Source organism: Vanessa atalanta, chromosome 20 (genome assembly GCF_905147765.1).
Source record: "Vanessa atalanta chromosome 20, ilVanAtal1.2, whole genome shotgun sequence".
Taxonomy (NCBI): Eukaryota; Metazoa; Arthropoda; class Insecta; order Lepidoptera; family Nymphalidae; genus Vanessa; species Vanessa atalanta.
The window spans coordinates 2,320,026-2,464,204 of record NC_061890.1 but is presented as its reverse complement, the minus strand read 5'-3'; the positions used below and the strand labels follow the sequence as shown (position 1 = coordinate 2,464,204).

The following is a 144,179-nucleotide window of genomic DNA, read 5'->3' as shown; positions in this document are numbered from 1 at the left end:
AAGAATCAAAGTCACAATAAGCACATTTGAGTGAATCTTCCCCACCAACTCGCGTATGGGTTGACGCATGAAGTAGCGCATCCTCTGCACTATCTGTTGTGAAAGAACAAAAGCGACCCGCACATTTAAATACTTTAACTAATTTGACGTGAGACATCATTGCTTCTAAAACGACTCGGTGCTTCTTTGACATTATCTCAGCTTGAGCTTCCTCATGTCTGAACTGTTTTGGACCTTCTATGGTCTCTGGTTTTGGATAAGAAGGACTAGGCCTAGATTGTTCAATTCCAGTTCCCAGGCTTATTACACTTTCAATAACTGGTAATAGGGGAGCACTTTCGTCGGATGTTTGAGCAGTGCTGGTTTTTGAAATAAGCTCTGATAAAGGACGTACGTTAATATAGGGTTTAGTGCTTACGTTCTCACTAATAGATTTATTGGAAAGTTTCGGTTCACCATTAGGTAATGGTTTTTCAGCTATTTCTTCCATAACAGGAAAGTTATCAATATGCTGGTCCAAAAAATGTTGTAGACAATCTTTAAATAAATGTACTCCTTGAGGGGTTACAATAACTTTACATATAAAACAATAACCATCCCAATGTTCCGAATGCTTCAACTGTACGTGTTTCTTAAAAGAAATTAAAAGTGTTGTCCGGTAGTGTAAATCATTTCCATTTATACAGCATATGTATTCTTTAGAACCAGAAGCCGAATATTTAATTTTAAAATGAGAATAATTACAAATATCGTTCGAAACAGATGGTTCTACTGTCTCCTCGGCAGTAATTGGAAGGTCAAATGATACATGCTCTGATTCATGTTGTAAATTGTCAAAATTTACATCTTCTAGATTTTCATTTGATAGTTCAACTTTAACCTTAGAAATTTGTTCATCATAATTCGATATTTCATCAGTGTTGTCGCTTTCAAATGTAATTTTAGATTGAATGTTACTAGTTTTAACCACTTTTTCAATTTCAGATTTTGTACTTTGTCTCTTTAGACTTCGATTACAGTCGTCAGTAGAATCACTTCTAACATCACTGCTTTCTCCTATACTTTGATTGGATCGAGAACTTCTAAGAATACGAGGCAATCTATTTTCAAGGTCGGTATTTTGAGTACCTGTAACCTCAGTTAACATATTATTTATGGTACCTTTCGCGGTAACCGATAAGTTTATTGTATAAACTGCAGTTTGTTCATCATTGTGTCGTATTATAACATGAGTCTTTAGATTTTCTAAAGAAATTTGTGTATAATTACATTTTTCACAAACGTAACCGAGGAGTTGACCTTTAATATCTTTTGGGGGTGGAGGAATATCCATACTAAATGGACAGCGTTGCACATTTAGACACTCTGAACAAAGCTGTTTGTATTCACCAGTATGCATGCTAACTACATGCCAAAAGAATGACTCTAGAACGGGTTTCTTTCCACCGAATTCTTTAAAACAGAATCTACAAATATATCTCTTTGAAGGGACTTTGCTAATAACTTGAAAGTTCAGTTTTTCAGACTCTTTTATAGCCTCCAACGCTACGGCGGGACTCATTCTTGACAGTGGTATTTCTGAATGAGGATGTTGTTTCTTATAATGACACACTATGTCCGTCCCGTTGTAAGTACATAACCGACACTCATAATTTGATAGATTTTTATCAAAGCAATAATTCTTATCCGTAAAGCAATCAGTACCTGATAGTATAGTTTTGTTCAAGACTTCAACACTATTATCAATTAAACAAACCGAGTCCGATTGACGATCAATCTTCTTTTTTTTATTCTTTGGCTTTATTATTCCCGCCTTCCATCCCTTAGATCTTTTCCTTTTAACTTTTTTTTTTACTTCAGCTAGTACCTCCGTACTACCAAAACTCTTGGAAGAATATAAAGACTCATTTTCAGAATCTGAAGTATCATTATCATTTTTATTGTCACTTACGTTTTTAGTTTCATTTACAGAATCCGTTTCAAATACGTATGGATCTACGTCGCTTATCTTGTCTTTCACCTTTGTTTTAATATTTGTTGAATATTTGCCTTTTGCATTATCCATATCAATTAAAACATTTTGATCAGAAGTATTTTTTTTCCCTTTTACCATCTTTTTCTTCGTTATTTTGTCCGTACTTATAGTATCTTCGGACACATTCAAATCACTACATTTTTCAAGAATTACTACTGGTTCTTGGTTACTAATTTCAACATTTTGTTCTTCTTTTTGATTCTTACTTTCGTCAACCAATTTTGCTAAGCGACACATTCTTATACCAGTGGCACCTAAGATATCATCTCTTATAAACATTTCTCTTATATCTTCCTGTAACTTTTGCAATTCCCTAGATGGTTTTTTTACAGTGGGTTGTTTATCAAAGCGCAAATTTGCAGCATCTGAACGTGTTAAACGCCTCTCTTCATTAGTTACTCCTACCCTACCTGTTGTCTTTTTTTTACCTTTTTTAGTCTTTTTCGTGATCACTGGTGTTTTTTTCGAAGATAGAACATCTTGCTCAATTATTTTATTAATATTTTCTTCAGACTCAATTGAATTCTTCTCTTTCTGTTCATTTAAACTGTTTGATTCATTGATTATTTCCGATGGTGCAGCAGTAATGTCCTCTCTACTTTTTTCAATTATTTCCGGAACACAGTTATTTTCTTTTGAAGAAAAGCCTTCCTCTTTATCATTTACACTTTTTATATCTTCTGCAGACTGTTTTAGGGATTCATTATTATCAACGTCCTTATTTTCAATCTCTTCTTTTTTTTCTTGTTCTAATAATGGAGAAAAACTGACCACTTCACTACTATTTTCATATTTTATATCACTTTTTTGTTTACCTATTTCGTCTTCAACTGTATTCTCTTCATCGTCCGATACTATTTCACTAAGTTTTTCTAATTTCTTTTTAATTTTTTCATTATCGCCGGATTGATCCCCCAATAAACCAAGTAACTCTTTTATTTTTATTGATAACAGTTTACCTAAATTATTTTTCGGTGCTGGTGTATTACATGAATTTGTATCTGCATTAAGCGTATTAATATTAGTAGAATTGGAACTATTGTGGGTAGAACTTATTACAGAATTAATTTCGTCATTTATGTCATTCGTGCTATCAGGTAAGTTTCTCTGATCTGAGTCCAAGGTGTCTCGAGTAGCATTGCTATTTATCGTACTATCAGGTTTATTTTGAACACTGATATCGCTTGCGCTTTTCACTGGCTGCGCTTCTAAGGTTTGTTTTTCTCTTTCTTCTGAAGTCGACACAATAGCTTCGCTGTTAAGATTATCTTCTGCCTCAATTATTTTTGTTGTATTATCTGGAATCTCAACTGTGTCAATATTATTTTCATGTTTAAGAGATTGATGGCTTTCCAAATTTTTTGAATCTATTTTGCTCTCTGTATTATTTTCTTGAAAGTTGAGAACAGATTGAGTATTATTAGCATCTGAATCTATCTTTGACATGGTCGGATTGTTGGTTTCAGAAATACTTTCTGATTTTTCTTCGTGACATATTAATTTTGGGTTACTTTTATTATTTACCAATGTTATCGAATCTGGTTTGATTTCAGGTAGTTCATCAAATCTGTCTTGTTTTTTTTCATTATCTTCTGGGCTAGTTATATTTTCAAGCATAGTTTCAAGTGTTAGTTCTCTATTAAAGTTACTATTGGTATCTACAGGCTTAGAAGAATCAAGATCATTATCCAAATCAGCTATTAAAGCATTAATATTATCTATGACAGGATCTGATGTAACATTATCTGCAAATATTTCAAGGTCATCCATCCCGAAGCCGGAATCTATGCCACTAGCTGTTTTTTTGTCTTTAGATTTAACATTTGTTGTGCTCAAAGCGCATTGAGAATTTGAATCTTCTTTTTGACATGTCACTTCATTAGTCTGCCCAATATCATAAGACTTTTCGTTATTTGTGTCTTTGTTAGATAGTGTTGAATTATCACATACCGTATTTTTTATTTTCTTATCGTTATCATCCGAATCTGTGTCGTAAACATATGTTTTTTTCCCCCTTTTTGTTCGTTTAACAGGAGAAATATCTACAGAAGAATCCAACGACAAGCTTTTACTCGTAGACCTTGTTACTCGTTTTTCGACAGTATCAATTGATGAGTTAACAATATGATTTGAAATATTTTGTCTTTCGATTTCATGATTTTTACAACTATCAATTAGAACATCATCACTGTTTTTTTGTTTCATATCGTGAGCTTTTTTTGATTTCGGGTTTTCCGTTACCTTCACTTTACTTGAGACATCTAAATCACATTTCGGTCCTTTCAATTTATTTTGATTATTTATCAGTTCTGCAATGTTTTCTTTAGTAATATGTTTAGGATCACAAATTTTATTCTTTGTTGTAGTACTTTCGTTTTTATCGATAATACTCTTACTTAAGTTGCTTTTACCATCTTCTGTTCTATTATCTATATCTGTGTTTTCACTTTCTTTCGATTTGTTTGAGTTGATTTCCTTGTCCATAACCGTTTCTGGAGGACGTTTTATTTTAGGTATTTTATAGTTTTTTACACCGTAACCTGGGCCTAATATAGTTCCCTTTGTAATATTATCATTGGAATAAACAATACCGAAACTTTTAGAATCTTTCGATTTACTTCTACTATTATCTTTAGAACTCTTATATTCATATGAATTCTCACGTCGCATTCTCGGGTCTCTATTATTTTGTCTTGGTGTATATTTTAAATTACCTTGACTTGATTTAATATGGCTCTTATGAATTTCCTTTTTACTACGGGGTTCAGAATTTCTGACGACTTCAGTATATTTTCTACTTTCTTCTTTGTTAGTTTCTACTTTATCCCACCTTGATTCTCCTTTCAATTTAAATGACTTTAAGTCTGCTTTAATGTCTTTAAAGTCAAGTTTATTATCTTTTATTTCCCTTCCAACACTGCAAGCTCGACGAAAACTAAGGTTCCTATTTTTATTTTCAAAATGATTAAATACAACTTTCGTCTCTTTATTGACAACCTTGTTTGGACTTGAACCGCGAGCTAAAGTTCGTCCAACACTTGCAGCCCGCTGTCTTCGAGAATCAAAACTTGAAAATCTGTTTTTGTGATTATTATATTCTTGAAATGTACTATTAACACTTGTATCAATAGTAAAAGAATGATCAGCATTGCGTTGAACCGATACTTGGTTTTCTTTGGGAAATGACCGACCAACGCTAGGATCTCTTATTGACGAGTGTGAGGTCATCCGGCTAACGCTTTTTTCACGTTTATAACTACGTCGTTCGTCTTTATCATAGTTTTTAAACTCATTTTGCTGACGGTAATCATAATTCCTATTAGTTGAACCGTGATTTCTATTATATGGTCTATCGTTGTCATAATCTCTATTATATCGTCCGACACTGGTCTCACGGCGTGATTCTTTATAATTACGAGCGTTGTGATCATAGTTTTTATTCCTGTCATTTCTTCCTAAGCTTTGTTCTCTTTGGTACTTTCTAAATAATTCAGGATTGTTATTTCTATTATTGTGATCAGGCTTATATGAGCTCGAATTGAAATTACGATCTTGATAAAAACCATGGTCTCTATCATCGTCACGGTTGTGATACATATCATAGTCTGAACCTCTTTTGAACCTTGGATCAATCGGTTTTCCAAAAGATTGATTTGGAATATGATTAAAATCGGGTCTGACGAACGGCATAGGAATTAACGGATCTGATCGTCCAAAAGGATGATTAGGGGTAGATGGACATTCAGATCTACCAAAAGGATGACTAGGCGTAGATGGACAGTCAGATCTGCCAAAAGGATGGTTAGGGGTCGATGGGCAATCAGATCTGCCAAAGGGATGAACAGGGGTCATAGGCAAATCCATTTTCCCAAAAGAAGTTGATGATTTTGGACAATCTAATCGCCCAAAAGGATGACTTGGGGTTGTTGGACACTCTGCTCTATGGCATTGTTCTATTTTTTCAAAATTATACCGATCATTTCTGGGGCTATCTCTATAATGTTCGAAAGCGGGGTTATATTCACCGTCTCTTTGCCTTAGATCCCTATAATCCGTATCTCTTTGGATCGGAATGCTTCGCGGGTCTTCCCAAAAAGGTAATCCATTATTATCCAAATTATCCCATTTTTGTTTCTCACTATGATCCCGCGTATCAACAATGGGAAACATAGGAGCATACACGTGTTTTTGATTAGAATAATCCTCGTTATCAACTGTTTGTCGGGAGGGTGTCATATCGTAGGATCTCGTATTAGGTGTCATATTTGGTACATTTTGAGTCATAATAGGTGCCAAATTAGAAACCACATTTGGTGTAATATTTGGCGTCACATTACTAGGCAAGTTTGGTGATAGTATAGATCTGTTTAATCCCGAATTCATATTTCCTATTAATGATGAGTTGGAGTTCATATTTTGTAGTACATTTATATTTGATGTACAATTTCCGTAATTAATAACTGATCTGGATGTTTTGTCAATATTCATTATATATGGATTAGGGCTCTCGGGATTAATAGAAGCGTTTATATCTTTTTTCATTCTAGGATCTAGTAATGGAGTTGTAAGTTTATCGTTGTTTTTTATTTTATCCTTTTCTGTACTAAAAGATTTTATCGTATTATCTTTACAAAACGATAAGGCATTAAGTACATCAGAGTTCAAATTACACTGCAAAACTGGTAAAATTTTTCTCATATCTATATCAGCCTCTGAATGCACAATTGTTGTTTCAACAGGATCACTTGGAATAATTACTGGTGGTTTGATACCTGTATCTGCAAAATCTTCGTGATCGGGTGATTTAGGGGCTAAATTTTCGTAAATATCATCCGCAGATAAAAGAGACTTGTCTTCATCGTCTGAACTTTCATCTATTGTTAACTTAGATGGAAAATTAAAACGTTCACACTCCTTCTCCGTCAGTTTCAAACTCTGTTTTCTATTAATATCATCTTTGTTCATGTTGGAAGATATTTCGTTACCAAGAATATTTTTTAAAGGGGTATTTGTTTTAGCTTTATAGTTCTCGATTGATATTCTCTTCTTAGACCCTATTTCGTGAGCATTACCTACTTTTGTTATTTTTGGTTGATGTAAAGCTGGTGTCTCTGCGTCTGAACTAAGAACATTATCTGTTTCACTCAGTATTTCTTTTTTTAAAGCTTGTAAAATATCAATTTCCGATACTTTTTGTGTGGGTTCTAGCAAAGGTATTTCAACATTCGAATTTTGTTCATTAATTTCATTGGATTTGTTTGCATTTTGACTACTATCACCAATGTGTTCACTTGATTCATTTTGTAAAATTTTGCTGCACGATCGATTTTCAGGTACATACCTATTAATGTCTTCATTTTGTTTAACTCCTGATTTATCGAGGTCTAATGGCATATCAATTTCTTTTGATTTCACCAATTTTATTTCCGGTTTAATATCATTTTCCATAGCTTTTTGTTGTTCGTTCCTTTCATCTTGTTCAACGGCTTTATTTTCATTAACAACAACTCGTGCCTGTGTTTGATCATCAACCTTAAGAGATTTGACTTGTTCAAAACTTGATGTACTTTCTTCGGTATTTACATTTTTACCAAATTCATTAGATTTAGCTAAATCTTTTTTTATTTCACTTTGTCTGTTATTACTAAGTGTTTCAAAATCAGATGAGCCGACAGGCAATGTTTTATCTTGTTCTTCGTTAGTTGTATTAGATTTATTTTTATCTGAGTTAATAACAAGACATATTTGTATTTTACGTGGTTCCTCATTAGATATTTTATTGGACACACTTTTTGATTTTTCTTTTTCCATTATAACTAAACTGCCATATATACTTTCGATTGCTTCACTTTCACTGTCAGATAATTCTCCTTCTTCAATCTCCTCAGCTTTTTGGTCTTTGATAGCCTTTTTTTTGTAAGATTTGAGAATTAAATCAGATATGTCTTCATTAGCCCCTGTTTCTTTCAACTCTCCAAGGATTTGCGTCCGTAATTCCCGTAATGTATCAATGTCTACATCATTATCACTACAGTTTATTATCCTGGTCAGAATGTCTTTCGTATTTAATGAGTTTAAGCTTTCTTCTGGCACATTTAAAGTAATATTAAGATCTTTGGACTCCATTAACTTTGATTTATTTTTAGATAGTTTTTTGCGTTCTTTTTTGTGATAAGAAGGTGAGAGTCGACGCGGTGATCTTCTGCTAAAAAGTGGTTTCTCTGACAAATTCTCTTCAGTAGACCAGCGATTTTGATTTGTTTCTGGTGAAAGTAAAACCCGCGTGTAATTTCTTTTAGACATTGGAGGAGACCCTTCTTTTATTTTGTTAGTGATAGGACGCGTAGGTGACATGGATGATTTGTTACAGGGTCTGCGCTGGAATAATGCAGGTTCTTTACTTCCCGGCACGCATACTTCTTCAGTTTCACTGGCGCGTGCAATTTCTGGTAAAGTGTCTACACTTTCGTTTTGTAATTTTATCACAGCTGATTTTAGCTTGTTTCTAACTGTATTTAAATCAGTTTTGTCTTTCTGCGAAATATTCCCATCTTTTTTAAGGACTGGCAAGGAATCCCTCTACAACAAATAGGATTAATGTTAACGTTTTTATCAAAAAGGACACTTTATTCACTTAAATTTTATAAACTTACCTGTTCGACTTTTTCGTACAAATTGACCAAAACTTGTTCACACTTCAGTAAATTTTCCATTTTCATTCTGTAATAGACATATTTTTTTAGTTAAAATATTTGATATACCTCTATCTATTCTTTTAGGTATCAGAGAATATAACCTGCACCAATCTAGAAACTGGTTATAAAATATACACAAGACAATAGTCTCTGTGACATTATATAACCATTTCCAAACTTTGCTAAGCTAAATTTACAAGTTAAATGAAAAGTAGATCTAAAGTCGTAGACATAAAAGTAAGTTGTGTAATGTAATCAAAATTCTTCGTATAATTATAAAGTATTTTACAAATTCGTACCTTCTTTTCTTGTCCATAAGAAGATCTCTTAGAGACCTTATCTTATCGAGCTGAGCCTGTCTCGGATTTGACACAGAATTCGTATTTTCCAGTCTTTTGATCATATTTTCCAAAAAAGGAATGTATTTCTTCATCTCCTCGAACTTGCGATCGTACTCCAAATCCATTTTGAGGTCTGAAAATTAACCAATTCTTATAGAAATATGAAGTATTTATTTATTTAATCGAACGCTGTAGAATAAAATACGACAAGCAAAGCAAGAAACACAAATACTTTCAATATATTGTGTTTATTGAAAAAAAATCGCTTGATATTATATGATTAAGTATAAAAATATTCAAATGAAAATCTTTACATATTTTGTCTATTATAATAAACTTTACTTAACTTATGATATGGTATTTTTTACTTTTAAGTGTATAGACAAAAAACTTAATGCTGACGTTTATATATACGTATTTGCTGTACCTTATAGAACACTAGAAAATTAAGCTTAATGAGTTACAGTGTAAAAACAACGGAACCAGTCAGTCAAGACTTCTATAGCAAAAAAAAAACGCAATCATTTAAAATACCTTAAACACAAGTACGTAGTATCAGCTATTTAACGGTAGCATAAGTACCACTACCTTACAAAACAGTGTTAACGCAAATGTAACTTCAACAGTATATAAATCTCTGGTCATAATACATTTTCGATTCTAGCTCACCCCAAGGAACATTTAGTTTACGTATAACATTTGCATCGTGTTAGTATACAGATTTGCACCAATATATCAAACTAATATATATAAAAATAATAAAAACTGACGTTGAAAAATATCCTATTATAATATTGAGGTTAGAGAGAATGACCTAGGCACTTTTTTAACGAACGCACTAGCGTTTAGTACTAACTAAATATAACAAAAATTCAAATTGTCGCGTTGTTAATTAAAAACATTTAAATAATAATTCATATTTAAACTAATACAGGACATATAAACCAAACAATTAAAAATATTTATAAAATTAAATGAACGTAAAACTAAACATGCTGTTCCGTTAACTCAGCTCGATTTCTTAGAAATATGTATCAAGTATTTTGCTGTTAAATAGTTTTTAAGAGAACTCCGCGCCCTAGGATTGTATATGTATGAAATTCATTGTCAGTGCGGAATGGGAGCAGGAATTTTAGTATAATAATTGTATAAACAAGGATTTTGAGGTTCGTTTGAATTACGCCATAGTTCAATTACGATTTAAGCTAAACATCTCAAATGATTAGAATATTGATATTTTTTTCCAAATTCTTTCAATTCAGATATTTTCAGTTACACAATAAATCATAACAAAGTTTTTAAATTATATATTTGATTTTTTAATTGAAGCTAACTTGTTACGAGGCGATCACAGTAAATTAAAAGTTTAATAAAATATAATAAACGCATATCTTTAGATATCTAATTCAATATCATTTTTTTTCTAACATATAACATTATTGCAGTATATAAGGAGTTTTTAGGAATTATCACGAATATAAGACGCTAAGCTACACTAACATGGGTACTATAAGAAACGTTTAATAGAAAGGAATGACTTTATGTCAAAGTATACATGTATACTAGCTACACAATCGATTTTATTTCATATTGCAAGTTAAAAATCCCTTTAAGTCCAGCATATTCAACAGTCCGAATTAAGGATGAAGCTTATTTATATATATTAGCATAGCATGTACGATGTCGCGTTACTCTATATATTTATATGTGCAAAAAGAATCCAAATAACGATATTACATTAATTTGCCTTTATCACCCGTCGATCGAGGAACGATTATACCTTCACACCTTTACAAAAAATCATAGTTCTATATATGTACAAAAATGAAGAGAACCGCGATTTTTATTCACTGATGACGACACATTTATTAGTGGTGTGCTATAGCAGTATTACATGAAATGCACAACTGAAGTATTGTTTAGAATTCATACCACATAGATATTAAACATTCAGTTTTACTTTATCTTGTAAATAAAAATATTACTACCATTGACAAAACAAGTGAATAATCACACTCAAATTTAACATTATACTAGAATGTTCCTTCTTAAATGTTCTAGTCTAGTCTATACCAATTCATTTTTTTATATTACTAATTTAATGTAAAATTGTTTAAATGAAGGATCTATCTAAAAACTCCTTAATGTAGCAATATCTAATGAAACTGCGTTTCTAACGAACGGATATGAAATTACAACCCAGATACATAGCATCATATTGAAATTTTCAATTTTATCCACACAAATAAAATCAATCTATAATCTATCTATTATAATAATAAAACTAATGTAATAAAAACCTGACAAATCAAAATAATACTTGCCAAAAGAATACTTTTAAACAAATTGAAAAATATATCGAAAGCTGATTTTTTTTATTTATCGAAAAAAAAATTAAAGACTTAAATATATGATTAATATGATATATAAAATTAAAAATATATATGAATATTATCTAATAATAATATCGTGGTTGTTTTTTTAAGTCCGCAACACTACGTTGAAATGTTCGGCAATCATCGACAGACTTCGCAAATTTCTCGGAAACGACATCGTTCGTAGCATTTGGCAATTTTACATCATCACATGGACCGTATTATGATTTAGGAACTTGTATTATTAGAAACAACAATAAAACAATTTTAAATTATAGGAAAAATAATAGGTTTATAAATTTAATCACTTACTAATCAAGCACTTTCAATTAAACCACAAAATAAATAAAAATATAGTTTTAAAATAATTTGTCACTGCATTAGATTTTCATTAGAGCACTTCATTATACGATTTCATTACTTTCAAGACGTACGTTATGACCAATAAATCGCACTCGCGTCCAAAATTTTAGCTAATGCTGAAAGCTTTTGTACAGTTAGAGAATTTATAGGCATATTATTTGTGCCTTTCGAATTTTATGTAATAGTAATGTCACATTTACTTTTTGATAACTAATGTCTAACAAAACAGGAACACAGCCGCGCCAGCGCCGTCGCTCGTGTCCCCTCAGTAACGAAGCGTCGAGTAAAATGAACGACAAAATGGCGGCCGCCCATGTATTCTTCGAACGAATGCTTTCTCGCTCTTTGCGCGCGGTTAATAACTCGCCATTATGGTCTTTCGGCTACAGATTATAGATACCAGGAATTTGCTACTTGGGGTGTCGCCCCGCATCAGGTTTCCCCTCACAGCTAGGTAGTATACTTTTATATAGCTTCCACAAATTTCTGTTTTTTATAATAATTATAAATTATTTTATTCATCAGAATTATTTTAACTAATCTAATAAATCCTGACACCAAGCTAGCTTTGTTTCTATATGTATTTCTTAATAACCTAATATATATAAAAGCAAGGTTCTACCAAGTAGGTATCTTTAAATTTTATCATAAGTTGTGCCGTTTATTGATTAGTATAAATCCAACGAGTAATGTTACTAAAATGACAAAAACTTTTGTTATTAGCTACTTTTAACATACCTTAGCGTCCAAACCATTTTAACAGTTATGTAATGCGTGCAGATCCGCCTGTGCAGCATACGAGTACAAAAGGAAAAAATAACTATTAGATTATATATGATTAGTACCTATAATGATAATATTGGTCATCTCATATGTTGGTAAATTTAACGATTATTTCATTGAGCAAAATAAATTGACGAGATTCCATAAAACAATAAAAATGGGCGAGTCCTTATTTTTTCAGGTTAAACTTGTGATTTTTATCCTAAATCTATATCAGCCTACTACGCTAAAACCTTTATTTTTTTGTTTTATTGTACAAAATTATATGGACACTTTAATTTCATTAGACAGATTTGATGACGCACTATTAGGTAATATCGACAAAGAAGCACGCCATTGCATACATGGAAATTTCCACTACGCTTTCGGTATTCAGAAAAGGTGAATAGTCTACTTAAACAAATTGTCACTAACCTTTTAAAGCTAAACTAAAACTTAATAAGTCAATTGGCAAACAATTTAGGCACGGCCAACAAACACACGACGGTCTATGTACATTTTTTCTTCAATATAAAATGTATGTTCTACGGCGACCCTATAACGTTTCTTTGTTCGCCTCTCGGGCCTCGGCGACACTGTTCGTGAATCGTCGTTTACGGACCGGAATGCAGTGGTCGATGAAGATTGTAAGCATCCACGCCCCACCGCCGAGCTAGCGACGCCGATGCAAAAATCATTCGACGTCTGGACGCCAGTGAAGTTACGTGCCCCGCGAGTGCTTTTATTTCTGTCTGTACTATATATAGTATATATAACTAAACCTCACGCGGCCGTATTACACTCCTTACTTTCGTAGTGATCATTGATATAATATTAAAATGACCATAGTTTGCTTGCTGCTCCCGCTATAAGCAACGTTCTATTAAAAATAATTCTAAATTTATTTCGTGACGTAGGTATATTGTTTTTACGGAATTTATACAAACCAGCAACAAATGTACATATGAAATAATTACGTTCTCGTGTGTGAATATCGTATCATATCCTATATATTTGTGAGTTGTTAATATCTAGTTTTTTTTTAGTGTTTTTAATCGTGAAATTACGCATAGCGCTGCAATACAATTGATCAATCATGAATATAAAAAACCATAGTAACCTTCTTCGTAACACGATATACAGATAAAGAAAAAAATATTGGCTGTGTCATTTTAAATAGGTCGCAAACAACATACCGCGGGTTAGAATTGTACATATTCTGTCAAATTAGGTCGCCATAGACCATTATTATTAGTGTTTTACCATATATAAGTACGTTTCAATGCCGTTATCGATAAAATGTGTTGTCATTGACTTCGTGATAGTGTTATCGTATATGTTATAAGTGAAAATATATATAACCTTACAAAGAATCTTACTTCAAAGTTCGACTGTATTCTGCTATAAAAATATACCATCGGAAGATCATAATAATTTATTTAGACATAAACATTTGAGAAAACTTTGGATGTGAACTCGTCCTGTAAATAATGTGTATCGTTTATAATGAAACTTAAAATAATATTACTATCCAATATTAATTCCAAGGACACACACATGCGTCATCACTAACAGCAGATAATACCTATATAAATATATATTTCCCTGTATATTACATCGAAACTTCAAGTAGTAAACGCGTTACATTAAATAAAAGCATTTATATGTTGTAAAACGTCGTTCGACATCACGCTTTTATTATGTCTTAAGTATATTAAACTAGCTCCGGGTGACATAATAGTTTTTTTTTTTATAGTAGCAAAAGCAAAATAAATACCCAATGAAATTTTTGATAAAGTTTAACAAAAAACATAATTCAGTCATCATATTTACCATCTATCAACCGACTTTTTATAGCTAACGATGAGCTACTTTTTTTATTAAATTTACAAAGGGTTTAGGGTTTATTGGTTTCCATTCCTGTTCTCCGGTATTAACGTTACAGAAGGCGACAGTATGATATCGTAGTAATTTACTTATGATAATTCAAAATAAGTGTTTGTATCCGTAAATCAAAAAATACTTTATTCGAGTAGACTTTTACAGCACTTTTGAATCGTCATTTAACAAACTATATTAAGTGAAGTGACCACCGGTTCAGAATGTAGATTCTACCGATAAGAACCGGCAAGAAACTCAGGGAGTTAATTATTTCAACATTTAAAAATACAGTCATGTTAGTTAAATACAATTATATATGTATGTAATATATTCTGCCTGGAAGTAAAGATTGATATTTGTTATAGTTCGTTGGCTCTAACAAGTAAAAATAATAGCTATTTCAGATTAAACTTAGCTATCTAATCAAGTCGGAATCAAAGGCAAAATAGCTCAAAAGTATTACGAATCAAGGCCGTCTAGTAATAGCATCGAGTGATCCCAGTCGCAAGTTCGATCCTGACCAATATTGTTTTATACTTCTAATAGCCATTTAACTGTACAGAAGAAACCATGTGATTCAAAATCCGTTGATTCAATCCGTTGAACCAATCAACGGATTTTGATGCGGTTTTCGCTAATAGAAAAAACGATAAATAAGTATAATAAGGTTTGTATATCGTCGTTGCACCTGCAAAAGTCGCTATGTGTTTTTTTCTTATTTTTTAGATAGGTATGCCGTTTTAATCGTTATTTCAATACGCACTGTTATTGAAGTTATCACAGTACTGTAAAAACAGTTTTGTGATAACTTCAATAATAATTTAAAAGTTTTAAAATTTACCTATGTGACGTTCATACATCGAAAGCTACATAAATTTAAATAACGATTAAAACGAAATAAAAATCTAAAAATAAGAAAAAAAACACATAGCGACTTTTGCAGGCGCAACGGCGATATACAATATGTAAATATTTTGTTCAAAATGGCTAACAGCTTACATGGCTAACGCTGACTAAATCTTAAAAGATACATCAAAACAATGTATTAGTAAATTGTAGATCTTAAAAAAGCCTACAGAAAATCTTCTAAGTTACATTATCTTTTCTAATGTTACAAATTCGTCAAAATAATATAGATTATTTGTAATTTGTTCGATTAATTATTAATCCTTATTCAGATAATTGTCTTTCAAACAATAACATTCCAATTAATGTTAATTACTTTAGGATATTATACGTTTTCGAATTATGTTCAACGAAAAAGTCGGTTACGTACTGTAACAATAAAATAAAATATTGATTGTGTATGTTAAAATTTTCCATTGTATCTCTATTAAGCTTCGGTACATTTCAATTACGATTAAAAATGAACATTTCTCGTTTACGAGATTAATAAATTATAAACTAAAAAATAAAGTAATAATAATACTACTTATATTTTCTTCCTAGGCGCACTTTTTATTTCCTTTTTTAATAAATTGTACCGATGCGAAGACGGAGCGGGTTATTGAGCTAATAAATATCAATTTCATGATAAGATAACAAGTCATTACAATTTAATATGAATTAAATATTTAACGCCATTTTTTTAAATACATAATAACCAAATACATATCCTTTAGTCTTCAGCCTCTCGCAGCGTGTGATAAATATATTAAAAACAAAATTAATTAAAAAAAAATGGTTTGCTATTTAATCCTAAGAATAAGACTTATTTAAGATTACCCTTCCTAAACGCGGTAGATTTCCGGAATTTGTATTAAAATTTTCTTTTTTTTTTTTCTGTATACAGTCAGTTATACAAACTCACACACAGAACTGAATTGAGGTACTCAATGAACTAAGACTACCTAATATAAAACAAGGTGATAATATGAAATATCGAAAAATTAATAAAGCACTACTTGCTCCGCTCTGGATTCGCACGCGCGTAACTTTTTTTATTTTTCAGTTAGCAGAGTATATAATTTGAAATACACGGTTTTAATTTCATAATAGTCAATACTGTACTTGGAGTATAAAGTCGGAAGAATAATCAGAAATGCATTCCTAGTACCCTACCTTAGGATAGGTAAAAGGAATGAGCCACGAATAATAATACAATGTTCGCATATTAAACGTTTTTGTTTGTAGGAAAAAATAAATATAACTACAAAAGGCATACAGAAATAATTGTGGCGTGTGCGGATATTAAATTGTTGAGTCGGCTGGAACTAGTGTGAAATCAAACAAAAATAAAAAGGAATAGGGCTCAATTCATACCGGGAGAGCAGCGGCGTGTCGAGCATTTTCAGTGTGAAATAATTTTAAACTTTATCTATATAACTAAGAGACCAAAATCGCTTGAGAAGTTCGAAAACCCGCACTCGTCATGTCAGTGGTACTGCCCGTACTGATTTTATTGTCTTGTCGCGTCGTATTCTACCGGTCGCTGACAGCCGCTGCCGGCCTCTACCGAAAGAGAAAGAAATTTAGACATTCATCTTCAATACTATTATCAAATCACATATATTATTTAAATTCTTAAATCCATTCATAAACGCATTTAAATGTTTATTTCAGGTCCTCTAGCGACAGTAGCGCCAATCCGACAATTTGTGGAACACTTACGTATGAAATATTTCGGTACATTTTTTCTAGTAAAAACCAATAAAAGATACTTCTTAAATCAACAGCATAATAATAACTTCGAAGGATTAAAGGCCATGATATCTCTATAAATTAAATCTCGTGCTCTTACAAGCACTACTGCATATGTGTGTATAAACACAACTACAGTCAAGTCAATCGATACAAAGCATCGTGATGCTTTTACATCATTTATTCCGTATACACTTTCTATGGGTTTTATTTTCAATTGTATGGAAAATAATATGACACACGAGTCGTAATAAATTACTGAAATAATAATATTACGCTTACCTTTAAGCACATTGTTAGTTTAATTATAAATAGCAACTAAATTTTGACCTCGTAAACCAATACAATAAATTGAAGATGCTAAGGTTTTTTTTTTATTTAAGGTAGGTGGTAAGTATTGAGTATTTTCTACTTTAATGCGTGGTATCCGGTTATGAACAAACAATAATAATACAAAGTACAATTGAATTTAGAACGTTCTTTTAAAGAAGTTATAAAATGAATTGGCATAAAAAAAATTTGTAGCTTTATAAAAAAGTTTACCTAGGTTAAAATAAATACATAAATAATTCAGATGAAAACGCCTTACCACTATACCTGTGAGTGCGAGAGAGTTTACGTAGATAATCGCTATGTTACCTACATAGCAATTTTTGTGTGTAAATATAATTGTGTGTGTGGTTTGTTAGAATAGGTAATTTAAAAAAAATACCTATTGAAAATAAAAATATATATTTCCCAATAAAAAGATTTAAACTTTACAATTGCACAAGTATTTCTTCGGTTATCGATTTGTTTGTAGAAATAATATTAAGTTTAAAGTATAAGATTATGCATTTAGCTTGATTTTCATTCCTTTTTTTTTCTCAAAAATAATTTTGGAATACATTTTTTTTTTTTTCACCAATACATTCTAAAAACGGCAATCTGCTCGTTTACCTATATAGTTTTTACAGAAATATCCTAGTAACTGATAAATTTTTGTGTCACGATCCCTTCAAAAAGTCTCATGAAAACCGCTAATCCGGCATACAGGCTCCTAAACGAAGAGATACCACCTGTTAGCAATGTAGATTCTACCGAGAAAAACCGGCTAAAAACTCTGTATTTATTCTTTTTCAATAAAATTTTAGTTAAAAACTTTTGTCAGTTAAATACTTTGAAATGTATATTATATTATGTATACATGCTGAAAGTAATATATTAGATCCCCACTTTTTTATCGTCTATACTATAATCTTGAATTCTACATACAATACTGATGATGAAATGATTTGAATTTATGAATCGGCAAAGTTAAATTATTTTGTTGTCAATTTAAATAATTCTGCCAGGCGATACGACTCGCGCGCCACTATTGGACGTGGCCGGTACTAATTCGGAAATATTCACGCGAGTCCTGACATCTTTACAAACTTTTAATACAATTTGATGAACGACGTGTCAATTGATCGTGTCTCATTTCGCTTATCACAAGGTCGTCTTTTAGTCTGATACGATTTTTTATTTGATTTATATAATAGACTAAGCAGTAACGTTTTCGTGTTCGTTCTGAGATTAGAAGAATAATACTTGTAACGGAAGCCTTGAGTGTCGCGCACCACGCACGCGGAATACACCGCGCACAAAACAAATAATTCGAGCGCATTATGATGGAAAATCTGCGAGCAGGGCTGCCAGTAGAACCAACTTATTTTCTTTGGGGTTGGATCATTGAAATTAAACAGAATCAAATCTTATTATTTAAAGCAATAAACCTATTAAGCAGTGTTGTCGTAAAGTTTGTCTGTGATCTTTTTTTTTTTATTTTGCTATGTATTTCAATATACTAACAATGTATCCAATATCCAATTATACAAGAAAATCTATTATACACACTGGACACACTAGGTGACTAAATTATACATATTTTGTATCCAATTATATTATCTGAAAACCCTGTCCACGAGCGCGCTACTCCGTCACTGAGACACGCATACGAAAACTGATCAGTCACTTTTAAAAGTATAACAATTATTATTATGTAATCCTTTAAGATAAAAGTAATTAAATGGAAAGATGATTCGCCAGAGATGTGAAGGAGAAACCTTTTTTACATATTTTTTAGCTTAAACATCTATATAAACATCGCTGCTTATTAACACACATCACGCAAAAACAAGTGAATATTTTATTATGTTTTTGCACCATTACATTCAGCGTGTTGCAGGGAAAATTTTTCGGTAAACATTATCATACAATATTATTCAACTTAAAACGTTGCCACAGCATTGCGTGGCCGCAGGGCCGTACCGTAAGTATAGGGGGCCCTGGGCTAACACTACTTAGGGGCCCACATAAGACATATTTGAACGTAGACTTGCATCAAATTAATTGAATGGGTTTGATTAATTGCAGGACCCGCTGGGCTGCAAACCATACGATCTGTTTAATTTAATAAAGTTATGGATTATTTCGCATTATCGTCTATTTTTGACTTTGACTTGACTTAGCTCGGGGCCCCTTAAATCCACAGGGCCCTGGACCGAAGCTCAAAATATGGTAGATCCGGCCCTGCGTGGCCGGTTATGCTTTTCAATTATATAGAGCATAAAACTAAAATGTATTTATTCAACTTCAGCATTACTCCTATTAGTTCAGACTGTTCAGAGGATTAATTTACCTAGTTTTTATTTTAACAGTAATTGAGGCGATAATTGCATTATATAGTTGTATAATCAGTAAAATTGACGTTAATTTTATAATAATCTGTAGAACAGTAACCTGCATTTTTTTCTAATTTTCCAACGTGTCTATGGTACTGAAGAGTCACCGTTTAACTAAACGAAAATATAATACTGGTCTCTTATGTGTAACATTGAAAACCTTTTACGAGCATACGGAACCTACAATATATTACTTTTATTAGGTTAACTTCGCTACTACCTCGAAAGAAATTGCCAGCATTTATAAAAAAATGCAATGGCAAAGACGATGGAAAATTTAATAAACAAAACACTCTTATTTTTTTCATTACATACTAAAAGAAGTATAACTTCCTAAACAACATTTGTGTGTATTATAAACAGGTAAAATTTGTTTTTAAGTAGAGGTAATCGGCGGAACCAATGATCCAATTCTAAAAAATATTTCACAGATAAAAAGCAAGATTATTCCTGAGCGTTATAAAATATATTTATATCATATTATTACCAAATTAATTAATTAGCTAAGTTTACTGTGATTTAATGAACTTTGATAAGATTACATTAAAAAACTGATTGTATAAATATTAATTAAATTATAGTTTCTTTGTTTGTTTTAATACCATTTATCATATTCAGTTTAATCTTTGTGCAGTTGTTGGTACTTCTCTAAAGGATTTCGTAAATAAGAGGCGTTGTTCAGTGGGGCTAGCAACTGTTGCTATTAAATATTTGTTGCGGATTGATATCAAGTCGAATCAAAACATTATAAATCAGTATTGTTGCAGTAGCATAATACTCCATAATACTAATTTGTCGACTGCAACATTTATTACTGGTGAACAATAAAATTTTTCGTGCGAGTTATTTTGGATAAATATTTATAATGAAAAATTAAAGTACAAAAATGCCCATCGGCACGGGACGTCCGGCAAACGTCAAAATTTCGTTATTGATGGTTGTTAAATAAATAAACATTAATAAAATAAAAATGTCTATATCATTATTATAATTATATAATACATATTAATAGCAAATAAGTATATGTAAGTAATAAGTATATAATATGTTAGACTCGTAAGCCTGAATATGAGACACATTTAGGATAGAATAGAAATCAAACAACTTATTGTATAATTATTACTATTAAGTTCTTAGTGTTGTTTAGTTATTATTTACATTATACTGATTAATACTAGAGTTTCTGGCAAAGATCATACTCCAACCTTTAGGCATACTGTCAAATATTGTACCAGCCGCCCGACTTCTTACGAAAATGAAATGAAATGAGATGAAAATTGCATAGAAATAGAATTACTAGTTTTTGAATAAGATCTGGTGCAATGAGATTCAGGCATAGACAATTTTTATACTTTTTAGTATATAATATGATACAATCCTAAGTCTTAAATTAAATAATGAATTGTATTTATATGCAAGTATTTTTTTTTTTAATGATCGACAGACAAATTCTATATTTTTTTCAACACAGAGATAACTTTAACTGAATTACTTAAGTTAGACAACGGAAAAGCACAGACAATATCCGGGGACTATACAGACTATATATTTGTAATCAATAAAAGTCTGTATCTTGATTATATTTTAACTTTGTTCTCCGATCCTCTGCGCCGAAAAATAAACCAGCAGTCCTGTCACCAGGGGAGGTTCAGGAGGTGCGAGGCAGTATAATAGAACTCCTTCTTTGTAATGAGTTGAATCGTGGAATGTTTAATAGAAAAAAAGTTGTCTCTGTCTGTCTGTCGCTCTTAGACTGCTAAAGCAATGGACCGAATTTGACGAAATCACCAAGGAAGGATATAGACGACTTTTATTTCCTTTTATTTACACGTGACAACCAAACTGCGAGCAAGTTGCGGGTGATAACTAGTTACGAATAAAAGACGAATATTTCAATCGTTGTCGCTTCAGCTTTTTCCGCGGCCAAAAACTTAACTTACACAACACGAACAATGTCACAGAAAAAGCACCTGAAAATATTTGCTCTAAAAATAATTTAATATCCACTTGCTAGCTTATAATCTAATCGTCGATTAGATATTTCAAACTCTGTCTTCTATCTAAATTTTTTAATAATCTATATATTCAGCTACTGATAAAAATTAATAGACAATAAGTTTTTATCGGCCTGTGTCGAGGTTTGAACTCGGGTCCTCAAGATGTAAGTCCTGATAAGCTACGATATATACTAACGAGACTTTTCCTGAATAATCGTCGCGCCGAACTTACTGGACTTAGTTGATTTAGATTAATAAAACTAGAATTTTCTTCTATAAGAGATAAGTTTAAATTAATTGTTAATAGCTATTAAATACCTTAATAGACAAACATACTCTGTGTTCACGGGCTAGTATCTACACAGTATATGTTATTCACAGTATACCAGGTCAACCTTTTGAACTGTTGGGTTACAACAATACAATACAATATCACTTATTAGGATAGGATTAATAGGCCTTCACCCACCTAGTGTGATCACAACATAAAATGTAATCTCTGTGTGGATTTGTCGGAGATTGCTGAAGAGACTGATCCGTTGTGTTCATTAATTAATATTCCTATCGTCAAACGACGACCATAATATTAAAATAAAAGGAATTATAAACTCAACTAACTAATGTAAATATAATTTTAATTATGATTCCAAAGTACAAACATGAACAAATAGCATATTATAATTTTAAGCCATTTATTTTACAATCGCATTTTATCAATCTAATAAGTATTTAACTATAAGATCTTTTCAAACTCGTTATTTTGTTTTGAAGGTCAAATTTTAAGGTTAATTTAGAGAATGAATGTTATTCACAAGATTGGCTGCGCTTAATTATGTCAGCGGCTTTTTCTGCAAGGACCACTACGGCAGCGTTTATGTTACCGCTTGTTAGATTTGGCATGGCGCTCGCATCCACCACTCTAAGCTTTTTCACCCCGACGACTTTGAGGCTGGAATCCAGAACTGTTCCCATTGGGCATGTAGAACTATAATGGAAAGTAGTATCCATCATATGAAGAACATAGCACTTCCAATAATCTCTCACGTTCGTCGCAGCCCTGCAGTTCGGGAAGTCGAAATATATTGTTTGAGCCCCAACTCCGGCGAAATAACTTGACTCGGTTACTCTGATAAAGTCTAGAATTGAATCAACGTTGTTCTGTAAATCTACAGCGGCGGATAGAAATCCTGTGTAAATTTTTGGTGGATCTTCAGGGTTCGTGCTTTGTAAACGAACCTGTCCCCGAGATGAGGGTCGGCCTAACGACAGCGCCGAAAAGAGTACTTCTTTTCCTTCACCAGTGGCATAAATTTGTGCGCAAACGTTTTCGTGAAGACTAAATACGGATGAACAAAGCTGCATTAACGCTGCTGGGTTGTTCCTACTGATTAAATTTAATGTTATGTAGTCTGGATAACTCTGAGTCTTATTTATAGCTCCGAAACCAACAAAAGATGGTAAAGGAAATTGAGTAGGATCTGCAGTAAGCCTGTCACTTGTTTCTTCTAGCCGATGAACCAATATGACAGCCATATGATCTTGTGAATTGTCACCCACTGGTAAATCAGACACCACGCTAATACCCAAACTTTCAAGATGCTCTTTTGGCCCTATGCCAGAAAGCATAAGAAGCTTAGGCGTATTAAAGGCACCAGCTGAAACTATGACTTCCTTTTGAGCAAGTATTGTAATAGATGTTCCAACCGAAGTTTTACATTGAACACCTGTCGCTTGTAAATTTTCATCGATCACAATCTTCGTTACTAAAGTATTTTTCATAATAAATAAATTTTCTCTATTCTTTATCGGTGACAAGAATGACTCCGCGCTGCTTTGCCTAACTCCTCCAAATATAGTAAACATGGGCAGGAAGAATCCTAATGTATCGCCTGCGTTTACGTTGTCAATAATTTTGTGTCCCATTTCCTTGAATGCTTTTAAGTATTTGAGAGGTAAATCTCTACTTTCCCTCGTTATACCCATGTAGCCCTTTGTTCCGCAATATTTACTGCTCTTTGAGTTTAATATGTACGGATCTTCAATTCGTTCACTCTTGATGAAATATGGCATAAGATTTTGCCAGGACCACGTGTCGTCACCGGTAGCCGTTGCCCAATCATCATAATCCCTGGGATCTCCTCTAATGTGGTATAAGTGATTAAGGGAACTGCTGCCTCCGAGCACTTTGCCTTGCGCGAGATTTAGATATGTCTGCTGACGGTATTGTGCCGTATAGCCATCATCTTCTGAGGTGAAATTCCAGTCCATGTAAGTCTTCGGCAAATAAGCGAACAACGATGGAATCTAAAGAAAAAATAATGGTATAACTATATATGTATTTCATTTAAATACGATATATTGAGTTTATACGTGAGTTTGTTATTTAAGAAATATGTTTTTTTTTTATTTTTTATGTAAATATATTAATTTTATAATTTTGTCAACAACACAATTTTTTTTAATCTTACTATCAGTTATTTATAAAATATTGTTGTTTTTTCGGTCACGGCGACTAATCTCACGAGAGACCAGAAACTATTATAGTAACAAGTTTCTGCGCAAATATAGATCTACTCTACATTCTCTCACTCTTAATATCCGATGGGTTGAGAAATCCGACACGACCGGAAATAATTAAGGCTAACGTGGTTTCTGAGGTAGAAAACGGATGTAGAAACTACCAACTTTCAGAGTCCAAGCTGTTACTAAGAATTTTTCGATAGAAAACCCGATAACTTTTTATCGGCCCAACCTGAAGTTTGGACCCAGTACCCAGGTCTTACATCTAGCCACTCACAACAAGGCAACAAGATTTCTATCTGTGTGCGTAAAACTTCATTGAATGTTATTATACCTCAGTCTCCAAAGGTGGGTCTCCTCCGGCCTCTATGACGCACACGATGGACCTTGGATCCTCACTAAGACGATTCGCCATGACGCTACCCGCTGTTCCAGCACCAATCACGATGTAATCGCATGTTGCACTGTCTAGACAACACATACATTGAATTCTTAGCTTTACACAATTATAGACTTACGTCGATATAAAATTGCAATTTCGTCGATAAAAAAATGCGAAGTTGCAATGCAAATGTCGTAACTGCTGTTTTATATCCCAGTTCCTGACGATGGAAGTCGTGTATCGTAATTGTTTCAATATATACTAATACAATAAATCTGGTGAGATTATTTTGTTTTTGATTGGAACTACCAAACGGATTTGAAAAAAACTTTCAGCATTTCATTTCCCAGATCTTGAGGCCCATGAGGAAAGTATTTAAAATCACCGGGACCTGAGCAGTAATGATTAAAACTGGTGAAAAAGAACAAAGCTAGCTGATAAGGTAAATGTGGGCTATGGACTTAACATCGATATTGACAAGATTAACGTATCGTCTGTAGTAATAATACGAATATAACTCACCACTAAGTGGTTTATCTACCGGCCACTTGTAGCTCGTGAGAGCGAGTGCTGACAGCAAGAGTAAGGCACCTTTTATAACTTGGACGCTTGCGAGAGCCGTACCCACGTCCATTCTTACGGGTCCTTATTCTATAGCTAGAACAAAAATATGGTTATACATATTTTATTTACTGTAAAGAGGTAATTTAGGCTAAGGTATCGTATATTTTTTTTATTTAATAGGTATTGGCACATGGGCCCCCTAATGATAGGTGATACCACCCCCTGAAGGCATTAACACTAAAAGAAATATTAACAATCCCTTATATCGCCAATGCGCCATCAACCTTGGGAACTAATTTTTACTTTTGGCATTTAGTTACACTAGGTTACTCACCCTTCAATCTGAAAACAATTACAAAAGTTTATATTTATATATATTTTAAAATGTTTATCTGTTTGTCGGTCGGTCCGTCAAATAGTTTGCTGCTCATATTCGGTTTTTTTTCAATCGTCCCGTGTCCTAAGCTTTTCTTTTTTCATTAATTCCTTTATAAATTTATTTTTGTACATAACTAGCTGAAGCTGCGGCTTTACCCGAAATTTATGAAACACAAACTTCCGATCCCCTTTTTACCCCCTGAGGGGTGGAGTTTCGTAAAATCCGTACGACCTTCCGGATGTCTACACCCTATAAGGAACATATCAGCCAAATTTGAAGTCTATAGTTTCTGAGATTAATAATTTCCGTAATTAATCATTATGTTAAATTTCGCTTTTATATATACAGATAACTGCGTATTTATATCTTTTGTCATATGAGCCATAAAAAACATGAGTAATTCACCAGGATCGACCTTCTAAAACCTTACAATGATGTACACAACACTTCGAAAATCACAAGTTCAGGGGGTAAATTCTGTTAGTATATAACGGCTATGATGTAAACCCGATTATATTCCGATCCAACTTCGACCGGATCCGGACCGGATCACAACTGGATCGTTGTGTTAGTAGAATGGGAAACGGGTGAACGACAACAATAACTTTTCGATTCGATTGCGATACAGTGACAATTTGTTAGTAGAATTAGCGCCCAGGCTTCGGATAGAATACTTTACCTCAGAAAGGATGAATTGACTTTAAATCTAAAACTTAGTGTTATAATTACCTTGACTTCTGTTATTTAAACAATGATTGCCGCTGAATCTGCTAAGATTATCTTTATTATTTTGAATGTACATTTATCGCTGTAAATATACTTCTTGTGTCATTAAGTTTAATACCGTTGCGCTTGTTTTATTATATTTAAATAAAATGTTAACATAAGTAAATAATGTGTGTTTCGTGAAGAGATTTCTTTTCGTTTCACACAAATCGGTTCGAAATAAAATTAGTTGAATTCGAAAATATGTTAATTAATTTAATTGTAATCATTGCAATTAAAAAGACATGGCACTTTATAAGTGAATTTTATAGAAATGAAGATAATTAATAACCTTATACATCGGCGGAGGCTAATATTTCTCGGGAACCGGAACAAACTCGTGGCTGCCACGATTTTGCTTTTTAATCAAAATATTGACGCATTGTATTCCAATTTGACTACTTTTTAATTATCTGATATTTTAACAGTTCAAACTATATAAGGTACAAATTCGATCACACAAGGTGACAGGGATCAAAGCAGTATCTCGTCTCTCACACTCTCAGCCAAAAACGCACCTGCATTTCCACTCGTGTTTCAGATTAAGCTTTTCAAAGTTAATACATACTTTCTGGGGCACGGTAATCGTTTTTATAATAAGATTCTACAGCTATTTTTAAGCCTTTTAAAAAGTTTAAAGTTCATATAAAAAAAAAACATTCATAAATAAGGACCATCATCAAATCGTTGATAAAGATGATTACTTAATACAAGATCATATTAAAGATAAAAAGCGTGACACTTGAAAAACCCAATCACTTTTTATCAGCCCGACCTGGGGTTTAAGCCTATCCTAAGATCTACAGCGTGATATCAAGATACGGCAACGAGGCAGCCCATTAAAATACAAGTAAATAAAAACGCTTCCATTTTTGACAGCTCCTTGGACCTTGTTAATACATTATGTATGAGTGTAAGATAAAACGAAGTAACTGTAATTAATTATAAAATTAAATTTTCTCAATATTTATTACGTAGAATTTGACGAAGATTGCTAAGAAGCTTTGAGAATGATCTGTCTGTTCATCTGGTCGCCCATCGTCATACAACGACCACGATATTAAAGTAAAAGGAATGATATACTCAACTTTCTAATTTAATATATTTTAAATTATGATGCTAAAGTACATACATGATAACATAACATATAAGCAGGATGTTGTAAACAATTTATTTTACAATCGTATTTTATCAATTTAATTAGTATTTAACTATAAGATCTATTCAAACTCTTTATTTTGTTTTGAAGGTCAAATTATAAAGTTCATTTAGAGAATGAATGTTATTCACAAGATTGGCTGCGCTTAATTATGTCAGCGGCTTTTTCTGCGAGGACCACGACGGCAGCGTTTATGTTACCGCTTGTTAGATTTGGCATGGCGCTCGCATCCACCACTCTAAGCTTGTTCACGCCGACGACTTTGAGGCTGGAATCCAGAACCGATCCCATTGGGCATGTAGAACTATAATGGAAAGTAGTATCCATCATATGGAGAACATAGCACTTCCAATAATCTCTTATGTTCGTCGCAGAACTGCAGTTCGGGAATTCAAAATATATTGTTTGAGCCCCAACTCCAGCGAAATAACTTGACTCGGTTACTCTGACAAAGTCTAAAATGGAATCAACGTTGTTCTGTAAATCTAAACTAGCGGACAGAAATCCTGTGTAAATTTTTGGTGGATCTTCAGGGTTCGTACTTTGTAAACGAACCTGTCCCCGAGACAAGGGCCGGCCTAACGACAGTACTGAGAAGAGTACTTCTCTACCTTCACCGGCGGCATAAATCTGGGAGCAAATGTTTTCGTGAAGACTAAATACTGATGAACAAAGCTGCATTAACGCTGCTGGGCTGTTCCGACTGATTAAATTTAATGTTACGTAGTCTGGATAACTCTGAGTCTTATTTATAGCTCCGAAACCAACAAAAGTTGGTACAGGAAATTGGGTTGGATCTGAAGTAAGCGTATCATTAGTTTCTTCTAACCGATGAACCAATATTACAGCCATGTGATCTTGTGAATTCTCACCCACGGGTAAATCAGACACCACGTTAATACCAAAATTTTCAAGATGCTCTTTTGGCCCTATGCCAGAGAGCATAAGAAGTTTAGGCGAATTAAAGGCACCAGCTGAAACTATGACTTCCTTTTGAGCAAGTATTGTAATAGACGATCCAGCCGAAGTTTTACATTGAACACCTGTCGCTTGTAAATTTTCATCGATCACAATCTTCGTTACTAAGGTATTTTTCATAATAAATAAGTTTTCCCTATTCTTTATTGGTGACAAGAATGACTCCGCGCTGCTTTGCCGAACTCCTCCAAATATAGTAAACATAGGCAGGAAGAAACCTAATGTATCGCCTGCGTTTACGTTTTCAATAATTTTGTGTCCCATTTCTTTGAAAGCTTCTAAGTATTTGAGAGGTAAATCTCTACTTTCCCTCGTTATACCCATGTAACCTTTTGTTCCGTGATATTTACTGGTCTGTGAATTCAATATGTACGGATCTTCAAGTCGTTCACTCTTGATGAAATATGGGATAAGATTTTGCCAGGACCACGAGTCGTCACCGGTTGCCGTTGCCCAATCGTCATAATCCCTGGGATCTCCTCTAATGTGGTAGAAGTGATGAATGGAACTGCTACCTCCGAGCGCTTTACCTTGTGGGAGATCTAGATATGTCTGCTGGCGGTATTGTGCCGTGTAGCCATCATCCTCTGAGGTGAAATTCCAGTCCATGTAAGTCTTTGGCAAATAAGCGAACAATGATGGAATCTAAATAAAAAATAGAATAGGTACTATTAATGCTTTAAACTTAAATACGTTATATTGAGTTTACTGTGAGTTTGTTATCTAACAAATATGTTTTTTTTTTTAAATTTTAAGCTAATATTTAATAATTAGTTCTATAAATAAAAGTAGCCTAAGTTACTCCGTATTACATCAGTTATCTGCCAGTGAAAGTCCCGTCAAAATCAGTCCAGCCGTTCCAGAGATTGGGCAGAACAAACAGACAGACGGACAAAGAAAACTTGTAAAAAATGTACCATGTATACATACATAGGCATTTATTAAAAAGCTGCTATTATAATATTACAGACAGACACTCTAATTTTATTATATGTAATAGATAATAGATATCGTCATGATTTACAAAATTTACAATAACACTTGTGATGATGATGATATCTTCATGACCTGACCGATTTCGGCCACGACATCCATGTCAAAAAGAAGAGACCAGCCTACTACGCAGAGCGAACTCTCTATTCCATCCCTCTCATTATTCGATGAGACGGTAAATACGAGACGACCGGAAATCTGTCTATCATCTGTCTGTCTGTCTTTCCGAGGCCGAAAAGTTTTAGCTAAAGACACTTTTAACTTTCAGAGTCTGTATAGTTACTGAGAATTTTTAGAATACCCAGCTTTTATCGGCCCGATCTGTTATTTGCAGCAACTGCGGACTTTTATCTGACCGGTAGACCAACGAGGCAGTCAGTCTGGACTTCTGTCGTGGGCGTAAGACGATGATTTATATCAATAGTATACCTCAGTCTCCAGAGGTGGGTCTCCTCCGGCCTCTATGACGCACACGGTGAACCTTGGATCCTCACTGAGACGATTCGCCACGATGCTACCCGCTGTACCAGCGCCAATCACGATGTAATCGCATGTTGCACTGTCTGGACAACACATCAATTTAATTCTTAGCATCTTTACATAGCTAAAGATTATAGAACATAATAAGAAGCAGAAGATATTTACATTAATAAACAGTATGTAAAAAATGATATCGTTTATTTTTGGTTTGTAAGCGCTTATCCCTAAAACTATTAAATGCGTTTGAGCATTGATGGCCCAGCTCTCGAAGTAGGTATTTAATATCACCTTCGATCCATGGGAACAGACCAGAAATGCTTAGAGCCAGTGAAAACGAACACTCATAAATGACAATAAATGGACTAAAAATCAATATTGACAAGATTAAGCCTTTTTAAGATTATGACTTTAACTCACCACTAAGTTGTTTATCGACCGGCCACTTGTAGCTCGTGAGAGCGAGTGCTGTCAGCAGGAGAAAGGCACCTTTTATGACTTGGACGCCTGCGAGAGCGGTACCCACATCCATTCTTAAGAGCTAAAATAAAAATTAAGTGGAAACAAATTATTTATATCACATCCTATAAAGTTTGGAATTTAGGCTGAGGTAGCAGATAGCAAATGGTCCATCTGATGGTAGGTAGTGGTTAGTCCGAGACTTTGCTTAATAAAGATAACTAATTTGCAACATACTCATTGATATGCAGAAGGAACAGTTTAGGTATTTTTTAATAGTCGAGGATAGTACGCAGCCTTATGGAATACCAGAATTTACGATTTTTGAGTCGGAGCATGTACCGTCAGCAATAACTTTGATGCTTGATCTGCCAAAGACCTAATGATCCACTTGCATAATTTCCCGGTAGGCGCAGCAGCTTCGAAAGAAACACTTTAAACCATACCCGATCAAAACGCTTTGGTATTTCCAGACTGATTACTACTATTTCCCCCTATGACTTGTGTTTCAACTTATCTGAGTCAATTAGACTAGAATTTCACCAGCAAAGCGACCCAGACGGAAACCGTTCAGATTTTTTTACTTATTTAATTATATAAAAATGATCTTACCTAAATAAATCTGTAAAACTAAAAAAATACTTGAGGAGAACGTATGTGAGTGACTACTGATAGGATTAGTCTTGCTCTACATATAAAGCCTATTGCGAGAAAGTTCTGTCATTATCAATGATCGATAATCGTTATTAAGTATTAATCTTGTATCTTTAATCCCATGACAAGGCAAATTTAATTACTTTAGCGTTATCTTTTAATAAATAAATTTGTAGGATCGCATTAAATTTGTAGGAAAGCAGAAGAGACCCGAGGAGACCTCAATTCAATCAATTTTAACAAAATTGGAAATTGGTTTCGATGTCAATTTTTTTCAACATTCCGATACATCTTCAACTATTATAAATTAATATAGATTAGACGTGTTTGTAGTTTCGCCCGCGTAGTTTAGTTTGTTATGGAAATCATATTTCCTATCTATCGGCAACTATTTAGATTTTTTTTATAATTTATCACACTTTACCAATAATGTTGATGTCCTCCGATTTCAGCCGCAACGACCTTTCGCAGAAGAGTCCAGTCAACTACAGTCCTGTATAGTATGGGCCAGTGATTAGTTAACATTTTAAAAAATTATAGAGAAAAAAACAATGAGACTTATTAAAAAAAATATTTATTCACAAGATAGACAATTGATGGGATTCACTTTTTAAAAATAATATAATATAAATGACGACCACGGGATATCACGACTTTTTGTATATAAATTATTAGTAGGTACTTATTAATAACAACATTAATACTAAATGGTTTTTGTTAAAATATTCTATTTTTCTACGTTTACAGGGTATAATTGTCTTTTATGTGATACGTTCTATATTTTCTTATACCTCTGAAATGTTGGAGTGAATTGCCCATTCAGTGTCCGTTTTTTTTTACGCGTTTTCTGTTTATACTTAATTTGGCCAAGTCGGGGTGGTATAAGGTGCGCAGACGGTTGTACTCTACAATGGAGCTCTCTTGTGCCTTGATTTGACTTGGACCTAAATTGATAAGATGTACTCCATCTAAGGTTTTAACTCTGGAGAGGCCAACGTAAGCTTGCTCTTTACTAAATATAGAGGAGCCTATGTCGAGAAGAGCACTATCAAGGCGAAAGCCTTGTAATTTTTGGATAGTAGTAGAGTGTGCAAATAAAGAATTGTTTCCTTTGAACATATACATTACTTAATATCTGAAACTTGGTTTTGACTTCTAGTTCGCAAATTAAATTATGTTTAAATTGAATTATTATTTTACATGCGCTGTTGCTGTTGTCAACGTTCCAATGTACCTTCTCTATTTTTCCATTCACCCATTCACCAGTCCTTTACTGACATCAGCATGCATGCTCGATACTGTTCTTCCAAGCAATAGGGATCCCTGTTTGTAGCGCTAGAGTACATACTTAAATCATCCCAGTTACGATATATATACTCTACTACAGTTTCACGAAACCTATTTTTTTTGTTGTATACTAGTGTACTCAAACGAAGAAAATGCTATCAAATAGACTAGGTAGCTTCCATCGGAAGGCATTGGAATAATTCTTATGAACACGGTTGCCACTCGCTCGGACACGTCCGCGTCAAGGTTTTATCGCAACGCTCCTATCCCGCTGCTCCGGTGTCGCGTCGCACGCCTTATACCGAAAAGTCTGTTATTATTATTTTTAAAGTATAATGATTTTGCGCCATTGATATGCGCTAAATGCCAGTTAATAACGTAATAGATACGAATGTCGACTATACTCATAAGAACTAAAACGGAAATATTTGGATTTAAAAAAATTAAGGGTGGTATTCAACTCGATATATATTCACGTGAAGACCTTAAAATCCACATTAAGACCGGTTGTCATAAGTTTTGATTGCTGGTTCTTACATATATTTTTTATTACAGGAATTACAGGAACTAAGTATATAAGTGTTCCTAATAGACCCAATAAAATAAAAATTATAATAAAATGATAAAAATTTACCAGTTTCAGATTTTTTCCTTTATATTGGCCTAATTATCTACCTGCATGCCAAATTTGAACTTTCTACGTCACCTGGAAGTAGGTTACAGTTTTGATCTATAGGTCAGTTAGTGATAAAAATGTCGATTTTTAGACGTTAATATTTAAATAACCGTTTGAGATGCGTTCATGAAATTTGGAACACATATGTATCTCGCGAGTCTCAATATATGAGCCTATTTTGACACGTTTATGTCAGATAGTTTTTGAGTTATGAGGAGGTCAAAAGTGGCTCCAAATGGTTCGTGTAATATTAAACACGGTGCTGCTCGCCAGTTCTTTTACTTGAACTTGGCTGACACGCTACCGCGTGTCTAGATGAATATTTTCGAAGATATTACCGATTTAAAACGCAGGGACATGCGGTTTGTATTGTCCTATGACTGAAAAACTGTGAACGTTGTAAGACATTTTGTAGTATATTTAGTACCAGCTAGCACCCGTGCGAAGCCGGGGCGGGTCGCTAGCAGTAAGATGTAGTAGTTTTAAAGACCTTTTTAATCTGTACATTATTTTGATCTAACTCGTCGAACGGTTCAGCCAGCGTTTGCGCAAAGTAAGCGTAAGCGCAAAAAACGTGTATCTTCACGATATCACTTTAGAAACCTCTAAAATTATCACTGTTTCTCTATTTAATCTGATTTAATTATTATATTGTGCATGTATTATACATATATACATTTCTCTTGAAATCGCATCAAAATCCGTTGTGTAATTTTAAAGATCTAAGCATACACAGGGACATACAGAGGTAAGCGACTTTGTTTTATATGTAATGTAATATTATATTGGCAACTATTTTTTTAATTTATGGGATTCTTTAACAAACGTATCTAAATTTAGAACACATGGATCTTATCTTATTTTTAGTTTTTATATGCTAAAATGAGAATAGTGAAAAATAATCTTATTTATTTTGTTGAATTTATTTTCATATTCATTCGTAATGTCAATTATGTGTATGATTATTATAATAATAATGTTTCCGTAGATATTTTTTGCTTTGCCAATTCAGTCATTTTGATTTCCAAATGAAAACATTAATAAGTTAACATAAAAAATCCTGGAGTCCGATCTCACGCACATCCACCCGTATATTTTCTAAATACAGATTTATGTTTACACCCCTAGAAAAGCCAGTCGGTGATGATGATTTTAATTTACGCAAATTGTATGCAGACTCATTATTGGAACGTTCCACTAAGTTCATCATCATCTTGTTTTCTGACGAAGCTCACTTCCTACTGAACGGGCACGCCAATAAACATGACGACGCACTGTAGATATTGAAGCTGCGATCTGAAATCTGAAAACCAAGCGTCAAAGGCCACTTAATTCACCTAAGGTAGGGCCAACAATTTCATGCAAAGGAATCACTGGTCTTTATTGCTTTGAGGACTTTTATGGCCGTAAGATCACCGGAGTATATAAAAATGTTAAGAGTTTTCTGTCTTCCCAGCTACATGAATTTTCTGATTACAAGCGGAGAACGTTATTTCAGCAAGACGCAGCCACTTGCCACACCTCTAATGGTCGCTAAAGTTATGTTCCCGGAATTGATTTGCCGCCAGCAGATTTCTTTGTATGGATATATCTGAAGCATCGAGTCTACATCCAGAAGCGAAAGACAATACTTGAATTAAAAGAAAAATATTGAAAAGATATGTCAGCAATCTCACGATATCTATGCAAAAACGTAATGGCGAATTTCCGTTCTAGCTTAAAGAGAGCCGAAGTCACGATCGTCATTTATATGATATTATTTTTAAAAAGTCAATCCCATCTATTGTCTATCTTGTGAATAAATATATTTTTTTATAAAGTCTCATTGTTTTTTTCTCTATAATTTTTTAAAATGTTAACTAATTTCTGGCCCATATTATACAGGATAATAGGTCCTGTGTAGTTGACTGGTCTCCCTCACTATATAAAATATCAAACGAATATATATAATATCCCAATTATTCTACAACCTAACATTCGTAATGCGAATTTGGTTTTTAATCATTGATTGACATGACTTTACGAAATAATATCAAATGTTTTGATGTCTTCGTAATCTGTAGATTCCGAGATATATTTGATATAAGAAATAGGTAATAGACATCTATTATAAAAGATATCAATGATTTATGACTTTGAGAAAACTCTATGGAGCGCGCGGAACATTATCAGTGAAACAAGAAAAGCGAACACAATGGTGTCATTTCGCTCCATTTTTTGTGTGTTATAGTATCAATTGGTGAATATTCGGTGTTCTTAGAAAAAAAGGATAGGCGCCCTTTTTTTCGACACGTGATAGTGGAGACGATATGGTTTTTTTTCCGCCGCGACAGTCATTGTCTACGGAGATCACAACTGTACTGGATATATTAAAGTGCCCGAACTAGAGAATGGCAAGCCCTGAGTCACGACACATGACACGAGCCAAGGGACTTCGAGACTTTTCTAAATAAACGGTATAAAGTGTCATTTTTGTCATACGTTTAACCAAATTACCAATATAGTATAGACGATAACATATAATTATAGGCAAGAGGTAAAATTTCTTAAGTCCACTAGTATCCACATCATCTCAGGTGGTCCAAATGCCCGTCCACGTACATTTTTTTTAATATATACAGTGGCGGACTATGCCCGTCAGAGGCCCAGGGCGGCAAAGTTGAATACAAGCTTTTTATTCAGTTTACATTTGTGTGTATAAATGTTTATTTATTACATATTTTTGTTTATGTGTTAAAAGTCTAGATGGCTCTAAAATCTCTACACTTTTGATCGTGATGAAATTATGTAGGTACTAAGCACATTTTTCTCCTAAGTCTTGTTTAGAATTTGATCAGAAGAGGGGATGTATTTGGGGGGGGCACCCAAGAATGGAGACCCGGGGCGAATCGCCCCTTTCACCCCCCTGTTAGTCCACCACTGATATATACACACATGACTGCACATTGAATTAAATTAATACTCGTTTATATAAGACATAATAAATACTTATCAAATAAACAAATAGACGAAAACTAAAAAAGTGAAATTTATTATATAATTATATATGTACTATATTATTCGGTTCTTACATATGAAATTAGCGTTTTGTCGTTCTGACCACTTTGATGTTATCTCCTATTTGGTTAAGAATTCTATATTCAAATTTATAAATTCAATTAACTAGTACATTTGACTTCTGAAAACAGACATTCATTTGTTTTTTTCTCAATATTTTTTCCATGGCGTCGCTTATTACCGCACAATGGAAAACATGAAATATCGGTATATTTACGAGTATGAGTTCCAACGTGGCACCAGTGCTGCAGAAACAGCTCGAAGGATTAATGATTTTGGTTTCAACGTTTTCGTTCTGGAAATTTCGACCTTCAAAACGAACCCCGGGACGGCCGTAGACCAAATGTATGAAGAATTAAAGGCTATTGTGGAAGCAGATTCAACACAAAGCACTTCAGAGCTAGCTGCAGACTTCGGGGTAAGTGATAAAACTATATGAATCCACTTGAAGCAAATCAAAAAGGAGAGTAAAAATACTTGAACGATGGATACCTCATGAATTGAGTGTTTCGAACTTGCAAACACGCGTCTACTGCTGTGATACTTTTCTCAACAGACACAATAATGAAGGAATTTTAAATCGAATCATTACTTGTGATGAAAAGTGTATACTGTACGATAATCGGAAGCGCTCGTCGCAATGGCTGAACAGTTAAAAGTTACTCTTAGTGTTTGGTGGACTAGAGCCGGTGTCGTTCACTACAGCTTTCTAAAATCTGGCCAAACGATTACGGCAGATATCTCTTGTCAGCAACCGCAAACCATGAAGGAAGAACTAGCTGCTAAACAACCAAGATTGAATTGAATAGCTCTTGGCCACTGCTGCTTCACGACAACACAAGATACAAAAGTTAAATGAGCTACAATTGGAATGTCCGCGACATCCACCGTACTGCCCGGACCTTGATCCAACAGATTACCATTTTTTTCAAACCGCCTCCAAAAAGTATTGATTCACACCCCCATGTTTTTTTTAGTAAAGGGATCAATGAACTACCTATGAGATGGCAAAAGTGCATAGATAACAGCGGTGCATACTTTGATTAATTAAGCATATTTTACAAAAAAAAAACATGACTTACAAACTTACAATACGCCAATTTCATTCGTAAGGACCTAATATTTAATATATAATTCACACGGAAATTAAAACAATATAAAACACATTTGACAAAATTAGTTCACAAACCTTTAAAAAAGGCAGCGCCGTGCGGAGTGTGAGTCGTCATCTACATAGATACGAACGTGGGTATTTACTATATCACGTAAAAAAACCTTGAAAAGGCAAAAAAGACTACGCATATCAAATTATTGAAAATAAAAAATGCAAATTAATAACGTAATATTTAGATTAAGTACTTTGTAAAGAAATATTTTATAACCGTATTTACGTTAATACAAAATTATTAACTAATGTAATTTCAGTAGTTCGGGATGGCAAAATAAAATTATGTTGTACCATGATGTTTCAATCTCTCTCTATATTTTTACAATGCCCACAATCATCAAATTGTTTTCCTTATGACAGCTCAATCACTTTTAAAATAAGAAATAGTGTAAAATGCCAGTATTAAATGTTATAAAATAATATCAACTAAAGTTGTACAAATTATTGATCAATTAATTACAATAATAATTGTAATAATATGTAATAATGTGACATTATTAATGATATTATTAATTATGATATCCTATGACGTAGCACCGTATTGGAGGCTAGGGCTAGTCTCGTAACACTAACTTATTATTAAAGCGTTGTAAACAACACTAGATAAAAAAATAGATTGTTTAATTTTAACCTTCTGTGACAGCCCTACCAGAATCGGTTTAATGATTTTGCACGTTTAAGGTAGAATTAGGCTGTCGTCAGATGATACGGTATCGCGCCGGATTTATTTAAGTTAAATAAAGTTTAATTGTAATTGCGTGATGTTCTCAAGGTCCAATTGCATTCATTTCTTAAAATATTATTAAACTCAATCAACGTTGTTCTAACGAAGTTATTGAAATTCAAATTGACAAATTAAAAGCTAAAAAAAACTTTATTTATACAATAAATTAAATTAGGCACATCGTATATAAATATACCATGTGTGTGCCTATATATATAGTCACATACATATATAAATGTGTCCTATATACCTGAAAATCCCGGGCGTTACGTGTTACGAGGTCCCGGATTCTACCACAAACATAAATGCATAATGCACGTCGGGTCCTTAATAATATTTGAACAGTCATGACGACTTTATTTTTATAATTGCTGCGTAAAATGGATTATGGGCGTGATCGTTTTTAGAATTTAATACCACTAATTTAGATAACTATCTTTTGATTTAAATTCATGTTAATAGCTGTTTGATTAATTTCGCAATTATTGTCCGTTGATGCTATTGAATAAGAAATTATAAATTGGTTTATAACAAAAAAAAACGCGGGAATAAAGCAAAAATTTTTTTTTTGTTCTGTAAGAAATAATAACCATACCTTATAACGCGCCACCAACTTTTAGAACTAAGACGTCATGCTAGTAGTTACCTTAATCACAAGTCAATGAATCTTTCCTAGGGCAAGGTATTCGTTTCTATTATATTATTCCGCGTTTAATTTTAGCTTTATCAATTTAGAAAAAAACATATCGTTTATTCGAAAACTTTAATAAATTAATCTTATTACTTCACAGTTCACACAAGTTTATATAGATGATAAAAAATCGTGCAGCTTGTATTGATTTTCGGGCCGGATATATTATATGAATTTGCTTGTATTGGATTGAAACAACTTTCTATTTCAAATGTTAGAAAAGAATAACTCTTCACTGTGTTTCTTGACGGTTCTTCTCGGTAAAATCTACATTATAAGCCAATGGTAACTTAAAATTTTGTAAAATAACAATTCAAAAGTGCTTGTAAAACTCCTACTCGAGTAAAGTATATTTTGATTTGATTTTCAAACCGGAACCCAATACTAAATATTGCTGTTTGGCGATAGAATATCTGATGAGCGCTATCAGCCGAGTTTGCACAAAGTCCTACCACATAGTCAGGGTAATCATTTGAAAAATCGACGCATCAAACCCATTCTATATTAGCGTTGATGGTATGAAATGAAGAAAATAAAGGTATACCTCTAATTACCGCTAAGCAAAATCAAATGAATATTGGGGCTCTCGAACTGCGTGGATTTACGATGTAGGAAAAAAGATAAACAAACCTTAGACTTATGTATTTCATGCAATTTGCTAATATTCTTTAGTTCAGGAAACGAATTGTGTTTTTGTTTTATTTTTATTGCACTCTTACGAATTTTAATTCAAATTCTTATTTTCAATATAAGCTTTACATTTCCGTTTTGGTAGTCAAGTAGAACTACCACCTGAAGAATCGTTTTTAATCTATACTCGAATAATAATATATAATAAAATAAAACAACTCAAATCACATTGACTTCCACTATATTAATAAACCACTCGATACATATATAACTTATAACTTTAACAGCAAAGTCAGCAAATATCCGTCCTTTGTAGTTTCCTTCTATTTTTCTTTCTCCTCGGTTTCAAAATCCCGCGCTTCTCCGTGCCAGGCAGTACCAGCTCCCTCACCGCGCCACGAGACGGAAGTGGCGGGAGTGCCACAACACGGTGTCGAAACCCAATCAATAATCATACTTCATACATGTTATTTCAATGTACTAAATATTATTATTTCAATTAAAATTATACAAGTATATTTAAAAAATCATGACACTAATATTATAAATGCGAAAGTAACTCTGTCTGTGTTGCGCTTCCACCGCCGAAACACTGTACGAAAATATAATTGAATTGAATATGAAGAAAGCTTGTATCCCAAAGAAGGATATAGGCTACTTTTTATACCTAGCAACTGTCGACTAATCCTTAAAAAGCGAGCGAAGTCGGGGACAACTAGTTTTCTTATAATTTAGGAGCAGGCATTTTCTGACATCTATAAAATAAAGTCTGAGTAATTTATATTAATTATGGACAATTAAACATTAATGTGGAATTATTTCGAATATAAGATTATGATGCAGACATTGATAGTGATACCGATATCGTACGGCAACAGAAAGTGTCTAAGCCTCTTGCTAATTTTATAACTAAATTAAATCATTCCGAATTTGCATATCGATCTAGAATAATCAGTCTTTGGTTAGTGATAGATAACACTTATCCTTGATTATGAAATGCAAATTAAAGATAGACAAGTTGTTACTGATAATCGAAGATAGCGATCTATCCGTAAACTTAGATAGTGTAATTTCAGTAGTTCGGGATGGCAAAATAAAATTATGTTGTACCATGATTTTTCAATCTCTCTCTATATTTTTTTATTATCCCCCAATCATCCAATTGTTTTCCTTATGACAGCTCAATCACTTTTAAAATAAGAAATAGTGTTACATGCCAGTATTAAATGTTATAAAATAATATCAACTAAAGTTGTACAAATTATTGATCAATTAATTACAATAATAATTGTAATAATATGTAATAATAATAATAATGTGACATTATTAATGATATTATTAATTATGATATCCTATGACGTAGCACCGTATTGGAGGCTAGGGCTAGTCTCGTAACAATAGGTTATTGAAAACGCCCGTTAAAGGATATCTCGGTCCGGGATCGCGATACGTTTGTTTATCCAACGACTAAAAATCAAGCAAAAAAAAAAGTGTAGTGTTCATCGGTTAGCACAAACTAAAAATAAAACACCAAAAAACTTTCAAATTTTCTTTAATCAATAATTTAAAGCTGACAGGAGACATTTTCTTTTGTAATACGTCAGCGCATTACCGCAGTGTGCGCCCAAAACATAATACAGGTCGCGTTCCGAAAAACAGAAATTTCACCACTATGTCCTCTAAATTAGAACCGAATCCAGCGCGGCATCTCATGCGCGCGCCTCCATATAAACATCACATATCAAATCGTTAGACATGATTGCCGCTCGGCCTATCAGATCCTTCCAATAAAACGTCAAAAAAAACCTACGCTTCCATTTCGTTACTTAAAAGAGTCGATTGTTCAAATAAAGGCATCAGGCGAAGGGTACGGTCGGTCGATATCGTTCCAAACTCATGAGCTGATTTTCTTTTTAAATATTGGACGGCAGAAATCTACTCTATTGTCCGTAGTGTATATTGAAATAAATTGACAAAACTCAGCTCATGTCTCGATGGGAAGAGGGTCGTCGATTGAATCGGGATATCGAAATATATTTAAAAAAAAAAACATGGGAACATCTAACACAAATGCGTTTCACTTGTGCGAATTCCAAAAAATACTTAACAAATTCGCGATCGTAAACTTCGGAGATCAGCCGAGAACATCCATCTCACAATGTATAATTGAAAATGACAATATCTACAATATCTAACGTAAAACTTCCTCCTCGCGAAAATGACGTAGTAACAAAAATGCGTCACAAACACAAAGGTCAGACGTACACGCATACGTACACGTAGCCTCGCACGCACACACGCACGCACGCACGCACACACTCAACGTCCTCAGCAACCTCGTCGTGTTTGTATGTCTCAGTCGTAGACCAGAGGGTGGATCGTGTCTCGACCCCCTGCACAGTCAAGTCCGGTAGGGAGCTGATACAGGGTCGAACGTAAATCACGACAGCCGAATCGAAAAGACAAAAATCTAAACTACTTTTTTTATCGACTAAAACTTATTACACCAAACTTTGATCCCTGCACGCAGCTACAACCTTTAGTTTATCGATATAACATCACCCTTAGACAGAATACAATATTATATAATGTGTAAATTTCACAATCGCCTGGAAAATTGTTCATTTTTTATTTACACAGTACTGAAGCAAAGGGTTTATTTATTTATTCAATCGACGATGTTTTCATTTTCAAAAATACTATATTTGTAAAACCCCAGGCTACAACACTATGTTTACACTCGACGTTATATGTTTTAAATGCGTATTTATTGCTTCAACATTGTAAACTTCATCACAATGGTATCACAAATTTATCAATTCGTGTTGAACTCTTTGTTGCATAATAACACTGGTTTTGTTTATATATACAAACTATATATCAAATGCTTGCGTTCCTAGTTACTTATGTTTACATTTATTAAATTTTATTATGAAAAAAAAAACTTATACAGAGAAATAAATAAATAAAATGGCAGTGTATGGATTCAACGTCTACTATTCTAGCCTCATCGGGTAGAGCAAAATAATATTTAACTTTTATTAATGAAATTAAACGACAAACGCTACGAAGGATTATCGTATTGCATCTGTTCTTCTTTTGGGAGCATTAGGATGTAATGTACATTAATTTCGGTAGATATTAGTTTTAAAAAAAAAGTCAATAAAATATTCGTTTTTTTGCTTTAAACAGGGATATCTAATAAATATTAAAAAAAAAGTATACGCAGTATTTTATATATATTTGTAGAGCCTCGATCATAAACATTTGGGCGTCATTGCGAGACATACCCCACAGTCAATTTTTTGTCTTCCTGCTGTGAAAACCTTGAGATCGCACGTGACGTCATTTACAAAATAAGGATAGAAAAACAGTTCCATTTAATGCGTCATTTTACTGGGACTTTTCGATTGGTATTGTTAAAACTATAATCAAAATGAAACAATTTTTTCACAAGACGAACGTTCATCTCGAATATGTGTAATGAAATATTCTGCTCAACTAAACTAAATCAAGCGATAATTTCTGCTGTACAAGATTTTCACTGCAACAATGACTTTAACATATTGAGACTAGACTTTGAGAGAGAACTTTATTAGATGTATGTATACAATGACAATAAAAACTTATGCATGTATTTAGATTTAGCTCTTTGCAACTCACGAGTTGTTTAATTGATATTCACAGACATTGTATATTAACATTATTGTATGTGTTTTTGTAGGATAAGGCTAATATTAATAAGTTACAAAATAAATTTTAAACGGAAGAACTCACGTAGGATTTTATAGCGATTATTACGTCTCTTGTATTCAAAGTTTACATTTAAACAATGTTATATAACCATCGATTTCGTCATTTCCTCGGCAAACCCTCGACAATTGTCGGTTTAAGACCGTATGTTTTTAAACGAGATAATAAACCGCTAGAAACTTATAATCATCGTAAACGAAACCACGTCTCTCGTCTACACTTTTCAATTTACACCGACACGTCGGGATGTTGTCGGCGCCGTTCGGGAAGTATTACATATTGACCAAAAAAAAATTTCGAATATCTACAAAATTAGCCCTGAGGCCGGCCTGTCTGGGGGGGGGGGGGCTCAGTTGCGCACGGGCGGCGCGGGCGAGTGGTGGTGCCGCTCGAGGTCCTCCAGCGACAGCGCGTTGGGCACGTGCACGGACGGCAGCTTGCCGGCCGACGCGCGCGCCAGCAGCTCGGGGGAGAACCAGCGCGCCAGCTGGTTGTCGCCGCTGCCGCTCATCTCTGGAACACGAACGTTCGAATTCATATATTGGTATACAGACCTCGAAATTATAATTCGTTTAAAATATTTTGAACAAAGAACAAAGCGTAATCATACAGGAATATACTGACCGTTGAGCGTCCTCTGGTGGGACTGCACGAGCAGCTGGTGCAGGGTGGTGCCACCGCGTGAAACGCCGCCCATACCGTTCAACTGTAACACACGTACGACGATCAGTACGCTACGCACTATACTAAATTCCAATGGCACTAGGAGTAAAGCTTACTTCAGACCTTGACCAATTATGTTAAATATCTGCAAGGTTAAAGTTTGTTTAAGGCGCCTTATTTTTTGACTGTAAATGATCGGCCGTTAACTGTTCGAGCCCTGTAGTCACGATTCTCAAGGTTACAAAGTCCGTTTCATTTACAATCCTTTTTTAAGACATACTAGATACTCTCTGGAAGAATCCTCTTCGAAGTTGTTTATTTATTTTACTCCTCTTGCCATTAGAATCGGCTTCATCTATCAACACAAACACAGCGCTCTACCAAAATCAAAACAATACTATATTTATTTACAATTTATGAAATCAATAATAACGATTTGGAAATTTGAGAATTAATACACATAACTTCACGAAACGCACGTGTATTTATTTGTATGCGTGAGTAAACTGGTTTTGTATATAATAATTGCTTTATTTGCACACCTTCAAACGTTCTTTCCAGCACGTCCTAAGGATGGCTGGTAGAGAATACTTTTAGGATTAAGCCTGCCTCTTGTACAATTTCATCTTGTTCTGTTGTGCAATAGGAATTGAATTAATATAAAAATACTCACGGAATTCGGTACCTGTTGTCTTTGTTGCTGCTGGTGCGGGAACGCTCGATTCGCATTCGCCATCTGCTAAACCAATGAGAGGTAAGAGAACGAGCTATTGGCTATTGGCTATTGCAAGAACAGGAGGTATAAAGACAAATAAACACCTTTGACATCGAATTGACTCAATATTACCGGTCGAGGTCTTGAATAATATCATTTTACACATAAAAAAATATTATACATATACTAAAATTGGAGTATCTGTTTGTAATATTAAGATAACCGCTTTTTACTTCACTGGCAGATAGCCGGTGTAATAAGGAGTAACTTAGGCTACAATAATAACATTTTTGGTAAATTCAAACGCCCACGAAGGCGTCTATTTTATAAATAAAGGATTCGCGAAAAAGTACGTTTTGTATGCCGGGGTAATTGTTATAGGAACTTTGAAAGTATAATTTAAGAGAACATAGAGGTTAAGTGGGATAGTGTTCTATTATACATAAACATTTATTAATCAAGAACTGTTTTTGGTATATAATATAAAAAACACTCATTAAACCCTCAATTGGTTTTTCTGTTATTAGAAAATATAGTTAAGCAGTTCTAATTATACAACATAATCATTACAACTTTAAAATGTGCATTTCGTTTATTTCCATACATTTTATGACACATGGAGTCTGTTCCGTGTTTGAAATCTGCTATAGAGTGGTGTATAATGTATCAAACATACATAGTTGCACTTACTTGTTGTTGTAAATTGAGATAATGTTGCTGGTAGTCCGGCTGCGCGGGCGCATAGCCCATAGGCGCTGTTCCACTCTGGTTACCCTGTAAGAGGAAAATCAGAACCTCAGTAATTTTAGTCTAATCGCCGACTCAGTGTACGTGAGAACTGTCACGATGTCACAATCGGGTAAGCAAAAAGCGCGCGAGGCGGGTGCGTCACCTTGACGATGGGGCGGCCGTGCGGCTTGGCGAGCGCCTGTGCGTGCGCGTGCGCGTGCGCGTGCGCCAGCCCGGGCGCGCCCGCCGCCCACGACTTGGGGCTGCCCGCCTCCTCCTTCTCCGCCGTCATCTTGCGCAGCACCTGACGCACACACAAACGTTATTACGGTATTTCTTGCGCGTTTCTCAGTATTTGGTTCATCATAGAAGGCGGAGGAAATAATTTTGATATTTCCTTTACACAGCTGCCCTAGAGAAAATGTCACATAACATTAATATTTAGCGGCCATGTGGTACGTGTCCAGACGGTACTCACAGATGTCGGAGTGAAAGAGATGGGTGTAGGTTGTTTCGGCTGCTGTTGTTGCATCTCGTGCCGCCTACGGTAGTTCTCTCTCTGCTCTTCCAGCTTCTTCTTTATGAGCGCGCCCTGCATTATGGACTGCGTGTGTGCGGCTAACTCACGCGGTGACGGTATCCGTGCGGGCACGCCTGTTACAAATGTTTTCACTTTTATTTAAATACATACACACATTCAGGCAAATGTTTTATAATAATAGTGCAAGCTTATCACCTGAGTTATATCTTTCCTCCCCTCCTCCTTTTTTAATAAACAAACAATAATAGCAGTTTTTAAAAGTATTCAAACACATGTTCAATAAATCATCATACATCTTAAAACTACAAGTTTTAATATAGTGGACTGATTGTCGCTGTAAAAAGGTTCGCTGTTAGGCATAAAAAGTATTCGGTTCAGTTTTTCAGTCGTGAAAGAGCAACAGACAGACAAAGTTTCGCATTTATAATAATAGTATGGATTACAATATTTGCATCAAGGGATCGTGAGATAGCAACTGACAGATCTATTTTAAAATTTTAACACATTCAAGGGAAATCAGCACAACACGTGGACGACAATACAAAAAATTTGATCAATCAATAAATCAAAACGAAAAATAAAACAGTGCCATTACTATTTAATAAAATTCACTCTAAATCCATCACGTCTCAGAGAACGTGTCGTATACACACATGGACCATACGTTCCTACCTGGCACGTTGTGTACGGCGAGCGTGTTGGGACTCGCCATGATGGGAGACACGCAAAATGCTGCGTCCGGTACGTAATTAGAATATTATTTCATGGAATAGTCATTATGAGATCAATTCACTATTTTATATTTAGTATATTACTCGATACACAGTGCACAAAGTATTTGGACTTGGAGAGTAAGGTGATTAATTTATTTTTCAGTTAAAACCATCTCAATTCTAAAATAATGATTATTTACGTACATCAAATCGAATCTATCTTTTTATCGGCTCTTACTCACCAGAGTGTGGTAGCGGCGACAGTCTCAACGGCTGGTGATGTGGTGGCGGCACCACCAGGTGCGGCGGCAGCGGGGATCCGCCCATTTGCTGCAATTTATTTATTACGTATAATATGATGTTTGACGTCAAAAATATTCGTTGCGAAATTATATTTATGCAATAAATAATAACTAAGTTTTAAAGTGTTAGAATCTGTTCATAGTCTGTCAAGTATTTAGAGTATGTGTTGGCGGGCTATACTTGTCGTTGTTGATGCGTGCGCAGGATGGTAAGCAAGAGCTCGCGATGGCGACTCTGTAGGCCGGGATTGCCGAGCTGCTGCATTAGATGCTGCACCGTTATCTCGCCAGCTTTCAGACCTGGAAAGAAATCACGTATATATATAGTCAACTTCTAAAATTACATTTTGAACGTAAACTTTGAAAGTAAATTTAAATTAGATATACGTAGTTAAATTGTATAGTATTGTAATAGAAATAAATATACATTTATCGGGAACTAATTGTAGTAAATCGCATGAGGTATGTACAAATATTCCTCTAGCACTTATTCTATGTGTTGCGGGTGTGCGTTACCGTGTATGATGGCCTGCGCCTCGGGCCGCTGCAACAACTCTCGGTCCGCGGTCGGCGCCCACTCGCCCGTCTGCTGCTGACGCTGTGAGTAACACGAGTTTATTCCAACATGACGTAAACATTGTTGTCACTTTGTTATTAACAGTAAATATCTTATTGATATCTTAGTAAATATATTTTTGAATCGTACCTGCTGCACCTGCAGGAGCTTGTATAGGAGCTCCTGAGGAATGTGCGGCGCTTTCTGTTGCTGCTGCTGCTGCTGTTGCTGTTGATGTTGTTGCTGCTGGTGTTGGTGCTGTTGTTGTTGCTGTTGTTGCTCCATACTCTTGCTAAGCATCTGGTAAATACAAATAGTTCCTATGGGTGAAAACCTCGAGTAGAAAAAAATTGGATTGTTATCTATTTTTTATAAAAAAAATTATTGTAAATGTAAGTTTGTTTATATATGTATGTGCAATTGAATATTATGTATCAACATGTATACTTATGTATGGATATATACGATTTTGTTTATTATTACATGTTTACTGCAAAGCATGTCTCTCTTTCGTTACAAATTTCAAACCTTTAAGTTGTCGGGAACAAATCGCTACCAAGCGACCAGAGAGGTTTTTACACAACCGTGTATATAATGATAGGTAGCTCTGTATTTGTATGGTGTGGGGTGTGTGGTGTGTGGTGTGTGACGGGTGGCGAGTGGTGTACCTGCAGCAAGCTCATGGGCTGCGGCGGCGGCTGCGGGCGCGGCGGCTCGGCCGTCACGGCGTGTCCGCCCGACACCTGCGCCAACTGCAACCATGCACGGATCATATCGACCACTTGGGTGCTCCCTACTGCGGCGATATGCGGTGGGGAGGTTACAACAGGCCTGTATGACCTTATTATTCGATGAGCTTTAGCTGGACTATATGATAAATACTCGACACTGACAGTTATTCGCAACATATGAGGTACTCGATTGGTGTCCAAACAAAAAGGTTTATTAGCCAATAATTGATATTATGACAGTCCTTCCCAGCACAGGTGGAACTTAACGAAGGTCACAGGTACGGGTCCAGATAATGACAACTAAGTTTCTTCATCTTAAATTTGTTCGTTTCAAGAGCTGTGAGGCTTAGGCAGATTAGAATAGAACCAATCCATCTCAATCCATAATTAATGCAAGATCAAACTACGGGTATTTTGTTTAAATCAAGCGTATTCATCTCAATCAAACATTCGTATGCCTACTGGGAACCAATACACTTACAAAAGTATTACAACGAAATGTGAGGCAGATAGACCGTAAAGATTGACCTATTTTTTAAGCAATTGACTCAGTGGTCTGAATGTATGGCAAATTATATTGATGAGTAAACAAGTTCTCACGAGTCGCTTGAAGGCGGACAGGTCGTGGTCGTGCACGGCGGCGGGCTGCGGCCTGAGGCGGGACTCCAACTCCTCCAGGCTGTGGATCTTACCGCCCCCTGAGTTTAGTTCTGAAATCAATAATTGCAGATTATACATCAATCTAGAAAAACGTGAATTAAAATCGAATAAATCAATAATTTTAAAATTTATTATATTAAATAAACTAATATTTTTTTAAACTAATAATGCCCAGTGTATCTTCTCTTTATTTTTTCTCAAAACAGTTCATACCGGCTCTCTGTTCAGTATCCGCACTGGCCCGCCTCAGCATATCGAGTAGCGAGGGCGCAGGCGCGTTAGGGGGGTTCCCGCGGGCGCCCACAGGGGGATACGCGGGCTGCGGCTCCGGCACGGGAGGCTGCTCGTGGGTTGAACTGTCGAGATCTGTTATATAAAAACAAACATGTTCAACGTGTTACTTATTTATTTTAAAACTTATGATAAATGGTCATTGCCATAGACACTGCCAATAGCCAATTATAGAGACCACCTCTTACACTATCAATGCGCCTCCAATGAATGTAACTAGATGTTACATATCACTTGAGCCCAACCCGCATTATTATAGCGTGGTGTTTCCAAAAACCTTCTCAACCGGAGAGGAGGTTGTCACTTTGAATATTTAGTATGTATACAGCTCGGTGCCAGCCTAGGGGCGCGGCGGGTACCGACCGTCCACCATGTTGTGCATGAGGCGCTCGTAGTGGCGGTCGGCGGCCAGCGCGGGCGGGCTGTCGCGGCGGAACCAGCGGCTGAAGCGGCTGCCCTCCGTCTCGCTGCCGCCGTTCTGGGGACAATTCTACAACGATTATTGCTAAGATACCGATGTTATTTGTGCAGCACTTCCTTATTGATTGGCTTGCTTGAACAACATTTCATTACTGTCTTGTATATATTAAAGACATTTTTTAAAAATTACCAGCCGAGGTTCCAAGTGTTCTTTATTGAAAAAAATATGGCATTATTGCAGATTATTAACTCACGGTAAGTACTTCCGGTATAGAATCGAACTTGAGGAACTCATCGAGGTTGAATTCAGGCTGATCGGGCTGCGTCTGGTCTTCACTCTTGCTCTCAACGCCGGAGTCCTTATCCTGAAAAGAAACATTATATATACAGAACTAAATTAAAATTCTGTTTTTATTAAATTTTAAAATTAATTGATCATTAAATAATCTTTACTTAGTTATGTAATGAAAATACTAACATTGCTGTTGTTAAGCGTCTGCGCCGCTTCGAGTGGCGGCGTAGAGGGTTCCGCACGTGAACCGCCCGACCACTTCTGTGAAAAACAAAATAGGTTAAAAATATTAATTCTATAACTTTAAATAAACAATCTAAGCAAATAATATTAGCTCGATGTGATCGAGTTGTCAAAAATAATTCCACATTTGGATGGCTAAGACAAAGCTTTGCTCACTGCAATATCTAGACTAGATACTTCTTTCGTATAGTCTTGTAACAACCATTTGATACTTCTATACTATTTAGTGTTAGAATTACTTATTTAAAAAAAAATAATATTTTGAACAAATTTCCTTTATAACCTTATCCTTTTTTCTATGTAATAGGTAAGCGGACAGGCAAATGAACCACCTGATGTTAAGTGGTCACCACCGCCCATAGACATCGGCGCTGTTAGAAATATTAACCATTCCTTACTTCGCCAATGCGCCGCCAACCTTAGGAACTAAGATGTTATGTCCCTTGTGCCTGTAGTTAAACTGGCTCATTCGACCTTCAAGCCGGAACACAACAATACAAAATATTGTTTAGTGGCAGAATATCTGATAAGTGGGTGGTACCTACCAAGTCCTATATATAAGTATCCTTTTCATTCCTTTAATTTTCCTATATAAAAAGAAAATTCGAGAATATACCTCATTCTCCTTGTTGTTCGAACCGTTCTTCTTGATGGGCTCGTCGAAGCCACGCAACTCTATCGTTTCCAGCTGAGACGTCGGTCCTCCACTAAACCTGTGATACAATTTACATTTTAATCATTTACCGCCACTCCAAATTCATTGTTTCCATAATTTGTCACAAATGCATATAACAAATTATAGTGATATTACCATTGATTTATTTAAGAGATCATATTGTAATATATCTATGTATAAAATTGAACTCATTGCCTGTGTTCAAAAGGAATATCATACCATTCTGGTTCATCTTCCTTCTCAAACCGTCGTTGAGAGAAGCGACCACCTCTACGATTGTCCTCTCTGTAACGATAAATGATTTATATTATTATATATGTACATCAATTTCGAAAAGACCGATTCTACTTTTGTTTTATCGAATGCTGTGTATCGAGTGTGTATATAACTTTATTAATACATATGTATTTGTGAATTGATTTTCTTGGAAACAAATAACAATAACTACTGCAAAGGCATGAAAAACTGTAGAGTAAAGAGTCGCACCAAGCAATTTAAAAAAAAAAATCATACAATTTTTAACAAAAAGTTCATACTACTTCCTTTGATAGTGATATATTAATCTTGTATTTTGGACATTATTTTCCAGAATTAAAAACAAATAAATACTATGTAGAAAATGTAAGGTTTTTTCCGTTTTCCAAAAGTTATATCTTTTAAAAAACACCAACAATAATATACTATAGATGCATACTATGGTGTAATTGAACATACTTGTTAAGCGACGACTATTTATTTAAAAAAATAAACAATTATACGAACCTATCTCGTTGTTTTTCGTTGTTGAATCGATCGTCCCTTTCCCTCTTGATGTCAGAGGAGTAGGAGTCTCGGTTGAACGAGCGTCGGTCATACCTTGGAACGGAAACATCAGTCTATTATTAACTAGATGGATTTGTTGATTACATTACATTTCAACGATGCAATGACATGAGACTTATTGGATCGTTATCTAGTACATATGACAATGAAATTATACATGGAATTACTTATGACTATATTCAGTAGTCGTTTAGTCAAACACAGAGTAATTACACCCTTGCTGACTTTCATGATATTTTTAACATAATTTTAAAATATTATTTAACTGACATAGCTCTGCCCTGCCGGTTCTTCTAGGTAGAATCTACACTGAACCGGCGGTACTGTAACTTCCAATAAAGTTCTTATGTCAATAAGGTACCGCTGGTCGCCGTTGGCGCGGCGCTCGGGCGGCGGGCGGTAGGGCTCGGCGCGCGGCGGCTCGCCCTCCTCCCACGCGGCGCTGGGCACGTCGCGCACCATGATGCGCCCCGAGCCGATGCGCCGCCCCGCTGGAACACCGCGCAATGCAGCCACTTGTAACTACTCATTCTAATCACTAATCACTAATCCGGGCTGGTGGGTAGCGAGGATTATAAGGATATTTATATATATATATATATATATTATATTCTTGTTCATATGACCGTTATGTGAACTCCATAGTTCTTTGACTAGAGAAGTAGAGAATCTTAGTTCCCAATGTTGGTGACGCATTGGCGAAATAAGCGCCAATGTTGAGGACCACTTACCAAAAGATGACTCATTTACAAGTCTACCAACCTATTTTCCTACTTTTTATATATATTAAATAATCTAATATCTTACAGATATCATAAAAAAGCAAACATTGGTAAACGATATATAAAAAAAGATACAAAAAACATAAATGTCGGCAGAAACATACAACGTAGTGCTATACCTTAACACACACGTCACCTTAATACCCCGATACTGTAGGCCTATGTTTAACAATCAAAAACATATTGAACGTTGTTGATTTTTTTTTTTTAATAACGCAAAACACAGGCCTTTAATACGTGAGTCGATAAAAGAGACTTGAGACTTTGATTAATCTATGATATTCATTATGGATTTGCGAAAATTTTGCGTTTTGAAGGTCAACGAGATTGTTATCTGTGTATTGGAAGTTAAATTGAAGAGCATATAAGTAGTTAAATGGAACATGGTAGCTTTATTTTAAATAGTTTGTTAAATGACGATTCAAAAGTGCTTGTAAAAGCCTAATTGAATAAAGTATATTTTTATTTGTAAATAGTATTCTATTTATGAATTGTTTTATTATAAATAAAGATATATTAGTCAAGAACCGTCTGTAGCGCACAATATAGCTGAGCTATTAGCGGATGGCATGGAAGATCGTACATCTATTCCTTCTTCGATCGGGATGGATTACATATAGAAACTCTTCCTTATAGAGAGAGAGAGAGGAGCGCTCACCCTGCTCCGTCTTGGGCGGCAGCGGCTGCGCGGCGGCGCCGAGCGGCGAGTCGGGGCGCGTGCGCGCGAGGTGCGGCGGCGGCGCGGCGGCGGCGGGCGCGCCGCAGCCCGACGTGAACGAGCGCCGCTGCGGCGACAGCACGATGCCGCTGCTCGGCTCGCTCTCCTTGCGCACGCGCTCGCGCGGGTCGGCCGAGCGCCGCTCGCGGTCGCGCCCGTACGCGCCCTGCCGGCACACAACGCGCGTCACCATCGCACTCGTCGCCTCGACCCCAGACCGGCTGGCAGGCCGTTATGAGTCTGTTGTTTCTATCGCGTAATTACGGACACGAGGGACATGACACCTTGGACCATAATCGCCGGCCCAGTTTATACTTCTGGCAGTTTACCCTGGCTCGCTGAGCGAGGGTGACTGCTTATCATCAGGCGGCGATTTTTTAGTTTGCCAAATAAAACAAGATATTTACTTTATGATTCTCCGTCGGTGCATCTCCTCTTCCCCCTTTATCTTCCTCATTCGGTGAATCGGAACGTCTTTTTAGAACGCTGAAAATACACAAAACAATTGAATTAATCATTTATAAGAAATATAATTTTAATTATAACAAATTAATTATATAAGTATAAATATACCCATAATTGGATGACTTATGAAAAAGGGGGAAAGTGGAAAAGTGGGGTACTTGCATGTTTTTACTATATTGCTATCCTTCTATAGAATTAACTGTAAAACATTTTCTAATTATTATTAAGATCGAGCATATAGGAAATACCTAAAAAAACAGAGTATACTTAAAAAAATACGTATACCATAAAAATATATTTAACAAAATATGGTTACATATGTCTCAAACTCACAGGGCAAGTGTCTCGTTGCCCGCGAACGCGTTCTCGAGCCCGCGCCTGACGAGCGGCGAGTTGCGCAGGCGCATGAGCTCATCTCGAGTGTAAGTGAGCAGGCGACGTGCGGGACCGACCGCCAGCACCGCGGGGTCGCCGCCGCCCCCCGAAGCCCCGCTATCCTCATGACCTGAAAAAAATAATTTCCATATAGGTACATCATTTTAGATTATAAATAAAAAAAAAGATTACCTCAAAGTAAATCAGAAGCATTAGACTTAGTTTTTGATTGTCAAAGTAAACACTGCCCAGCGGTTCGGAAAAGAGCCGACGGATGAAACTCAACGGATTTATTATGTCAATTTGTGATTGTTGACATAATATATGTATATATTAAACGAAGAGTTTTACTATTACTAAATCCGGAACATATTACTTATAGTAAGTAGTTACTCATAGTAATTACAAGTCCATACGTTGCACCGTTAGAACAAATAACATTGACAAACAAACATGCAATGAAAAATTATTACGCACACAAACGCACTTCGGCGTACAGTTTCATCATAATTGGATGAATGATTTTGAAACAGACAGAGGACCAACATCCAAACATAATTTTTTATTTTATATAAAATAATGAAACCTATAATTTATTATAAAATATAGATACTCATAAAAAATAACCCTTTCAAGAGCATCTAACAATCTCAGTTGAAATAAAAATAAAAATTCGTTTGACTGTCTGTTTATGGAATTGAGATACTATACAGTTGGTGGTAGGTAGGTCTTTGTGAAAGCTCATCTGGTTAGTACCACCCACTCATGATACATTTACCGCCAAACAGAATTACTTAGTATCGTTGTATGCCAGTTTGAAGTGTGAGTGAGCCAGTGTAAACAGTCTCAAGGGACCTAACATTGCATGGGGAGTGGTGAACACTTGGTAGCCCATTTTTACCATACCGTCTATCTGACAAAAAAATATATACCGTTTGTAGCAGCCGCTTGGAGAAGTTAGTAATTAATTACTTAGATTTTAAACGAAACATTTCAATCGTGCTACGAATATTTACGATTAGTTTATAACGTAAACGATCCGTAAATATATACAAACACGTGACATAACAATAAATTTGTAAATGGGAACAGTCTTCCTTGTAACATCAATTTAATTTTGTATAGATACATATGTTTATTTTTCGGATACATTGCATGTATTGATATACTTTTCTACCATTCCTTACATCGCCAATACACCAACAACTAACTAACTAAGATGTTATGTCCCCCTCGTGTTACTTGTGTGTATGTGTTAAAGTTAATTTAGTGAACATGTCAATCTTAACCAAAATTTCCGGGTACAAAGCCGGTTTAACAAATTTTCATGTTATAAATTCGTGTTGATACTTCATCTTGTGCTCCGCGTGTATATAATACCTTATGTCTTATTAAAACTATAAATATACAATATGTTAATTAGAATAAAAGAAATAGTCGAAACGTTATAACATAACGGGACGGCGCGAAACAGCAACCGAAAACGGGACATCCAGTCGAGAAGAGAAATTTATATGTGAATTGTATTTCTTTCCGAGTTACCTGCTATATTAAATAAACAATTCGTTTTGCTTGTATTGTCTACGAGGTGTAATTCAGACGCTATCATAGGCTCGATACTTACGGCTAGTAAGGCAAATATATAAAAATAAGAGTTTCAATAAAAAAAATGACAAGATAATTCTTAATTAAGCTGTTTGTACTAATAAACATTTGGGTACGACGATATTAACGCCACCGCAGCAAAAAAAAAACTGCGAATACGCCAATATCAGTTAGGTTAGATAAGGTTTTATTTATTTATAAAATAAAAAAACATATCCTTACCAAACCGCATTCGCCGATTTTTTTTTTGTATTAGTAAAATTATTTAAACATCAAATTATCAGCAAAATCAATGTATCATTTACTGGGGCAATATATTCAATTATTATATAATAAAACTACAAAGTAATCTATGCATTTACCAACACATATACATACATATATATTTATACATCTGATGAGGAAGAAGGAAACTAAATTGAATCAAAATATTATACTTTATTAAAGCAGACTCATTCAAGAACTTTGAATTATTTTACAACATTACATTTTTTATATTAAGCCACCACCACTACCACCGGTTAGGAGTGTTAATTCTGGCGAGGAGAATCGGCAAGTAACCCAGTATATATGTATGTATTAAAACATTAATATAGACAAGGGGGAGGCACATTATAAGACTAAAATAATATATACTTTAATTAATTTAAGCGTAAGTATATTTTTCATACTTTTTTCCAATTTAATATTTTAGTTAAGTATCATAACTGTGCAATTTACTCTAATCGTAGTATGACTGACTTTAAATTGCAATTGCTATGTATTTCTAATAAAAAAAAATAAAAAAATGATGACTTATAAAAGTTTAATTTTTTGATTTCAACATGAAACTGATTTTATAGTTAAAGTCGCGTACATTTTGGTTAAATCGAATATATAATCGAATTTAGACGAAACATGCAACGGACTTACGCCACGAAACGCGTTTCACCCTCTTCGACGGAGGACCGGCATGAACCTTCGGCGGTAGTTGCATCGGGACCTTCCTCAACGCGCTCTGATACCTCAATAGGAATGCGTGCACGGCACATTTGACCGGCGACGATTTCTCCACCGGCGTCGCAACCGCCATCGCGGCCAACTTCCTCGCACGACGTTTGGACGCACGGCTGCCGGCCCTACGTCTCCTCCTCCGACCCTTCTTGGTCACTTCGCTCATAACCTCCTTGCTCACCATTACGAAAGCGCGGCGAGGCGAGTGACGCGGCACAACAAAATGGCGCTTACAAATACCTAACCTTACGTTTTATGTACACTAAATAAATATTTAAAACCGTAATAAAAATAATTATTAATTATTTAATTATATTAAAAATAACAAAAAAAAAAAACAAAAAGATTAACCTAGATCTTAAGACTAAGTTTGTCAAAGAGACGTAGCGACGCGCGTTTTTTACGTATTAAACAGACAACCGGCGTCTTCAACTACGTAGCAAGATGAATTCGCGATATGATGTTATATTATAGAACACTTATAGCGAAACGATGGGAAAACTCGTGGTTTTCGCAAAACACTATCGCGGGGTCGCGCAGGGAACGGTTACGTCTCAAAGACTGAGGTGAACCGGCGTACGCTTCGTCTTCAAGTAACATGTACTACCCTCATTATTTTTCATTATTTTATCTTTACTGTAATTAATTTAAAAACATACCTTATATTTAAGAAATATTTAATAACAGTATTATTTAAATATATCGTGTCTTCTCCATCGCACGTGGCATTGGCGAAATAATCAGTGCCCTCACGGCAGAAATAATAGCCAATTAAAATAAAAACAAAATATTTAAAAATGGAATACATTTATTTAAAAAATAACGAAAGAAACCTGACCATATTATTGACGTACGTATCATGGACAAAATGGTCCAAATATAATTAGTGATCGAGAGTTGCCTAATTTTTAAACCGCAGTATCTATCGAATCTTATAAAAGTTTATTTCCATTCCTTTTACAAAAACTACCTAAAAAAAAAGACTACGAAAACTTTCGACGTTCATCTGTTCATTTATATAAATCGCACTCGAATTTAAATACTGACATAACAAAAATTACTAACTTTTGGTTATTCACGATATAGGTACTTATAATGTAAATACCATATTTTTGATATTTCTGTAGAATCGGAACTAAAAATCATAACACAAAATTAAAAACACACGTGACTTTAATATTTGTATCTCCCCTTTAATTGTAGTACAGAAAATAAGTATAATTTAATTTAAACCCTTAAAATAAATAAATTTTAGAATTGAGCTATTATTTTATATAAACATTATTTGGTATTACGTATTAACGCCACCGCAGCAAAAATATTTATTTTATATCCAAAAAATAACCTAACATATTTTGGCGCATTCGAAGTTTTTCTTTATGCTGCGTTTGCTTTAATTCCTAAGTACCTAGACATTATTTTTTAAATTTAGAATTCTGCCGATGTTTTACTAACAGTACGATATGTAGATCATACGGTGAAAACAACAATTTACAAGAAGTTTTAATTACCGGTAACAGATATCTTAATAGTAAGGATTCTTTGCATGTCTTCCACGAAAAAAAAGTTTATATTAAAGCGTTAATTGATGTAACATTGTATGCTGTATACTATATTACGATCTTGGGGGGGAGAGACCATTATTATTTACAAGCATTTATATAACTTCAACGATACGTATGTGTGCGTCAAATTGTGTAAATTAATTCTAAGCTAGTTACACACTACAGATTTAGAGGCTTTGTATGCTATTTTGGCGATAGTACAATCCTAACACAAAAACATACATAAAATATAATTTTGTTATTTTTATTAAGGCTTACGAGGTGAATGGTAGAGTAACGTACTAGTATATACCTACACATTCACATAGACTTTGTGTAATGAGTTTAAATTACTCTCTTTTTGTGAATATAAAGCACTAATTTATTTTTACGCTCGGCTATATATATGTTCATGCTGGAAGTGGGGACGACAATAGCCCTTGGGACTAGGATCGATCCTGCGACTTTCTACATCACTAGGCAGCCTTTAGACCATTGCGCCATTGATGCTTATGACCATCGATTCATCAACCATAAGATCTAGGATGTAACTGTTACCTCGTTCATTTACATGCACCTTTACGAATGATTTCAAATTTCAAATATAACATTCAACTATTTTTATAGCTAGTTGAAGTCGCGTACGTTTGGTTCTCCCCTTAAACCGCAATACCGCACAGCGACATAAACAAAGTTTTACTGTTTGACGATGGGATAACTCATTAAGAAATATGGGTATTTCAAAAGACCGTTGCGCAAAAGTAGAAGGCACCGGTTAAATCATAAGCTCTTAACTTAAGGATAAATAAATACTCTGAGCGAGGACAAATGAACCGCCTGGTGGTAAGTGGTCACCACCACCCCTAGACATCAGAGCTGTAAGAAATAATTACCATTCCTTATATGACAACCATATGATGCTATGTCCCTTGTGCCACTAATTACACTGGCTCACGGACCCAACAAACCGGAACACAACAATACTGGGTATTGTTGTTTGATGGTAAAACGTAAATTAGCGGGTGGTACCTAACCAGATTATTAGTATGAATGCAAAGATGCAATTTCGTTCGATAAAAAGTGTCTCACTGCCATAGTTTCGGGTAAACATATTTACATCAAATACGAATCAATTGACAAGTCGCGATGCGTCGTGCGACTTCGAAGATTTTTGCATTGCGGCATCGCGTTGTATTTTGCGTTTCAGCCGAAGTACCTTAACTATGTAATGATCACGTGACTTCCGTAACCCTTCAACAGGGTCCGAAGGGTGAACGAGCCAGTATAACTAGCGACACAAGGGACGTAACATCCTAGATTTCATTGGTGTGATGTAAGCAGCGTCTACGGGCGGTGGTGACCACTTACCTTTAGGTAACACGTTTTCCCGTCCGCGTACCGATTACACGAAATAAAATAACGGAGACATATGAACAATAAAAAAGGTATAGGCACGATATATAATTATATATAACATGTATTTATTTTTATGTACGAGTAAACAGTTCCGTATTATTTATTTTTCTTTTGCACACTTACAAAATACACACACACACACGAAACAATTTTCATATGTTGTAATTTGTTAGGCAACAAACTATTGAACGAAATATAATAAGAATTAATTCAACGTTAATAAGTTAATACTATACGAAAGGTTTAAAGGGTAACCATTGCGCCAAACGAGTGTAAATATAAATTTATTAATATTCAAATAAAAAAAAAAAAAAAATCAAGACCATGACTTCAAAAATATTGCCTTACAAAGTCCTATACTAATTAAATTGATGATGGAACAATTTCGAAACTATAAAGATCGTAACTGAAAAAAAATTGTCACACACATATAAAATATTTTTACATTCAAATTGAGAAGTAGTTTAAACAAATAGCACATATTTAAAAAAAATAGCCATGAACTAAATAATTGAACGATATAAAAAACAAGGTATTCAACGTGACATTTAAGAGTACATCCATATTATGATATTGTGCAGGGGGAAATCTCCCTTGACCTTCAGCCCTGCACCCTACATACGAAACGTCGGGGTTGCTATTGAATTAAACTATACACGCATTGTATTCAAGTTTAAGGGCGCAATACAACGCTAATGTCTATCCAGGGCATCAATGTCTCTAGACTCGTTAATATAAAACGCTGTTATATATTTAAAAAGAAAAAATAAGCCACTATAATAATAATAATATTTTACTCGTGATCGTATCACTGCCACGGCGGCAAGTCTCAAAGTAACGCCATCTGCAGGAGATATAGTCACAAACGCAGGTGCACTTTCATAGTCGGATGGAGAGCCATCCGACGCGATCAGAGATCAACCATTATCTTTTACGTGTACTCCGAAAAACGGGATTATTTTTACACTATCAACTCCCTCATTAATTGATAACTTACTAATTTCTCGACCCGGGATTCAAACCCGTTCACTCAGGATATGCCACCGTATAAGTTAAGCGCTAGATCAAAGGGTCGTCTTAAAAATATATTCGAATTATAGAACGTTTCTGGTAATCATTTGTAACTTCTCATGTATCACAAGATTTTTTTCAATTTCTGAGCTATACATACATTCATAATCTATACAAAAATAAAGAGAAAGTAACTCTGTCTGTCTGTCTGTTGTTCTATAACGGCCAAACCACTGAGCTGAATTTTAAGAAAAGTAATATGAAGTGAGCTTGAACTCCAAGAAAGGACGTAGCCTTTAATACTTAAAACGCGAGCGGAGCCGCGGCCGACAACTAGTCGCTTATACTTTTAGGTTGTTGGCACATTGACGATATAAGGAATGGTTAAAATTTTCTACTGCGACAATGTCCATGTGCTGTGGTGACCACTTATCATCAGGAAGCACATTTGCCGTCTGCCAACAGATTATATATACAAAAAAAAAACAATAACATCTTTTTTTTAAGTCTTGCTAATAAATATTGATTAAATTAATTAACAACTATGAAGTTGCCACACATGCACATATAAATTATTTATATATGGTGATAATTATGATTATGAAGATCCATATAGCTTTTCAATATATAGGATGCAAAATTGTATTTGTTTTGTACTTCTTTCAAGTGATTATGTTAATGATAACACTCCCATTCTTTTCCTGACATGGTGGCTTTTCCCGAGGGAATAGTTGTTTATCTCACTCTGCAGGACATAATATAGTGTACAAATGCACTTTCTCCCTTCTCTTGTAATCCAAAGGGACAACAAATCGGAGAAGAAACTGTTACAAATGTACAAACTCCTGGCTGGTACTTAAAATTTCTTGATTGGAAACCCGGTAACTTTTTATTGGCCTGATTCAGGTTAATAGTCAATTATAATTATTGGTCAATATTATTGTATAAGAAACATGTAATATTACTCAAATTGTGTTAGTTGTGAATGTTGCTAAATGGCAACAGAAATATGAATGAACTATGTGGGGATAGTAATGCTGAAGATATAAGCAGGGCCAGATTGTCCAATAAGCAATGTAGGTTAGCCTGTCTAGTGGTCCCCAAGCATTAATCGTGGACGAAATTTTTAAGACTTATATGACTCTAAAAAATCATAATTATTAATAAAATTGCTTCGTTTATATAATAAAGGGTACGGGGAAAAATTAATCATTAATCTTGATAGCTGTTACTTGCTCCATTACTGTTTCACTCGCAGGGATCGTAATGTGACTTCGAATAGCCAAATCTTTTTCGATAAATTGACTATCTGAGGCAACAAGATTCCTTCAAATCCAACTGGAAGCCAGGTAGAATAATTAGAATCTTCAAACTAACAAATTGTTCAGCATCATAATAATTGTATACAAAAAGACGTTCTATACCACTAGTATAAAAATATGAAAATTTACATTCAATAAAGAAAAGAGATTTTATATGTATTCAAGGAAACAGGCTTAAGTTTATATGCACGATTTGCACTTCTAAACAAAATTAATTGATTGAAATGAAACATACAAACAATTATTTAAGTAATATAAAAAAAACTACTCGACATTAGCTTTCACTATATATTCTGATGACATAGACATATCACATACCTGAATTATAATTATTGTTATTTTAATAGCGATATAATCTTTAATAAATTTAAAATAAAGGTACTGTTATTATCGCAGTGATGTCTCACAGTGACCGTATCATAGTGTCATGCCTTACCGGATAGGAGAAAGGTTTTGGTTTGTTTTGCATTATTCAAAACATTAACATTCATAGGTCAAAAAGAAATGTGTTTATCTATTCTTTGTCTACAAACCAAATGCTAGCAATGGGCCAAATAGGACTCAAAATAGGACACCTAAATTCGAAAGTACATAGCTGCAATTAGAATTTCTAATAAGTTATATGTATTGTTCGGTACAAAAACGCAGGTAGATTTAAAAATATACTTTATAGTGTTATTGGCAATATTTTTACCTGATTGGTTGAAGCCATTCGTCCGGCTATCGTCCGTTGGTTTCTCTTGCAATGAAGACAATAGGTTCACAGCTGACATAGCTTGCAATCGCACACAATTTCTCAGTCTTCGTTCAATATATTAACTCTACTAAAATTCTAAAATAATCTTTACAATATTTACAAAAGTCTTCAGGAAATTATTTTATCAACTAGGTATTGTTTATATCACAGACTTCGTTTTTCACTAAACAATACGGATCAAAACGTCCACGCACGAAAATACTACCAATATTTACAAGACAATATGTATAATATACTTATTTACACATTAAAACTAACGTTTACAAGCTACTTTTAACAAATACTCTCTAGCGGTCACAAGATGTTCATAACTAAAAGAATTTATCAGTTTTCGATGCAAAAATATATAAAACGTCCGCCATATGCCTTTTGAGACCTGTATTATTAGACCTAATTCCAAACACGGCACCTATGTATATATACTTCAGCTGTATCACGATAGTCTTGATTTGTCTGGCTTATATCCAGTTGCCATTATTTTATTTTTTTACGTAAAACGGCATTCTCTTGATAGGTTGACTGTTAAGAATAAAATATATTTTAAAAAAATATACACAACAATTACTATCCTTAATTCAATTTTATTTATTTAATTATAATTAATTCCTTTTAAAAAATATTTTATTGCATACTGTCAATTTTGTTTAAATAAGTATGAAAAGATTTGAAATATTTTGTGAAATGGCACATAATTATAACAGAGTTAAATAGATGTCGGTAATTTTAGTGCTGTTAATTTAATAATATATATATATATATATATTATTAAATTAATAACATTACATAAAGCTACATATCAGGACTTTGAATTTTACGAATAAATATTGTACAATTATGGAGCAACTTTGTAGTGCATTAAATAATATATTATTATATTAAGTGAGTTATACTTATTCTTATTTAAATAAAAAAATGCACGCTTACTTCTTACAAAGCTATTACAATTTAGCGTTAGTTCATCAATACGGAGCCTTGACTTTTATATAAATATCATTACCGTGTCTCATTTCCTAAGGATGGTGGTGCATTTGTGTTGTAAGGAAGGGTTATTTTATTTTACGGTGCCAAAGTTTATCGGCAATCGTGACCACTTAAAATCGGTTAGCCTATTCGCCTGTCTATCTACCAATGTATTCAAAAAAGATTCTATTAAGTAAAGTAAAAGTGTAAGTGTTGGGTTTGTTTTGGTATAGTTAAATTCAACGTTTACACTATTATTTTTATATTACATACACACTGTTTTAATAAAAGTATTGTAATGCTTTCGAACGATCTTCTTTTTCATCTGGAAAGTGTATATATTCAAAAATATATAGTTATAAGAATTACTACGGTATTATCGTACAACACTATTTATATATATATAATAATTACGCTCAGTCCGAAAATTATTTTTACTATAAACACTAGATTATTACTAAATAGAGGTACATAAAATAACACGCTCATCAATATTTACGCACTTGAGTCGCACGAATTGCATATAAAAATACAATTATAAATTATTCTTAGAGCACGTATTATATTGTCTGTGTCTGTATTATATTGTCTATCAAAGCTTTGACAACATTTGACAGTACCTTGCTAATAATCACAGATTAAATATTATTAAAATACAAGAAAGGTCGATGGCGTGTTTTGTGGTGAAGTGAAATGAAAGCTTAAATGGGTATATTTGTAATTCGTGCTTAATTAATTTTAAAAATGTCAGTGAAATGGACTGGTAATCATAGTGAAACTGGAATATTAAGAAAAAGTGAATTTAAAGAGAAGAAAGAAGAATTATTCGTGTTCGGCTATTCGTGCAAACTGTTCAGGGATGACGATAAAGCCCTGCACATTGATCAAGGCAAACACCTCATTCCGTGGATGGGGGATGAAACGTTGAAAATCGACAGGTTCGATCCGTTTTTTACTATAAGACTGTAACTGTGGCGCTAAAAAAAGTTTATAAGTATAGTAAATAATCAGAAAGTATTAATTTTTGGAAGATGCTAAGTATTTCGCAGAAAATGTTGAAAGTTTTTCCTGAGGGCTGAAGAAAGCTGAGGTTGCCGTACCTGGCTGCCGCCTTGCATATTGTTATGGTGACTTCCTCCGGTGGTATGTATAACCTAAAAAAGGCAACTTTTGCGTACGTACGATAAATTATTATTGACTTTGTGTATGGGACGACGAAATAAATGCAAACAGCCTACCAAAATATTATATACATATATTTATATTATAAGAAATGTCCTATTTCGTTTTATATATTCTAAATTAAGTATAAGATTATCTAAAAATAAATATTATTTTAAATAATTATTAAGTTTTCCTTTTCCCCCTATTTTCTGTTTACAAAGATGTATCTGTTCACTAAATTTCAAATTGTGCTACTTTTATTTTGTTCCATCTAAAATTAAAGCTAAATTATTTATTTTTTTTATTTGTATTGACAGGTACGATGCAAGGGGAGCGCTTCATGATCTGTCAAACTTGGAAGCCCCGCCTGGGGGCTACGACTGGCGTGTCGAGCTCACCAGGGCTGAACTGGATGTGGAACAACTGTGTGATGAGGAGAGGTACCGTGCCCTTCATACTGATGAAGATGAGGAAGAAATGTACAAAGGTATTCTTAATTAATTTTAATTAAATTGATTGATTCAAAGCGTCAATAGTGCAATAGTTTTAACATTGTAGAAATTCATAGATCCTGACCTCTTGGGCTATTGTCGTACCCATTTCTAACACAAGTGATATGCTGAAAAGGAGAGATATATAGAAATATTAGTAATTCATTAAAATTTATTTGGGTCATTGCTACATTACTTTTTTAAAAGAAACTCCCAAATCTTTTTGTATTCAGCTCAACTATTGCACATACACTAAAGTGTAAGAAACATGTTATATCTTATTAAGAAAAAAATAAACCATCCAATTTTTATTCTATTTAGAAGAAGAGTTAAAGCGTCTTCACGCAGCTGGCTATGGCCAGGTGGGCTTTAACTATGATACTCCAGCAGAAACAACGTCTGAAGCTCAAGCCGTCGAGGTGGAAGAACCCTTCGAACCAACAGCTGAATTTATAGCTTTGTTACCTGCAAACACAGTGCTTGTGAGTAAGAAATATTTTTATACATATTTTAAACTATAGAGCACATCTGACCAAGATAAATTAAATTAAAACCTTTTTGCAAAAATTTGTATGTTCCATTTTTTTTAAATAAATTTTTATAATAGTGTAATAATTATATTTTATAACTTTATAATTATATCTTATATATCTATATTATAAAATACAAAATCAAAATATTCTTTGTTCATTACACTTGAGTTAAATTTATAGTTACCACTGGTTCCGAAGGTAGTTCTTGTCGGTTCTTCTCAATAGTATCTATTGAGAACAACCAACAAGAAATTCTGTAGTTACTCTTTTCCACCATTTTAATGAGAGAGTATGTCAGTAAACAAAAATATGTTTTTATATATGCTGCCTAGAAGTCAATAAATACTAAGACCACACTTTTTTATCTTTAATATATACTTGCATTGAGTAATATGCCGTTTTTATCAATGTTTTTATGATTAAGCTTTAAATGTTTAATTTTCATTATAACTGATCTATGTTTATTTCTTTAACAGCCAGAAACTCAAAAGCAGAATGCAATAATAGAGAAGACAGCTAAATTCATAGCTAGTCAGGGTGCTCAGATGGAGATCCTGATCAAGGCAAAACAAGGGGATAACGCTCAGTTCAATTTTCTGAACAAAGATTCATCCTTACATCCATATTATACAGCACTGATTGCTTTAGTCAAAGCTGGGAAGTGGCCAGAGAAGAAAGCTGAAGCAGTAGAAGGTATGTAACATATTTTGTAGTATCTCGGATTAATATTCAATTACATTCTCGTTAGTCTAGTGGCTAAATAGTGGCTCCTGAGGCTCTACGTTCAAACCCCTGATGGGTCAATTTTCTGTCGGTATCTGTCAGGAGTAGAATAGTGCACCTGTAGTTTGAGCACACGCTTGTGAACTAAAATGTGTCCTGCGTCAAGTTTGCAGTTTTTCTAGTTTTTTTGAGAATGGATGTTGATGGCTGTATTTGGTCAGGAGGCTTGTAATGATAATGTATGCCATGGCTGATCTTGTAATGTATAAATGAAATATCTATACATGAATTAAATAATGATATGATGTCTTTTTAATACATTTAAATTTAAGAAAGCTATCAAAATATTTTGAATACAATTTTTTTTTTGTTTGAATAACATCTTAAATGCACGAAAATAAGGTGTATGTTAAATAAGTCTATTTAAAGTTAGTTTAGAAATATAAAATCACTGAACACTTACCAAATTTTTTTTTTTATATTTTCTTTTTTTTTGTTGCCTTGCAGATTAAGTAATAGTATATTCTTTGGACTTAAAAAAAATATAATTTCTTTTCTATTTATTACAGAAAAACATGATGCGAATGAAGATTATCTACATCCGAGCTTAGCTTCGACTATAATTGAATCAGTGAGTTAGATATCTTTTTGATAAATATCAAATAATCGAAGTCTTTAATTATATCCCGCTATTAAAATCCCACAGACACTGTAGTACCTATAAATACATTAGATACACTATACCAATTGTTATGATGAATGCTACAGAGGTCGTTTTACAGCGTCACCTAGTGGCGAGTATGTTCTCTATGACGTATATGTTTGATAACAAATGAATTGTATTGACAAGTATCGAACGCAACGTCGCAGGCGCCGTCCATCCCGAGCATCCACTACAAGCCGTCGGCGGACTGCGACTACACGCTGCTGATCTCGCGCATGCGCGGCGAGGCGGTGGCCGACGAGGCGTACGCGGCCGAGCTGGCGCCGGGCGAGGTGGCGCCGCCCGGCACGGAGCCGCTGCCGCCGCGCCCCACCATCGCGCGCGCGCCCGTGCGCTACCGCGACGCGCCGCGCCCCACCGGTGCGCACGATCCCCTAGTCTCTCTAGCCGTCTATCGGAGCCAAACATGACTGGCTCGATTTGGTACCTCAATGTAACGATGTAACTATTTTAACCTTGCCTTTAACAGGAGCGGATGTCCTCGTTTAGCCGCTTTTCTGTTCCTGATTTAGTAATATGATAGTAATTATATGTAAACTCTTCATTCCAGATAATGTCAGTCTAAATTTTTAACTTGTTATTTCGTTCTATAGCTACGGGGAACCAAACTCTACAGCAACAGTACGCGGCCTACTACAGTCAGTATGTGACTCAAGTGCAGACTCAGCCAGCTCCAGTCGAACCTCAGCCGAAGAAACCAGTTGTGACTACTACTAAGTCGACTGGCCTCAGTCTCATGAAGAACTACAATACGGATAGTGACAGTGACGTCTCGGGTGAGATCAATTAAAAATATACAAAAGACAATTGAAGTTAGATTCAATAAATATATATATATATATATATATTTAAATTAAATAATCTCTCATAATTCTATATATTATGGAATTTTAACGGTACCGGTACGTTCGGTACGTTCCGGATACGGTCATATATATATACTATATGAATGTATGTAATGTACGGTCATAAAGTTGTATAATAAGGTATGGTAAAATAATATATGTTGAATCTTTGTTTTCAAACATATAACAATAAAAAAAGTTATCGCCTAAGTAAAATTGTTACCTTTTTAACATCATGAAATTTACATAGACATTATTCGGGACATAAAACAGGAATAGGGGAAAGAAAAACTAACACCCTCCTCACTCAAACGCGGGTGAAGGTGCACGCGGAAATTAGTATTCTAAAACTACATTCTCACTAATTTAATACACAGAAATATATATTATACTTATATTAATTTACATTTATTGTCTTCGATCACAGACTTCGACGACAGTTCCTCATCGGACAGCAAAGATAAACCAATAATCGTAACTCCGCCCGATGACATAAAGATCGTGATCGACAAGATGGCGGCGTACGTTGCACGGAATGGCGACAAGTTCGAAGAGATAGTGCGCGCGAAAAACGATCCTCGCTTCACGTTCTTAGAACCTGATAACATATATCATACGTTTTATAGAAGATTAATGCAAGAAAAGAGAGGCGTAGATGTCAACGGGAAAGAAAAGAAACAGAAGCACGATAAAGGTAAAACAATAATATCTACCTATTTATATATGTATTTGTTACTTTATAGCGCCTTGTGCAAGCTCGTCTGGGTAGGTACCCACTGATCAGATATTCAACGTCCAACAGCAATACTTAGTATTATTGGTTTGATGGCTTTGTTACGGCGCAATTTCTATGTGTGGTGGCGATCAATTACCATCAGGTGATTGACTTGTGGAATAAAATAAATCAGGTGATTGAATTTGAATCAATTACCATCAGGTGATTGACTTGTGGAATAAAAATAAAAGATGAAAGTTGTATTTCAAGTTTTTTTAACAGAATCTAAATCATTCAATTCAATCAGTAATCTCAAAAAGTTTGCTAAATGTGTTTGCTCCGTGTAAATTTAGTACATCAAAGTATTTTCATTTCAGCCCCTGTATCATTTTCTATAAAGAAACTAAAAGAACCCGATCCGATCTTACCAAAACCGGCTCTTCCCTACGAATCGAGTTCAGAAGACGACGAAGCGGACAAAGATGTAGATAAACAAGAAGAACCGCCAAAAGAAATACCGAAAACGAACATACCGCAGGTATATGCGGTTAATAATATCCCGCCGGCGGTTGTGTACAAAATGGAAGCGATTCAAGTGAACAACCTGCCGTTAGTGAAAACGATCGAACCGGCAGCTACTGTTGTACAAAAACCGACAATAACTGAAGTCATAGAACCGTTACCGAAAGAAAATCATCAAACAAAAGAACCACTGAAAGTCGAAGACAAGCCAATTGTAGAAATCAATCCAGTAAAAGTCGAAATCAAAGAGGAAAAACCGCCGGAGAAAAAAGAAGAGAGAATTAGGGAGAGCGAAAAGAGGAGCCCCAGCAGAGATAAAAAGAAACACCGCGATAGGAAGAAGGAATATCGGTCGGAACACAAATCCGAACGCAAGGACAGGAGAGCCGAGAGGAACTCCGAAAGGGAGAAGGAAAGAGAACGGAGGAGAGAAAGAGACGTCGAGAGGAATAACAGAGAAACGGAGAGAGACAAGAAGAGGAGGAGGCACAAGGACGAGGTGGAAAACGAGATCATATCGCTGGAAGATAACTCCGATGAAATGATCGATCTGACCGGCGAGCAGTCGGACTCAAAAGGTAATACAACTCGTACGTTCTCTTTAACTACGTACATAGACGCTTAACATAACGAATACGGATATAATTTTGTCCCCAAGAAATAGTCGAAACAATGGGTGCGGCGACTCCGCGCGCAGCGGACGCCTCGGCGGCGCGCGGGCGGCGGCGGCGCGCGGCCGCCTTCCTGCGCGCCGCCGGCGTGCACCCCGCCGTGGCCGCGCTGCCCGCCACCTCGCTCGCCAGCGCCATGGTGAGTGATTCGCGATCTCCTTTAAAGAACTCTTCTGCCCCAACGGCCATTGGTGCTTCGACATGCGTGCCTGCTGTCACTTCTGCTAATCTTACAAGCTATGTCGGTTACTCCAGTTCTTCTCCGGATGACCTCATTTTTTATTTTATTCTCAAAAGGTACTCCGAGCATAAGCCGCTGAGTGGTCTTGAATTCGTAGACTAGACCCGCAGTTAGTGTCCAAGTTCCGGTATCGTATGTAAAACTATTGGTGACTTGGCATTTATTACAGGAAAATTCTAACAGACAGACAGAATTATAATATTCTGAGTTATTAGTAATTACTTTACTACTACATATTTCTTACACTTCAACGCGTGACGCGTTTAATTGCTTTATCTTCACGACTGACTATTATAAAACTTTTTTTTAATTAGTACACTGCTCGCAGTTACCGCAAAAACTACGCCAAGTAATATCTCGACAACACATATATCAAAAAATCTATTTTTAGAAAGTGTTTGAAATTTCTTTTATCTTGAGCCTCGGCCTACAAAGAAAACGTATCCTAATAACCTTTAGCATAGATATATTTACAACTAAGGGCAGTTGTCTTTGACGTCACGTACAGTGATGAAATTTTTCCACACTTGAAGTTTGATGTCATAATCTCATATCGGCAGACGTAATATCGACAACCGCGCTCCGAGCTCACGAGATTATACACATTGAGTACGTCATACGACGATCTCTTACGCGTATCGTTTGATAATTAAATTAATTGTCAGTTGACCGAGTTGGATTGTGATAAATGCACAGTTGTCAATAATCTTTATCTATATACATAAATCTTCTGTACTTGGGTGTGTAATCTATGTATATTTAGAATAGACCTCGCAAGCAAAGGATCGGAATCCAAGTTTTAAAAAAAAATCCTTTAAATTCCTAACGAAGTCGAAAGGAGTTTTATATAAATGTAATATCTTCACAAATTAACACTTCTAGCGTTCGTCGTATTCGTCAAAAATGTCGGAATGTACTTTATTTTTTCATCTCATTCACCAGGTGGACACGTTAGAGTCGCTTCGAAAAAAGAAGTCTGAGGAAGAAGAAAAGAGAAGGAGACGGGATAAACGACGACGAAGAGACAAGAGAGGTAACGCGCCGTATCCTCACCGGTCCTCCTTATCAGTTTCTATAAGTTGGGACAGTTCTAATGTGATTTCCGTCAATGCGTTTCCTTACAAATCTCCAGAAAGCATTCGACAAGTAAAACAGCATTGTTTGATTCCTTATTCAAAATTTAAGGTGTTCACTAATAGAAATTTATGCTGTCAAGATATGTTGACAACACAGAATTTGCTAATTTTCCATCTCATACCAATTGGATACTATCACTTCCAAGACTCCTCAGGCTGACGTAATTATATAATAGGAACCCCTACTTACATACTTTTCTAGCGACTACTTGGTGGCAGGACTTTGTGCAAGCCCGTCTGGGCTGGCACCACCCACTAATCGCGTATTATCCTAGCCATCATTATATAGTGTTGTGTTTGTTTGAAGGACGAGTGAGCCAGTGTAACTAAAGGCACAAGGATGTTAGGTACATCATATTCATTCCCAAGGTCAGTGTCGCATTGGCGATGTAAGGGTGCTAAAGTATATAAAGTCTATTACTACTTTCAAACAGGTGTCACATTTGCAAGCATGCCGAGATATTCTAAGTTAAAAAAAATATCTATATTGACTTGCGCATGTAAGAGGTAACAACGCCTAGTGCCCGTGATATCCAAACGGTATCTACGTGTTCGTGACATTACCGATCGGACCGTGTAATTTTTTCCAAATGTATAATATATATTTTTCTTAATTTCAGACTACGATGACGAAAACGATAAACACAAGAAAAGTAAACGGAAGAAAATCAGGTTAGTTTAATAGTCCCGTTTTATTTTTTTTAGTAAAACAAAGTTAAGTTGCTATAAGTACAGATTTAATGAGTACAGAAAGTTCATTGTTGCCGGGCACCAATGAACTAAACAAATAATCATTATAATTCACGTATAATATTGTGTGGTCAAAAGAATCATCTCGGTTTAGCTGAGTCGAAAAACAGCACTGGTTTCCAACTGTTCCCTTTAGCTCGGAAATTAAGATAATATTTGATTATATGAAGGATAAGTTAAAAATGTCTAAATTAAATGAATACTGAAATCATTTATGATATTAACGAACATCATAGATGACTAACGAAAGGCCAAGAGAACGATTGAGTCAAATTTAAAATTAAATTAAAAAACAAGTGACAGCACACTACCAGCATAGAAATGATCCGTCATTCCAACCGATAGAATATATAATATTAAAACGTATTAGGTTTATCTGACTTATATTATAAATGCGAAATTAATATCTATCTGTTATATCTCAAGATAGATTAGTAAATATATAATAGTATATGCTCAGGCGAAATAAAGACGAAATTGTGTTTTCTGAAATAACAAAATTTATTCTATTCACATCGCACTTATACAGAAGTTTTACTACAATTAACATATTGTAAACAAAATAGCTTACCTGAAATAACAAAAAACAACATTTAAAGCCTTTACTTCTAATTTAAATAATATTATAACTATTTCTTTGTACCATATTTTCCACGTTTCTTTAAAGATCACAAAACCTCTCTTTTCCTTCTAGCATTTTTCCTCGGTGTCACTCACGTCACACTGACAGCAAATTGTTCCCCAGATTATAAACACAGTGGAAGAGGAATGCCATTACCATAGATAGTGATATCCTTACATCTCCCACCCTCGGAGAGAACAACATAATGGTGATTGTTCGATCAAGACCTACTCACTATTGGGGTTAACTTTGTGACATGGTAGAAGTTTGATTCCACTTTCTTATGTCCAACATCAACTTCATAGATAGATTTTGAAATCTTCTTTAGGATTTTGTATGGTCCAATCCTCAATTCATCCATTTTCTTCCTATTTAGTCGGTTTCCATTTTCTACATATACTTTATCACCCACTTCAAATTTATATTCTTCTCTTTTTAGATCATATATTTTTTTATTATAGTTGTGGGATTTCATTGAATTTTCCAATGCTAGTTCTCTGTCTCTTTTTAGATCTTCTACTGTACTTCTTGATTTCAATTCCAGTGGTAAAATATCCATTTTCTCTCCTTCCAAAAGATATTTTGGGGTAAACTTAGTAACTGTATGTTCTGTTTCGTTGTATCTTTCTACACATTTTTGTGCAATAGTTGTCCATGCTGTTTTCTTGTTCCCTTCATTTATTTTACACCTTATCCTATTGGTTAAAGTTTGGTTCAGCCTTTCATTTAGACCATTCGAAAATGGCGCGTCCACAGCAGTAAATACCATTGTTATATTTTTCTTTTTTAAGAAGTCTTTAAATTCTTTGGAATTTATGCCAGGATATTGGTCTGTTAATAGTATATTTATATTATTACTTTCTGTCACTTTTTCCACCAACTTGATAAAATCATTGGAGCTCTGATTTTTTGATGTCAGAATGTATGCATATCGTGTAAAATGGTCAACCAAGAGATGTAAGTATTTTTTTGTAGACCTTGATCCTCCAAAGCCTCCAATTGTGTCGATGGATACAATTTCAAAAGGACGTGTTGCTGGACCTAAATGGGACATCAAACCAAATTTTGGATTCCTTCTTGATTTGTTTTTAATACAAATATCACATTCATCACAGAGTTTCTTGATATTTGTGATGATATTCTTTGCTGTATAGAAAGGATTTATTTTATTTATCATTTGGGTTCTCCCAATGTGGCAATAAGTGTAATGGACATTTTTAATTAGTGTTTTGCTAAATGCTTCTGAAAGTACAATTTTTTTTCTTTTTTTATTCTTTTTGTAATAAATGTTATTTTCCAGTATAAATGATTTTGATTTTCCGTCTTGTATATTTAAATTTGTGTCTTGATCCTTTTTAATATCTTGCATGTTTATTAAGTTTACAACTTTCAAAAAATCTTCAGTATTCTCATTAGGTTCTAAGACTGGATTTCTACTTAAGCAATCCGCTTCTTGATTTGACTGTCCTGGGTTATATTTTATCTTAAAATTGTATTGGGATAAGTAATATGTCAAATCGCCCAGTTCCTCATCAGTTCTAGACTTGATATTAAGATTTTCAAGTGGTTTATGATCTGAATAAACTATAAATTCCTTATTCATAAGCCAGTGTTGCCAATATTTTACAGCCTCTTTAATCGCCAAGCATTCCAAGTATATTGCCTTTTTTTTCTTTTGAGTGTCGGTCAATTTCTTTGAGAAATAAGCTACAGGTTTAGTTATTCCGTTTTCATCTTCCTGTTTTAATACAGCTCCCACTCCTTGAATGCTGGCATCAGTGTATATTTTTATTGGTTGTTCTGGGTCAAATATTTTTAGAATTGGTTTCGAGCATAGTAAATCTTTTATTCTATCAAATGATTTTTGGCATTCTCTGGTCCATATAAATTTAACATCTTTCCGTAACAGATTGTGTAATGGTTCCAGGATAATTGCATTGTGTGGTATAAATTTATGATAAAAGTTTACTTTTCCCAGGAACTGACGTATGTTTTTCCTTGTTCCTGGAATGGGGAAGTTCCTGACAGCTGTTAAATAATCCTTGAGAGGTGTAACTGAATTTTTTCCTATTATATGTCCCAAATACTTGGCATGATCGTTTGCAAAAGTGCATTTAGAGAATTTCAGTCTAAATCCTTCTGTTAATATTGCGTCAAGAAGTTTCGATATATGTGTTATGTGTTCTTCGAAATTTTTAGAAAAAATCAAGATATCGTCTATAAAATTAACTGCAAAATCTGAGAGATTATATTTTCTTATTATACTCCTCAATATTCTTTGGAAAATAGCTGGGGCCGTCTTTAAACCAAATGGGAGGCATGTCCACTGAAATTGGCCTTCTTGTGTGACGAAAGCTGTCTTATATCTATCTTGAATTCTCAATGGGATGGACCAAAATGCTGAGTTTATATCAAAAGTGGAAAAATACTCACAGTTAACCGTCTTTACCATTAAGTCTTCAATCAACGGGAACGGCTGTGATTGAGGGACAACAATTTTATTCAATTCTCGGAAATCGATACACAGTCTTGATCTTTTCCCATCTTCTTTCTTGTATGCTAAGGTGACTGGAGCAGCAAAAGGGCTATATGATTCCTCAATTAAGTTTTTCTTCAATAGTTTTGATATTTGGTTCTCAATTTCTTTTCTATCATCAGTTGTGCATCTGTATGGGCGTTTGTAGCAGTATTGATCTACTGTCAAGTCTATGTGAGCTTCATAACCTCGTACTCTACCAACGTCATATTTGTCTTTAGCGAAAATTGGTTTGTATTTCTCTATTAATTTATCAATCTCAGTTTGTTTATATATATCTAGATGATTTACTGAAATTTCAAATTCACTTATATTAATATGTTCATTGAAGTTTATTTCACCTTGGTTTAAACAGTTTATTTCTTGTTTACGTACCTCAGAGTTTAGAGTTACATTTTGTTTATTTTTGTCACCTAGTACATTAGGAATTTCGACATTTAAAATATTTTTTTCAGAGTATTTATTTTTCTTATTCTCTTCATTTTGGGTTTTATTCTCTCTAAGTGAATTATTACACTGTATGATATTCAATTTTTCATCTTGCGTTAATTTAAATTCTTTGATACAATCCAAACCAATGAGAAAATCATAGTGAAAATTTTCATTATCTATCACAAAAATATTCATTTCTCTTTCAATGTCATATATTTTTATTTTTAATGTTACTATACCTTTTGTTTTCTTCTCACCATTAATAGTTTTCAATTTTGCTGTTTGTTTATTAAATGTATCTTCTTTTTTTTTTTGTATTTTTAATAACTTTGCATTAATTAATGATACATTTGAACCAGAATCATAAATTGCTGTAACTTTTAAAGTGTCATTTAATAATAACTTTATTTTTATTAATGGTGATACTTCTAGTTTTTTGGATTCTCTTCATTAAGTTCAACTTCTAATTCCGAGTTATTAACACTTTTCACAACATATTTTTGATTCTTCGTATTGAACCAACAGTTTTCCTCAGGATGAAAACGTTTCCCTTTTTCCTTATTGATACAAATTTGGCACGGTTTCTTTTCTTCATTTTTTTTTGTTTTTATGTCAGAGTGCATGTAGTTTTTTTTTTCATATTTGTTCTTCCCAACAAAATGTTCTAATTTGCCTATCTCATTATAGAGATCTTCAGTTTGTTGTAATGTCTCTCTGTCAATTTTGTCACTCAGGTAATTAGGTAGGCCTGCGGCTATAAGGTCTATAAGAGTACCTGTATCAATAGTCTTCCTAACCTCTAATAACAACTTCTCTTTTTTCAATGCATATTCAAGTAAGGAGCCTGTTTGATATTTAAATCCAAGAGCATATCTGATTGGCGACCAACCTTTGTTTCCGAATGTTTCACAGAAATTTTTTTCCCATTTAATCCACTCTGATTCTATTGTAAATTTTATTAGCATACAACTGTACCAGTTTACACTTGAATATTCTAAAAATTGTTTTAAAATTTCAATTTTTTTCCTGTCTTCATCAATATGGAAACGTTCACATTCTCTGTTGAAGTCCTTAATCCATTGGTGAGCGTTTGCGTTTTTACCAGTGAATTTTTCAAGCGCAAAGTCTTTTGCAATTTTTCCCAAATTTTGAGTTTCAGATTTTCTTTGCTTTTCTTCGAGTAATGTCTCTAATAGTTTCTCCAATGTTTTATTTGAGCTTTCAGTTAACGGTTTTGAATTATTTATGTTTTCATTAATCTCCTCAAGGTAAAAATCCTTAAACTGTATATTTCGTTCTTCATCTAAATATACCTTTGATATCTCATCAGTTAAAGTTATCCATATTTTCCTTGTTTGATGTCTTTTATTCAATGTTTTTTTTATCTTGGCATAGTTAGATGTATTTGTTATAAGTTGGTGTAAGCTTGCAGGTTGATATTCGGCCGGTATGCCAAAAATTTGGCCATCAGGTGTTCCTATTGAGGTTATGCAAATAATGTTTGATTTTCCATCTGCTGCTGTTTTCACACAAAAATCAAATCTTAATTTCTCCATAGTTGTTGTATTTTATTGCGTAAATGTTGTTTTATAATAGTATATGCTCAGGCGAAATAAAGACGAAATTATGTTTTCTGAAATAACAAAATTTATTCTATTCACATCGCACTTATACAGAAGTTTTACTACAATTAACATATTGTAAACAAAATAGCTTACCTGAAATAACAAAAAACAACATTTAAAGCCTTTACTTCTAATTTAAATAATATTATAACTATTTCTTTGTACCATATTTTCCACGTTTCTTTAAAGATCACAAAACCTCTCTTTTCCTTCTAGCATTTTTCCTCGGTGTCACTCACGTCACACTGACAGCAAATTGTTCCCCAGATTATAAACACAGTGGAAGAGGAATGCCATTACCATAGATAGTGATATCCTTACAAATATATCTCTTTTATACATATGTAATATATTACATTTGGCCGAAAGTGGTTAAAATTGTAATTTGTTATATTTCTGTCTGTTACAGATCATCTGACGACGAAGAATCGGATTATGATGGGTATGTTGTCACTATACTAAGCATCAAAATTTACACACTTCATCGTGGTTTATATACATATTTTTACTTAGTAAAGAAACTTTTAGTATCCCACACGTTTAAATATAACAAGCTACCTGTCACCAACTCCCCCTGAGTAGAATAAAGGTTCTTCTAAATCATGATTATCTTAAAATCTAAATTCTTATTGTTTTGGACCAGTTTCGTAGACGAACACAGAGCAATTTACTTAAATATCGTCATAATAGCATAATTGACGAATTCATAGCGGACGAACATACAAAGCAATATTAATTTATATTAAGATAAATATATATTTTTGTATTAATAAAATTCAATTCCAAACTCAGGCTCTCGAGAAAAAACGATTTTCAGTTTGATATGATATGAGAAATGAATATATATACTGACAGAATTATTAGCATTTACAGTCACAAAACAGTCTTTGAACCCATATATACCCAGGAGTATTCGCCCTACTGACCATGTTCTTGTTTCTCAATATTTGTTTGGATTTGACATTCAATGCACAAAAACATTTATACTGTATGTATATATACATTTTTTATTATAAAATATAAATACATTATTTCTATATAATTTTTTTTTATATTGTTTATTATATAAAGTCGATACGCCTATCGGTACATAGGACACAACTTCCATAATAATATTTCAAAGTACATACACTATATACAATACACACACATTACACAAAAATTTTCACTTTATGGACTCTTTAATAATTTAACGTAATTCACAGTTCAAAGAAGAAAAAACGCAAAAAAGACAAGAAACACACATCAAAGGGCAAGAAGAAGAGAAGGAAGGAGATGGAAATAAAGGAACCGGTACAGACCTTGAACATAGATCTAACAAACACGTTGAAGGAGCTTCGAAACGCCTCTCCGACGAAAGAACTAGTCCTTCAGGACATCGGAGAGGTTCCGAGCTCGACACGACATGAGTCGGAGGAAGAGGAGGCGGGGAAGATAAAGAGGAAGAAAGAGAGGGAGTACAGTGAGGGGGAATGGTCGAGTGACAGTGGGGAGGACTCGCATACGAGTGAAAACGATTGAATTACGTATTAGGAGTATTTTTGTAATTGTAAAATAAGTCTTAGTTTATTCTTTAGTGTCGTATTGAGAAATTATTGCGCAAAATTATCTGGTAACTTTGTTTATAAACATTTGAATTTAATTATGTTTTAGATGTTTTTGAAAATGTAAAACATACACATGATTTATATATATTTTTTAAATAATAATAATTGTGTAAAGATAAACATATATTTTAGATGGTAACCTATATGTCTATTGTATATATAGCATATTCCAATCACAGGAGTACAAGTAACAGGTTTGACATTGTATTGAAGTGATTATTTCTGAAAAATAAAATTGTCATTTAGCAAAAATACTTTGTCATTGAGTAAAATTGAAGTGGATATAAGTCGTTAACTCAAACAGTGTTTTGAGGTAAATAAAGATGGTTTTACATTACAAATTACAGTAACAATCTGTAAACGTCCCACTTCTAGCCTTAGGCCTCCTCTTTCTTTTAAGGAGAAGGTTTGGCGATGTTCCAATGCGGTTGGATACACATGTAGCAGGTTTACTCACGATGTTTTCCTTCATCGCTGAGCATGAGATGAATTACAAACACAAATTAAGCACAATATTCAGTGGTGCTTGTCCGGCTTTGAACCTCTGAGCCACTTCGGCTAGGTAAGGTTCGTTAATCTTTACTCCTTCGATTGGAATAGGTGATATATATAAAATTATGTTAGGATTTTGAATGATTAACTACTTAAGATTATTATATATATTATATACAGTGTGGTATTCGTTCATATTATAAAAGACAAGACGTGTTGAATTGTATGTTGTAAAATTGTAAATATGTATGCATTTAATGATGTTTACTTAAACAGAACACACATATATCAAGAATGAGACGCAAAGTTTTTTTAATAAAATATAATTCGATTCAATAGAATTTACATAAATAATTAGTAATTACGAACACCGAGAAGATATGAATTTATTTAGGATGTGGGATACAATTTTTTTAGGCACTTAAAACACACATACACCAAAGTCAAACTCACACATATGTATGCAATAAGTAGACAAATTTAGCTATTGTTTTGTATGAGATTAATTTTTTAAATTATTTTAACTGTTCTTTTAACATATTTATAATTTATTTTAAAACAATTTTGCCCGTGTGGTACATTTACAAATTCTATTGTCATTAAAACTGAAATTATGTAAAATGATAGTGTTATGATATGACGCTATACAGGCAAATTAGATTTCATTATAATTCGCCGTCTAATTTTTTTTGTAACGGTACCGTCAGCAAAATAACGATTCACACGCAACCTGATAGTGCATATTTTTCGTTCGAAATTTGTTACTGTATTATTTTGGATGGTACGATTAGGGCTTTGCCAGAGTCAGATAATATTGTTCAGAACTTCTTTTCTAATTCTCTTTCGCTCGAGATCTGTCATTTTCGATTTACTTTGACGAGGTTCCATCTCATTCTGACGTGTATTGTACGTATGTATGCATAATTTTTTTAACTTGATTATCTTTCTTAAAGGATTTGGACATCCAACCTTTAAATAAAATAATTATATCTGTTCAGAGCTAAAAAATCGGTGTGTAGGTACCAATTGAAGCCTACAGCCCTGTATAAGTCTGATATGATAAATATTACATATACATTTTTATATAAACTCTATTTATATATTCAAATTTTATACATATAAACACAGTACAAACAATAAATAATGTATATTATTAATTTCTCATACTTAATTGAAAGTCTTGCAATACTATTCGAATGAATTGAAACAATACGAAATTGTTTAACAATGTAAATTATGACGTCATAATTGTATATGATGTTTTAAGGAGATTTAAAAATTAGTTTTCATATGAAAAAAAATATTTCCCTGAATATTTATTTGTGACAAAGAAACACCAGTTGAAAGCATAATGTAGTTTTACTTGTAAATTTTTTTAGATACTCTATAGTCTATACGATAATAATTCAAATATCAATAGGCTTAAGTCGATGAAGGGTTTTTTTTTTGTTTCAATAAAATTATACATTTGTAGAAAATAAAGTAATTTTTACACTATTTTTGTTTTAATTGGTCACGTTACTCGTGAAAGCGTCAACAGAAATTACGCTCGCAAATCATCTTCGAACAATTGAACGTCACAACAGCTAATCAGAATATAAATTGACTTCGTTTTCCTAAATGATTAATAACTACTACAACAAATAATTGAATAGTTGGTAGATTCTGTAACTAAGCAAAAATCATTTTTTATAAATTCAATCAAAATTCACCAAAACGATTGTCCAAGAAGTCACTAAATTTATTAATCAGATATATTTAAGGGTCATTATTGATAACACAGAAAACTGCAAGGATTTTTGACGTCTGCTGTAAATCAGACCAATCTTCTGCTTAATGTTAGCACAGCGCTGACAGAAAACTAATGGGTTGAGGGCTTTTAGGGTTTTGTCGTTTGCTTAATGTAAGCTTATTGTAGTAGGAGGGATAGAAGCAGGAGTAAAATAGAAAGGAAAGAGGAAAGCTACATAAGATCCACGTTGACATTCTGCTATGCATCAGATGCGTGTATCCATCGATCTCTCCTACACTAGTACACTAAAATAAGCCGTTAACCTTTTCCTTAAAAGTCAGAAATCTTTTGTCCAGCACTAGGAGATAACGCCTGTTATTTTTTACTTTACTGTGGTCTTAATTGAGTTTAGAATAATTATAAATAGTATCGCCGTTGAAATAATAATATCAACAACGAAACTGCAATTCCCAACGATCAACAATATGGATCGGCTTTATGTAACAAAAGGATAATTTCCAAAAACCTTTCTTATTTCAGTTTATTATGACAAAGCTTTAGTGTGAAAGAGAAAGTTATATATTTGGATACTCTGACAGGAAAATAGTGGTGTCTATAATAGGACATGTGTTGCTTCTTCTCTTTTTTCATTGGTTCATTTGAATTTAGAGGAACACAGTAGACTATCGAAAGCCACTTGTGGCACACACCAACGTATATGGTCGTAACGACAGTATTGATTTTTGTCTTCACACAGAAATCATAACCGTATATTACTATCAATAAAGTCGGTTTTCGTTCGGTGACGTTCGAAACATCTCTTTCATTTTCATGATTTCTCGGTACCTATGTTTTGGAAAAAACGTGACTTTGCATTTTGGCTCGATTGCAATTTTATTGTTTTTAGCATTTAGCATTAGCAGCCCGTAAATGTCCCACTGCTGGGATAAAGGCCTCCTCTCCCTTTGAGGAGAAGGTTTGGAGCATATTCCACCACGCTGCTCTAATGCGGGTTGGCGGAATACACATGTGGCAGAATTTCGTTGAAATTAGACACATGCAGGTTTCCTCACGATGTTTTCCTTCACCGCCGAGCACGAGATGAATTATAAACACAAATTAAGCACATGAAAATTCAGTGGTGCCTGCCTGGGTTTGAACCCGAAATCATCGGGTAAGATGCACGCGTTCTAACTACTGGGCCATCTCGGCTCTTGTTTTATTGTTAGTTTTGTATTTTTTGTATTTTGTTTAATGTAGTCTATCCTGTTTATGTTACTGTTATTTATATAATTGTACGGTTTATTTAATCCTCTAATTCCTTAAACACGGACTGTGTATTTAATTAATCTTAAGTTACTTTTTTATTGGTATTGCTGAATATTTATTCGAAGGTAGATAAAAATAAAATGATAATAATATGAATAATTACTGATTCTAAATCCAATGATCTTTTTGAAAATAACAGTGACAATCTTTGTATAGACACGTGGATGAAAGGTAAACTAATAACACCTAGTTTACGACTTCGCAAAATAAATAAATCTTTCCTAGAATGACAAAAAATATTTACTTTAAAACTTTTTAATTAGGTGAAAAAGAGTATTAACTACTGAATCTTCTTTCGGTAACAGGTAGTAGCTTTTCATTTAATTCAACACTGTAACATGGCGATTCAAAAGTGCTTTTATGAGCCTACCAAAAAATATTCTGATTTTTACGTACATTTGATTTAACAATTTTATTTTATTAGTAGTTATGTATGATGTATTCAAAACGTCTGGCCAAATTTAAAATTAATTTAAATTATAACATACATTAGATTATTTGTTTAATTCGTTTTGATCTTTAAATATATTAAAATAACCCTTTCTTTGTTATACTTCTCTTAACAGAATGCAACGTGGTTATTTTAAAAGTTCAATATACTTATAGCTTTGCCAATTAATAAATTTTAATCACATGTTAAGAAATCTTTGTTAATTAATAAAGCGTATAACTCGATAAAGGATTATACAGATGATAAAAATGTGTGGAGTTAGTATTTGTTGTTGTCAAAGCGGAATAAATAATTCACCTTTTGTATTTAATAATCTATGTAACTGGTTGGCCGAAACTAATAACAGTAACCACTAAGTTTCTGGCCGGTTCTTCTGGGTAGAATCTAAATTCCGAACCGGTAGTAGATTCACTTAATATAGTTTGTTAAATGATGATTCAAAAGTGCAAGATATTTTATTTTTAAGTTTACTAAGCGTCGTGACCTCAGCATACCTAAAAATTATTCTCATGAATAAAATGGACGTCAAATGCTGCTTCATCCTAGTGCGAGAAAGAGTTGACATATGTAGGTATGTCATTGTTTAATGCTATCTCTTCTGTCATTGGTCATCGCAACAGTATCTACACCACCTGTTGGAGGGTAGTATTGATTTTTGACCATACAAAGGAAAGCTAACTTTTGGACGATACAAATAAAGTGCGTTTTCAAGCTTCGATTGATTTTTAAACATCTCTACGGCTTCATAATTTCCTGGTACCAATGTTTTGGAAAAAACGTGACTGCAAACTTCAAGTTATTGCTGAAATACCTCACAGTGGTCGCTATAAGGATGACATTAAATTGTAAATATGTATACTGTATTTTATACACGGAAGGACTCATAAACTGCATTAAAGGTCAGGATTACCTTTGAATTAATATTTTTTAGAATTATGCAAATTTTTAATTTTAAGCTAAATAAAAATTACGACACTACATTGATAAAAAAAAAAAAAAAACAAAATTAAATATTATACGCGGGAAAACAAAATGCATGCCTAGTTTCAAATTAAGTGTTCTTAAAGTAAATTTTATGTATTATATTATAAGTCTTTTAAACTCAACAAAATTTTCGTAACCATAAATATGGATACTCCTCCGAACAAACCGCTCAAATTGTGGCATTGGTGGGAAGGATCAACGACGATTATATACGTGACGACCGATTTATTGTTTCAATTTTCCTGCGAAATCGTTTCCTCATATCAGTAAACATCAAATCAGAACTGAATGCAGTTTGCGGAGTAAATGTGAGTACACGAATAATAAGAAGGAGGCTTAAGGAAGCGGCAATCAGTACTGAATATCAATGGGCCTCCATATTGTTTACCGATTAGTGTAGGACATATTTAAATGATGCAGACGGTCGCAGAAGGAGATATGTTCGAAGTTGCATTGAGGAGCGTGTTCCTTTTGGAAACGGTTCTTGATGTATGGTGTGTAACGGAATTTGTGTTTATTGATATAGTTCGTCAAAACGGTAGAAGCAGTGGTTTGACGACACAAGCTATATTAACATATGTTTTAGAAGAATCCTTACATGGGATTAATAGGCGAAAATTTTACTGTAACGCAAGATTATGTCCGACCCCACGTCGCTGCACAAGTTCGACAATATTGCGGAGAGCTTTGGATATGTACCATAAATTCGCCAGCACGCAGTCCGGATCTAAATCCCATTGATCATGTTTATGACAATTTAATAAAAACCTGTATTTGCAAGAAATCCTGTGTTCACGACAGAGGAACCCTAAGAACAGACATTTTACAAGAATGGAACAATATTCCGCAAAACCGTTTAATAACCCTAAACAGATCTATGCAGAACTAATTAGAATATGTAATAAGGTGGAAGCAATCCACCATATTAAAAGAAAACAAAACCGCTTCTACTTTTTTTTTTTTAGAACAAATTTTTCAATAAATTATCTTACATTATTAAGTTAGCTTAAAAAAAATTAATGGTCATTTCCAATGTACAAACACATACAGTTAAGTATGATACAACGTTGCTTTGAAGTGTCTGGTATGAAGAACTATAGGTTTCGATTTAAATTTGTATATAAAATTTGAATAGGTACTTAAAATGTTATACTTTATATGCTTACTGAAATTGTAATGGTAAAAATGTTTATTTCAAAGGCGTCTTAAACATAGATGCAGTTTATTAGTCCGTCTGTGTATGTTGATAAACGTGTTTAATTCATTTAAAATGTAATATAGTTCAAGTTTTATAATATAAATGTGTTAAATTGTTATTTCCTTTTAACCAACTTGAATTAACTTAATGAATAAATTATACAATTTATCATTTTTATATGATTTTGATAAAGTTCTCAAAAAATAAAAATGAAAAACCACAATGGAATTGTTTTAAATAATAATATATGTTTTTTTTAATTGACTTATTGCATTGAGTGCCTATTATTAATATCTTCTACATCCAAACAGAATTAAACCTTGAACCAGAAACGTTAAGTTGATTTTTCATTAACAGTTCCTCATATGCATTTATAAGTAACATCTCTTGATTTTCATGTTACCCTGGTAGCCAATGTTTTGGAACCAACGTGACTTTGTACGCTGAATTATCGGGCGCCATTTCATTACGATTTCAAAGTTGCCAGAGCCAAAAAAATAAGGACTTTTCTGTTATTTTTTTTATAATTTTATTATTTTACCTTTTTTTAATTTAGTATTTTCATACGGTTCTATGTTATGTCAGATCAGTTATTTGAAAAGGTCGGCGGTAGATTCAAACGGATAATTATTTACAAACGAAAGTCGTAAGTTCCTTTGATAGGTTATTTATTATAATAATAATAATAAATAATACATTATTGTAAATAAGTAAAATCTTCAGTGATTATGTTGTAGGTCATGTAACGTAAATATTAATAAAAGATAAATAATAATTAATAATGCTATTGATTTCTAGTCCATATTGTGCGTTGATTATTGTAATTACATTATTTTTAATTTTTAATTTTTGTGTACAATAAGTAATTTTCGTTATTTATAAACTAGGCAAGCCAAATTATTAGCGAATTTATCATGTTCTTCCCAGGTACACACAGCACATAACATACCCTAAAAAAAAGTATATAAACAAAACCAGGCTAATGAAAAAATTATATTCGAAAAGTATGAAACGAGAAATTTATTATTATTATTATCTAGATATTGAGAGAGTTGCCGTGGTCACATGTCTCTCTTTGGCTTCGTCGAGCTCCGTTAAAAGCGAGTACCTGGGCCAATCACAAACCTATATGAACTACGGTTTCTGTCTCGACTAATCATTATAAGCACCCACTACACATAAATAAATTGTAAATTTTGGGAAAATACTGAACATTTCTCCATTATTAACAAAATACTTTTTGTGTTTTGAATTTCACGCAATAATAAGCTTTAAAACTTTGTAGTACTTGAAGACAAATAGACTGTCAATCATACAATAGATTGTGATAACATTAAAGCGTATAATCCCTCGCTTTGTTCAGATCAGCCGCGTTGCGAGATAATCTATCTATTGTTTGGAAAATAAATACCTCGTTGTTTTCGTGGCTGGATTATACGGCTTGAGGTCTCGAGGTTCGGAGTTAGAATTCCAATAACGAAAATTAGGAAGTTAAGAGTGTACATTATCTTGCCTTGGATGTAAAAGCACGTTTTATTCGATCGTCTTCCGATTAAACTATGCGAGTGATGGAATTGAAATATTTCAAAATGGAATATTAGTTTGAACAAACACTTGTATACCATAATACATACATATACATACACATATACATATACATTTATATACTAAGCTTGAGATTTCGTTTGACTGCCTTGATAGCAACTCGGCTTGGATCTTAGAGTTGATATCGTAGTTAATGTCTATTGAAGATAACATACACGATTTCTAATTTTTCCATAAATGTACAACGACTAGGAACTTATTTCAAAACAACCGAAATAAAATGACCACAAAGGACGCTGGTGGAAATTCGTGCTCGAACATGAACGAATTCGGACTAAAAGTCGCTCTTTAAAATTCCCACAAAATTTATTAATAACTACACACTATATAAATAAAACAAAAATAAAAATTTAAAATAAAATTAAGAAACAGAAACAGTTCAATAGCTAAGTTATAAGTGAGACATTTTGTAATTTAATCTAATTAAAGTTGTGCATTTTTGATTTATTTTGAAAATATATAAAAAATGTAATAACTCAAAAATGATTTACTTTAGCATCGTGCATATGGGGGTTAAAATTATCGCAAATAGTCACCCCTATCAGCTCCTAACGGGATTACGTCGAATTACCAATAACCAAATTTTAAAAAGGGTAAAAATGAATATGTTCTATCTCACTTCCTTATCAGAGAGAGCCATGAGCTATAAGTATAACATATTTAAATGTTCTATAAATAATAATTATTATTATAACTAGTTATATAATTTAAGCATGAAATTACGGAAGTGACATAGTCACTTGTTGATAAAACTCCGTCTAATAAAACTGATTTAAATAAAAAACAGAATATGTTCTTAATACCAAGCTAATGTGGCGTTTAAGTAAATAATTGTCACTATCTCCTGTTAAACGACAATACGTCAGTTGAGAAAAAAAAATCCTCGAAATAATGAAAACTTAGAGTGATTTAGAATAGATAATAGGAATATATCTTAAGATATAATTATTTGTATATTATTTAATACTTACTCTTGTTAATTTATTACAATGTTCATTTATAATCACATAATTTAAACGACTCTAATCTGGATTAATGTTATCTCTTGATCGCTCACACAAACAACTAAGGCAATGTTATTGTTCTATTGCGACATGATTTATGATGACACGCGTTTCTCTTAATATATTACGATTATCATAATATTCATTGTTTATAGCTACATGTCCTACAAACAAAATGTTTTAATTAAAGTTGTATATTTATATTAAATACTAGCTGTGCCCGCGACTTCGTGCGCGTTTCAATTTAACAAAAAAAGTTATTGTTGTAGCCTAAGTTACTCCTTATTAAATCAGCTTTCTGCCAGTGAAAGTCTCGACAAAATCGGTCCAGTCGTTCCGTTGATATTCTTCTTATTGTTTAAGATCAAATCGAAATCTTGATATACTTTATTGAATACAATAGGCTTTTAAAAGCACTTTTAAATCGTGATTTTACAGAATTGTGCTAAACGCAAAGCTACCACCGGTTCAGAATGTAGATTCTACCCAGAGGAACCGGCCTGAAACAATACAATCTATACAAATATTATAAATGCAAAAGTTATCGTCTGTTACCTCTTCACGCTAAAACCAATGAACCAATTTAGAAGCAACCTCTTTAGGGGGTAAAATCGGTGCTGACGGTTTATGTGTTATAGGTAAAGTTTTATAAATTTCACGCGGATAAAGTCCATGGCATTTAGGGAAACTGTGGCAACTGCCCTGAGGCCTCCACATGAGAGGGGCCTCCAAAAGAAAGATTCCGACGAGATAACAAATATCTAGATATAGTCAAATTATATTAATGTAACTAATTACTGTGTCAAAAGTTACCGATACAAGTAAATAAATTAAAGCTTAATGATTGAAATTAAGATATTCTAAATAATTCATAATATAATTATTACTTTCCACGCTTCTGTTGGTCTAGGTCCCCCACAGCTTTGTGGCCCCAGGGCCTCCAGACCGTTAAATCTGACTCTGATAAAGTCGCAGGTTCAGCTTGTTATGTATAACATATCCTGCCTGAATATCAACAATTGTTGACTCCACGCTTTTCCATTATCAAGCTTTTCTTAACATATCGCACATACTTAACGTTGGTAGTGGCTTAAAGTTCAGGGTCGTATTTTTTAATGGTTTCTGCAACTATTAGAGTTCTGCAATGGAATGTTGTGACCCCTTTTCTTTTTACTACATTAATTACATTTTTAATTAACATTGTCATACTTTACTAATACTCCTTTAGATCGAGCTCCTCCTTTAATAAGACATAATCTCAACCATTTGTTTTGTTTAAAAAAATACTAATAATACTACTATTTAAATTCTTCAAAATATTCTTTACTAGCCTACTTGAGGCTCATAAATGCACTTTGGAATGGTGATGTTACAGTGTTGAATTAAATGTAAATCTACCACCGGTTAGGAAAGTAGATACTACCAAGAAGAACCGGCAAGAAACTCAGTAGTTACACTTTTCCACCAGAGTAAAGAGCATTTTTTTTTTAATATATATTTTTATACAAGAACTCTTTAAGCAAGATGGTTAAATAAACAAAAATACCCCTAAGAAGAAAAAGAGAACTCAAGTCTACCAATCAAAATAATTTTAGATGCTACAATTTTACCCTGTCTTACCTATGGTTGCCAAACGTAGATCTATGACCACAAGGCGAGATATAAAATACAGACCACTCAGAGGGCAATGGAAAGGACCTGTTTAAATATAAAACTAAAAGATAGAATAAGAAACACAGAAATCCGAAAGGTAACTAAGCTAAAGGATGCTCAACAGTTCTCTCAAAGTCTGAAGTGGAGGTGGGCTGGTCATGTGGCGAGATATGACGACAGTCGATGGACTATCAACATCACGAGATGGAAAGGACCGTTTGGCGCTAGAAAGAGAGGTCGCCCGTGCGCTCGGTGGCAGGACGAGATTGTGGCCTACATAAGAAGGCACTGGATGACCTCTGCCAAAAACTGAAATAAATGGAATTCATTTGCTTTTACCCTGAGGGGGTCCACAAATCAAAATGGTTCAAGTTACTAAATTTGTTGGTTACAATTTATGTTTGTGGAATAAATAAAGCTGTTTTATTATTTTTATTATTATTACCCCTAAGAAATGAGTTTGTGTTCAACGAACCTTAGGATAACATACAGTTCGTTTAAATTCACTGTGCCACCAGCTTTACACCATGCTGATTATTATCTAATGGTAAAATTAAGCTCATTTTATCAATAGATATAAACACTTGATACCTAGCCGTGTGGCGCCTATATAAGAATTGAGATGACAGCTACAATTTATTGATAAATATTGTTTAGTTGGGACTGCAACGGAAATCCAAGATGGCTGCTAAAGTTGTAAGTCGGAGTTTTTCTTCGTGTTCTCTTTGTTTTATCACTTTCAGTTTTTTTTTGTCCAAATACATAAATACATTAAGAATCATTGCAAACATATGTACACATAAACAAAAATACAATACAAATAATACATAATTTTATCACGTTTATAATTTTAAAGTAAAAAAAGATTAAAAAAATATTTAAACATTTACAAAACTTAATGAATTATTTTTACATATTTTGTAATAAAAGATTATAACCAATATTTTAATTTAAAAATAGTATAAATCTAATCTTAACCACGTCTAATGGTGGCAAGAATGCTAGCTTTTCCCCATTGAATTGCAATCCCGATCTGGACAAAAAACGAACTGTCACCAGTGGAAGCAATAATATAAATTTAACAACAGCAACATTATAAATAAATATTAAAATTTATAATATTAATATTTTGATTATTTTTTATAGAAGACTCCGGTGTCTATGATAGACCCCTCGCAACTTCTGCGTCCGGAACCAAGTTTCAATGACAAGCCGCTCGAAGCATTCCGTGACTACAGCATCGATGACAACGATCCCATCAAAGAGCGCGTGCGCAGGACATACTATACCATGCACACTAACGTAACGGTGGACCTTGTTAAAGGTAAGTTTACTTTTAATTCTATAAAATATTCATCTTAACAATATCGTGACGGGTGTTTTGACGATATTCTTTTAACAAGAAGTTGACCTCAGTTGACGCGGTTTGAAGGTGTGCATACTTACATACTCATAATACATATGTAAAATAAAAATAAAATAAATAAAAGTAAAATAAAATGTAAAAGCTCGAATTACGGTAAACCTTAAGATTTTCCAGTAAAACCTAAGGATTTAGCGATTATGAATGGTAAATGTCCATAAAACTTTGGGATTCAAACTTTTACCATCATTCACTTGGTAAATCTTAGGATTTATATGTTAGGTTAGGTTAGGTTGAAATGGTGAAAGTCCGAAAAAGTCGTCCCTTTATAGAAAAATACTTTCATTTACCATCTCATGTCGGTAAATCTTAGGTTTATAGGAGGTTTTACAGTAACATATATATAGGAAATTTAATAAATACTGTTTCGAACAGAAAAACGTGAAAAATGGCTCAAATTCAATCACTTCAAATCAACGATAAAGGATGCTCTTATCAAGTTGAACGAGCTGGTGGACGAATCTGACCCTGACACCGATTTGCCCAACATAGTACACGCCTTCCAAACCGCCGAGAGGATCAGACAGGACCACCCTGATGATGACTGGTTTCATCTCACGGGACTCATACACGATTTGGGCAAGGTACGTGTTAATTACTCCGGTTCATTTTTAATTATCACAAAAACATATATACAAGATATACATACATACATATACAATTTCAAATGTTGTATATCCATACACTGAAGTAAGAATATAAGTATATAATTAATTTTGTTACTGAATTAACAATATTATAATACTATTATTTGACTTCCCGGTAAAATTTCGGTTAAAGTGGTTTTTCCAAAGTAGATTCCTGAATCACGCAAGACATCATATTTTATATATTAATAGCGTTAGCCGATTTTTGTCCCCGTGATTATGGGACGATACACGTAGAAGTTCGGTTATGTTCTTATTTTGAAGAACTCCAGCCGTAGATGTGCAGAAAAATAAAGAGTATTAAATTGTTATGAATTAATTTTAGAGAGCGCAAAAAATCGCAAAAAACTGGCCACGTAGAGAGAGGCGCTATGGCTGTATAAAAAAAGCAAATTAAAATCTTGCGATCTTTTCGTCATTAGTTTATTATGCATTAGCAGCCCGTAAATGTCCCACTGCTGGGATAAAGGCCTCCTCTCCCTTTGAGGAGAAGGTTTGGAGCATATTCCACCACGCTGCTCCAATGCGGGTTGGCGGAATACACATGTGGCAGAATTTCGTTGAAATTAGACACATGCAGGTTTCCTCACGATGTTTTCCTTCACCGCCGAGCACGAGATGAATTATAAACACAAATTAAGCATATGAAATTTCAGTGGTGCCTGCCTGGGTTTGAACCCGAAATCATCGGTTAAGATGCACGCGTTCTAACCACTGGGCCATCTCGGCCCAGTGGTTAGAACAGTTTATTATGAAATTAAAAAAAAAAAAACCTGTCATAGGCTTCGAAATTTGTAAAAATCTGTTGACTAAACGAGGGGTTTCGCGTGCGGCCCACTAGTTACGTACTACTTATCCTTCACTCCCTAATGTAAATTTTATAAAATAGTCAGTTTTATTACGTTTATCTGTGTATTATATAACATTAAGATTTAAGCTTTACATAATGGATTAATTACGAATAGCCCCAACGGTTGATGTAATAAGTTTATGTTAAGACCTCTAACCTCTTGATAATCTTTTGTCGTGTTTTTGATGGGTTTTCTCCTATGTTTTACTTTTATTACGTATAATTACACCAATTAAATACATAAATATGTATTTTACATAGGTACTTTCTTTTTATTTATAATTAAAATTACTTACGTGCATTACATAACAATTCGTCAAAATGTTTTTTCTTGTCTATCGTACGTGGGTGAGTACGAGACGAATAGATTAATTAAAAAAGCAATTTTAAGTAAATATTACTCCCTTAGAGAGAGGATGAGGGTCATTATATTTATTTTATTTATATATACCACCCTATTTAAAAACCATAATTATCGTTCTAAGCGAGTCACACACGACGTATATACAGCATTTAAACTTAAGATAAAAAAATAGCTCGTCACATAATTCAAGGGAACATCAAAGACGACGATGACTATATATATTTTGATCTTATAGTATGTTAACATGAGTATGTTTTATGTTAAGATACGAAATATATCAATACACATACAATTAAGAGATGATAAGAAATACTAAAGGTTTCCGGTATTATCGTATCTTGAGATATCTCACGGGGGTCGGAGTCACTGTAGTATTTTATCTAAGACATCGTAATCCCTAATAACATTCTTAATGCGAATGTAACTCCGTCTGCTACCTCTTCACGCTGAAACCGGTGAACCGATTTAGATGGAATTTCATGTGGAGATACAGGCTACTTTTATAGAATACACTTAAATTACAATTATTTGTAAAATTACGCAACAATTGCTATAATTTTAAATTTACACAATATAAATTTGAATAACATTTTAAATAGGTCGGTTAATCTAGATAGACGTTTGAAGGGGTTTATTAGCAGCCTAAAAAAAGGCACCTAAGTGTCTACAAGAGGGACAATTACAGCTTTAAAATATAATAAATAATATAAACGCCCGTAAATGTTCTACAGCTGAGCCTAGACCTCATACAAAGATTTGGAACCTTCCGCTGTACCAGAAGGGTTGGGTATCGTCTTCCTCACGAGGTTCTTCTTCCACCGCTCAACCGCATTTAATGAATTATATTAAAACACGAAAAACTCATATAAAAACTCATTAGTGCTTGTCCGGATTGAACTCACACTATTCGATTAAGAATAAGATTGATATGTTTACTCTATAATTTCATCTCTATATTATTTATTTTAGGGCATTTTGTTTTTGCCCTATTATGAATGTATCACTGATCTCCTGACCAGGTGATGGCCTTTTACGGCGAGCCTCAATGGTGCGTGGTGGGTGACACTTTCCCCGTCGGATGCAAGTGGGCTGACTCCATCGTCTACGGCCATGAGAGTTTCAAAGACAACCCTGATACCTACAATCCAAAATATAAGTACGTATTACGAGAAGACAGTTTAATTGCTTCAAACGAAATTATTTATCCTAAAGAAATTCCATATATTTTTTATTATAATTTTTAGAGTAACAATAAGTCACATAAATAATCACTAAAGTTACGAATACTTTGAATTCTTGATTATTGAAAATTCCTTGATGGTAGGGCAATGTGCAATTGTCTGAGTAGGTACCATCCACTCATCAGATATTCTACCGCCAAACAGCCGTACTCAGTATCGTTGTGTTCCGGTTTGAGGGGTGAATGAGCCATTGGAACTGCTGTACAAGGGACATAACATCTTAGTTCCCAAGGTTGGTGGCGCATTGGCGATGGTTAACATTTCTTACAGCGACATCGTCTATGGGCCGTGGTGATCAGGCGGTCCATTTGCTCGTCCGCCAACCTATACCATAAAAAGGCGGTTTTCATTATTCTGTTACGGTTTCGATGAATATGTTTTTCGTAGTACAAAGTACGGTATGTACGAGCCTCATTGCGGACTGGACAATCTTCTAATATCCTGGAGCCACGATGAGTACCTGTACCAGTTCCTGCTGCACAACAAGTCGAAGCTACCGGAGAAGGCGCTTTACATGATCAGGTCACAATGAATATATTTTTTAAAGAAATAAGTTCAAATGCAAGGAAATAATGACTAATTTTGCAGTAAGTACATAGATTTCCTAGGTCGATATGAAATCACTTGTTATTTATAAAAAATGATGGTTGACATATATACTTATATTAAAAATGCGAAAATAACAGACAGCTGTTACTCTTTAACCGCCAAACCATTGAACCGAATTTGATGAATTTTGGTATGAAATAAACTTGAACCCCAAGTCATAGGCTTCCAGTAACAATATTAAGTTGATAGTATGAAGTCATAATAAAAAACTTTTACTTATCCTTATGATCCAATGGGAGGACATCCAGTCACCCTGGTATTCGTATAATTGTATAATTTAAACCTTGTATATAAAATGTATAATTTCTTTTAAAATTCTGATAAAATTTTAATAGTCTCATAGTAATGTAACTTCTCTAGGTACCACTCCCTGTACCCGTGGCACGCAGGTGGCGATTACCGCCACCTCACCAACGAAAAGGATGAACAAATATTAAAATGGGTGCTAGAATTCAAGTAGGTGTTACTTCTTTATTGAAACCGAAAAAAAATCCTATCACAATTTGAATTGTATAATTTTTAAGGCCGAGATGGCCCAGTAGTTAGAACGCGTGCATCGTAACCGATGATTTTGGGTTCAAACCCAGGCAAACACCACTGAATTTACATCTAGTACTCGGCGGTGAAGGAAAACATCGTCAGGAAACCTGCATGTGTCTAATTTCAACGAAATTCTGCCACATGTGTATTCCACCAAGCCGCATTTGAGCCGCGTGGTGGAATATGCTCCAAACCTTCTCTCCAAAGGGAAATGAGGCCTTAGCACAGCAATGGGAAATTTACAGGCTGTTAATGTAATGTAATTGTTTAATTCATTTTGTGTTCGCATCGAACATCCATCGTGTGTGATGACATTCTTACAAATTTCCGAGTATTATTGCTAACCCGCAACGCAACAGCGATAGTATTAACTCCAATTCTTTTTCCTTAACAAAAATTGAGGCCAATAATACATTTGGTGTACGTATTCTATAATTTTACCTTTAATAATAAGTCTGTTGAGTGACTTAAACGAGCAATGTTTTTGTGTGTCCGTACGTATATATTAATTGGACGACGGTTATCCTATTTTCGTGATAAATTCCTTGTCGTGTGAATTGTAGGATAAGAGCGTTCCACTTGAAACAATATTGGAAAATATGTTTATTAGTAAAATGGCATTCTGGATTAGCTTAATAATTTTCTATTTCTTTTTCCAGTAAATATGACCTCTACACTAAAAGCGAAAAGATGCCCGACATCGAAGCTCTGTGGCCATACTACGAAAGTCTCATCGAGAAATATATTCCAGGCGTTTGCGAGTGGTGATTTTAATCCTGATAAATTTAGAAACCGTGTATTATTTACAAGTATTATAGTAGTTATGATTATTTAACTTGAACGTATTATTTTTATAACGTCAACTATACTATGTTTAAAGGTTGTTTTTTATAGTACAAAATGAATATAATTCGCATTAAGTAAAACGTGTGTATCATTTTATTTTTATATTTTCTTATATTTCCAAGATGGCTCAGAAGTTAGAACTCTTTAATTTTCTCCCAATTTTGTAAGTTCAACAAGGTACAAATAGCACTCCTTACTATGCAATATATTTACGATTACATATATTCACAAATGCGCACAGTAGCAGAGTGATAAAATTTTTCCAAGCATTTGCTTCAAAAGGAGCGAAGGCCTTTGACTACTGGCTGTTACTTGCATTTACCGGTGATAAGGCTTTGACCAGACAATTCTGAGTTAATACCAAATCAACACTCATCAGTTAATGTACCGCGAAAGATTAAGATTCAATTAGAACATCAACATAGTACGCAGGGCAATGAGTGGGAAATAGCCTACTACGACAGAGACATAGCAAAATATTCGATTTTTAGGAATATTAGCATTAGTAAAAAGTAGTAAAATTGTCTATATGTAAATCTTATTGTCAATAGTTCGAATATAAATGTTTAAAAACCAGAAATCAAAATAACTTTTAAAAAGAATAGATTATAATAACAAATAACATTAATTAATTTAATATTTATAATAATTAATAACAAACCAACTAAAGCGGCATATTTTCTATGACTCAGAATTTTATATGTCCGAAGCACTCCAAATTCCCGCCAAAAACCCAAGCCTCTGTGAGAGACGACAGCGCGCTCTTTTTTTTAAATGTTTTACGCTACAAGGTATTTATGCATTAGGGTGTAAATTTATAATATTTGGCAGTTCGTCCGAAGGCTATGTTGGACTATGGGAAGCCTATATTAGTCAGTATATAGTGTAATTTGTAATTAAATTAGACAATAACTCATTAGTGACAATAATAATATTCCATTGTTGGCGGCATATTCACAGATAGTTATTTTATGTAATCTATACTAATATTATAAATCCGAAAATAACTCTATCTGTTACCTCTACACGCTTATACCGCTCCACTGATTTAGATTAAATCGGTATTGAGATAGTTTAGGTCCCAAAATACAGGTTACTTTTTTTAGTTCGCCCCTTTAGGGGGTAAAATGGGGATGACGGTTTATATGCTACGGGTAAAACCGTGGGTTCAGCTAGAAATTATATAATGTTGTATAAAAGTTATGTTCAGTCAGTTTTCACATCTCATACGGTCTTTATTGAACGAAATTTTGTTTTTGTTTTGATCTGTATAAACTTTAGTAAGTCTTATCAAATTACGTCACATTCGTATGCCGCTGTAGACTTATTCTCTTGAAAACATAAAACAAATTATAAAGTTTACATTAATTGTGTTTATAATAAAAATGTAATAAATTTTTATCATGTGTTTTGTTAATTTATCTGCGCAGTACACTTGGCCGTGACATTTTAATATAACTTCCATCACGCGGGTTGGTCTGTTTCATTTGTATCGCGATGTATAAATTGTCTCGCGTGTTAAAAATAGATTTAAATTGAACGAACGTGAATGAAAATAAATTGCTGCTAACAAACTATTAATGGAACTTACTTAAACGTATATTGTATACATATATTTGCATAGGTGTTTGTATTTTTTCACTTAATGATAAGTGGTCACCACCGCCCATTATCACTGTAAAATATATTCCCATCTCTCATCATCTCCCATCGACAATTCGCTATCAACATTGAGAACTAAGATGTTATGTCCCTTGTCCCAAAAGTTACGCTGCCTTAATCACCCTTTGAACCAGAATACAAAAAGTAACTTTTGCTGTTTGGCGGTAGAAATTAGAACATATACTCAATTCCAACCATAAGAGGAAAAATGTCAAATAAGCAATATTTGACAGCAGATTGACGCAATGATCATTCGAGAGCTTGAACAATGTATGATATTCACTATGGATTTGTGAAAAAATTGCGTTTTGAATGTTGACGAAACTGTTATCGGCATTTTGGAAGTAAAATTAAAGTGTAAATAATTGTAATTAAGTGCAAGAATGTTGTATTATAAATAATGATATATTTATCATAAACTCTTAGTAGTGCACAATATCGCTGAGTTATTAGCAAATCGAATGAAATATGTAAATCTTAAGTTTGTTTATATTTTTTCCTACGTCCATTGGAATAGGTCGGTCATATCTACCGGTTGGCCTTACAAAAAATCCTACAAAATATAAATACCTATATCGTCCAAAACTTAAGTACATCTCAAGTTACAAATAATTGATTAACTTTACATTAGGGCAATGTTATCTATTTACCTCATTATATAATAATTTTTCATTTTATCGACTTGTTTTCTTGTGTTTTTAGCAGTCATTTTAAATTTATTTTCGCTTATAAGTGCCTATCTATCTAGTTATGACTGGAATTGTAGTTGAGCATTATAAACAAATGTTACGTAGTATTTATCCGTTGCGAGTTCGTACGAGTAAGTTTCACTTAAAATGCTCCTCTAACTAGTTGAAACTTCTAAAAAAAAACCTTTTTTAAGTGCATATTTACTACTTATTAAAATCCTTTAGTAGCAAATATGCTAAATTTCAAGTCAATCGGACCTATCTTTTAAAATATCTCGTGATGAGTCAATCCGTGGTATTGCGCTTAATATAAATATTATAAGTAATGAATATAAACAATTTTAATTTGTGGTAGGGTTTGGTGCAAGCCCGTTATTGGCACCACCTACTTACCATATATGTTTCCAAGGTCGGCGGCACATGGCGCTGCAAGGAATGGTTGATATTACTGACAGCGCCATTGTCTTCGAGACCACATCTACCAACCTAGACCATAATAATAAAAAAATACCACATAAAACAATAACCTTAGTAACTTATTATTTAATTAATATATTTATTTCTCCAGTTTAGTACAATTTCTACGCTTTTTTAAAAGATTGATGGTGATATCAGGATGTAAATATATTTCGACATTGATAATAGCAAAACTACAATGTGCACTATCCTTTAGATGCATTAATAAAATACAACAAGTGCTTTAACTACATGCACGATTATATGTCACGTGACATACATACACGAATAAAATATGATGTTATTTTTTTATGGTTATTTTAAAAATAAATAACTTCATAATAGTTGAATTCGTTGGTGCATATATCAATATGGCTATCTCTGGCAAAACTTAGTCAATTGGTTGCTATACTTGTGCTGCCTGACCTCTTTCAGGTCGTATCAGATTGCTGTCCCCCCGGATTATGAGTGTGAGGAACAGAGAGTGCACTAACGTCTCACGCTCACACTTGTGCACTTTTATATGTCCTGCGTAGTGAGCTGATCTCCATTGAGTTTGAGCAATGACACGCGTAAATGTATTCAATCATAGAAATCAAAAGTATTGTTGGAATACACATGTAGCAGAATTTCATTCAATACACGTGGGTTCTACACGATTTTTTCCCCCAGCAAAGAGCACGAAGTAGTTATATTTAAAAAAAAATAACATTTAATTACACTGACCAGTATTTTTTTCTTTTATTCTTTCTTTCTTTTATTTTATTTGTAGAACAAGTAACAATTATAATTACGCTACGTAATCGCGAAATCTATGACCTACTTAACATATTAAATATAACAATAATATGTGCAATCTGAAAATATATTAAGATCATGTCGGCTCTATCAATTCGTAATTCTCATATATATAAACTAGAACGTCCAGACTTCGTAGGGGGATATATTTTATTTAGTGCTGGATTGTAGAGCAATCTACTGAGTCTAATCTAAACCATGCAGGGACCAAAACACACAAAACAAAAAATCAAGAAATAAATCGGTCCAACTGTTTAGGAGTTCCAGTTCCAAACACGTACTGATGACTTATGTAACTAAAGATAACTTCTCTATTCAGAGAAGTATTAACATTTAGCTTCAAAAGTAAGTATTTTATGAAGAAAAATATTAATTTAAATATCGATTTTAAATTATTTTTGTTGGCGATACCAATAATTTGTATTAGTGACAAAGTAAAAAAAGGTAAATAGGTATGTTCGAGATATGAAAAGGCATTTACTAATGTATGTTTAAAAATATCTTTAATGTATATTTAAATATCTACCTAAAACATAATTGTGGTAGGTACTATTTATATACTAATTAATCATACTATCCTAATTAAATCGATTAATTAGAAGAAATCAATTAGGTACTAATAATTTAACGAACAATTAGCTAAATACGATATTGAAATTTGCTTGTATAATGTGAGATACGTAGAGGCTTGATAACATTTTCGCTTGACCCATGATAAATCAATTCGTTCAACTCTCATTTAAGATCCCAACCTTGTCCAACACGGTTAGTCTTTTTGATTCCGTCATCAGATACTGAACGAGAGCGAAATGAAGATTAAAAATTCTGTAAGTTTAATTATAAAAATTTCAATGCAATTTTTTTTTTTGCGAAATAAACAATTGCACATATTATAATGACAACTACAATTTTTAAGTATTGTTTTTAAACGCCAATTTTTGCGAGGATCGTTAAAAAAAATTACAGTTTTTTTTTTAATTTTACGCTTTTGCCGAATATCTTTCAGCCAAAGTCAGTTACAGTAATATTAATAAATAAAATAGTCCAGTAATAGCTGTATTGGAAAAAGTCAAACAATATGCGCTTCTAAAATACTGATAGTTTTTTTAATCTAGGCTTCGGCTTTGGAAAGCTTTTTTCAGGATATGCTCAAAATTTTGTGATGAAATTTAAATGCAATTTTTTTAAAGCAATTGTTAAATCTATATTATATTAAGTACTCAATAATATTTATGTTTAAGAGAGATTTACAGCTTGTACAATAAAGTTTGAAGTTTTATCTGATCCTTTTGCTAAATTACTAATAACCTACTAACCAAGTTTCGGTCACAATGTCAGCGAATAATTAAGTAGCTACATGTGCACTAAATATTATGTTATGTAAGATTGTGTGCAAACACCCGCAGATTTTGAGGTCCCCAGTTCCGTCATACAAAATGTTGGTGGGCTTACTGTCGACTCTCAAGAATTGGAAACGAGAACAATCCCGTTCCTTAGACAGAAAGTAAAGCCGTTTTTCCTTCGACTGAACCCTTGATGTTGGATTTCCCGTCCTATATATAAGTAGACTAGTCTCCTTGTAAACGGAGATATTGGCGTCGACAAAATTGGTCAGATAAACATCACTCTCGTAGCTCGTAGGGACTGTCTGGGATCAAGTAAAGGACTCTTGTCCGATGTAAGGGAGTGTTACTGCAATATAATTTAGTTACAGAAAAACCCAATAACTTTTCTTAGTGGTTCGAACCAGGATTTTAAAGCGGTATCATCAGCCTTATAATCCAGCTTTTGGACCAATTAGGCAGTTGTATCGTTTATTTTTTAGAAATTGTTACTACTGTTAATATCCTAAATACCATTTTGTTTTACCAGGACAATACAATTTCTATGATAGACCCTTCTCTGCTGCTGCGGCCAGAGAAGGTTTACGATGGCAAGCCCTTGGAAGCCTTCCGCGACTACTCCGTGGATGACAAGGACCCTATCAAGGAACGCGTCTGCAAGACTTACTACGACATGCACACTAACATGACTGTTGACTTCGTTAAAGGTAAAATTCAATAACTGTAATGGTTAATCGTTATGTATTTATGGTAGATTGTTATCATTTTATCATTTGTTATGGTTAAATATTAGAAAAAAAGAAATCAAAAATATTGCTGTTAACTAAATAATTAAATTCTAGCTTCCATTCCACGCGGTCATGATTTATATAGAAAGTATTTTTAATTATTATTTGTAAATCGTTAGGGGCTTATAAAACTTCGGCTTGTTTTATGTTACATGTTTAGAATCCAACTAAATAATCATAACTAAAACATTATTCAATTATATCGGTTCCCTTGAAAAATGAATGAATGTTTGTAATGAGAGAAAGATAATTTTATTATTATTTTTTTTAAATTATTTATATAATTGTACCATTGTTTTTATTAATTAATTACTATATATATTATAACGCTTTTAAATTGTCAATATATAGTTGTAATTTAATTACAACAAATAGTCTTGTAATGGACTTTTATGAAATTGTAAGTTTACTACACTTATCGCTTTTTTACACTGTATGAATGTTCTACTGCTGACTCACGTTCTCTTTTTCTTTGAGGGAGATTTGGAGCTTAGTCCAAAGCGCATTTCACGAGCGGATAGACGAATGTCGCAGAAATTTATCTGACGCTTGTAGGTTTCTTCGCTATGAATTCAACGCGGTGCATTAAAAAAACTAAAAATCTCCTCTCCTTAAATAGAGAGTAAAAACGCTTTGAGTTTATTTCACTAATTGCAATTACAAATGATTCAACAAAGAGTTAAATAAACTCTGTGGTTCTTGCTTGATCTTCAGTTAAAGTCTGTCGCTTTTGACTGAATATTAGAAGCAATGCACTAATGCAATAATTTAGCTTAAGGAAATGAAAAGCATATATAATTATACTTTTATTTATTTAGGCAAAATGGATAAATGGCTAAAATTTAACCATTTCAAATCGACGGTAAAGGATGCTCTCATCAAACTGAACGAGCTGGTGGATGAATCAGACCCTGACACCGACCTCCCCAACATCGTACACGCCTTTCAGACTGCTGAGAGGATCAGACAGGACTACCCTGATGACGACTGGTTCCAACTTATTGGACTGATACATGATCTTGGAAAGGTATACTACCATATTTATCATAGTTGTAAATACAATCTATACTAAAAAAATAAAGCTGACGAGCAGTGCCGGGATTTGGGGGGCGCGCGTTGGAGCGACGCCAAATTTGAGAGGGCGCTGTGATCTGAAATTTCATGTCTTACAGCTCTACGCATACAGGTAGAAAGATTATCCAAGATTTCTACTGGCAAAGACCGCCCAGTCCGAATATAAAAGGATGCCAAATGCATACTAGATGGTTAACGGCCCTACTGACGAATTTAGAAGTCATTTTTAAGAGAGACTAGTCAGGACAAATTATATAAATGCAGAGCATTTAATTTAAATTACCCATTGACAAGCGCAATATTAATCATAACACTGTTAAATAACAAAATCAAAATATATTAACAAACATATCGATTTACAACAATTATTTAAAATGAAAGTTACCATAATAATATATAATATTAAATATTGTTTTTATTTGCATTGATAGGTGATGGCGTTCTATGGCGAGCCGCAGTGGTGCGTGGTGGGGGACACCTTCCCCGTGGGTTGTCAATGGGGAAAGAGCATTGTGTACGGAGATGACAGCTTCAAAGCCAATCCAGATACATACAACGACGATTACAAGTAATTTGTAACTGATTAATATACATTTAATAAAATTAAATATGCCTAGTTTCGTCCAAATTAAATAAAAAGTAATTGTCCAAAATGGACATTAAAAATGCTAATGAACTTTTATATTTAATTAAAATAATTGCCAGTTTAAATACAGGTATTTACATATCTTAATTCTTATAATTGGTGTTGGTGACCACTTACCATCAGAAATTCCGTTAAATAAATTTTAAAACCATCTGACAATATATCAAAAGGTCTGGATCCGGCACTTGCAGGACCAGCGATTTATTATTTCACTTGACCATATTTTGATTAATGATGACATTTTCAGTACTCTGTATGGAATGTATAAGCCAAAATGTGGTATCGAAAACTTGATGATGTCCTGGGGACACGATGAGTATCTGTACCGAGTTCTGAAACACAACAACGCGAAGTTCCCAGAAGAAGGTTTATGGATGATCAGGTACATTTAAGACATTCTCATTGTGGCTCGTCAGTTAGAAAATGACGTCTTAAACATTTTAGCCATAAATGTAGAAACCTAGAAACGCTTGCTCGTTATAGATAAACAGTCGGTGATTTCTACCGCCAAACAAAGGCTCCTCTCCTCGGTCAGTAGCATTTGAGTTTATTCCACCATGCTGCTCGAAATAACACCACCCACGTATCTTTTTTTTTATGGCATTGGTTGGCGGACGAGTATATGGGCCACCTGATGGTAAGTGGTCACCACCGCCCATAGATAAAGGCGCTGTAAAAAATATTAACCATTCCTTACATCACCATGTATGCGCCACCAACCTTGTGAACTAAGATGTTATGTCCCTTGTGCCTGTGATTACACTGGCTCACTCAACCTTCAAACCGGAACACAACAATGCAGTGTACTGTTATTTGGCGGTAGAATATATGAAGAGTGGATGGTACCTACCCAGACGGGCTTGTACAAAGCCCTACCACCAAGTAACTATCGCAAATTTAGCTGACACATGAGAATTTCCTCGTGATATATCCTTAATTAAACGCTAATTTACTATTAAAAATATACGAGTTTGTTACTATTTATTCGGCATGGCATCTTACGTAGCTTTCTGACATACTGTTAAATAAAGTAGAACACATCGAAGACAGACAATTTTTCTACTTTTTAGTAACTTGACATATTACTAAAAAAAAGTTGTTGTGTTTAAGAAAAAATAAAGGTTTTTATATAATAGTAAATTTTATTTCAGATATCATTCGTTTTACCCGTGGCACGCCGGCGGTGATTACAAACAATTCACAACAGAAAGGGACGAAAAAATTAAAGCAGCCGTTCTTAAGTTTAAGTGAGTATTATTTAAAATTACACAAATACTTACCAATACAAGATACGCGAACCACTTGGGGAGCCCTAATATTGATAAATTAGACAATGTCCCAACTACGTGTTAATTGACTTAAAATTAATTTGAAGCAATAAAATTCAATATATACGCCAAGATTCAAATAAATGCTTTAAGAAATATTTAATTTCGCGTACTGATAGAAGAACTGTCTACGAGACGTAGTTTAGAAACGCCTTAAATTATCTAAGATAGTTTTAATGTCAGCTTACAAACATAATTATTCGTTTAAATATTTTAGAACAGATTCCATGTTTTTTTTTTTTGTAGCCAATATGATTTATACACGAAGAGCGCAGCCATACCCGATATCGAAGCCTTGTGGCCTTACTACGAGAACCTCATTGCAAAATACATCCCAGGAACGCTTCAGTGGTGAATTATATAATTAGTGCCAACAAGAACTGACTTTAGAATTTGATATCTAAACTACAAAACTAAATATTTATATTTTAACTGTGTTTATAAAATAAGTAATTTTAATATATTATATATAATCAATAATATAAGTACATAAGAATTTCTTTTTATATAAGATTTTATATATATATATATAAGCGCCGTACTTAGATATAATATGTATAAGATAATAAGTTAAGAATAATTTATATGTAATTAATATAATAAAACACATCGTAAAATAAACCAGGAACTTTATTTTAGCTATATTTACAATAATACATGTATCTGAAAATATATAATTAATTTATATAGCTTCAACAAACAGCAGTCACGATGCGAAACAAGGGTTATTCGTTATACACGACGAACATTCATAGCTAATACATTAATCAAATGCAAAAATGATCTCTATTTCGTTACACATAAAGCATCATTTGAAAAATACTTCATCTATAAATGTCACTAAACGATGCAGACTGTGTGAAATCAGTCTCGAGACAGAGATAGCACTATTGGGGGACAAAGATGCATATATTATATAATTAGAAGCATTTTGTCTCTTTCCCTCTTATAGAGATCTTGTCATTAACAAAATTTCGAACATAAACAAACACTACATTTATATAGTTACGAGACAAATATTATTCACAATAGAATAAATTAAAAAATCCGCGTGTGTCATTATCATCGTACCTCAATCTCCAACAGTATCACAAAAACTGTCACCAATCATAACATATCGAAAAATAAATACACAGTGAAATAAAGAAGACCATAGACAACGACTACGATGTTAAATTTCATTATTTTAATCAGAAGGGGTTACCATATGAAGTATTTTTAATTTTAGTTATTTAAAATTGTTCTAAAGCGAAACAATTGCTACAGTATATATTTGCTTAATAGATTTTTCTGAAAAAACATTAATGTTTGTACAATCTCGTACAACCTGTTAAAATAGTGTAGACCGGTAAGTTTTTTTTTAATAATATATTTTATGTCTTTCTGATACTAATTATTATTATTATACAAATACTTATGTAACTTGTACAATCTTAGAAGACTTTATAAATGATTCGTTATCGGTTGTTCTATTAACGACCACAACGAAGGAGGGGGTGTAGTTAAACATATATTCATCTCTTTCTTTCATCACTTATTTGATATTCGAAAGAGAAAGAAAGCAACGTTTAACTAATCACACCCTAAAAAATATTTTAAGTAAAACTGTTATAAATTATTTATATATATATCGATAAACCATAATAATTGAAGGGTAAATGTGTAAGATTATACAATATAATGATGCTAAATTTGAAAGTACGTTTTTTTTTAAGTAATTCTATGACGATAAAGTTTCATTATAATTGGTGCAGCTTCTCACTTTCTTGATAATTATAGATAGAGTTTATATAGTTATTATAACAAGGCGTAAAACTGGATACAGACACCGAAGGCTGATTAATATTCAATAATACAAGTCTATTTTATAATAATTTATAGTGGCATACAAACGTGTTACATATTATTTTCCCCCTTAATAGTAAGAAGGGGGGACAGACGATCAGAAAAGTCATACAATTATAAACCTTATTCTCAGTACCACAAAATATACTCTCACATACAATACCAAGGCCGTTCTATGCTAAGGCGTTTCATTATCTCTATCTTACTCTAATTTTCTTTATTTTTAAGGTGTATACACATTTGTGTGTCGTATATGTTCATCTCATGGGTATATAAGTTCTATTTATTTACGTATTGCGGGTTTTTATACACATAGAGAACTATATCAATGATATAAAATCATATAACCAAATCCTTAATGCCAACCTCGTTAGAGATCTGTTTTTATACATTTATGTGTACACACCCTTACAAATGCCAGAAGTCAACAACCGTTTGAATTTTATAAATATTGAAATGAACAAATGCGAATAAACATTTACAAGTATCACGTTTAATATGAAATGTTACCAACCCCTGGCGATTGTCAACCTATCGAGTAACGCAAAAAGATCGTGACCCAACTAACCTATCATATCAGTCTTTTTATATGGAAAGACGGCTATCAATTCCTCACACAGCTCGAAGGCAAAATCTCACAAAATGGCGGACATGGTTTAAACTATCACACGTAATAAACCAATCGCAATATTTAAATAGCACCAAATATATAATATGATTTTAGGGTTCCGTACCCAAAGGGTACAAACGGGACCCTATTACTTAGACTTCGCTGTCTGTCCGTCCGTCTGTCTGTTTGTTACCAGGCTGTATCTCAAGAATCACGATAGCGAGACAGTTTTTTAAGGGGGACAGATATTTAAGGGGAGCTATTAGTCAATGGTACGGAACCCTTCGTGCGCGAGTCCGACTCGCACTTGGCCGGTTTTTTTAATGCATAGAATATTATACAATGTTACTTATCTATATTAATGTTATAAATGCGAAAGTAACTCTGTCTGTCTGTCTCTTTCTCTCGCGGCCATACCGCTAAAACGAATTTGATGTAATTGTAAAAGAACTCATTTTATTCTCTTTATTTGCTTAAATTATATTTAGTGTTTCAACTATTGCGATTGATTTAGAATCCTAAATTATCCTTACAGGAATGTTACTTTACAACCTATCAAATTGCCTTTTTTGGCTTTGAATATCGAACTTTCTAGATCCTTAACGTTCCGTTTCGCAAATATTATGTTTGCTAAACATTTATTCTTATCATAAGATTTTTTATTTTAGTTTGCAGTTATAAGAACGTTTTGGAAGAATAAATTATACTATAGTCTATTCCAACGGCAGGATAAGAAGGAAAATAAACAATTTTGACCTTGAAATATTACTGGTCTAAATGGTCTTTGAAATTTGTTATAAATTTGGAAAAATAGCTGTAATAAACAGTTTTGATAGTTGACAACGTTGCTATTGGAACTTTTGAAGTATAATTAAAGTGGATTAAAGTATTTAAGTGGAATAGTGTTGTAGTGATTAGTATAGCTGAACTATAAGAAAATCGTACGGCATATATAAATATAAGGCTTTAATATCTTTACTACCTCTGCCATAGGAATATAGTAGACGTACGAAGATCTGTTTGTGCCAATAACGATTAATGATTCCTATGATCAATCGAATTTATTCCTTATAGAGGTATAAATACAGTCTACGTTTCGAAATGTTTGTAAATGCTCGTTACGTACGCCATCACCTGCTGCCAGTCCGGTCTCTCTTGTTGTATCATATCTTGAATATTCTGAAAATGAAAATCGATAATAACAATGAAATATACATACATAAAAAAGATGAGTCGTTTTGTTGCTATTTGATATGTAAAGGAATTTAATAAATTAACAAACAATTACAACAATGTTTACCAATTTATAGACTTAATAAAAACTGAGGAAATTCCACGAAATTTTCGTCCGCGGGATTCCACTCAGGCGATCACTTAAGAAACTAATAATTTTGAATTTGGCGTAGCGATTGCAGCAATCGTACCACTCAATGTATCACAGAACAAGTTTTCGAAAAGTTAGTTAGTAGTTAGTTAGTAGAGGAAGGTCTCACGAGCGTGGTGGGGATGCCGACGGACTCGGCGGCGGCGAAGGCGACGGAGAAGTTGGTGCGCTTGTCGTGCGGCGACAGCGACGCGTACGGCACGCGCGCCTCGCCCAGGTACGAGTGCAGCAGCGCGCACACCGCCAGCCCGTCGTTCCACGACGAGCTGCGGCCGCGGGTCGGCGTTAGTCTACTGCCTCACTGACGATTTCTCCATAGAAAAACGTTTTGTCGGCTCGACCTGGGGTTTGAACCCAGGACCATCGGATCTAGCCGCTAGACCGACGAGACAAACAGTAATCGGTTCTATACAAATATTAAAAATGAAAGTAACTGTGTCTTTCACTCCTTCCCCTGTACCCCATTTTAGATTTGATATGAAGCAAGTTTAAACTCCTAGGAAGGGCAAAAGCTTTTTTTATACCTAACAGCTGACGACTGACATCTAAAACGCGAGCATAGCCGCAGGCGTCAACATGTAAGTAATAAAACGCCTTCTCAGAGACGTCCCTTACAGTACAGCCTGACTTATTATTAAGGAAATCAGTCCTAATAATCTAACTATATGACAAAGTTACCGAATGCTCATTTTCTACACAATAAGGTTTTAATTTACAAGTGAAAGTTCTGTGAAAATATATAGTGATCGTATTCACCTAAAATTCGTGATATCGATGTTGTTGTAACCCGTCGTCTTCTGCTGGCACCACTTGAGCAGCGCGTTGCGCTTCGAGCCGCCGTTCTTCACTTGAAGCGCGTTCAGCGGATCCTTCCTCTCACCTGGACATATTTTAAGGCGTGCTTTTGCATTCATGTATAAAGCCGAGATGGCCCACTGGTTTAAACGAGTTAATTTTCGGGTGCTTAATTTGTGTTTATAATTCATCTCGTGCTCGGCGGTGAAAGAAAACATCGTGAGGAAAACTGCATGTGTCTAATTTCAATGAAATTCTAACACATGTGTATCTACATGTCTACCAATCGCATTGGAGCAGCGTGGTGGAGTAGGATCCTAACCTTAACGAGGAGGGGAGGTCTTGGTTCAGCACAGGGAAATTGACAGGTTGTTAGTATTAAACGTGTTATACTCAGCGTTGCGTTTATTTAAATATTTTCAATGTAACAAACCGTATAAGACATATTCGTATGAATTGAAAAATAAAATACCGGTTACTAAAAATAAAAATAGAATATAATATGAGTGTCGTATAGTAGAAGGTAAAAATGCCTTTTACTATAAAAACAGCCGAATCCCATGAGATATTAATATCTGAAAGAATTTTCTTTTATTTGTACTTCATCTCGTAGTGGGCGTTGAATGGAAAACATCGTGAGGAAACCTGTATGTGTTGATCTGTCACATGTGTTTTCACCAACCCGCATTAGAACCGGTTGGTGGAATAACCTTTAAAACCGTCTCAAAAACCCTTTAGCCCAAAAGGGATAGGATATTCGTAGAATGTTATTTTAGAATTAAATACTTAATATACAGTTGTGTTTACATGATATTTATAGAAATGTATTGACAATAAATAAAAAAAGGTGTATTTTTTCATATGTACGCCTGTACACGTTTAGTGTATCGATACACTTGGCCCAGTGTAGCATACACTATGATTAGTAGAAGCGAAACAACACAGAGACACAGGGCACGGCAAAATTCAAATGATCATTAGTCACTCACATATATCTCCGTAGCTGTTTCTCCTCACGAACGACTCCATGGCCTTCTGCTGGAGCGTGGCCAGGGCGCGCTGCTCGTCCGGCATGTTGGCGATGTTGGCCATGCTGCTCATATTGGCCATGTTGGTCATGTTGGCGCCGCTGGCCGCAGTCTCTGCCCCGCGCGTTAGACACATCAACAAGCCGTATACACCGCGCTTTGTCTCAGTTTTATTATTGAAGTCAAATATGGCAACAATTAATGCATTATTATGCATAATATAGTATATTCTTCGTATAATATAACTGACACAGAGCCGTGAAAGGGGGCGAGAATGATCGCTAGGCGTAATGGAGTTTAGATACAATCCACCAAATGTTTTTTTTTTTACACCAGGGAACATCACTAATGACGCAATGGATGATGTTTCTATTTAAAAGTAAAACGTAAGCGTTTTATAGCAACACTGAATGCCCGAAATATTAGTATTTAAATATCGTTCCAAGCACAATTTTAAATGCAAATTATTTTATCGGTTGCATTTAAAAGAGTTTTCATTGAATCAATAAAATAATAATGATTAAATAAAATCTAATGGCAAGCATTTTGAAATAAAACATAAACAACAACGACAACAACAATAGATACAAAATAAATTGTTAGTTACAAATAAATCAATCAAACACTACAGTGGACAATTCAGGAAGAATGATGAGAAATAAATTTATATTAGTCATGGGAGGTTTTACAGATACACAGACAGACAGGTTAGTTAGGTAATAGATAAGGCGAGAGCTATGCTCCTCTCTCATGCCGCCATGCTGTAAGAAAATAAGCAAACACATACATGCGTTCATTTATTATTTAAATGATGAATTAGTTACATCGAGTGTGACAAATTCTACGAAATCGGTAACGTTAAAAAAAAAAAAAATCTCTATGTTCATTCTCAAAATATATGAAATAAAATTAACATTTATGTATGTACATATAATGTAAACATAACAATATCAACTTCATGTTTATTAAGGTTTATCTACTTATTACATGCCGACCCGATCCTACAGCAATTTTATTTACATTAGCAAAATCTCTTCTAGAAAATCAGTGTAAACTGCTAATATGGAATGCTCTAAAGTTTTCTGCATTTTTCTTATTATTTCTTTCCAGAACCTTCCACAAACTTGTAAACAAAAGATGAATGAAATCGGTGAATTCGCGATCAAGGGAAATGGGATTAATTTATATATATAGATACATATAGAGATGTAATTAAACAAAACGCAGTTTTGTCCAGAAATATACATAAAACTGCTTTACGTTGATCAAATGTATTATTATTATATTTATTGGTCTCATTTGTTTGGTATTAAAAGATCGAAAGGACCTTTTAAACGAGAGAGCTTTACATTAGTCGAAAATGGTGTGTATCATCTGATATCTCATCTCGGTAATAAGCCACATTATCATTATATTCTCTCGGAAAAGTTGCAACCAACTGACGGCCAAGTCGAGCATCGCGCGCTCATTGGTCGAATTAAATAGCGCGCACTAATCGAGCATTCTGTTACACATTTCCGTCCCTTTCCACATATTGCAATAGAGCGATAGGAAAGATGTTACACGTGTTATGTATTCTAACATCAAACAGCAGTACTCAGTATTGTAGTATTCCCGTTTTAAGTGCATCTTAGCTCCCAAAGTTGGTGCCTCGTTGGCGATGTAAGGAATGGTTAATACTTCTTACAGCGCTTATGTCTATGGTAGCTGATGACTACTTACCATCAGGTGGCCAATTGACCGTCCGCGTTACTACAGTATAAAAAAAACACGGAGGCTGTGTCGTATGAGATCACATTTTATTAACATAGTTAAAATATGACATGCTTAATCATAGTCAGACAATAATGAATGTCACACATAACACACCTGTGGTGATGGGGGAGGGCCGGTTGTTGCGGGGCGCGGGGGGCTTGGCGGAGTAGTTGGCCGTGCCGTTGGTGGCGGGCGGCGGTTCCGACATTCCGTTCTTAATGTTGGTCGATGTGTTTGTTACTGTTGTTTGGACCTGTTGGACATTATTTATATAGATAACAAATCATTAGTTAGATATGTTATAGTAACCGTTATATATATATTTATATATAACAGTTACAATCATTTCAGAGAGGTTTTTTGTATATATTGACGACCTCCGTGGTCGGGTAGCGTGTACACCGGTTTTCATGGGTACGCCACTCCGAGGTCCCTTAGGGGTGGAGTTTCGTAAAATCCGTTATTGCAAATTCAATGTCTACACCCTATAAGGTACCTACCTGGCAAATTTCAAGTTTGTAGGTGTTATAGTTTCTGTGATTTCGTGATCAATCAGTGAGTGGTATTTCGCCTTTTATACCAATGTAAGTAGCTAAAGCTAAAGGGACCTCAGAGTAGCGTAACCACGAAAACCGGTGTACACACTACTCGACCACGGAGGTCGTCAAATTTGATATATATATATAACCCATCAAGCATAATCACGATACTGAATATCACGAGGCGATGAGACTATATAGAAAATAACTTATTTATATCTAATAACAATATACAAAACGGAAGCTAATTTAAGTGTTCGTAGGGAGTTCTACCTGTGGCCACTCGGTAACCGGCGTGGTGGCTGGCGACTGTTTGGCCGCCTTCGCGGCATTCTCTATACTCTCTATGAGCGACTTCACCGAGAGACGCGAATCTTGTCTACTTACACCTGTAAATAAACACATAGTTATATATCTCGTCATAAACACATAGTCACGTGAAAAATAATATTATATAGTTTTAACAGCCTGTAAATTTCCCACCGCTGGGCTAAGGCCTCCTCTCCCTTTGAGAAGGTCTTGACATATTCCACCACGCTACTCCAATGCGGGTTGGTTGTGAATACACATGTAGCAGAATTTCGTTGAAATTAGACACATGCAAGTTTCCTCACGATGTTTTCCTTCACCGCTGAGCACGAGATGAATTTATAAACACAAATTAAGCACAAGAAAATTCAGTGGTGCTTGCCTGGGTTTGAATCCGATATCATCAGTTAAGATGTACGCGTTCTTAACAACTGAGCCATCCCGGCTCTCTTAAATATATTATATATATTTAATTTTAATTATACCCTTGATATTATGTTGCGTGAATATGTTTAATTCGTAGCTGGTATGAGTAGAGGGTAGGTATCGCTATTCATAGAGACTAACAAACCCACAACTATAGTTTGTACTGCTGTATTTCGGTTTTAAAAGACTCAACTATTATGTTTTGTGAATTTCATTTTTTTTTAATTATTTAATATATGAAGACAAATTGTTTAGCCTATATTAAAATGTTCACAGCTGCCCATTTTGCACTGTTAAAAAATAAACCACCTCATATTGAGAACTAAGATCTTATGTCTCTTGTGCCTGTACTCTTGCTAGCTTATTCACTCGTCAAACTATATGTAATGAATGGTCTGTAGCTAATACATTAATCAAATGCAAAAACGATCTCTATTTCATTACGCATAAAGCATCATTTGAAAAATACTTCATCTATAAATGTCACTAAGCGATGCAGACTGTGTGAAATCAGTCTCGAGACAGAGATAGTACTATTGGTGACAAAGATACATATATTATGTAATTAGAAGCATTTTGTCTCTTTCCCTCTTTTCTTGAGAGATCTAGTCATTAAAAAAATCGTTTAGCTTATGATCGTCTTTTATAATTTTCCATTTTCAGCTCTTCAAAACGAAATATTCGAACATAATTTTTAAATCTCATTTAAAATATATAAACTGAGATTAATACGGTATTGCAAAGAATACAAGATACTTTCGTATATATTATATATGTTAAGAGAAAAAATCTAAGTTTAAGAGCGTCAGTATATTTGTTACCTTTAGTCCGTCTATGCGATGCGGCGGTCGCCATGATGTCTTGGAGGGAAGCGCTGGACAGCAGCGGAGGAGGAGGCGGCGTCTCTTCTGTTCGAGGAGGTATAGCTGGTATGAAAAGTGCGACCAAATTTAGTGCTCTATGGTCTTACGGGATGTATACGTCTACGGTCTCACGGTCACGAAACTATTTTCGAATGTAAACTGTAACTTGTCAATGTATTTTTAAAACCGTTAAAGAGAAGAAACGAAAGCCTAATTTTACTGCAATGATAATGATTTTCTTGTTTGCACGAGTGGATCTTATGTACCAATAGAAACTATTAAAAATAAATCATTTATTTGGGAATTTAATTTTTAATCATTTTATTCATCTCAACATACTTTAGTATATTACTTACATTTATATAGACGATTTAATGAATATAAAACAGGCGATACTTTCGGAAAATTAAATAAAATTTATGACCGTGTTTCTAAGATATTGTAGCTATCTAATGTATAATGGTCGTCTAATATCTAGGAAATTATTGATATCCTCAAATGACTGAATTATTTAACCCAAAACCGACCAATCATAATTATATTTACCAACACCAATATATTTTTAAAGCGATACGCAAATTAAATAATAAAAAGAACTGTTCACTTATTAATATAATAACTTAAACGAATTATTTAATAAAATTTGACCAATAATAATATTTTACACATATATAAAACCTCTTTCCATATTGTTTAACGTTTTCCTTGTTTGAATTTTTTTTTTTAAATACTGTGCAATATTTAAGTAAGTAAGTACTGACTTAAAGTTCCAAATCTATACAGCGTTCATGGCTAGCTTGGTAATGTCTTATGATTTTAAATATCTACTAATACCCAGTTAATATATTCCAGAAACGATTCGTTTTGTATGCGGCTAGTAGAGTTGAATAAATGATAATTTTCCAAAACACTAATATCCGCACTATTCAGTAAGAAATAAATCCGAAACCACAGAACGCGAACGTTTTTACGAGTGTGATACGAAGTGAATTCTTACAGAATCACCCTGCTGTCAACTTCATACATTTACCTTAATATATATTATTTGTAGTATTTTAATCTTTAAGAAAAGTTTAAATAATTTTCGTAGACTATAAATAAGCAAATAAATCGTTTCGTGAATATATTAAACGGACATAGATATGTTGAATTGTGCTATTTTCATACACATATATCATGAAAACTATATAGAAGCTTGCTTACAGTGACCAACGACCAACACAACACCTCCACCGAATGAAACACGAAAACGACACACAATTATACATAAAAACAAGTCTTACACTGTTATTTACATTCACAGATATCACACGGGACGTTTCGGGGCACAAAGCCTAACTTACGTAGAGGTCTTGAAGGCGAGGTGTCGTTTAATGACCTTATAGGATGTGAAAGTCGTTTGTGTTCCAACGTCTTCCAGTGGTAAGTTTTTCGTAAGCGGGGAAGCGAACCCGTATCAATTTCTGTATTAGGTGATTTCTGAGACTGAAGGGAAAGCTTTCTTAACGGTACTTGGGGCACGGGTTCGTTCTGATTTTTAACCAAATTTTGAACGATGTCCGAAACAGATCCGGATTTTTTAGCATTCTCGTTTGCACTCGGAGTTCGCGATAAGGATATAACGGATTTGGTCATAGTATCGATTCCTTTTTCTGCACTTTTATCACATTTAGATTTACTTGGTACTGTTGTTTCATGTTTCTTTGACCTCTTTGGTCTTCTCGGTACTTTAAGAAGTTCCTCCCGAGTTACGTTTTTAAAATCTTCCGCTGTCGACGTTTTGTTTGATATCTTCTCGTCGTCTGCGACGTTAATCGTTTGAGTTAATGCTATGGGCTCTCCGATTTCTTCGTAATAATTTTCTTGTTCCTGTACTTGCTTTGATCGTTCAAAGGGTGTAAATGGGTTGGAATTTATTCGTTTCGTCGGAAGCTCTGGTTTTGGTAATGTTTCTTTGACAAATGTCTGAGCTGTGTTTATAACAAAAGGTACATTCTGCATGGGTTGATAGTACTGATTATCCATTAGCCATCCTGGTGTTTTTGATAATCTGACTACTGTTTTCGTAGGACTTTTGTTCGGTGAAGACGATTTGGATTCCATCACATTTTCATTCGATCCAAATTTCTTCAAAGTAAGAAACGGAAGTGGTTTTATTTTAGTATTTTTCTGATAAATCCCTCTCCGCTTACTCTCAGAATCTTTTGTAGAATTTTCTTTGGTAATCACTTGATCGATATCGTCATAATAAACTGTTCCTTTTTTAGTATCATTCGTTAAATTAAATTCTAAAAGTGCATTGTTAGGTTGGAAAAATATTGGCTGAATTAAAACAGGACTAAGTATTATCGGCGTCGGTGAACGATCTACGCTGGAATTTACTAGCTTTATTGGAGTTAGAAGAGTTTTAACATTATTGTCAACGTCATTCGGTTTATTATCGCGTGTCTCGGCAGCGTAAGATACGTCTGGAGGGTCGAAATCAGTGACAGTATTTATTTTTAAATGATAACTGACGTTATCGTCGAGTGGTGCTTGTGTTGTTTTCGGATCATTCAAGTTATTTAGCTCTATAGAATCTACACTTTTCGTACTTCTAAGATTTGTGTCTTCTTTTTCTGGTGTAACATTATCATTACAAAGCTTCTCACTTTTTAAACTAGAGGAAGATTGTGGATCTTTATCATTATTTGTTACTTGTGAAGATTCATTACTCTGAAATTCTTCAGTTACTTTATCTTCAAAGAAATCGATGACATACTTTTCCTTTACATTGTTGATTGAATCGTTTTGTTGAACAATATTTTCTTCGCCTTTGAAAGTAGATAGACGTTTTACTGGCACAAAATTATTTACAATATCTAATTTATTATCTATTTCTAGAATATTTGAATCTGCAGTTGTATCAGACATAGTTAAAAAATTTGACGTTGTAGTAAGATTATCGTTGCCGCTTATTCTGTCCAAGGCTGCCTTAAAGTTAACTTTTAATTCTTCATTTACTTTTTTAAAATCGTTTTCAATTGTTTTATTTAAGCCTGTATCACTTTCTGGTGGCTGACGATATACATCATAAGCGATGTCAGATTTTCTTTTACAACTTATGTCTTCTGGATAAGGAAATGGAAGAATAGATTCGGCCTTTACCACGGGTAAATTCAATACTTTTTCTTCGATAGTTTCGGAAGAAATGTCTTTCGCACTTTCTGTTTCGTTTATATATTTATTATTATTATTAGCATGAATAACATTATTATTTGTCTCTAACGGAGAAAAGAAAACACTGTCTGATCCATCGCTTAACAAAGACGATTTACTAAGACTGTAAGTATTATCGAAAAATTCTATGCTAGTTGCTTCTGTAAGAGCATTTTTAAACTCGGAATTCGTACTAAGATTATCTGTACTGTAAGACTTTTGTTTACCATTAAATAAATTTGAGAGATTCTTGTTAAAAATAGTATTTCGTCCTATTTTTTTTATATTATCCGATTCAGACCTAGAATTATAGTTATCGTTGTCATTGGTTGAATCAGCGAAATCGTCTAAAGCATCCTGACGATTTATTTTCTTTGCGAAAACATCGAGTGCATCTTGTCGCTTCAGTCCTTTAGTTGCAATGGGAGTTAGAACTGCTTCAGCTAAAACTTGACTCTGATAATCATCTCTATTGTCGAAACTCGATTTGTAGCTGTCATCATCATTAGTTTCATCTGTCGTTACGTTATCTATTTCAAGTTTAAGCTCGTTAGATGCACATTCCTCTGAATCACTCTGAGATATTTTTTTAAAGAAAGCTTGATCTACCAAACTTTCAACCTTAGGCAGTTCATTCACGCTGTGAACTCTTGATAAGTATCGCGATCTTATATTTTTAAAAACGTCTATCGAAGAACATTCACTGTTAGAATCGAAGCTTTCAGAATCTTTTGACAAGCTCTTTCCGTCAGAATAATTTTGTGTACTATCCATAGATTCTTGACTCTCAACACCTGTTTCGGTACATGAAATTTTAATTAGACAAATTAATTATATTAAAATTATGTTTTATGTACATTTTAAATATTTTAGACGACAATTTTTCTGTTAGTTCTATGGCTGCGACTACATTTGAAAGCCTCACATAGAATCAATTAGTGCGTGATAATGTTGTTAATTTTGCTCTTTTACTTTCGTATTTGTTTTATTTTAATTCTATTTATTACACATGCGATCTTACTACTACAAAAGCAGAAAGTCAAGGGATTTTTAAATATTTGTACAAATGGTCAAATGAATATAGTTTGTAATTCAAATGAGTTATCTTTAAAATGACTTTAGACTGAGTAAATCTTTGAAAAAAATTGTAACTCAAGTGTCATTATATCAGTGTCAGTGTTCATTTTATACGTTTCTCTCAGACGTGCTACTCACATTGGCGGGTCAGCATTATTGCGTAGATCGGTAAAATCGAACACGTGGAGTTACGTAGCTGAGCCAAGCCGGGCGGTAAAATTAAATTGCCGATCGACCAACATGCTTAAGAACGAAAGCCAAATTGTGACGAGTCAATCCAAACACGTCAATTTAAGGAAAGCCTGCCGACAGGAGCGCCGCTTCAGGCGAACCATGTGTTGTAATGGCTTCGGGTCGACTTTGGTGTTCGACGAATACCGACGAATTGAACCGACTCGCCGAAGTACATAGCCCCACACGCCAGACACATTGGAGACATTTTTTATAAAAATATATTACCAATAGAAAACACGTATAAAAGGAACACATATTGAATACAAACTCTATATTCTGAAACCGATCTACATACAACAATTGACTAAATATCGTTCTTCGTAATATCGAATTCGTTTTCTACTTCTACGCTCACTTTAAAAACCACATGCAAGAAAAATTTAAATATTCTAATCATGATTACAATTAACACCAAAATGTAATGCTCTCATGCTGTCTCCCTCTAACTTGTCTCTTCTTGCTCCCTCACTTACCTTTAAGAGAGTGCATTTGATCTTCGAGCAGTCGGATGCGATCTCTCGCGATCTTGTTCTCTGAGACGAGTCTCTCTAGTTCTCTTTGGGCTTCTGTCTTAAAGTCATTTGCGACGCGGACAGTCATCAACAAGTCGCTCTGGAATTGTTTCCATTCTGCCTCCTGAACGTAAAGTACGTAAATCGTAGTCACCAAGCCATTACATAAACCAAATATTAAACAGACACTAACCACTTAGTGTTAGTTAGTATAATTGTAACGTAATAAATGTTTAATCGAACAATAATAATAATTGTTACATTATATATTTTACAAATGACCTCTCACACATTTTCACAACAAGTACATCTATCTCACTCACTCTTACATTTTATTTGAATAATGTACAATTTGATGTCGACTTAAATTCAACATATTCTGTGAGAAGAGACTCGACACTCACTTCCGAAAACGATTTTAAAATGTCAAAATGTGATTTATAGGACACACAGATCAAAAAGTCGTATCACCATAAGTCGGTTACTAACATTCTACAAGTGAGATACCAAGTGAATTCAGAATCGCACTGCAGGTTGTAGTCACATTCTCAGTACTCTCTATCTACAAATCTCTTCGCTGAGTTCCCAGATTAACATATATCCGTCCCGCTCTCACACGTGTGTATCTCTATCTCCCTCTCGCGGTACTCACGTCCCTCTCCCGGTCGCGCGTGACCTGCGCCAGTCGCGCGCGCGAGTCCTGCAGCTGCCGCTCGAGGTCGGCCGCGCGTGCGAGCGCTTCTCCCGCGCGACTCATGAGTGCTAGTTTTTCGTCCGTCGCTACCTGCACCTGAGTATATTCACATTTTAGAATAAAAATCTAATTCGTGACGATTTATGAACCAAGAATATATATAATTTTGAAAAACTTACTTGTATCTGCAACTCGGAAGAATTCTCCTGCAGGGTCTGCAGTTCTCCCTGAAGAGCCGACTTCTCTTGACGCAACTGTTCGAGCTGAAACTCCAACTCCGATATTGTAGATTTTGCGGTATTTCTCGATACCTGGGAAATTGCAATTCAATCAAAATTTTATAATTTAGACTCAGCGTAGATCGCGGGTCCCCAATTCTACTAATCGGTCGGTTCGGTCATAGTTGGATCGGGACCGGGCCCCGGGCTCGTCGAGTAGACGTTAAGAGGGCAGCCGAGCTCCCGGAGCTCCCGGACACTCACGAGCGCATCGTCGTGCAGCTTGCGCGCGTCGGAGTGCGCGCGGTCGAGCTGGCGCTGCGCGTGCGCGAGGCGCTCGGCCAGCGCGTGCGCGCGCGCGTCCGCCTCGCGCCGCGCCGCCGCCGTGGCCGCCGCCTCCGCCGCCGCCGCGCCCTCCGCCGCGCCCGCCAGCTGCGAACCGACCGGAGCGTCAGAGCTGCGAGCGGCGGCCTCGCCGTCGCGCCGCGGCCACGCGCCTACCTGCGCCTGCGCCGCCGCCAGCAGGTCCCCGAGCGTGGTGATCTGCTGCTGGCGCGCGACGGCCGCCTCCCGCGCCGCGCCCGCCTCCTGCTCCCACTGGCAGCGCTCGGCCTCCGCGCGCTCCGCGGTCAGCTCGAGCGATCTGCGCGCCCAGACAACACACTCGTATTTATACCTTTGAACTTAATGGTTGAATTATCTGAACAAAGGTCCTTCCATCGACTCCATGTAAAATATTAACACTACCAAGTTAAGTTTATTTTCGATACACAATACAAGATATTTATTTAACTCATTGTGTCATATTTATTGCATATTCTACAAAGCTAAGAGGGTAAATAACATAAGATACAGCTATTTGACAGCGGACAGAAATAGGAAGTTTAGAAGGTATTATGATTGACGACTTAACTTATAACTTTTGTTTAGGGGTTAATCAACTAATCAATCTTTTAACAGAACAATGCTGTATTTTTCTTTCGAATGTCAAATCAATGTTGACAGAAAGAGACATACTACACACTTGTCAACAGTAACCCAATCGCGTGTACTCACCGAATTCTTTCAGTCAATGATTCATTTTCTTTGGTTTTCTCTTCTAACGTCGTTTTCGTTTGATTCAAATCAGCTTCGAGCTGTTCCTGTTTGCTCAGTAGAAGTCTTCGTTCTTCTTGAGACACCTTTAAGATAGTGAAAAATACTAGTTTTCGTAATCTATACTAATATTACAAATGAGAAATTATTTCTGTCTGTCTTTTGATCTCTCACGGCCCAATCACTGAACCAAAATTGATAAAATTTGGTGTGAAGGAAACTCTAAGGAAAGACAGGTTACATTTTTCTTGTCCAACACATGGCGACCAACCCCTAAACCTCAAGTCGAGTCCTGAGTGACATCTAGAAATCACGCTAAGCGTTCGTCTGGTGCTGCGTGAAAGAAAGATCAAGCAACAAACAAACAAACACACATTTTCATTTTATATGAATTAAGGGTTGCAAATGATTTTAATCGAAAAATATATTTAAAATTTTAATATTGGCGATGTATACAATTTGAGACGAGCCTATATATTGTCTAGTGTTGTATGAAAAATTCCTAAATTTTTAGAACAACATGGTCAGTTCTAATCTCTATCTAAAATGTATCTGCGCAGCGTTTGGGCGATAGTTTTATAACTTTTAATCCACATTATGTATTCATGTTTAAAGATCTCACCTTTAAAACAGCGAACAGCTGTTGGTCGACATCGCCTGACACAACTGTTTCGGGCTCCACGCCTTCTCTCATCAACAGCTCTTGGAGCGTATCGACCTGAAAAAAAGAAAAGACAAAATCTCTTTTAAGCTACCATAAACAATTATAGATTAAAAATCAAAACAATAAATAAAAATTATAATATAAAAATCTGTTTCATATATTAACCTTCGTTCGACTATCTTCTAATTTTTCAGTTTGCCGACACAGAGATTCCAATAAAACTTGCTTCTCGTCGGCTAACCTTTCATTGTCGGCGTGTGCGTCGGCCAACTGAGATTGTAAATCGGCAAGTTCGGCCAGGGTTGCTTGAAGTTCTTCACTCGTACTAAAAAACAATTGAATAGAAGACAATTTTTATATTCATGTCAACTACTAAAAATTCAAAATAATAACATTACTGACAATTGAATTAATATACGGTTATGTAATTAAATATAATTCTTAATTTAGCATCCACCTCAGCATTTTTTTAGCGGGAGTTGTGCTTTGTTTTGGAAGCAAGGCTTCTGCAGTTTAGAGGGAGTGGGAGTCAATACTGACAAACTCACTCTTCAAACTACAAACGCCGATAGTTATACAATTAGTAGGATATTATCTTTGATTATATTTTTGACAGCATAATGACAGTTTAAAGAGTTTTTACAGTATTAGTTTTCAAGGGCGAAACTGATGTGCCATTTGTTGGCTCGTCTGCCTGTCTGCCTGTTTTATTTCATACCTGTAATGGTGTTCTTCCATTTGCAGGATGCGATCCTGCAGACAAGCGACGGAGACTTCGCTGAGAGAAGACGACGAATGCTTGTCCCATTCCGGAGTGCTCGCTTCGCCGCTGTCTCCTTCGCCCTTTAATTTTAAACGGACATCATTAAATGCAATAAACTTAAAACGATTGAAATTATTTATATTATATTTAGTAATCATTCAAAATCAGTAACGCCAGGTAGCGGATAAAAAAACCCGTTCGCCTTTTTACATAATTACTGTCAAACATGTTTCGCTTATCTGTGCAAGGTAATTATGTGTTTTTTTTTGGCTACTGCAATCAATTATACGTACCTACGATAATAAGCTTTAGACTGTTTCTAATGTTGTTTAATATTTGTCATTTCATCAGCTATATCATTGTTGAATCCAAGTGTTCCTCAAGATAACGTTGATGATGTTCTTCAGTGACCATTTCTCATCATTATCATGGATCATAATCCGACTGGACGACAAATTCAACACGGCTTTACGTGTTTATACACTCTTACCAAGATTTTTATAGTCGGATATTTTAATAGCTGGGTTTTGACCCAGGACTAGCTAACCACCACGGTAGCATGTGAAGCTATGTCGCCCGCTGAAGAGACGGAGATGGTACCGTTGGTATTTTACAGGGTATTCTGGTGTACTAAAAAAGGACTAGCCAGTGGTGTAATTACATTGTGCGCAAGCGCGATGGAGGCGGGCGCGGAGGAGTGCATGCGGCGCGGCGCCGGCGCGAGCAGCAGCTGGCGCTTCTCGCTGTCCGACAGCGGCGAGTGCGCCACGCCGCGCAGCCGCGCTCGCAACGCGCCGTTCTCGTCGGCAAGGCGCTCGAGCGCCGCTTCGCGTTCCGACTCGTGGTTCTACGGAACCGATAACATCACATGATCATATTTTAAGAAAACATCTCTTACGTCAATTCTTATATCATTTTCATCGAATAATAAATATTTAATTTTTTATGAAATGAGAATTAAATCCAAAGGAAAGAACACGATAAAAAGTTATATTACATCTTCGTTTTGAGAAACGTTGATCAAAGCCAGATCAACATATTGACTTAACTTCGAACGTTTATTGGTCAGCTATTACGTCATCGGCTGCCATCGATCATTAACATTCAGATTAAAGCCGGATTAGTTAATTTGACTTTGATCAGCGTTTTAGAAAATGGAACTGTAATTTATATTGTAGTATGACTCTAAGACACGACAAGATTTTGTGATAATAAATCTATGTTTGATTCCTATTGTATCGGTTGCTGCTCAATTACCTTGAGTCGTTCAAGTTCAGCCCGCAATCTATCCGCTTCATTGGCTCGCTCCAGCAGCTCGTCCACGCGAGCTTGTAGTTGAGCCCGCTCCATCGCGCTCGCTTCCAACTCTCTCCTTAGCGATTCTAACTCACGGACTCCTGATGTGAGCGATACCTGAAAACAACATTGTACTAAAAATATAACACTATATCACAATACTCACATGTAATTATACGTTTTTTTTCCTCGTTTAATATGTTTTTTCATCAATTGTTTTCTCCTCTTGTTACAAAATTCAACTTTCTCTGACCGTTTTAGGTAAAAGTACGTGTGATAAAGTAACTATTGTTCACATCGAAACAATGAACTCGTCAAAAATTATTAAGACAATAGTGTATGTTATTAACTCACCTCAGATGGTACTCTCGGCCTGAGCTCGACCTCTTGGAAGCCCGGCATGTGGTCGGCGTTCAGCGTCACCGGCAGGCTGATACACTCTTGGGAGCCCCGTTCATCTACGGAACCCACCCCCAGCTCCTCCGCGCTGCCGTAATCATGATCCCTATCCTGCCCATCTTCGAACTCTAAGCCCTCCCTCAATTCAGGATCCTCTAATACAGCATTGTTATTCCCTAAATCCTTCTTTTTATGCGCTTTGTGTAATTTCTCTTTGGATCCGAATATCTTATGTGTTTTTTCTCTAGCCGGGGCTACTTTGTGGTGCTTCGAGTCGAGGCTGGACACCGACGGAGCGCCTTTCAAGGTCGCCTCCTGCTTTCCCTGACTTGGTCCTCTACGGAACAAGGATTTGAACTTCATCATCTTGATTATTTTATATCATATTCGTTATCGTTTTACTTTTCGTTTCTATTTGCATAACGTAACGGTCACTGCGTCGGCTGTTGTGTGATCGGAATTATTATCACTATTGTTTAGCGTCTATCGGAAACATCGAACCTTTATACATTAACATATAAAAGGTTTAAAGAGGCCGTGTCTAAACATGGTATGGTTGAAATTTTAAACTACTGAATCATTTATTACTGCAGACTCAGAAGTCAACAATTTATTAACATAGAAAAACTAGTGATTGTTTAATTTTTCAGCGGTCTAAAAGGACTCTTAATTCTGAGCGACCGTTTGCTTTTTTTTTTCTCGCTGGATAATTGCGTTACGCGATTCCCCCACGTGGAAGTGGGGAGTATGTGGGACTCGCCGATGCCCAAGACGACTAGTACACCGGAATACCCACTAAAAAACCAGCGATACCCTCGCCGTCCCTTCGGTGGGCGCCACGGGATCGCTTTGGCATGCTACCGAGACCAGCGACCAAAAGCCTATGACAAGCCGCGTTTACAACTAATCCTATTATAAATTGTGAAAACTCTTCTATACAAACTATAGCAGCGTTATATAAAGTCGCTATCGGTAATTTTATACAAAGTCGAATGGGTAAGTTTTCCTACAAGTCGTTTGAACTAACAAAATCAATATCCCAAGTAACCCAGACGTCTTTGAAAGGACGTCAGTCGTTTATTTACTTAACGAAAATAGCTTCCTATCGCATCGTATCAGATAACAGATAACAACTCGACAATACGATGGTAGGTACCGTCGCGTCACACGTGCTATTGATTCATGATAACATCAAGGATATATACATAAATATATTGTATATATAATGTACAATATAGAATTCATTGAAGAAAAATTATCATTTAATTCGGTCACAACTCTTTACACACTTCCCACGCGTAGCGGTTTAGCGTGGTAGTGCTTTTTATCGACAGATAATAAAAATTGGTTTTTCTTTTTTGTACTTATTTCAAAATAAAGCATTTTCTCTAATTATGAATATTTTAAATAATTCCTATCCTAGAATCTCCCCCCCCCCCCCTCCAGAATTCTTAGTACAGGGCAAACTAGTTTGGGCTCCTGCCTCCCCGTACACACAATTGTACTTATTATAAAGGCGCGTGAAATATATAAACTATAATGTCTGTGTCTGTGAGAGAATAAATATATTTATTATTTTGATTTTACACTTATAAAAAATTCAATCAAACATATTAAATTACGTAACTCTCTTTTAATCGGAAAAACTATATATAAAATATTACCATTACTAAAAAAAAGCATTTTATTACCATCATAAATTAAGTATAACCCGTAACATATCCAGATACAATCACCAATATAATTTATCGAATCGAAGTAAATCTAAGACCCCTCATAAAAGACATGCACCGTCCCTCGACTCGTATGCAATTAGCATATAGGGGAATGGACTGCCACCACACCCTGAGTCCCTCGGATTTCACCGTTATTTATTTTTATCGGGCAATTTATTCAAAGAGGACTTTCATATGATATCTACTAGCTTCATGGCTTCGTGTGTGAGGTGGGGGGACTGACTTTGCAGATGTTAAAAAGCAAGACTGAATTTTATTCAGATCCGTTCAGCTGTTCTAGAGTGATTGAGTAACAAACATCCATTCATTCATTCAAACTTTCGAGATTTATGAATCAATCAATTTTGTTAATCTGTATAATACTTCAATTGTTTAGGGTATATTTGTTTGGTAACTAGGTTTCGATACTTCGACACTTTGACCTTGATACCTTTGTGTATTTTTATACGGACAACATTTTTATACTATCCTATATTTGTATATAGAGTTACAACAAATGAACTCGTTCAATCGATCGTTATGACAATTTATATTCATTTGGACACGGACATATGCAATTTTATAGTGCAAATCGTGTCTGTTAATAATAGACCCAAATTAAAAGGGATTTCAACGCATACCGGTCATTACCTAGCAGGAGCGTTCGCTACCAGAGTTTGGGGAGGGCCATATTTATTAAATTTAAATTTATTGCAGAAAAAACTTATAAAAAAATCATAACTAAAATTATGTCTTAACACCTATTTGTTCTATTTTATTTAACCAGTTGATTATTATATTTGAGACATCTGGTATTATCTCTGGATTGTTATCCAGATGTTTACTTTTAACCAAACTTTTTTATGCATTAACAAAAAGACGAAATATGATTTCGAATTTGGTATATTATTGTATTTTTTTTCGTCATAAGTACAAAATCCTACCACCAAGAATATAATAATAACATGAACGATAATTACTAATATTACAATGCTAAAGATTTTGTTATCTGTTGCGCTATCTCAAGATCTACCAGACCGATTTGCAAAAATATATTAGCGATAAATATCTCGTTTATTGAGGAGGTAAATAATAAAGGTAAAAAAGTAAATTATAGAACACCACGCTTCGGTCACCGGGGTGGAGTATTGACGTTTAATATTTGAAAAGGGTAAAACTGCGCGGCGCAGATAGTCTTCGATAATCCAAGTTTTTTCCTATAAGTTAATTAATTTTATCGATATCATTATACATTTATATACAGTGTTTTTTTTTCCTCCAATAAAAGTCAATAGAGTTACCGTTATGATAACAGCGTATCGATACCATTTTGACCTCTGCCACCAACGGTTTTATAGAGACCGTACTCAACTAAATTTCGTAAAAAATATTATGAGTGATAAACGTTAAATTTATCTAACGTTAAAGCTATCTAAGTAATATGTTAGATTTATAATTATTTAGAAGTGCATAAAAGAGACGACTTGAATTAATATTACTTTAATTATTATGCTAATGAAGTCCGACTATGGTTGTTGTTGAATGAGAAATAAACAAAAATGGACGATTGATTTTATTTACGCATAAGATAAGAATAAGATTATTAAGAACTAGCTGAAGCTGCGGATCTGCCCGTGCGTAATTCATTAAACTTATTTTTAACTAAATCGTGACTATTTATATCCAATAATAGGTTATCAAATAACGGTTCTCAATATTATCAAATCGTATATTACTGGTGGAAAAATAACTTCTAATGAGGTCATTATTTTGGTAGACCATCACCACGCTGATGCACTGCGGGTTAGTGGATAATGTATATACATGTGTCAGAATTCCATTCAAGAACACGACATGAATTATAATCAGTGTTGTCATTATAAATATTAATATTTATTGATATATGTATAATTTAATCGTGCCATATATCTATAAATCTCGCAAAGAATTAATAAGTTTACGTTACTATTGAATGGCATACCTCGATTTGTGGTATCGTGTAGGGTGACCATTAGTAATAATGACACCGTTAACTTTTAAAATTTTAATTAAAAATATATTTTTTTATTTAACTTCAACATTTATCTAGTATCAAAATATTTAACATAAGAATAAAAAATAAAGTAACATTTTATCAATGTCCCACTGTTGGGTTATGGTCTCCTCTAAATTTGAAGAGCTTATTCCACCACGCTGCTTAACTTAATCGTCAGAAAATATAACAAATAGAAAATTTATAAAACGTATGAAGACGATGTAATCTAAATAATGTTAAATTTGATAAACTCATCATGAAATCGTCAATCGCAATCCGTTATAGTGGTCATGTTATTAAGTATCGAGTTCTCCTAAGCATGCGTCACGTGGTCACCCTTCAGCTAGGAATGGGTGAACGACCAGCCGTGGCCGCGTAGCTCCGCGCCACATCCAATATGGAAGTCTGTATTGCAGTCTTATATTATTTTTATCGCTCACAGCGATGGGTATATCGTTTTTGAGAGTAGATCAATGGGTCGGCATTATATATTTCAAACAAAACTACTCCTGGTATTTAATCTACTAATTATATATAATTAGTAGATTTTTTATACACTCATATGTCGTTTGAAATGTTTCCATCAAATCTTGCAAATTTAAAACCAGTTTCAACCAACCGGGGCCAAAATTTGCACCAACTTTTGGTGTTGATAGTACCATCTAACATCAGAGCAATACTTGAGTAAAGTATATTTAAGTTTAATTTGATTACTTATTAAAGGTAAAAACTATTTACCAACCTCTGGTATTTTTCTGTATAATTGACACCATCTCTCTATCTAAATAGCTATTTTAATATAGGTATCCAGACAGGCAATTGGGCCACCTGACGATAAGTGGTCACGCCATCGACATTGGCGCTGTATGAAATATTAACCATTCCTCAGATCGCCAATGTTCCACCAACCTTGGAAATCAAGATGTAATGTCCTTTGTACTAATTACACTGCCTTAATCACACTCAAATAAAACACAACAATAACACAACAAAGCAAGGCGGTAGAATATCTGATGAGTGGCGTAACTAACCAGACGGTCTTCCCCAAAGCCCTACCACCAAGTAATTCATTAAATGATTGATTTGAACTATTTAAATTCGCAGCCGTGGGACACAAACAGACGTACTTATCTCGATACTAATCAAAAATCGATTTGTATAAATTATTTACATTTAATAACTATTAAAAAGAATATCTACCAGCCATTAACAAATATTTGACACAAAAACATCATTTAAAACCCGTACACTTATTTTGATTGGCGCCATTACTGACCTTCAAATCTAACCTATGAATTGGGACCTCGATTTCTAAGCGCACGACCGTTATATAACAACAGTCTAATATAGTTCTTAATGCGCTGAAAATAAAGGCTATAAAAATACGTATTAAATTAAATATTCTTTAGTAAGTAATGACCCATTATTGCGCTCGGGTTTCGTTTGGAAATGACTAATATACTTTTTCAATACTATTCTCTTTGTATCGCAGGTGTTAGGTGCTTATGTCCTTTTCGATATATGAAAACGTAAATGTAAATTTTCATGATGGTGAGAATTTGAGACGTGAAAGCGTAACGAACAAACAAACACACTTTTCACATTTATAATTTGTTTAGTTTTTACTCTAAAGAACAAATGAGTTATGTCGTTAGAGCTGATAACAAATTCTAACAATCAAATAACCCAGGAATTTTGCGATTAGCATTTTTAACGTATATTTGTGTGTGATACATACATTCATCTTCTAAAATCCCCGCTTCTTAATATGCACTTATAAATTTAACAACATTACAAAAACTTGAAATATTTTCTTGAACTAATTCAAATTTTCCGCATTGCTGGGCTAAGGGCCTCCTCTCCCTTTGAGGAGAAGGTTTGGAGCATATTCCAACACGCTGCTCCAATGCACGTTGGCGGAATACACATGTGGCAGAATCTCGTTGAAATTAGACACATGCAGGTTTCCTCATGATGTTTACCTTCACCGCCGAGCACGAGATGAATTATAAACACAAATTAAGCACGTGAAAATTCAGTGGTGCCTGCCTGGGTTTGAACCCGAAATCATCGGTTAAGATGCACGCGTTCTAACCACTGGGCCATCTCGGCCCTTGAACTAATTCAATAGGATAAAATATAATACACAGGCTAATTTTATTATTATTAGCCATAAGCCTTTTAGATAAAAATTCAGGCCCTAATACGTAAATTTACTTATCGGCTATCGCCGAGTTTACAATATCTAATTTTAATCAAATAATTCCGCCATATTGAAGACACATGTTTCGTGTTTTTAAGCAATATCTAATACCCTCGTTATATTAGAGCCAACGCCAAGAATCTGTCTATTATAAATTTTTCTGCAGGTTTTATAACAAGGCAGGTTCACTATCGAAATTTTAGTATGACCGTCTTAGGATTTTAGAGGGTAGAGGCTTGAACAAATTAACTCCAAGATTACCGTTGGAAGTAAAGCTATAATAATACGCTTTATTTATATGGGCTATCTGGTACATAAGTTGTAATATAATTAAATTTTACAAGGCAATTGAACCACGAATGACATGATATGATATATTCTAGACCGATGGAGAGTAACCCGAGACGGGAAGGGCCAGGGCATTGCAGATTATACGACTTATCGGCGCCATAGTAATTATTGGTATAATATTAACCAGATATATAATATTGTTTATATAACACAGTTTAATGTCAAGAATATTTATATACTATGTATTATAAAATGACCTCATTTACGGGGAATTTAATCATTAAATACTCAAAATTATATTACTTGAAATGAATTAAACAATTTTACTAGTAAACTCCGACCCCAGGGGTTGTTGCCCCCAGCTTGTAATATATAGTTAACTAGAAGCCACTTGACTTACTGTGGCTCCATCGTACTTTGATTTATGTTGTGTTTGGGTATAAGCCTATGAAACACGGTGAATACAAAAATAGAAATTTCATTATAAAAGAATCAGCGGTTTTTTACGTGATGCGCGCTCAAAAAAAAAACATATTTTTAGTAGCCTGTAGTTACACTGGCTCACTCTCCGTTCAAGCCGGAACACAACAATACTAAATATTGCTACTTAGCGGTAGAATATGAGTGGGTGGTACCTAATCAAACGGGTTTGCACAAAACCCTATCACCAAGTAAATATACAAGTGTTATAAAGTAACTAAAGTAAAGTATAAAGTAACTCTGTCTGTCACGGCGAAACCAATCAGCCGATATTGTTAAAATTTGGTATGAAGCTAGCTATAAACCCCAAGAAATTACAAAGGATATATTAGTAAAAAGACCATGCAAGTAAAAACGCAAGTAAAACCGCGGGCGATAAATACACATAGCATAATATAAAAACATTGACAGCATGATGAAGCGTCACTCCAATTTTATACTATTTTTGCTACCCCGATTATGTTTGAGTTATTATTTTTTCTATAAAGGCAGAAAATTTAAGATCTTCACCCGGTATAACGTCTCCTTACCACGTCAATACGCCACCACTACCTCTAGTTGATGATCTTTAGGATTGGTTCCATAATTTAAATACCTATACACGTTACTGAGGATTATTATATATTCATAATGAACATTTATCTAGATCACGCCTGATCTTCGTTTATACCCATGTCTTTACTTGGCTGTGTATCGGAAAAACGCTCCTTCTGTTGTCTGCATCATGAATGTTTAATGTGTTAATACGTCACGATGACAATTGATGAAATATTGCATAATCATTACCATGACTGTATTGTTATGGGATATCAATGGAAAATAACCTACATTAGTAAATAATAATATATCACAAATGTATCTCCTTATTAAATATGTCGCAAGATTGAAGTTAAAGTTATGATACAAAACTGAAATTATTTTGGGTAGGTACCACGCATTAATTCTACCGCCAAACCGCAATATAATTGCAGTGTTCCGGTTTCAAGGTTTAGTGAGTGTAACTACAGGAACAAGGGACATAGCATCTTAGTTCCCAGGTTTAGTGGTAAGTAAAAGATGGCTAATACTTCTTACACTGACAGCGAAAAGCGATATAGAAAATCATAGATATAGCTAAAATTTAAAGTCATACATGTCCACTGTCATGCAATATCTTCAATAAACTTGTAATTTAATTAGACACGTTCAACATATTTCAATACAAAAAATATCAAGAAAGAGCGAACAGTGTGAACTGTGTTTCATGTTTTATGTGTTTTACAACTATAGCTATAACTTATATATAACTTGGACTATATCATATATAACGTAGACTTATTTTAAATATTGTTAAACGTGCTGTAATATCGAATTAGGACCATGTCCTGTAATGATATGCATACAGTTTTGTACTATAAATAAATAAATTGTACCAAATTCGTACTTTGAGCAAATTTCCACAACCGCAAATCACGTCATTACAAATGCTTAAATAGTTGTCTGCTAACCAAAAATAACCGGTTGGCGAGTGACTGGTACCCGGAAAAGTTATTAGAATTGAATTCGATGGTAGATGGGAGCTTCTTACATTTAGTAGCAATGTTTGATATTGTCCTAACTTGGAGAAACAGTTGTTATTCAACCGCAACATTGTGGTTAAATCCTCCGTGTACAAAATATTGTGAATTACATGCAACGGATAATTATTTTCATAGTCAATTTGTATCTGGTCCCAAGCAACATGCACGACCGATACAGAAAATATACTTATAAGCACGTTCACTGACATGAGAAATTAAGAAATACACAACAAAATTATGTTTAATTGGGTATTACAAACGCAAAAATAACCAATGGCACTTCAATAAAATTAGATGTGGTTACGAATTCTCAGGCCTTCATTTATTTTGTTCCACGAATTCACATCAATAATAACTTCACGTCAGACGAGTAACTGTGCGCCCCTAACTGACAGTATCAACAATCCTTCAAAGTCAGTCTTTTTAGTAAAAATCTAATTCTAATTCCATTATTCATCATTAATCTTGATCTTTTACGATTTATTTAGGGTCGGCGCAGTGTAAGCTGCATGTAAATTGATTCCGCCGTCCCTTCTTGCGGATGCGTTAACCGATGGGATGCTATCCCGACACCAGACGAACGCTTAAAACGCTTCATTGGAAGGTTCAGAAAAATTCACACGGTTTAAAATGGTATATCCGGCCGATAAAACACTAATAACGTCCATTCCATGTTTAGAGAATTCATCTATAAATAAAATAATAAGTATTTATGTATGTATGGTAATAAACATTTATGATTACTCTCTCCGATATTTATTTCCACAATAAGCCTTCCTTATATAATTAATTTATCATTATCAATTATTTAACCAATTATCAGAATCAGAACCTAAGATGTTAACATAAATTATATTAACTTTCTCACCCACCAAACACTTATTGTTGTTTGGCGTTGGATTAAGCAGTAAGTGGTTCATAACCATAAGGGCTTGCACGAGACTCTATCACCAACTAAATTACTGTATTTCGACACAGTTATAACTTCTGATATACTTTCAGGACCGGGTTAAACATGTCGGGTCCCTAATCGATGCAAGTCTCCCAATTTTTTTTATCGCAACGGAGTCTATATTACTGTAAGAGAAAGATGTGATATCACTCTATTCAAATAAGAACAATATTTGACGTCAACAATTTCATTAATAACGATTTTAAAGCCTTACTTCCTACATTGCCTTACGGATAATCTGCATAAATTAACGCTCTACATGATATATAAATTCAAAATCACATAATATGTCGCACAGGTGGTATAACAAGAAACAAATGACTATTATACACAAGCGAAACCCTAATCAATATGAAAATAAATAGTAACGTCTATTACAGCACGTTCATATAATGTAATCTCATCAGTCAATCACGTACAAACATATTGTCTTGTTCAAACGCCCGCATGTCGAGTGAAAGTAGCCTATTGGTATGATCGACTCCACAGAGGATATATAATTGGTATAGAAACTCTTACATAATATGAATTGTATAATGCTATTTAATTTTAATTTCAAGTAGTAGTTAAGTAGGGCTCATTACAAGAGACCTATTCCAAGTTTAATGATATTCTGGATATCAGAGAATTTTGTTGTGTCTGTTGTGTATTTATAATCAACAGTCATTTTAGAAGGGATTATTTTTATGAACAGTTTCAAAATTATCATTAAAAGAAGAGTTAGTGTCTTAATTCGTAAGCGTTAATCAAAGGATTAACTTTTTTGAGAAGGGCTACAGAATATATAGCCATTTTCTTTGATATAAATAATATGATTTCGTCTTTTTTGTGTTATGTCATATAAGTAGGTGGACTGGCAAATAGGCCAAGTGATAGTAAGTAGTCACCACTGCCCAAAGACTATAGCAGCTGAATTTTTTTAACGATCAATTACACCGCCAATGCAGCATCCAACTTGTGAACTAAGATGTTATGTCCCTTGTGCCTGTAGTTAGACTGGCTCACACGCTCTTCAAATCAAACTCAACAATACTTAGTATTGCTGTTTAGCAATAGAATAAATGATGAGTGGATGGTACCTACCAAAACAAACTTGCAAAACGCCCCAACACCAAATTAAACTGAAAAATCCTTTTAAAGGATGCCGTACCTATAGATATTTTTATAATAATATCATCATTATAACGTGTAACAATTATATTGAGTATTTCGGTTAAATTATTATAAAAATATTTGTATATAATTACAATGGTTTTATTTTTTAAGCTAATGATGATAGTGCACATATACATATGTCAAAAACATAGTAGATATGAAAAATATCTAACGATATTCCATTTTACATTACATAATATATTTCACCTTATATCGATAGTATTTAGATAAATACTATCGATTTAAGAAACAAAAATGTAATTTTCTCAGATTCGCGCTTCTGAATGCCACATGACGATATAGAAAAAAAAAACGAATTAAAAAGTATGAATAACATTACACTTTAGAGAAAAGTTACTTAAAAAAATAAAATACTAAAACGGTTTTTTTATAATTTAATTTGTATTTTTTTAATATTTTCTTTAGGCATTATGAGATAAAAAATTTCATTTACACAACATAACTATAAATAAGTTCTATAAACGTTGACGATATGTTTGACAATGCCACACAATTTCTTGTTCCTCAACGAGGTATTCATTAGTTTAACACGTCGTGGGAGAGAATCCACCATTGTTTTCTAATTAACCTCGTGGATTTTATTCAGTTACCGACTACAGGATCTTGCATACACGAGATAGTTCATACAAGATCGTGAAGACATTTTATCGTAAGGTTATAAGTGATCCTTCAACATTACTATGACAATAATAAATGTAAATATTATGATCCTCTGCCCAAAGGTTGCCTGGAAGAGATCGCTGCTGAGCGATAAGGCCGCCTGTTGCACCTCATGCCACTTTGTGTAGCAATAATGTAATTTGTGAAAGTGCAATAAAGGATAAATAAATAAATAAATAAATATTCATTCAATAAGAACCATTTGATATAAAATAAAGCTCAGATTTACTACAATATCGGTGTCATATTTTAACGGCGGCTATATATACGTTATGTCATAGGCAGGTCGACGTGCAAATAGGCCATAGGATGATAAGGGATCACCACTGTCTATAGCCTATGGCGCATTTACGTGGGATCCCTGTGTTTTGAAACACATATGCACTTTTATATTCTTATAGCCTCCATCGGGAAGAACATCATTGTCGTCAATATATGGCAACATATGCATTTTTTACATTTATAGCAACCGCTATGTGTTATCGCTCTCCTAGCAAACCACGGTTAATTTGAAAATTTTACGAGGGAACGGTCGATTCCTTATTCATAAATATCTAAGAACAATTGTATACAAATATAATATAAAATTACTACAATAGTTTATCGTCAGTACTTAGTGTAAACCAACTTAAATTTTTCACACGTTGTCGAAGGTCATTACTTTATCGAGATGCTCATACGCGTTAACAATTGCAAGTTGCAACAACATTTTCTTTCAAACAATTTATTAATTTATACTTTAAATCATTTTAGAACACAAGAAAATTATTTACATATTACGTACCTAAATAGTTGGTAAGATTAACAGTAATTAAAGCGATAGAAGTGCTTTTATATGTTGTTTAAAAATAGTACTGAAATGGAATATAAATTATTTTTAATTATTTATTTATTATTAAAAACGGATATTTCATTTATGTGCGTGAAGAAATTGTGTTATTTTCCTAAATGCTAATGTAACAATACTCAACCTCGACTCAACCAGCTATCCAATAATTCAACACCAAGTAATTATTATTATTATAAACAGGATATCTCTAATTAATTATTTAACACATACTTAGTTCGAATACTTATTATATATTTAAATGCGTCACCGTAAACCAATACGCGATATTTGATAACAGTTATTTGTCCAAGTGTGATTCAAGGATAGGTTTTGTTCGGTTTAAAATAACATTATTATACGGTACACTTAAAAGTCACTCGTTTAGCTACTTCGTTACACGAAGACTTGGGTTTACTAAATCTGTTTACGTGTCTTATTAGTCACTGTCAGAGACTACAACGATACACATCCTTAGAATTATTTCAGGATTATTTATAACGGTTGGTATGCGGTTTCAGTCGGATTAAATGTTATTGAACATAGGGTTGTATTGCAATTTTATATAGTCCTGGACATTACTCAATGAATACGATTTTTTTTAAATAGAATATAATCCATGAAAGTATAATAATATATATATCTATAAGTTTCATGAATTTCTATTATAATTTATAATTCGACAGCAATGTGGATCGAATGTTTAAATCCATAGTCCATTAATATATAAATATCATTTCGTACGCAGTATTTTGTAGCTACTATATGGGTATCGTTAAAAATTGGTAACGAAACAGCGTAAAATAATCATTCGTTATTTTATAAATAAAACCTATCACAAAAAAAAAACAGTGTCACGATTCACGACGTTCTCAACTGGTTGTGAAACGACGGTTTCCTTTTTCTCGTTTCTTCAAGTTCAAGAATACTTTTCAAACATTTGACTAGTTGTTTAACTGGATCTGTGTTGCGAGACTGCATTATTTCGATGAGAAGTTTTTGCACTTAACTAGATATATTTTTAGAAATAATAATTTGCGTTTGCGCAAAACACGATGTAAGGATGAAATGCTCTTGTCCTTATTATTTATATTTTGCTTTATATATGTATAAATTTTGCTTTATATATATTTTGCTCAGTTATATAGTTATTGTTGTATTTTTCATTAGAATTTAGAGAACTGGTAGTTTTAAAACGAAATGGCTTAGTAGTTGGATCAATAATGATCCTTAACACAAGGTCACCTTCTCAAATTGATGTACGTATCTTTAATTTGCTTGACATTATAGATAGCGTAACTACACCACGGTGTATAACGGTGGTAACTTTACTCCCAAATCAATCCTTTCACATGAAGATTAAAGAAAACCTTATGTCTACTTATTCATAATTTTTGATATTTGTGATAATTTTGATAAACTGCAATGGAGTTATATGGTGAAATAAACTTTTAATCCTTATCACTGGTACTGGTACTAATCAATTCAGAATCTTATACTTTTTAATGAGATCCTTAACTTGGAAACCTTGGCATAAAATTTCTCTACAAAGACACTAACGATTCATTTTATTTTAATGTTTGGAGCGTCCGTCGGACGTCGCAATGGCATTAAAGGATTCTTTGTGGTAAAGAATATTAATGATGGTGTATGTCTACGATGCCAACGTGTTTTATATTCATTCAACGTCAGAATAACTAATTATCACGCATAGTGTACTCAGATCTCATATCTCAGAGGAAAATCAAAAGCATCTGCTGCATGATGTGTCGTAAACAAGATCGTATGAGATTGAGATACCACGTGTTTCTGAAGATTAGCAATTCACTCAAATTCCGACATTGCTAGAGCCATTTTTCGAGAATACAGTAGCTTTATATCAGACAAATAATTGTTCTCCTGATCTATTTAGGTTAAGTTTGACAAGTCTTGAGGATGAGAACAGGCACAGGATCAATGCTAAATTTGTTTTGTAAAGCATGGGGTTGAAAACATTGGCAACATCGACACCCAATGACATAATTTGACACGATAACGTATCTTATCCAGAACCTAAGATACTACAGCCTTATTTGCTAGCAATGGATCAAGGAAGCTGTAAAGGTTCCTGATTGAATATCTTATCACTTCTAAAAACTTATAATGAACGTAAACAATTATACTTGTTTGTGTTTTGTTATACAATAACCATAAAATTAACAATAATGAATTGGTGATTTCTTTTTCATAAAATAAGTTAATGATAGAAATGTATAAATAAAATTTTATTCTATGAATATAATCCTAATATTGGAAGATTTATGAATCAGTTTTATTTATACACGGGCAAGAAGCTGGTACGTGAAAATAAAACTTGATATGTATGAAAATATTACCAGATGCATCTTTTGGATCAATAAGGTGTGGTATTCTCTGTTCGCACGCTCCTTAATGGGGCAATGGTCACAACATGTTCAGTCTGGTCAACTCTTGTATACATTGATATAAATAAGACGATTTCTTTTTCATCTTTCAGCAATATATTTTTAGACTATTTGTACATTATTTAAAAGAAACAATGAACACAATATGAACCAATTTGTCTGAAGCTAGTATTTTATTTACTGGCTGTTCAAATAATTAAATATTCTACTATTGTTCTTTTTATTATAATTTTCAATATATACTTTCGAATAACGTGCCTGATGCCTTTTATTACTACAGAAGTGCACTGCACCTAATAATTTCAAAAGAAAGATATTTTACTCAAAAATTCGCCACATTTGATAAAGTTCATGAACAATTTATCGATTGTTATTGATAATAATTATCCAACACGCATTTGTTGCTATTACAAATAAACACACGAAACATAAATATCAGTTAAGCATCCTGTTTTAAGTCGACTTTTTACAAGTTCGTTTACGGATGAAAAGCTTCACTTCACACATTACTCCAGAAATTGAATTCTACCAAGAAAATACAGAAAGAAATCTCCAATGTGCCTTGTTATTCTACTAATTAATGTTTATAACCATTGTGTATAATTCAATCTCTGAATCCAGCATAAAAATCAGTAAACGCTAACATTTATATTTTTTTATCATCTAAATCTGGTACTTATAAAGAAAGCATCTTGGTCACTATTTTTACGTAACCTTTAGTGTTTTTAATTAGAGAATGCTCCAATTACGCATACAATTGATATCAAATACTATGTACATTGTATACTCAGACTGCAAGATACTAAGCAATAATAAAAGAAAGTTCACTAATTGAGCCAAAAACATACAGATCTTCATTTAGCTTGACGTTTTAACAATCAGTAATTTTGTTTAGTCTCCGACCTAGTGATATCGCTTGGAAATAAATTCAATAGTTCAAAGATGCATCATTTGGTCAAAAGATTTCGTAAACATAAATCTATTAAAAATGAGATAAATGTAGTAAAATGAAATAGGTCAAATGTTTTAGTGGTAATTGAAATTGACTAACTTCGCTTTAATGACGAAATAAATTTCAAATAGATCATGTTATAAATGGGTTTCACATTTTTTTGACCCATTTACACGATCTAAGGTTAAGAAAAAAGTTGTGACAGTTTATCTTTTACTCGATACTTCTTAATAACGGTTTCACTCATATTTATCTTTACAATACGGGTACTTTAAGTTTGTATATTTATAAAGTGGATCTTGTATGTTAAACTAAGTCCATTTTGGTCAACTTATAACAGCTTGTTTGTTACTGTTGAGTCAGTGACAGAAGAATGACGCGAATTGCGATATAAATTGGAGGACCAATTGAGACTTCACAGGTTTTCGGCGAGAGCGTTTGCTATGTAGCAGTTTTACTGACACTAATGTATACTTAATATTATAAATGCGAAAGCAACTCTGATACCTCTTCACGTTAAACCACTGAACTGATTTAGATACAATTTGTTACGTATATACATAGTTTGATTGGCGTATGAAGTCTATTTATTTTTTTTATTTAATTCGCCTCTCGGATTATAAAATGGATGTTTGTTTGTTTTATCAATTTCAAGCGGGTAAAGCCGCAGGTTCAGTTAGTGATTAATATAATTTGTTAAGTTCTGAAAAACGTCATTCCTTTTATATTTATTTAACTTGCAATATTTATTTGTTAGCTTGTTTAGGTTTAATCTTGCAAATGAATTAAGCACATTGGTTCAGATCCAATGACAATACATTTTTATGTTGTTTGACTCGGTTCTAAAGCCTAGATCAACTCCAGCCGACGAAAAACCTTAACATTCAACAGCATAGACACGAAATTTTGTATTCTATAATAGCTTGTTTTTTTAAAGGTTTTTACTATATATTATTTTAATATAATCTGTAATATTCATACTTGTAACCAAATTAAAATAATTAATTGCTATTTTAATTGGTGACATTTTGATCTCCATGTGTGGCCTTAATAGTAACGACAGTTACGTCACAAGCAAATAACGAGTTGATTCATACTCATTCTTTAATTGTAATCGTTTTAAATCTGCACATTGGATGAACGTTGATGCAAAAAACCTTACGTTTTACTGTCTATACATTAACCATTTAAAAAAGTGATTTTTAAAAAGAATAACTGTCAAATTTAAGAAAACAACAAATGAATTTTTAAATTGTTTTCTGTTTTTCAATAAATCACTTATAAAGCAATGTACTGAACAAGAGTTTAAATTTTTGTTTGTTTTTTTTAATAATCAGATTTTAAAGTTTTAAATTATTTATTATCTATGCAATATATACGAATATCATCCAAGAATAATATTTTATCTATTAATGTAGATTAATCGCTTTGATTCTGTATTCAGAAGCGACTCGTATAAGAGTGTCCTTGAAATGTCACTATTTATTACAAGCCCTTGCTTATCTTTATTTTGCTAAAATTTCATACAGTAAATATTGTAATAGTTTACTTAACACGATATTTTTAATTCCGTAATGTTAAAATATGAAGTTATCGACTGTTATGATTTCGTAAGGAAATATTTGAAATAATTGCTTTATACAGACGATAAGTTCAGTTAAATGCAACGTTTAAATTTTTTATTCAATCTAAATATAAAGGATGAATGAAACACAATAAATCTACTTTCGACTAACACGCTGTAGTGGTATGTTAACACGAGAAAGCAAGTAACGAGACACTAAGTAAAAATTTTGTTACATCTGTGTATAGACGCTAAACACTAATGACAATAACACCTCGAACACACTACACTTATTAAATTCGATCACACAACACCAGTAGACACTAGTTATAAACACACCATTATTAAAAGTTCGTTTCGTTTTTTTTTAAAGTTCGAAATAATAAAGCGCCGGCCAACAGGACACGTCCGCGGCCAACCGTGGCAAACAAACTTGCTGTACGGTCGCTCAAAACTCAAAAGTCTGGTCTCACATTTCTTATATAATACGACAAATTTCAATAGACTCAAGTGATTCGATTTAACTTACGGTACGATAGCGCATCGTAAAAGTCGTATTATAGTACGAGTAAAACATTCCCCACCGCAAAGAGAGACAACACACGTAGTGTATATACATTGACATGAGTGCGAAAGAGAAAGCAGTATAGTTAAGTGGCAGGTATACAAGGCACAGACAAACATTTTTCGTCACGTGTGACTTCGTATAGTTACGGTTATTGTGCCAAGTCTATCTGCGACTCTATGAGTATACATTAAAGGTTAAATTACAATGACCCGAATAATTTAACATGACTTATCTTTTGTTTGTGACAATGGCGGGAAAACTTAAGTTGATAAAACAAAATACAATCGCCTGATTAAATTAGTTAAGCAAATTTTACTTTGAGATTATTATTTATTAAGTATCCTTATAAGTACTTCAAAACATGTAAATACAAGAGATTTCAAACACCACTAAAATGGATAAATGATAATAGTTTTGTTTAATACTTACCGAATATTAATTGATGGTATTTTTTTCTCACTCTTTAAATTCGCGTTTGTCCAAACAGTATTGTTGTTTACATATTTTTCACGTTTTAATTTAACTTTCTCTGGAACTTTCGGCTTCAAAGATGGCGGCAGTAAGGAATCTGGAGTTTTTGGCGCCGGTTTTGGCGGTGCGGGTGCTTTTTTTAATATCTTCAAAACATTGGAGCTGAGGTCGTTTTTAACCGTTCTACTACCCCCATAGTCTGGCGAAGTAGGCGTGTTGCTCAAAGGTCTGGGAGATTCCAAGTTTTTATCAATTCGAAGGCTTAGATTTCTTTCACTATTCCGTCTTCTGATCTTTGTTTCAGTTTGAGGTACTTATAAGAAATAAAAAATAAAATAGTATGTATTAAACATAAACATAATGTTTTTATAATTAAGGCCTACCAAAAATATACCTAATTAGCTATTTTTTTACTGGTAGGGTGGAAATCGAGTTAACTATAAATTCCTGCGACCTTAAAACATTATATAAAGATATTTAGAAAATTATAACAATCTTAATCGACTAGGTACTATAAATCATAGGATTTTTTAATAAAAATTTACGAAGAAGCTATTTTTAGGTACGTAATACTCATACTGACTAAAATATTGTATGATACTTGTAGCCGGATTTTGACATACGAGTAAATTCTTCGGTAAATCAAATCTTAGGGCTCAACTTCAAGCTTATTAAATTGCACCTGAGAATATTTCTAATTTAAAAACTGTGTGATTAGACAGGACAGGTTTTTGTACCCTCCAGCTGCGTCGGTCTCGTGATTATTTGCCTACATTTCCTTGATAGTAACCTTAGACATCTTGTTTAATACATAATATATTCCACCCGAGCAAAAAGATTATCAATTAATATATAATAATAAATTGTACAAATAAAAAGTATGACATATTTACCGGTTCTTGGTCTATTTCTTGTAACAGGCTTAGTCTCCGCACTACCTATTTTGTTTGTTTCTTGAACCGAGAAGGAAGTGGCGGTTGGAACCGCCTTGCTTCGAGAGCTGAAGGTTGTCTTAAAAAAATTTGCCGCTATGCCTTTACGGATGAATGAAGAACTTTGCGGTTGCCTATAAAAAAATATAAATGCAGAGATACCAGGTTTCGAACCAGTGATGTTAAAATCGAAATAGCATATTTTGCTACGGAACTACGTAACTATACAATTTATGAACAGCGCCATCTATAAGAAAGGAGCCAAAGTTTACTTCATTTCGTAATAGATGGCACTACCAGTTAACAAATCTAATAAAACATTGTAATAATATTTGCAATTAGTTTAGAAATTATCGTACGATAAATAAATGTTATTAGTACATAGTAGATAATAATTATTTATTAATAATCATGACTTACTGGACTTTGATGTTACTAGGCACCTTTGGCACCTTCTGCTGCATAACCTCCTCGATCTATAAAAAAAAAAAAAACAAATACTATTAACAACTAATCCAATTGGTGTATTTTATTTATCTGCATGGATAATCTGCAGCATACATAAATAAACAACACACATTTTCACAGCTCATGACATAAGCTTTTTTACACGATTTTTTTCGTAGAAACGATGCACTGTAAATTGCACAATAATTCTATTTTACCCACTATTGGTTATCGCAAATTATTATCATTATTGATTACTTAATTGTTTATATTTACCACGATAAAATTATATTCTCTTGTCCTTCTGACTCCTGTCCACATGATTATCTTAAGTACGATAATATGATCGTTAGACTTATATTCTACCGAAATTATTCGTGTTTATTATCCCACAAATCTAGTACCTACTTAAGGTATTTTTATTCAAATAGTTTTGATTTCACTTTGACATTGTACTTTTTTTTTTGTTTAAAATCTATGGTAAGTACCTATACATACAAAGTTTAAACATTTCTATTAATGTACGTAAAAAAATTGCTATAATAACCAAGTGACAGATAAATGAACACCATATTTTTTAAAAAATACGACACGAACGTCTTTTATGATTTATATAAAAAGTTTTAATAATTACAAAAAATTATGCCTATCGCTATCAATGTATTTTTATTTTTTTGTTTATTTGTGTGGTTTATTTTGACTAAGATTAATATTGATAAA

General features: G+C 34.1%; 8 protein-coding genes across 18 annotated transcripts in view; 3 read left to right on the top strand and 5 right to left on the bottom strand.

The window, feature by feature from the left end:
* Nucleotides 1-13,257, bottom strand: part of LOC125072046 — a 20,425-nt gene extending 7,168 nt beyond the window's left edge. Inside the window, exons 1-5 of one of the 3 annotated variants that reach the window (XM_047682526.1) lie at nt 13,007-13,257; nt 12,548-12,595; nt 9,030-9,204; nt 8,689-8,755; nt 1-8,614 (exon numbers count right to left, since the gene is read on the bottom strand). The exon at nt 1-8,614 is cut by the window's left edge and continues 237 nt beyond it. In XM_047682526.1, coding sequence (XP_047538482.1) covers nt 1-8,614; nt 8,689-8,755; nt 9,030-9,196 — 8,848 coding nt within the window. In that variant the 5' untranslated portion in view covers nt 9,197-9,204; nt 12,548-12,595; nt 13,007-13,257. Of the gene's footprint in view, nt 8,615-8,688; nt 8,756-9,029; nt 9,205-11,758; nt 12,272-12,547; nt 12,596-13,006 lie in introns of those variants that run through there. The other 2 variants (XM_047682524.1, XM_047682525.1) reach the window with 2 other exon arrangements.
* A 9,214-nt stretch (nt 13,258-22,471) lies between these two features.
* On the bottom strand, nt 22,472-25,349 carry LOC125072068 (ecdysone oxidase-like). Its single transcript, XM_047682569.1, has 3 exons — nt 25,219-25,349; nt 24,649-24,782; nt 22,472-24,098 (listed from the first exon to the last, which is right to left on the bottom strand). Exons 1-3 carry the CDS (start codon nt 25,328-25,330, stop codon nt 22,599-22,601), a joined length of 1,746 nt encoding a protein of 581 aa, XP_047538525.1. The 5' UTR covers nt 25,331-25,349; the 3' UTR covers nt 22,472-22,598.
* A 2,211-nt stretch (nt 25,350-27,560) lies between these two features.
* On the bottom strand, nt 27,561-30,551 carry LOC125072067 (ecdysone oxidase-like). Its single transcript, XM_047682568.1, has 3 exons — nt 30,432-30,551; nt 29,964-30,097; nt 27,561-29,186 (listed from the first exon to the last, which is right to left on the bottom strand). The coding sequence occupies exons 1-3, from the start codon at nt 30,541-30,543 to the stop codon at nt 27,687-27,689; spliced, it is 1,746 nt and encodes a 581-aa protein (XP_047538524.1). The 5' UTR covers nt 30,544-30,551; the 3' UTR covers nt 27,561-27,686.
* A 10,342-nt stretch (nt 30,552-40,893) lies between these two features.
* LOC125072056 (eukaryotic translation initiation factor 4E transporter-like) lies at nt 40,894-62,864 on the bottom strand. Of its 6 annotated transcripts, none has more exons than XM_047682550.1 (25): nt 62,390-62,864; nt 53,763-53,934; nt 53,372-53,450; nt 52,905-53,130; nt 51,826-51,955; nt 51,405-51,497; nt 50,862-50,927; nt 50,583-50,679; nt 49,910-49,984; nt 49,686-49,796; nt 49,375-49,501; nt 48,934-49,086; nt 48,661-48,770; nt 47,998-48,081; nt 47,480-47,629; nt 47,290-47,371; nt 46,955-47,073; nt 46,714-46,801; nt 45,954-45,980; nt 45,696-45,871; nt 45,381-45,521; nt 45,179-45,262; nt 44,447-44,512; nt 43,735-43,816; nt 40,894-43,623 (listed from the first exon to the last, which is right to left on the bottom strand). In XM_047682550.1, the coding sequence occupies exons 1-25, from the start codon at nt 62,466-62,468 to the stop codon at nt 43,460-43,462; spliced, it is 2,781 nt and encodes a 926-aa protein (XP_047538506.1). In that variant the 5' UTR covers nt 62,469-62,864; the 3' UTR covers nt 40,894-43,459. The 6 variants fall into 6 exon arrangements, with proteins under 6 accessions (XP_047538506.1, XP_047538500.1, XP_047538501.1 ...); XM_047682544.1 differs by lacking the exon at nt 62,390-62,864 and adding an exon at nt 56,322-56,942; XM_047682545.1 differs by lacking the exon at nt 62,390-62,864 and adding an exon at nt 56,322-56,941 and having other exon boundaries at nt 44,447-44,509.
* Nucleotides 62,865-64,081: 1,217 nt separating this feature from the next.
* Nucleotides 64,082-80,672, top strand: LOC125072057 (protein suppressor of white apricot). 2 transcript variants are annotated; one of them, XM_047682551.1, is made up of 14 exons: nt 64,082-64,350; nt 64,894-65,063; nt 65,389-65,549; nt 66,077-66,293; nt 66,893-66,954; nt 67,194-67,407; nt 67,641-67,823; nt 68,320-68,586; nt 68,985-69,707; nt 69,788-69,939; nt 70,984-71,074; nt 71,798-71,849; nt 77,552-77,584; nt 78,348-80,672. In XM_047682551.1, exons 1-14 carry the CDS (start codon nt 64,157-64,159, stop codon nt 78,661-78,663), a joined length of 2,835 nt encoding a protein of 944 aa, XP_047538507.1. In that variant the 5' UTR covers nt 64,082-64,156; the 3' UTR covers nt 78,664-80,672. The 2 variants fall into 2 exon arrangements, with proteins under 2 accessions (XP_047538507.1, XP_047538508.1); XM_047682552.1 differs by having other exon boundaries at nt 64,233-64,555.
* A 9,117-nt stretch (nt 80,673-89,789) lies between these two features.
* On the top strand, nt 89,790-95,797 carry LOC125072078 (inositol oxygenase-like). Its single transcript, XM_047682586.1, has 7 exons — nt 89,790-89,893; nt 90,344-90,521; nt 90,996-91,204; nt 93,501-93,637; nt 94,110-94,244; nt 94,692-94,787; nt 95,531-95,797. The coding sequence occupies exons 1-7, from the start codon at nt 89,879-89,881 to the stop codon at nt 95,637-95,639; spliced, it is 879 nt and encodes a 292-aa protein (XP_047538542.1). The 5' UTR covers nt 89,790-89,878; the 3' UTR covers nt 95,640-95,797.
* A 4,266-nt stretch (nt 95,798-100,063) lies between these two features.
* Nucleotides 100,064-104,965, top strand: LOC125072077 (inositol oxygenase-like). The gene is made up of 7 exons (XM_047682585.1): nt 100,064-100,149; nt 101,195-101,372; nt 102,272-102,480; nt 102,959-103,095; nt 103,421-103,555; nt 104,325-104,420; nt 104,748-104,965. Exons 1-7 carry the CDS (start codon nt 100,132-100,134, stop codon nt 104,854-104,856), a joined length of 882 nt encoding a protein of 293 aa, XP_047538541.1. The 5' UTR covers nt 100,064-100,131; the 3' UTR covers nt 104,857-104,965.
* Nucleotides 104,966-105,113: 148 nt separating this feature from the next.
* On the bottom strand, nt 105,114-143,802 carry LOC125072051. 3 transcript variants are annotated; one of them, XM_047682533.1, is made up of 24 exons: nt 143,736-143,802; nt 143,433-143,488; nt 142,974-143,146; nt 142,039-142,393; nt 124,161-124,542; nt 123,768-123,923; nt 123,172-123,357; nt 122,466-122,590; nt 121,913-122,072; nt 121,706-121,801; nt 121,045-121,169; nt 120,490-120,631; nt 120,253-120,420; nt 119,950-120,081; nt 119,729-119,866; nt 119,038-119,200; nt 115,399-118,047; nt 114,014-114,118; nt 112,731-112,846; nt 112,033-112,171; nt 110,125-110,277; nt 109,097-109,220; nt 108,450-108,606; nt 105,114-108,135 (listed from the first exon to the last, which is right to left on the bottom strand). In XM_047682533.1, exons 1-24 carry the CDS (start codon nt 143,778-143,780, stop codon nt 108,046-108,048), a joined length of 6,135 nt encoding a protein of 2,044 aa, XP_047538489.1. In that variant the 5' UTR covers nt 143,781-143,802; the 3' UTR covers nt 105,114-108,045. The 3 variants fall into 3 exon arrangements, with proteins under 3 accessions (XP_047538489.1, XP_047538490.1, XP_047538491.1); XM_047682534.1 differs by lacking the exon at nt 143,736-143,802 and adding an exon at nt 143,591-143,635; XM_047682535.1 differs by lacking the exons at nt 105,114-108,135; nt 108,450-108,606; nt 109,097-109,220; nt 110,125-110,277 and adding an exon at nt 110,688-110,924.
* Nucleotides 143,803-144,179: the final 377 nt, after the last annotated feature.

Coding starts and splice junctions, on each gene's coding strand:
- LOC125072068 (XM_047682569.1), bottom strand. CDS start 25,330: ATGGACGTGGGTACGGCTCTCGCAAGCGTCCAAGTTATAAAAGGTGCC. Junction 24,783..25,218: donor GGTAGATAAACCACTTAGTG/GTGAGTTATATT, acceptor TGTGTTGTCTAG/ACAGTGCAACATGCGATTAC. Junction 24,099..24,648: donor ACCCACCTTTGGAGACTGAG/GTATAATAACAT, acceptor TTTTTTCTTTAG/ATTCCATCGTTGTTCGCTTA.
- LOC125072067 (XM_047682568.1), bottom strand. CDS start 30,543: ATGGATGTGGGTACCGCTCTCGCAGGCGTCCAAGTCATAAAAGGTGCC. Junction 30,098..30,431: donor GGTCGATAAACAACTTAGTG/GTGAGTTAAAGT, acceptor TGTGTTGTCCAG/ACAGTGCAACATGCGATTAC. Junction 29,187..29,963: donor ACCCACCTCTGGAGACTGAG/GTATACTATTGA, acceptor TTTTTTATTTAG/ATTCCATCATTGTTCGCTTA.
- LOC125072056 (XM_047682544.1), bottom strand. CDS start 56,586: ATGGTGAGCAAGGAGGTTATGAGCGAAGTGACCAAGAAGGGTCGGAGG. Junction 49,985..50,582: donor CGAACAACAAGGAGAATGAG/GTATATTCTCGA, acceptor TGTTTTTCACAG/AAGTGGTCGGGCGGTTCACG. Junction 47,372..47,479: donor AGCTCCTGCAGGTGCAGCAG/GTACGATTCAAA, acceptor TGTTACTCACAG/CGTCAGCAGCAGACGGGCGA.
- LOC125072057 (XM_047682551.1), top strand. CDS start 64,157: ATGTCAGTGAAATGGACTGGTAATCATAGTGAAACTGGAATATTAAGA. Junction 66,955..67,193: donor CTTCGACTATAATTGAATCA/GTGAGTTAGATA, acceptor GCAACGTCGCAG/GCGCCGTCCATCCCGAGCAT. Junction 77,585..78,347: donor GAAGAATCGGATTATGATGG/GTATGTTGTCAC, acceptor CGTAATTCACAG/TTCAAAGAAGAAAAAACGCA.
- LOC125072078 (XM_047682586.1), top strand. Junction 91,205..93,500: donor TCATACACGATTTGGGCAAG/GTACGTGTTAAT, acceptor TCTCCTGACCAG/GTGATGGCCTTTTACGGCGA. Junction 93,638..94,109: donor ACCTACAATCCAAAATATAA/GTACGTATTACG, acceptor TGTTTTTCGTAG/TACAAAGTACGGTATGTACG.
- LOC125072077 (XM_047682585.1), top strand. Junction 101,373..102,271: donor GACTGTTGACTTCGTTAAAG/GTAAAATTCAAT, acceptor TTATTTATTTAG/GCAAAATGGATAAATGGCTA. Junction 102,481..102,958: donor TGATACATGATCTTGGAAAG/GTATACTACCAT, acceptor TTGCATTGATAG/GTGATGGCGTTCTATGGCGA.
- LOC125072051 (XM_047682533.1), bottom strand. CDS start 143,780: ATGTGGACAGGAGTCAGAAGGACAAGAGAATATAATTTTATCGTG. Junction 121,170..121,705: donor AGCTGTTCGCTGTTTTAAAG/GTGAGATCTTTA, acceptor ACTATCTTAAAG/GTGTCTCAAGAAGAACGAAG. Junction 120,082..120,252: donor AGCTGCACGACGATGCGCTC/GTGAGTGTCCGG, acceptor GCAATTTCCCAG/GTATCGAGAAATACCGCAAA.